Source organism: Acomys minous (assembly GCF_964271855.1).
Source record: "Acomys minous genome assembly, chromosome: 16".
Taxonomy (NCBI): Eukaryota; Metazoa; Chordata; class Mammalia; order Rodentia; family Muridae; genus Acomys; species Acomys minous.
Window position 1 is genome coordinate 63,188,025 of NC_140498.1, and position 130,123 is coordinate 63,318,147.

The 130,123-nt window shown below is 41.3% G+C and overlaps 4 protein-coding genes and 1 pseudogene across 12 annotated transcripts; 2 read left to right on the plus strand and 3 right to left on the minus strand.

Annotated features, from left to right (window-relative positions):
• Positions 1 to 2,883: 2,883 nt before the first annotated feature.
• Positions 2,884 to 3,424, minus strand: LOC311585776 (large ribosomal subunit protein uL23-like). Its single transcript, XM_084761328.1, has one exon. The coding sequence runs from the start codon at positions 3,416 to 3,418 to the stop codon at positions 2,939 to 2,941; it is 480 nt and encodes a 159-aa protein (XP_084617454.1). The 5' UTR covers positions 3,419 to 3,424; the 3' UTR covers positions 2,884 to 2,938.
• Positions 3,425 to 8,191: 4,767 nt separating this feature from the next.
• LOC311585616 (zinc finger protein 431-like) lies at positions 8,192 to 101,552 on the plus strand (the record flags this gene model as incomplete). Of its 7 annotated transcripts, XR_014775277.1 has the most annotated exons (5): positions 14,058 to 14,287; positions 28,525 to 28,651; positions 28,856 to 28,916; positions 29,967 to 31,400; positions 101,421 to 101,552. XR_014775277.1 is itself a non-coding variant. In XM_084761031.1 (4 exons), exons 1-4 carry the CDS (start codon positions 14,285 to 14,287, stop codon positions 50,651 to 50,653), a joined length of 1,602 nt encoding a protein of 533 aa, XP_084617157.1. In that variant the 5' UTR covers positions 14,058 to 14,284. The 7 variants fall into 7 exon arrangements, 6 of the variants coding, with proteins under 6 accessions (XP_084617159.1, XP_084617157.1, XP_084617160.1 ...); XM_084761031.1 differs by lacking the exons at positions 28,525 to 28,651; positions 28,856 to 28,916; positions 29,967 to 31,400; positions 101,421 to 101,552 and adding exons at positions 47,319 to 47,445; positions 47,649 to 47,709; positions 49,243 to 53,046; XM_084761034.1 differs by lacking the exon at positions 101,421 to 101,552 and having other exon boundaries at positions 29,967 to 33,325.
• On the minus strand, positions 80,589 to 96,085 carry LOC311585631 (uncharacterized protein). Its single transcript, XM_084761076.1, has 4 exons — positions 95,892 to 96,085; positions 83,442 to 83,568; positions 83,155 to 83,215; positions 80,589 to 81,662 (listed from the first exon to the last, which is right to left on the minus strand). Exons 1-4 carry the CDS (start codon positions 95,892 to 95,894, stop codon positions 80,825 to 80,827), a joined length of 1,029 nt encoding a protein of 342 aa, XP_084617202.1. The 5' UTR covers positions 95,895 to 96,085; the 3' UTR covers positions 80,589 to 80,824.
• LOC311585634 (uncharacterized protein) lies at positions 99,554 to 112,124 on the minus strand. Of its 2 annotated transcripts, none has more exons than XM_084761083.1 (4): positions 112,002 to 112,124; positions 103,931 to 104,051; positions 103,729 to 103,777; positions 99,554 to 100,634 (listed from the first exon to the last, which is right to left on the minus strand). In XM_084761083.1, exons 1-4 carry the CDS (start codon positions 112,002 to 112,004, stop codon positions 100,007 to 100,009), a joined length of 801 nt encoding a protein of 266 aa, XP_084617209.1. In that variant the 5' UTR covers positions 112,005 to 112,124; the 3' UTR covers positions 99,554 to 100,006. The 2 variants fall into 2 exon arrangements, with proteins under 2 accessions (XP_084617209.1, XP_084617210.1); XM_084761084.1 differs by lacking the exon at positions 112,002 to 112,124 and adding an exon at positions 111,835 to 111,972.
• LOC311585635 (ferritin light chain-like) lies at positions 110,106 to 111,117 on the plus strand (annotated as a pseudogene). The gene has a single exon. The product of its transcript is annotated as a ferritin light chain-like (transcript).
• Positions 112,125 to 130,123: the final 17,999 nt, after the last annotated feature.

The window sequence follows — 130,123 nt, forward strand, 5'->3', positions numbered from 1 at the left end:
TCTACATATTCTTGTAATGTTTGAAACAAATTAGTTAATTCACGAATAGTTAATCCGATTGTAGGCCGTAGCTAATTAATATTTCCCATTAATTTTTGAAAATCATTAAGAGTTTGCCACTGATTTTTACAGATCTGTATCTTTTGTCTTTGAAGTTTTTTGTTGACTTATTTTATACCCAAAACAGTTAATAGAATCTCCTTTCTGTTGTTTTATATGAAAATCTCTGATTATTCTATTTTATAAACAAGGACTCAGGAGCCAGATGTTGTGATGAAAAACCTGCTAGCTTAGAGAGGCAGAGAAAGCTACCCAGATGAACTTCCTTCTTACTTCATATCCCAGTGGAAAAGGCCCAATAGACTCACTAGCTCAGCTGATAGCCCAGGAGGAAAAGGCAAAAAAACCCAAGGCCAAAGGCTTGCTAGCTCAAGGCCCCCAAAGCCAAAGGCCAAGGAGCTCAGCAACTCAAGAGCTGGAGGGCTAAAACCTAAAGAGCTAAAAGCTAAAATCCCAAGAGTAAAAGTCCAAGGGCTAAAAGCACCAAAGACCCCTTCTGCTTCTACACGCTGTCTTAAATAGCCCTCAACTAAAATTCCCTCCTACTCTTTAATCCCTGTCAGCTGGCTTCTTGCTTTGCCTTCTGACCTAGGATTAACTTTATTAAAACCTGTGTACAGAAAGATTTTGGATTAAAGGGGTGTATAAGGCTGGCTGAGCCACACCTTAATCACCTGTTTACAATAAACAGAAAGTTCCTGCATTAAAGGTGTGTTAGCGTTGCCTTAGAAGCATAGCAACATCACTGTTTGGCTCCTGTGTCCACCGTGTTCCTGGTCATGGTCAGCCTTGGGGTGTTGCAGTCACTAAACCATCCATACCTGCCTGAGATTGGTGCCTGAGCGGTTTATGTGGCTATTCTTGAACTACAACAAGATTACAATGAAATTAAATGGAATCCTGTAGACATATATTAGATTTGAGGAGATTTAAGGAAGTGATGGATTCCTTTGATATGTACCCACGCCCTTTGTGAAGCAGATAGTCAAGTAATGGGCAACTCAGAACAGACTTATCCCCCAAGACTGGAGCAATATTGGATGCCGATCCTCAGTTACAATGGAAAAAACTGGTGGAAAGACAAAGCTAGAGCCATAAAACCAAAAAACCAGGCCAGAGGTATTGATATTTCCCAGGATCAGTTGTGACATGAAGGTCACTATGCTGAGTTACCTTTAGAGGCGAGATCAGCATGGATGGATTAGTGACTGGGTGACTATTGGATCTCATGTTTATGATGTTAACTTGATATGAGAAGCAATTTCTAAATATTTTAAGAAAGACTAAAATTGCAGATGTTTTAATTGTGGTAATCAAGGTCATTTGAAAAGGGTTTATAGGCAAGGTATTCCTAGAACCAATGTTTTTTTTTTTCCTAGAAATAATCCAAAAAGATAGGCCTCAGCTTTCTGGAGTATATGTAAGATGTGGCAAAGGCCAGCACTGAACTAAATAATGCAGACCAGCAAGGGATAGGCAAGGTAACCAAGAGGGCCTCCGGCAGGCCCCAGTACCAAATTCAATTCCGTCATTCCCTGTCAGCATGGGAGAAGCTCATCCATAGAGCAATTAAAAGAATCAATGCCTGTTTTAAAAACATTGCTTCGGATGTAATCAAGGACAGAACAGCTTCAGTAAATAAAGCAAAAAAAAAAAAAAAAAAAATTCAAGAGAGAACGCAAAACAAATATTTTGGCAAAATTCTGCAAATGGTCTGAGACCAAAGCTAAAAATACAAATAAATGGCATTGTAGACACAATCGATGGCTTAGTAGACACAAGAATAGATGTAACAATAATTTCACCAAAAATTTGCCATCCAGACTGGCCTCTTCAGGAGGTAAATATTTAGCTTCTAGGGATTGGAACTTTATCTCAGATTATACGAAGTACAAGACAGGTGGAGTGTATAGAGCCAAAAAAGACAAATAGAAAAATCAAAGCCATATGTACCTGATATAGCAATGAATTTATGGGGATGTGACTTGTTGCAGCATTGAAAAACAGACTAACATCCCTCCGATCTCAGAAACCAACCATAAAATAAAGAACGCTTCTGAGGAAAATATTAAAAGGTATCATCAAGAACAGTCACAGACTGTCCAGGCTGTCCACAAGCAGGACACGACGGCTGCCGAGAGACATCGGATAATAGAGAAAAAAAAAAAAACCTGCTGAATTAAATCAGCCTGTAAATTTTAATGATGTTCTGACCTCAGAATGGAAACCTGCATGTGTTAGTTATGTTGGTGAAGAGGTTTCACCTTTGCGTCCACAGGAGAAGAAAGGTGTGAAAACCATCAACATTGATAAAGATTAGATTTGAACAGGATAGGTCTCCTGAGGTTGGCCATTCAGCCCAAACTGACTTATAAAGTTGAAAGTTTTCTTCTAAAATAAAAAGGATTTTTTTGTTGTTGTTTGTAGTAAAGACACAGCCAAGAGATTTAAAATGTCTTAAGTAAATTCGAAGGGTTGCTACAGTTCAAAGTTGTTTTCTAAGTCTCTAAGAGTTGGGATAATTTGGAATGAGGAGAAGACATTGGAGCGGTGTAGTGGTAGCCCATGCCTTTAATGTTAGCAGTGACTGGGCAGAGCTCTTAAAAGTTAGGTGTTTTCTAAGTCCAAGAGTTACAAGGAACCGGGTAGCGATGGTTCACACCCTTAACCTCAGCACTTGGGAGGCACACCCCTTTGATTCCAGCACTTGGGAGGCAGAGACAGGGATGTTTAAGATTTACAGGGATTTAACATAAAAACCACTCGTAAGAGGCAGGCTGAAATTCAAAGTGAAGGTCCTCTGTGATCTAAAAATAAATACACTTTTTTTTTAATGGTGAAAAAAGTGTGTATTTAGAATTAGCCAGCTGGCCTCAGTTTAGATGATCCCAATCTTGTTGGCAACATCCAGAGCATCATAATCAGGAGCCAGTCGAACATATGCCTTCTTCTCTCCGTCAGGCCTTATCAGGGTATTGACTTTGGCCACATCAATGTCGTAGAGTTTCTTCACGGCCTGTTTGATCTGGTGCTTGTTAGCCTTGACGTCCACAATGAACACGAGTGTGTTGTTGTCCTCTATCTTCTTCATGGCTGACTCGGTGGTCAGGGGGAATTTGATGATGGCATAGCGGTCAAGCTTGTTCCTCCTGGGTGCGCTCTTTCGAGGGTATTTGGGCTGCCTCCGGAGCCGCAGGGTCTTGGGCCGCCGGAAGGTGGGTGACGTGCGGATCTTCTTCTTCTTCTTCTTCTTATGGCTGTGGACGCCTTTCAGCACTGCCTTCTTAGCTTTCAAGGCCTTCGCTTTGGCTTCGGCTTTGGGAGGGGCAGGAGCTTCCTTCTTCGCTTTCGGCGCCATTTTGGCGAAAAGCTAAAAATAAATACACTTAAAGATATATTTAGTTACAGATTTTTCCAAATGATTTTTTTTTATTTCAATTGAGAAATAAAACTTTTTCTATTGCCAAAAAAAAAAAAATTGCCTTGGGACAGATATAACCCCATTTGCCCCAATGGAGCTACTTAAACTGTATCTCTGCATGTAGAAGACTCAAGTATATTCATATTCATCATCCTACACGAAAGTAAGTTCAAGAGGATCAAAGATCTAAAAGTAAAACCAGACACACTGAAACTGAAGGAAAAGAAAGTGGGGAACAGCCCCGAACAGACTATATAGGAGATAACCTTCTAAACAGAACACTAACAGTGCAGGCACTAAGAGCAACACTTAATAAAAGGGACATGAATCTGAAAAGGCTTCTGTAAGGATAAAAAACAAAGAAACAAACATGGCTGATTGGACAAAGAGGCAACATAAGGAATGGGAAAAGCTTTTTACCAATATTTAACATATACCAAGAATTTACATATCTAAACAGAGAGTTCTCGACAGAGGAAGTTCAAATGGCCGAGAAATACTTAAAGAAAGGTTAAACATCCTTGTCTATCATGGAAATGCAAATGAAAAGTGCTTTGAGATTCCATCTTCCACATGTCAAGATGGCTAAAATCAATAATAGATGTGACAGGCGATGCTGGCAAGGACGTGGAGAAAGGGAGAAGCTCCTCCATTCCTGATGGAAGTGCAAACTAGTTCAGACACTATGGAAATCAGTGTTGTGGCTTCTCAGAAAACTGGGAATTGGTCTACTATAAGACCCAGCTATACCACTGTTGAATATATATACAGAAGACACTCCATCCTACCTGCCACAAGGACGCTTACTCAACAACGTTCACAGTGATTTTTACTTGTACTGGAGAAAAACTGGAAACAACCTAGATTTCTCTCAAATAATGAATGGATAAAGAAAAGATGGTACATTTACACAGCGGAGTATAACTCAACAGCATAAAAATGATGCAAAAAAGAGGTTTTTAAGGAAAAATGACGTTGTGAAATTAATAGGAAAAGAGATGCAACTAGAAAAAAAAAACCACCCCAAATGAAGAAGCCAAGGTACAGAAACATAAATATAGTATGCATTCACTTAAAATGGATATTGGCTATTAGGTAAATGATAACTGACCTACAAGCCACAGATGCAGAGAAAAGGTATAGAAAAGGTAAAGGAAGGGGCAATGGGGGAAGTCTGGAACTGTAAGGAAAGGTGACGTAGAATAGATTCCATGGGTGTTCTGGGGGTGAACGGGACCAGGAAGGGGAGGGATCAGTTGGGGAGGCGGAGAGAGTGCAGTACAGAAAGGAAAAGCTGGAATTAGGGAGCATTTGTGGCTTGGTGTAGAAACTTAGTGCACAGGTAACTTCCTGGAATCTATGAGGGCAACCTTAGCGAGGACTCTTAGTCATGGAGGATACAGAATCTGAACTGGCTAGCCTTTGTAGCCAAGCAGGGCTTCAGTGGAGGGACTTGGTTACTTTTGGTTGAGAGGTTAGCCAAAGAGGTTATTTTTAAAATAATACACAGGAAAGTTTAATCATAAATTTCCCTGGGCTAAATCCAATGTGTTTACAAGATGGTCATAGCAACATAGCTTGAGCTAGACATTCTTGAAAGAAAAAACTTGACCTACTTCCAGTCCCAGGCCAGCACGTGTGCTATCCAAGTCTAGGCTAACTGTCAAGGGGTCCTCTATTTTAAAATATCTGTGAAGCATGACTTTCCAAGCCCACCTTCTATTGCTCTCAAAGAAACATTTCTATAGGTAACAGTATCTAGCCAGGTACTGTTATGTCAAGGTCTTAATTTTCTTTCATGCAGTTTCTGCTTGGGTGCTCACAGTCAAAGCAAAAAAACTCTATCATTGTCTCAAGCCTTTGGCCAGATGCCCTCTTTCAACATCTTCTGTGGAAAAAAGTTTTTCCCTGTATGATTTTCCTTAGGGCTGAGAAATAAAGAGAAAAAGCAGTTTTAGGAGACATAGCAGATTTCTAATCAACGTTACACCTGGACCATATGTAACATTTAGGGCCGTGGTGATCAGCAGGAGATCTTTGGAACTTTGTCAAGCAAAGCCCCAACAGCTGCTCTGGATGTCTCGTGATCATGCTGGACAGTCAGAGGTCTCTGGAACTTTGTCAGGCAAAGCCTCTACGACTTTTACCCTCATGTCTGCAAAAGCTGTTCTCTAAAATTAAATAAATAAATAAATAAATAGTTGTTCAAATGCATAAGAAGCCACAAATTCACCTTCCTCCTACCCAGCTTCTCTGATACCAATTCCATTCTAATTCTATCCTAATCCTTTACTAATTTATTTATAAATATATCCCCACCAAGCCAACCTCGGAAAGGATGGCTTTGTTTGTTTATTTTATTTCATGTGTATGGCTGTTTCTCCTGCATGTATATGTATGCATCACATGCATGCTTAATGCTTGCAGAGGCCAGAAAAGTGACTTAGATCTTCACTGGCCTGGAGTTACACATGGATGTGAGTGCTATGGGTACTGGGAACTAAGCCTGGGTCCTGTGACACATCAGCCGGTGCTCTTCACCATTGACCCATGACATGCTCTTTTGTTGCTGTTGATAACAGTTAATTTAAAAAATCTCCCTCAGCCGGGCGCGGTGGCGCACACCTTTAATCCCAGCACTCGGGAGGCAGAGGCAGGTGGATCACTGTGAGTTGGAGGCCAGCCTGGTCTACAAAGGCAGTCTAGGACAGCCAAGGCTACACAGAGAAACCCTGTCTCAAAAAAAAAAAAAAACCTCTCTCAATCCACTTAGGAAGAAAAGTAAAGACTTTAATTTCAAATTTAAACACACACACATTTTAGTAGTAGAACTTGTTAGAAAACTGGATGTAAATATGGTGCCTCTTTTCTTTGGAGTAGTTCTTCCTAGCAAAGCATACACTACCACATGGAATAATGCATATTGTGAATTCCAGTATTGTTCCTGGTTAAATTACACACACACACACACACACACACACACACACACACACACAATGTTGTTTTAATCACTATTCTATTGCTGTGAAGAGACACCATGACAAATAAAACTCTTATGGAAGAAAGCTTTTTATTGTGGGCTTGCTTAGAGTTTCAGAGCACAGTCCATTAACGTGGTGGCTCGAGTGTTGGAACTCAAGCAGGCAGGCTTAATGTTGAAAAAAAAAAATAGCTGAGAGCTCTACATCGTAAACTATATGGGGCAGGTGGAATTCTGGGTCTTTTGTGAGACTTTGAAACTCCACACCCTTAGTGACACACTTCCTCCAACAAGGCGGGAACTTCTTATCCTTCTAATCATTTCAAATACTGCCACTCTCTGATGACTCCGCATTTAAATATATGAGCTAATGGGGGCCGTTATTGGTCAAACCACCACAAATACTTTTGCATTTACAATTTTGGAGGTCTTTGAGCTTATGTCACTTTCATTACTCAATCTACTGTAAGCATTAAGAGAAAATTATTAAGATAGGTAATGAAAACTTAAAACTGTCTGTTAGCTAAACAGATTGCCTTGAGACTGGATTTTTAACAATAAACCTAATAGAAAGACAACCAAAAAGGTAGAGGAAATAGGATTAAAGGCCAGAAACAAACTGACTTTCCATTACCTAAGGTGTTGGAGATGACATATTTCCTATGCAGGTAAGCATGTTTCCAGGCCTCACACTGGAAAGAATATGCAGAAGGGACAGTATCTTCAAGAACCGTAACACACGGGGCAATAGGGATGAACTGTCCTTAATGGAATCCTGAACAGAAATGGGGTTGTCTCCTTTTGCAAAAAGGCAGAGCACTGATGAAGGACAACGTTTAATCTTCCAAAGGTTAGAAGAGCCTTCAACCTGAATTATGGCTCTTCACTGCAGATCCGTCTCTCCCGCCTCGCGTTGTTTAGTTTTGACCAACTTCTACATTGGTAATGTTTCCATCTGCCTATCTGCCACTGTTTAAACATGCATTCTCTTTTAGTAAGCTCTTATTCATGTTAGAGTTTACACTGGGATGCTTCAGGTTTTTGGAAGAAGAATATAGAACTGGAATGAGTGCTTAACTCTTTGTAGGAACTTGAGTAAAGACCTCTGAGTTCTTTCTACCTTTTTTCTTTGTTTGATTGAATTTTGCAGTGAAATCAAGGTCTGAATATGTACCTCTGTCTTTCCTGGAATGCACTGCATAGATGGCATCCAACTCAATGAGATAAACCTGCCTCTGTCTCCTGAGTGCTGGGATTTAAAGGCATGAGCTGATACACCCAGCTTGCCCATCATTTTTTGTAGGTAGTAGTTGTTCATACAAATTCTTTGATGTGTACTCAGTACTGTTGATCTATTTGCTTCTCTCTCTCTCTCTCTCTCTCTCTCTCTCTCTCTCTCTCTCTCTCTCTCTCTCATTTTAATTGTGTCTTTGTCATTTCTCTTGCAAGTCTGTATCCTATTCAAAGGGCTTATGATAGACGTGAACCTCATTATTCAGTTTCCTTTTAAAATGACTTGGTGATTACATTAGAACTGCCTCAGGAAGTAAGTGGAAGAAGCATCAGGATTATATTAATATATTTCCAACGAAGTGTATATTTACAGTGTTGTCAGTATCATACTTTCTCTTAGACAAATGTATGGGATATTTTAGGATGCAGTGACCTATGATGATATGCATCTTAACTTCACTTGGGAAGAGTGGGATTTGCTTGATCCTTTGCAGAAGAGTCTCTATAAAGATGTGATGTTGGAGATCTATAGGAACCTCACTGCTATAGGTAAGACTGAATTCTCCTTTGAGTTTTAAAGTAAGGGGACAACTGTTTCTTGGTTATTGATGCACTAATGTAATTTTAATTGAGAACAAAGAGTAATGAGATGAGTAAATCAGGTGTGATTCTAAGGTTCACTGAAGATAGTAAACGTGAATTTTGCCTAATTTCCAAGAGTATATCATAAATTCTCTGATGCTCTATTTTAGGGTACAATTTGGAAGACCATAATAATGAAGAACAGTGTGAAAGTTCTAGAAGGTAAATTTCATATGCAAGGTGATACAAATATGCCTCTGAAGAAATTTTAATGTATCCTGGAAGTTTGAAAGAAAAGCAACAGTGTAAATCAGGTACCTGATTTGTGTTTGTAAGGCACTCCTCTAAGAAAGAAGACAAGGAAACAATGCCTGAGCATATCACACCATTTGAATCAGACCCCATTCGAGCTATGCTGTACCATTGCCAATATGTTTAAGCCACAACCACTTAGATATTGCAAAAGGTATGCACAGTGATTAGGTGATAAGTATATGTCCAAAGTCTTCTAGTAAGTAGTCCATTGTAAAGCTGGTGTTACTTATATACTTGTAGTATCATTGCTATGTTTAGTGCGAGGGGCAGTGTATGAGAGTTCAGAATGCTGTGGAGAAATCTTTATATCTATAACATATGTTTATGAGGAACAGAAAGACAGAATGTGTGAGTGCAGTGTGGAACCCTTTCATTTGTTATTCTTTTTTAGTAGGTATATCATATATCACAATGGATCCAAACCATATGAGCATAGGGATATTGGAAGAAGCAATGTACATCTCTCTTTCTCCCAGAATAATTAGAAGACATATAAGAGCCCCCCACTTTGTTTATACTCTCTGAATGTGATACAAGTTTATAATTAATTGGAATTCTAACTTTATTTGGAATACACGCACAAACTCACTCTATTGAAAATCTCTGAGTACTAGTAATGTGGAACTTCTTTTGTTTGTCATAGTTCACTTTGCAAATATAGTATGTAGGAAATTAATAAATGCAATTGGTGTGGTAAAGCTCTGAGTTCTTTCAGTTCTCTTCAAATATGTAAAAAAAAAAAAAACTCATATAGAAAAAGCATGCTATAAATGTGAACTTGTAATGAATGCTTATACCATCGCAAGTAAGCTACAAGGACACAAAATAACCCATCATAAAGGCAAATACCATGGATGTAAACAAAAACATAAAACCTTAAGATCTGATTCCTCTTTTCAATCAAACCAAAATGTAAAATTAATTCATACAGATAAAAAGATGCATCGGTGTAATGAATGTGGTAAAGCTTTCACATGTAACAATTATCTTTGCAGGCAGGAGAGAAGTCATACAGGAGAGGAACTCTATGAATATACTCAATGTGATAAATCCTGTTTGTATCACAGTAATACTCAGAGGCATGAAAGAATTTATAATGAAGAGAAACCCTATGAAGTTATTCAATATGATGAAGCCATTGCACATCACAGTAATCTCCAAATACACAAAAGAACACATGTTGGAGAGAAACTTTATGAATATAATGAATGTGATAAAATCTTTTCAAACCACAGTCATCTCCAAAGACATAAAAGAGCACATACTGGAGAGAAACCCTACAAATGTAATGAATGTGGTAAAGTCTTTGCACATCTTGCTAATCTTCAAAGGTATGAAAAAATTCATACTTTAGAGAAATCCTGTGAAGGTATTAACTATGGTGAAGCCTTTGGATGTCAGAGTAGTCTCCGAACATACATAAAAAAAAAAACATGCTAGAGAAAAACTCTATAAATGTAGCCAATGTGGTAAAGCCTTTGTACATCGTGGTCATCTTCGAAGACATAAAAGAACACATAATGGAGAGAAACCCTATGAATGAAATCAGTGTGGTAAAGCCTTTGCATTAAGGGGTCTGCTTAGACCCAACATATTCAAACACCAGGTCTATGATGACAAGGATTTACTGTAATCAAGTCACCACTCATGAATCAGGGCCAGAGAAAAGACTCTGGAGCTGAACTACAAACTCCCTCCCACCACCCCACCCAACTCAACCCCAAGCCAGAATGTTACAGAGCTAAGCTTGAAAAATCACAAAAAGCTGTGCCAAAGGTCATGACAGACATCTGGAGACTGGAAGACAACTTTGTGGGGTTTAGTTTGGCCATATTTATATGGTGATCAAGGTCAGGTTGCCAGGTTTGCACACTACAGACATTTCCCACTGAGCCATCTCACTGATGCTCAAAGGAGATTAGTTGAAACATTACATCTGTAAAATAGTGTCTTTTCAGATTGTAAATATATTATCATCTAGGGATGGAGGAAAACAGGGTGATTTGAGTAATAAATCATATTTGCAAATGAAAATGATATACTGCTTTCTTTGGGGGGAGCATATTAGTTTATTCATAGGAGTAAACACTTTTCAAAACACTTTCTCAGAACCACAGATGAATACCAGAGAATTGTCCCTTTGGGTAAATTCTGTTGCTGCTAAGCCTAATGACCTGAGTTCAATCTCTAGGAGACTCGTATTACTCCTACAGTTTTTCTCTTAACTCTACAGTTGAGCTGTGGTGTATGCACACTCACCCACAAAAACACATAGTTTTTAAACCCAAATAAGGGTGTGGTGGTTTGAATAGGTATGGTTCCTTGTTGAAATTATTTCTATAAAACTGTTTATCTTAGTTTATTTCTTAACCCGACTATCACACAAATAATTGAGACTCTTTTATAATACAAGGCTTGACAACACCGATGGAGAGACAACAAGACATGGGGAATGCAATGCAATATATTTTAATTAAAATGTATAAAAATACATTTTAAATTAAAATATGACCAGAAAGATGGTTTAGCAGTTGATAGCAATGGGTGTTGTTATTGAGGACACAGGATCCATCTCTAGAGACCACATGATAGAGAACCATTTGCTCTTAATTTCAGTCCAAGACATCTCCTGTTATCTTCTGGCCCATGTCGTTACTGCACACACACACATATACACACACACACATACACACACACACACACACACACACACGCATGCACACACTGATATACATGCATACATACAAACATGTGTGTATATATATATATACATGTATATATAAAATAAAGATTAAAATGTAATTTCTACAGTGGTGTCACAGCTTTGGGACAGACACCAGCCAGGGCTAGTTAAAATGAACTCCTTCTGGTCCTGTATGAAAGTAGCTGTGGCCGTCCTCGAAACCAACTTGTCTCACTGTGAGGTCAGAATAGCTCAGCAAAGCTGTTCCTCTAAGAACAGTGTCTATAATGCTGATATGTGACCTCCTTGAGGTTTCTGAATTTGTATTCACTGTCCTTTGTATATGTGAGAATTATGGCTTTGATACAACATGGCTGACAGGAAGCACAGGTCCCATGCAATCTACTTACACTTGTGGTACCAGATGAACATTCCAGAGGCATTTCTGTTCATTGTTTTTATAATTTACATGACTTCAAGCTGAGATGCCTTGAAATATATCTGATTTCACATTGTGGCCATGTTCAGATGAGGACTTAATTTAGCATGCCTTGGAGAAGGCAAACCTACATTTGAATGTATCCAGATTCTCTAAGTAAAATCCTGATGCTTCCTTTGCTGAAGAAAAGCATTGCTTTGGAAACGACTCCCATGCTCTCCTTGCCTGCCACAGGGGAAAAATTCTTTCTCAGTTCTTCTATTTTGACTGTTGTAATGGCTATTCTTGATCATCAAATTGACTACATCTGGAATTAACTAAAATGCAAACAGTTGGGAACTGTGGGAGATTTTTCTTAATTATAGCTTTTGAAGTGGAAAAAACCCTTCTTTAATCTGGATCTTTTGACTTGATAAAATCCAACTTTAATCTAGACCACAGCCTCTGGTGGCAACGTGTGTGTGTGTGTGTGTGTGTGTGTGTGTGTGTGTGTGTGTGTATTACATAATATGTAATATACATATTTCTATATATAATATATATATATATATATATTACACACACACACGCGCGCGCACGCGCGCATACATGATGGTAACTCTTTCTCTTTGCTTGCCCTACCTTGGGCTAGCAAGTTTTTTTTTACTGGCATTAGAGCCTACTTCTTCAGAATTTTGGTATATACTGAACACCAGCTGAGACATCCAGCCACAAATTATGGAAGTTTCCTAAGATAATCTGAGTGGGTTGACTGGTTTTAACAAAACCTTTTGTTATCTTTACTCAAATTAAGAAGATTATTTATTTATTTATTTACTTACTTATTTATTTATGAGTACTGTATCTGCATGTGCACCGTATATCAGAAGAGGGCATCAGATTCCAGTACAGATGGTTGTGAACCACCATGTGCTTGCTGGGAATTGAACTCAGGACCTCTGGAAGAACAGACAGTGTTCTTATCCGCTGAACCATTTCTCGGGCCCAGGGTTTATTGTTTTTAAGCAAAGTCCTAACTGTTCTGATTTCAGCAATAAAGACGTGGGAGCCTGATGCTGGAGTGAAAGCCTACTTCCTCAGAGAGGTAGAAAAAGCACCTAGCTGACCGTCCTACTCGACCTCAGTCCCAGAAAAAGCCCCCTCTCCTTCTCCATGCTGCCCTAAAAACCCTTCAAACTGACTGTCCCTCCCTCCCTTCTACTTCCCGTGCTTCTCTTTACCCGTCCTCCAGTCTTCCCCTCACTATGTTTTTTTTTTCCCCTATGCTCCTTCTGTGTCAACTGGTTGCCTGCTCTGCTTCTTGACCTATGGTTGAGTTTATTTAAGCTTATTTACAGAAAGCTCTTGGATTAAAGTTGTGTGCTAGGGCTGAGACATACAACTAGGACAGATTTTTTTTTTCCAGTAGACAACCTCAGGGTTCACAGTGTGATCAAATATCCTGCAACATGGATTCTTCAACTTTCCATTGGTACACATTCATTGTTGGACTAGCTGTGTACCACAGCCTGTGAGCCGTACTAATAAACCCACTTTCTATATACAGCTGTGTGTGTGTGTGTGTGTGTGTGTGTGTGTGTGTGTGTGTGTGTGTGTGACCTTCCCAGTGAGGAAGATGTGGCTGAGGAAGATAGTGCTACACAGTGTTTGTCATCCGTTAACTGCTTTTCTCCCAGGTTTGTCTCATACCTACCAGGTGAAAAGTAGCTTCAGTTTACCTAAACCCAGCATGAAACACACTCTCTCTCTCTCTCTCTCTCTCTCTCTCTCTCTCTCTCTCTCTCTCTCTCTCTCTCTCTCTCCATCCATCCATATTTATATATATGCCTAGAGTTTCTCTTTAATTATTAATATTCTGGACACCTCTACTTGTGGGACAGATTGATAACTCCACTGCAAGTTGAGCGATGGACTATGCAAGCATCCAACTGTACCACCAGGAGGAAGAAGCGGAAGTGCCCACTGAATGCTGTGAGGGGGGACTCAGGCAAGCCCTGAAGTTATGACTTAGGGAGCTCAGGGTTACCGACCACGAAGGGGAGGAGGAAGTCGCTGAAAGACCAGAATGGGAGTGGCGGGTCCTCCCTGGGGCTGGGTGGGATGATTAGACAAGTAGGCTATTGGAGGACAGGCAGAAGTGCTACTGAAATACAACTCTCTGCATATTTGGAAACGGTCCAGCCCTGGACTGGAACCCTAGGTCCGGCACTGCTCAACTGTGTCCCTTCTGCGCACTCTAACGCTGAGGGGAGGTGCTCACGGAACTCCAGACTCCCGGGCCAATCAGAGCCTCCGGGCACACCCGCCAGTCATAAGCGGAGGCGTGTTCTTCCGGGTGCCTTGCTGCTGGTTCAGCTCCATTTGCTGAGCGGGGTTGAACTGTTGGGAGGGATGTGCTTGCGGCGCGACTTGTGGGTGCTGTGAGGGGGGAGCTCAGGCGAGCTTCAGAGTCGCGACTGGGCGCTGCTGCTGGGTGCGGCGAGGGGGAGCTTAGGCAAGCTCTGAAGTCGCGACTGATCGCTGCTGCTTGTGCGCTGTGAGGGAAGCTCAGTCAAGCTCCGCCTTGGCGACATGGTGAGCCTGCGGGACACTGCCCACAAAGAGGGGGGTGGGGGGGGCAGAGCAGGCGGCTGAGCAGCGGGAGCTGGTGTGGTGGGCCTTTCCCGGGACCGGGTGGCAAAAGGCTGCCACCTGGGAAGTACTTTGTGGTCCTAGGCACTCGCTGGACCCAGAGGTGGCATCTGAATAAACTTCACTGTGGGGCTACACCTGTACAGAGTATTCCGGAAAAGGGGGTTTGTGTGGAGAAACGTCCTTGGCAGGATGCCAAACTCGGAGAACCCTAGTTTGTCTAGTATTTTCTACAAGTTCTGCCCTCAGCATTTAACCTTTAGGTGTAAGGTCTGTTTGGAGTTAATTTTGTAGAGGTTGTAAAAAGGCATCTTATGGGTTGGGTAGCACTCCAGTGTTAAGCTGTGATGAGAATTCACGATGTAAAGGGTTTAGCAATGTTGAGAAAATAGTAAGGGACACCAGGTAGAGTTAGCTAAGGTAAGACTGTCTCCAAAACACCCCTCAGAGAACTACTGTGGTAACCAGGCCTGTTAGAGATTAGGATGCTGGCATACAGATATTTGTTCACCGGGAACGTCTAGAAATTTGGCTCCAACCATAACAAAGGAGACAGCTGTGATTTACAACCAGCGGCTAGGCCCATCCTGATACCACGAACAGGCATCTAACAAGCTGTTCAATGGGGCATCACGGGGTCACAACCAACACAGCATACAGCCTGGTGTGCTATAAAGGTGTTAAAGTAACTTCTACTCCCCTGATGTGCCTTCTAGAAGGCTTACTGCCTAAGTCTGCTAGCCTAGGCCTGAGTCCTGAAAGCATCTGCCCTTCATACAATCTGATCCAGGCCCAGAATGTTGTCAGCCTCTGAGACTTACTGCTGAATAAGATCACACTTTCTCCCTCTTTCTGAACTCTTGCTGGCTAGTTCAACTCAGCTGTTCTGGCTCAGACTCCTCTCGAAGCTGACTGATTCAATCTGCCTTTTCTCAGTTTCTGACTGACTTGCTCTGTCTGGCCTCATACTAACTTCAGCGATATGTTCTAATTTTCTGGCTCCTCCTCATTTTCTGGCTCTTTCTGTTTTCACCTGTGTCTACTTTGTTCTCTTTAAAAGCCTGTGTCTGTAAAACTCCCAGTAAAACTGCTTCTGAATCCTACAAACTCAACTCCACTGCGCTGCCTCTCGCCTCACTGACTCAGCTGAACTTCCTCAACAGAAATAGGTAGAGCTCAGTCACTGGCATGCCTCTGTCTCCTGGGTGCTAGGATTAAAGGTATGAACCACCACTCCTGGCCCTAAGCTTTTCTTTACCTGAAGCTTGCTCTATACCAGGCTGGCCTTGACCTCAAAGGTCTTTTTGTCTCTGTCCTGTTATTCCAGCCGGATCATATAGACCAGGATGTGATCTCTTTCCAGATCAGCCATGTTCGGAATTAAAATTCCTCTACATAAAGGTCCAGTTTTCTTTTTGAGAAAAGCATAGTTTTGCCACAGGGGCAAGTCTACACTGGTTGACATCTCTTTGGAAAGGAAAACCATGCTTGTGTTGAGTGCTGGCCCGATCAAACTAGTTTCTTATGAGGCCGTCATATATGTAAACTAGCATAGTTCTTTCTTTTTCTTTTTATTTATTTATTTATTTATTTATTTATTTTTGAGACAGGGTCTCTCTGTGTAGCCTTGGCTGTCCTGGACTCACGTTGTAGACCAGGCTGGCCTCGAACTCACAGCGATCCACCTGCCTCTGCCTCCCGAGTGCTGGGATTAAAGGCGTGCGCCACCACGCCCGGCTAGCATAGTTCTTTCTTAAACCCAGTAACGTTCTTGGAATAGCCTGTAACAGCCTGGGGCCTAGGCCTTGGGAACTTCCCCCAAGGTCCCAGTATATTGAGAATAAAACAGAGCTTATTTTCTAAAGCCAGGAAAATGCTTGGGACATCTAGTAATGGTCTGGGGCCAGGGCCTTTGGGGAGGGCTTGCTTCAGATGAGAATCCACCTCCTCCCACCACGTGGGGCTGTGGTTGTCAGTACCAAGGCCACTGTGGGCTTGGTAATTAATGCTCCTGAGATTTGCAGTGTTCCCCTTGTGCAGCATTGTTTTATTAAGACCCCTCTGAGTTTATCCCGTTGTATGATAGTTTCTGCTGACTTCATAGATCAGGGTTGGTTGGTTCTTATGGGGTAGGAGGGGGTGGAGCTCAGTATCTATGAAGGGAAAGGGAGGGGGAAATGCAGGGGTGGGTAGGTGGGGGGGACCTGAGAGTGGGGCTGGGAGGAAAGGAGGGAGGAGGCTGGGATCAAGCAGTAATGTGATTAAATAAATAAAGCAGGGGGCGGGGGGGCGGGGGAAGCTTACTTGGCATAAGACATAGCTTGTGCAAGATGCCTCATCTCAGCTTTTTATTTTTTCTAACGCCGGCTTTTCCTATCTTCTCCTCTTTTGGCACATCCACTTCAGGACCCTGTTGCTAAAGAGTGACTTGCCGTTTGAGGGCACTGGTGTACTTAAGAAATAATTCTGGGACTACCTTTGCTGTGGAAATCAACCTTCGGCCTGAGTGGCTAGACTTGCAGTCTCCACTCCATATTTCAGTTGTTCAAAACATATGCTGGGGCCTCAACCTAAAAGTGACTTAAGGGTGACAGGATACGTGGACTGCAAAATCTGCTCTCAGTTGGCTCCTCTTTGAGCGTTAGTCAGAGCTGAATGCATGCTGTCATTAAAGAGATTTTTCTTAATTAGTCTTTTAATTGTGTGTGTGGAGTGATTTCTCCCTGGGAAGGGATATTAATTCTAGAATTAATATCCAGCTGTATCTTCAGCCTCTTAGAAAAACGGTTTTGAGACAAGCTATGTTGACTCAGGCCACCTTGATCCTGGTCTGTTGCTCCCTAGGTCACTGGCCTTGTGCTCCGCCCCTCTTGATTAAACTTTCTAGTTTTTTTTAAGGTAATGGACTATACTACAACCGAGTTTTAAATTTTGAGTCATGTAATAAAATCTCCATTGCAGTAGCAGGAAAAGGATTTGCATGTGGAGTGTGGCTTCTGCCTTCAGACCAGAACGGGAGGAACAGTTTACTGTGCACGCTGCTGGGTGAAAGAGAGTAGGAAATAGTTAGGTCACAGACTAAAGTTTAAGGCAGTCAGCTGCAGGGGCCACCATTATGAAGAAGGGCCTGATTCCTGCAGGGTGAGTGATTTTATAATTTCCCAGCATGTATTAATTCTTTCATGGGAATGAAAATAGATATAGGTGGATCTGGGTCATACTATGGTTCTATTACTCTGTGTGGTGACCTTGGCCTCTGACCTTTCCTGAGTGTGGATTTCCTGGGGAGTGGGAGGCTCTCTGCCAAGATAGGAGAAAGCTGTGGTGCTTATAAAAAACATTACTATCCAATGTACACACACTGGCGTTGCTTTTGGTGTGCAATAGGACAAGCTGGATTCTTGTCCTTGTCAAAGCAGGACAAGCTGGGTGCTTCAAGAGGACATTATGCTAAATGAATAAAGACAATAACCATGGTTAAAGGATTATAACCCCTCTAAAGAACTCTCACAGTCAGTGCTGTACTAGTTACAAAGCAGCATGTGTGAATCTACCCACTTCTTTTTTCCCCATCTGATTTTAATCTTTAATGCACTCCCATCTGTCAGACAGGTGTGAGAGCTTCGGCCATCCTGTCTACCCTGCAGGTAGCAATAGAAAACGAAAAGCAGAAAGAACGCGGAATCTAGCTGACGCACTCGCCTTCAAAGGGTCTTTGTAACATTTTTTTAGTTGGTATGTAGAGAGGAAATATGAAATATAAAGATTTTTGTAGCAAGGGTTGTTATAGAAATGAGAAGTAAATGTGCTCTTATAGTACATTGTAAAAATGAAGAAAGTTATTTTATTTGGATGGTATGAGAGCTTTCTGTCAATGAGTCCTACTGCATGAAAAAGTGACAATGAAGTTAAGAAACAGCCTGCATTGTTTTGTTTGAATTTAAATAATGACAATAAATTATAGTTTTAAAAAAAGGTAAAATGTGTAGACAAATGACTCATTTCTTTATTTTTTTTTTTCTGATCAAATATCCCATCTTAGATGGTAACACCTTCATTTTTGCTTTGGAGAATATTTAACACCTATTATTTTTATATATCAGTGTGTATGTATTTAATGCAGTATACTGTTAATGAAATATGTTACACGTGTATTTTAATTATTTGAATATTTACTCAAGCATTACTCTCCCTTAACAAGAAGCAAGAGTATTATTTTGAATTAAATGAGCAGGAAAAATAGTTTGGATTATAACCAAACTAATGAAAACTAACACAGGAAAATGGCCTGTGTTCGTTTCCTGCGTGATATATACACATATATATGATTTCACAGATCTAGACAGGGTCAAAGAATGAGCTTGTCACAAACTCCTCTGTGGTGACCACCCCCTACACACAGAATGAGAATTGTAACCGTCAAAATCATGCTTTTCGTGTCTTCACTATTTCACTTCTCTTTGTCCATTTTTGTGGTCCCTTCTCTGCATTTTCATTTGGGAAATAGGAATTAATGTTTCTTAAAGGTAAATAGATCTTCTCTCATCCAATATATTCTCACCACTGTTTCTCCTCTCTCCACTGCTCTGAGCTGCCTCCCACCTCTCGTGTAGTTCCCCTTCCCCAGAGCTACAACCCCCTTCTTCTGGGTATATGCTCAGGAGTGGTGCAAGTGGTCTTCTAGTAGGATGGTTTCCAGTTTTCTGAGGAAGCACAATATTGATTTCCATAGTGGCTGTATTAGTTTGCACTCCCATCAGGAATGGAGGTGTTTTCCCCTTTCTCCACACCCTTGCCAGCATCGCCTGTTGCTTGTATTTTCGATCTTAGCCATTCTGTTATGTGTAAGATGGAATCTCAAAGTAGTTTTCATTTGCATTTCCATGATAGATAAGGATGTTGGACATTTTTTTGAAGCGTTTCTTTTTTTAACTTGTTCTTTTTAAATTAATTTTAACATATAATTTATAGTATTACACATGAATAAAATAAACTACATTCAGTAGGAAGAAACAGGGCTGGAGAGATGGCTCAGAGGTTAAGTGCACTGGCTGCTCTTCCTAAAGGTCCTGAGTTCAATTCCTAGCAACCACATGGTGGCTCACAACTGTCTATAATGAGATCTGGTGCCCTTTTCTGTCTACATGCAGGCAGAACACTGTATACTAACAAATAAATAATTAAATCCTTTTTAAAAGCACAGCAGGAAGAAACATGAGACCATTAGGAGTTATAGAAATGTTACATTCACAGTGATTTGGCTATTTGTATTTGCCAAACTTGAAGAAAGCATCTTTTCTATCTTGTTGAGTCTAAATTTATATGAAAAAAAAAATTCAAGTCTCTGCAGAAGGAAATTGAAGAAGATCTCAGAAAATGGGAAGATCTCCCATGCTCATGGATTGGGAGAATCAACATAGTAAAAATGGCCATCCTACCAAAAGCAATCCACAGATTCAGTGCAATCCCTATCACAATACTAACACAATATTTTACAGAACTGGAAAGATCAATTCTCAACTTCATATGGAAAAACAAAAAACCCAGGATAGCTACAACAATCCTGTACAGTAAAAGATCTGCAGGAGGAATCACCATCCCTGATCTCAAGTGTTTCTTAGCCATTTGAAATTCCTCTGTTGAGAACTCTGTTTAGATATGTACTCTATTTTTTAACTGAGTATTTTGTTCTATGAAAATCTAGTTTCTTGAGTTCTTTATGCAGTTTGTGCATTAGGGCCTTTATTAGTTGTGGAGCTGGTAAAATCTTTTCCCATTCCTTATGATGTCTTTTTGGCCAACTGATTGTGTTTTTTCCTTACAGAAGCTTTTCAGTTTCTTGAGGTCACATTTATTAATTGTTGATCTTAGTGACTTTCTGTAGACAAACAGTTTTAGTTTTTTCTACTTGATCCTAAAGGCTTGCCTGTTTCCATCTCTTGGCAAATCTGTGTTTTTCAGTTGTTGCAATCATTACTGTTTGGGTTTTTGATACTTAAGTGATTGATGGGATTAGCACATTGGTTTTGGATTTTTAAAACGTTCTCATATATTACTGTCTCCGGGTCCTAATTAGCTTCAGAGCCTACAGTTTTCTGAGGGAGCTTCAATTGAGGACATGCCCCCATCAGAATGGGTAGTTGCCATGTCTGAGAGAGATTGTGTTGATTGATGTGGGAAAGCTCTTCCGCTGAGGATGTCATTGTCCCTAAGCATGTGGGCCTGGCTGGAAAAATGAGCTAGCTGATTATGAGACAGTGATGAAGCAAGAGAAAAGCCGGGAAACAATGTTTGCTCATGGTTTGTGCCTTCATTTTCTGGAAGCTTGAGTCTCTAACAGAAGCTCCCAAAATGATGGACCGTCATCTCACAGGACCAGAGAAGTAAACCCATCCGTGACCTGAGATAATCTGGTTAGAGGATTCAATGACAGCAGCAGAGTCTCAAGTTAGAACAAAAAAATGGTACAAAAAAAAAGTGCTTTTGCTGCTGCACAGAACCTGGGAATGTTCTCTTCTGGAGGAATGTGGAAAATATCAGGGCTTTTAGATGTCAAAAGGCATAGAAAGCTGCACACAGAGCTTAACTGACTGTTCTTGTAGGACCTGGAGGATCAAACTGGCGAGAGTAGTTCAGACAGAGGAAGCCGTGGCCGTAGGATTTCAGTAGAAAATAGACTCCACGGAAAATTAAGCTAAGGGTCATTTGTGTGACAACTTGGGCCAAAATCTTTATTATTCTGTTCATGCCCCCAAGAAATTGACTACGGCTGAATTAAAAAAAAAAATAGTGGGCTGATTTCATAGATGGAATAGTGAATCCTTTGGAAAATTATTACTAGTGACTCATTCAGGATTACTCTTTAAAAAAAAAAAGCAACAAGTGGAGCAGAAATACACGCTAAGTCTGTGGTTTGTAAAGAAAAACAGCACTGGGTAGTTTCAGATGGTGGTCAAGTGCTGACACAGAGGCAGGAATTTTCAGTGCATATTCTCAACTTGCAGTTTGCAGCAGACAGTGGGAACTAGAAATGGTCTGTAGATGTAAACTCTCAGGCCCACCCCAAGTGACATATCCTCCAGCATGGCAGAATTTCCTAAGTCTTCCCAAATAATACCACCAATTTAGGACTTGTTTCTCTCACTTCAAGCCTACTTGCTTGCTTTACATGTTACATGTACCAGTTCATGACGAAGAAAAGCTCTGTAGGTAAGCCTTTACGTGCCTCAAACCTGAGAGTGAATGTTCACACAAGAAAAACACTCATGAGTAAAAATGTATTTCTGTCACAATTTGTTTTTGTTTTAATTATGTGACGTTAGTGTTTTTGTTTGTGTATATGCGTGCTGGTTCCCAAGAAGATTAGACCCTTGGATCTTCTTGTATCAGGAATTACAAAAGTTGTCAGAAACTTGACCTTGGTCCTGGGAATGAACTTGTCTTAACTGCACAGCCATGTCTCTAGCCTTGTAAATATGTTAAAGCTTTTTTTATATTATTATTATTATCTTGATTTCAGGAAATAGGAAATAACTATAAAAATGACAACCTGTTTGTGTAAACTTGATTTGATAAAGATTGTAGATATCATAGTTGTTTTCAGTTTCAAGGAAACACATCTTGTTTCATCTCTTCTTCATTGTAGCCTGGTGGGGATCATCAGTTGTGGTTGTGATTTGTATTTTGAAACGTTTGCAGCAGGTATTGAAGTTTTCTGCATGTGTAGTAAAACCATTGACAGAAGGTTATTAGGCCATTCTTATATTCTTTCTGCGGCTTCTGTCGTCTTCAATTATACGTTCCCTTGGTGATGGGTATTTTTCTGCTGCATTGTGTAGAATGGGATCCCCATTATCAAAGTTGTCCGTTGTGTCTTTAGTGACCATACACTTCAAGTAAGGGTATCTGTGAAAGGGTAATGGTTTTGCTTTTCATATTTTTACAAATTCCCTTGAGATGTTGTTTGTTATCCAGCCTGGCTTGGATGTCAGTAATTAGTCAAGGCTAGATTTGAACTCTTGATTCTCAAGTGTCAGCCTCCTGAGTACAAGTTCAAGAGTAGATGTGCCCAAAATGTGCCCTGTTTTGTCAACACATTTTAATAATATTAATATTAAGGTGCTAATAGAAGAGAATATAAGAAGCATTAAATACCTTATATGTGTATCGAAAGCAGCATTTTCAGCTATCTGGTAGAGATGCAATGAAGTAAGATGATCAGCAATCAACTGTATGTCTCACAACATAGCTTGATTGCTATGGATATGTATATATTATTTGATGTTCCATGTTTCTTCCGGTTTCCATTAGTTATCCATTTGGTTCTTCATCTTGAAGTCCTGTCTTCTAAGAGAATTATATAGAAATACTAGATAATGTAACAGTAATGAGATTTATTTAACAAAATTAATTTCTTTTGTGTGTGTGTGTGTGTGTGTGTGTGTGTGTGTGTGTGTGTGATATAATTATGGGTTTTTAGAAAATGACACACATATGGAGACTGGAAGAAAGCTTGTAGGGTCTGTTTTTGCCATCTTTACTGGTTATCAATGTCATGTGGCCAACTTTGCACACCACAGACATTTCCCACTATGCCATCTCATTGATGCTCAAATAAGATTGGTTAAAACATTATATCAGTAAATATTGTCTTCTTTTCAGATTGTAAATATATCATCATTTATGGATTGAGGAAAATGGGTCAATTTGAAAAACAAATTCTATTTGCAAATGAAAATGGTAGCAGATTTTTTAGAATGTGTTAAATATTCTTAGAAGTAAACCCTTGTTCATACCTGGAGAGAAATTTTTGTCCAGCAATATGGCTGCTCTGATCACATCCAAAGACATTCTAGGTCTGTGTAATTGAGCTGAGTGGAATGCAGAAGACATGCTTTGATTCGTTTTGGCCTTAAGTTTTCTTTGAAAATCTGGTTAAATTTTGCACTTAAAACCATCCTACCATGTTTTTTGTTTTTCTTTGGTTTTGGTTCTGAGTCTGGTAATGATTTCTTCTATTTTACTAGGGATTATAGGTCTATTTATATTGTCTGCATTGTTTTGATTTAACTTTTGTAAGTGATACCATTTGAGAAAATTATCCTGATTTTTGTTTGTTTGTGTTTAGATTTTTCCAATTTGGTAGAGTATAGGTTGTTGTTATTTTAAATATGTCCTATTGATTATCAGGATTTCTTCATTGTCTGTTACTTTGTTCCCCCTTTTGTTTCTGATTTTATTAATTTGAATATCCCCTCTCTGTCTTTTAGTTAGTTTAGATTAGGGTTTGTCAATTTTGTTGTTTTTCTTAAAGAATCAACTTTGTGTTTCATTGATTTGTGTGTGTGTGTGTGTGTGTTGTTCTCTTTGTTTCTATTTTATTCTTTTCATCCCTCCATTCAGTAGTTTCTTATTGTTTACTCCTTGTAGGTGTGCTTTCCTCTTTTTGTTCTAGAACTTTCAGATGTGCTGTTAAGCTGACAGCAATAGATATGTTTAATTTTTTATGCATGCACTCAGTGATACGAACTTTCCTCTTATCACTACTTTCATTGTGTCCCATAATTTTTTATATATTGTGTGTTCATTTTTATTGAATTGTAAAACATCTTTAATTTCTTTCTTATTTCTATCTTGGCTCACTTTTAATACAGTAAAGAGTTGTGGTTTGTAGGATGCAGGGAGTTGTTTCAATTTGTTGAGACTTATATTGTGTTGGAGTAGCTCATCAATTTGGAGATAGTTCAATGAGATGCTGAGAAGAAGATATATTCTTTTATGTTTTCCTAGAATGTTCTGTAAATATCAGTTGGGTTCATTTGGTCTTGAATGCCAGTTAGCTTGAGCATTCCTCACCTGTCCATTGGTGAGAATGAGATATTTAAGTCTCCCACTATTAAAGAATGAAGGTCAATATGTGATTTAAGTGGCAGAAGTATATTTTTTTTTTTTACAACTGTGGGTGCTCTTATGTTTAAGGAATAGATGTAAGGATTGAAAACTTCTCTTCATGGATTTTTAAAAATAAATATGTAGTATCCTTCCTTATGTCTTTTGATTAATGTTTGTTTGAATTCTATTTTGTTGAATATTAAAATGTCTACACCAGCTTGCTTCTTGGGTCTATTTGCTTGAAATATCTTTTTTTCAATCCTTTACCTTGAGGTAATGTCTTTCTCTGATGTTTAACTGTATTTCTTGTATGCAGTAGAAGGATGGATCCTTTTTTCATACCCAACTTGTTAGCCTGTGTCTTTTTATTGGGGGAATTGATGCCATTGATACTGAGAGTTATCAGTGAACAATAATTGTTAATTCCTGTAATTTTGGTGGTGGTGGTGGTGTATGTGTATGCTTCCCTTCTTTTGGTTTTGATGATGTTGTGAGATTATTTATTTTCCTTGTTTCATATGTGTAGTTAACCCTCTGGGTTGATGTTTTCATTCTACTACCTTTCTATGGTCTTGTATTTGTAGATAGATATTGTTTAAATTTGATGTTATCGTAGAACACCTTATTTTCTCATGGTAATTGAAATTTTTATGAGTATGGTAATCTGGGCCAGTATCTGTGGCTTGTTAGCATCTTCAGCATATGTGTCCAAGTCCTTCTGGCTTTTAAAGTCTCCATTGAGAAGTCAGATGTAATTCTAATAAGTCAGCTTATTCTTTGTTCTGTATGTTCAGTGTTTTGATTATTATGTGGTGAGGGTCCTTTTTGTCTGGTCCAGTCCATTTTGTATTTTGTAGACTTTTGTACCTTGATAGGCATCTCCTATGGTTTTGTTGAAAATATTTTCTGGACTTTTGAGCTGTTATTCTTCTCCTTCCTATATTCTTAATTTTTGTAGTTTCATAATGTCCCAGAGTTTCTGGATGTTTTGTGCCAGCAAATTTTTGGATTTAACACTTTCTTTGATTGATGTATCCATTTCTTTCATTGTATCTTCAATGCCTGAGATTTTCTCTGCCATCTCTGTCCTTTGATTGCCTTGACAGTTTCTTTTTGCAGCCCTGAAATGTTCATTTCCAGGATTCAGTGAGTTTGTGTTTTCTTTATTGTTTCTATTTCCCATTTCTGAGTTTGATCAGTTTTATTTATTTCCTCTGTTTGTTTGTTTTCTTGGCTTTATTTAAGGGATTTATTGGTTTCCTCTAATTATTTGTTTTTCTCCCTTTCTTCCTTTGAGAAACTTCTTGATTTTTTTTTCCCATTTGTGTTTTCCTGAATCTCTTTAAAGGAGTTATATGTGTTTTCTCACTGAGGACCTCTATCATCTTCATTTTGTCGGTTTTAAGGTCTTTTTCATGTGTTTCAGCTCAGGGCCTGCGGTGGTAAGACAGCTTGGCTCTGCGGGTGCCATATTTCCCTAGCTGTTATTGGTTATGCTGGTGATTAGAATCCAAAGATAGAGTGATTTTAGGTCTAGGTACTGATTTGGGGGTTTTACTTCGTTGGATGGGAGTTTTATCCTGGGTTTCTTTTTGCTCTCTGGATTTTCAGAGTGTATTGGCAGAGTGTTGCCTTTTTTACTGGCCTCCTTAGCTATTGTTAACAGAGAATCCTTGCTGGTTTTGGAGGCTTGGGAAAGAGTAGGTTAGAAAGATACCGTCTTAGGGATCTACAGGAGGCATGGATGCATAAGGCAGTTGGAGCTATGTTTGGTGTACTATTCCAGTGCTAGGGGCAACTGCAAAAATTGGGTCTGGGGAAACAGATAATGTGTTAGATCTGTGGACAGCCTACCTGGTCTTCTGGCAGGCATGGCACGTGGTTGAGCAAGGGGTGTCTGCCCAAGTGGGCCTGGGACATATAGGTGAGGCAAGGAAAGGAAGGGTATTGGATGGTCCATTGGGTACATAGGAGGTGTGGACTCGGGGGAGATGAAACTGCCCCTGGTATTCTGTTCCAGTGTTAAGGGTGACTGTGAGAATCGGGTCTGGGGTAACAGACAGAATTACATCTTTGGAAAAAATACCTAGTCTTCTGGCAGGCATATGCTGTGTTTGAGCAGGGGTTTCTGCCCATAGTTGGGGCCTGGGGCATGGAGATTAGGCAGCGGGGAAGGGTAAGTGGGGAAGGTCTGCGGTATCTACAGAGGACATGGGCAGGAGAAGGAAACCCTGAGTGTTGGGTCTCATGTGACAGAGCAGGGACTGTCTGCAGACATCCCACTCAGTCCCAAACCCAACATCTTAACACTGAGGCATCAGTTTCTCAGAAATAATGTATTTACCTCTTTATTTATCTGGGTTTATGTTGTTAATCTTTGAAAGACTTTGCACTTATTGGATTAAAAAGCACGATGTGGACTGGGCAGGTCACTCAGGACTTGCTGTTCTTGGGGATGATCTGAGTTCAGATAACCCATATCTGGAGGCTAGAAACCACCTGGTACTCGAGAGACAGCGGCTCTGACACCCTTTTTGGTGTGTTACCTGCACACACATGGAAGACATTCTCTCTCACACGTACAAATATACACATAAAAGTGGGGATAAACTTGACAGGATCATCCATGTTCTGAAAACAAGAAAGATGAAACATTTAAGATCATGGATTCTTTCTCTGTGGTTTTAGGTCAGCACTGTGCCAGCCACCTAGATTTAGCAGAGTCTGATCTCCAGTGAAGACACTGTAGGCTTTCGCTGCATGAAGCTGTGAGGATGAAGCCTCAGTTGCATTTTGGGACCACAAGATGTTGAGATATCGATGTTATGAGACCATAAAGAGTTGCCTATAGGAAGAGGAAGTAACCAAATTGAGTGATGTATGAGGAATTGCAGGTTCAGGGCCATGTGACCCTTTCGAAACTGAAGCCCTATGTATCTGAGACAGAGCTGCCATGTTTTGTGTTTGCCCTGATGTTTTTTGCCTTCCCTCACTATGTACACACTGCTCTCTATTGTTGCACAGTATTAGGATCATTTAAGTTAGACTAAATGCATTTTCATCGTGGCATGCCCATGAGCCTATAGTGACCAAGGTAGAACATACTTGATTGAATCGTATCTTTGGACGCTTGTCTTTCCTTTGTGGCTTTCTTTGGGGAGCTTATAGAAACTTCTGTGGGAGGAAACTCTGTAGATTCTTTATTGAGGGTGAGATTTGCATGTCCATAGACTCAACACATTTCCTGTTCTTTTGTGTCTCCTGTGTTATTGTTGAAACTGATCGGTCAGCTTCCTTCCCATGCTGCCATGTCTGCACCATTATAGACTCACTAAATCACAGCAGATACAGTAGAAACAAGCGCTATTCAATGCTAAGCTAGTATACTAGCCTGATGTTCTTATACTTTTAATTTTGTTGGTTTAATTTTCGCCTTTGAAGAAAAAAGATTCTGTGTAGTTTTGGCTGCTCTGAAAGTAGATATGTAGATTAGGCAGGCTTAGAGTGTAGAGAAATATCTGACGCTGGCTTTAGAGTTCTGGAATTAAATGTGAGCCAACATACCACCTGCTGCTGCTGCTCCTCCTTCTTCTTCCTCTTCTTCCTCTTCTTCCTCCTCCTCCTTCTCCATTATTATTATTATTGGCAGATGGGTCTGGAATGTAAGGTTTTGAACATGTCAAGCATATGCTGTTGTGCTGATCTTTACCCACACCTTGACTTTTGAAATTGGCAGAGAGTATATTCTATTTTTTCAGTAGACTTCAGTAAACATCTCTGAGTTCTATCTTTCTTGGGTTTTTTGTTTGCTTGCTTGCTTGCTTTTTTTTCTTTCAGGAAAGACAGGGTCTTAACTGTGTACCCCTGGCTGTCCTATAACTCATTGCATGGACCACGCTGGTATCTAACACAATGAGATACACCTGCCTCTATCTCCTGAGCGCTGGGATTAAAGGCATGAGTGAATACACCAAGCTTGCCCATCATTTTTTGTAGTTAGCAAATGTTCGTACAATTTCTCTGATATATGCTGTTTGTCTGTTTGGTGTTCTCTCTCGCGCACGCGCGCGGTTAAGACTATATCTTATTCAAAAGGCACAGAAATAATGGAGGTGGGCACCATTATTCAGGTTCCTTCTGAAATGACTTGGTGATTACATTAGAACTTGTATATCAAGAAATAAGTGGAGAAATATCCAGAACTATATGAACATATTGTCAATGAAGGAAACATATACAGTGTTGTCAGTATCATGCTTTCTGTTGTACACATATATGGGATATTTTAGAATGCAGTGACCTATGATGATGTGTGTGTGAACTTCACCCAAGAAGAGTGGGCTTTGCTCGATCCTTCCCAGAAGAGTCTCTACAAAGATGTTATGGGAGAGACCTACAGGAACCTCATAGCTATAGGTAAGAAGTGAATTTTTTTTTTCACTTTTTAAAATAAGGAGATAACTGTTTCTTTGTTAATGATTCCCTTTTGTAATTACAATTGATGTAAGGAAGAATGAGGTAAGTAAATCAGACATGGTTCTAAGATTTACTGAAGATAAGAACTTAAATTTTGCCTGATTTCCAATAACATATCATATGTTTTCTGGTACTATATTTTAGGCTACAATTGGGAAAACCATAATATTGAAGAATATTGTCAAAGTTCTAGAAGACACGGAAGGTAATTTTCATGTGCAAACTGATATGAGCATGCCTCTAAGGAATTGTAATGTGTCCTGAAAGTTTTAAAAGAAAAGCAACAATGTAAAAAGGCACTGCTTTAAGTGTATTGATGATTATTAAATTCTCAAAAATGTATGTACTTCCATCTGAATTACCTGATTTGTGTTTGCAAGGCATTCCTCTCAGAGAGAAGACAAGAAAACAATGCATAACATATATTTCTCTTTGAATCATAGCCACATTACAGTTACTCTGTAGAAGTGCCAGTAAGTTTAATGAAAGTGGCAGTTTATGAGAGTCAAGAATGTTGTGGAGAAACTTTAATCCCTATATCACATGTCTATAAGTAACAAAAACAAACTGTGAATGCAATGTTAAGACCTTTCATTTGATAGTCTCCTTTAAATAGGTATATCATGTCAGAATGGATACAAGCCATGTGAGCTTAGGGATATTGAACAGAGCAATGTAACTCTGTTTCTCAGAATAGGTAAACGTTATATAATAGTTCCTTACTTTGAGCAGATTTTCTGATGTGATAAAAGTTTATCATTAATTGGTTTTCCAGCTTCATTGGGAATACATCCACAAACTCACACTGCAGAAAATCCATACTAATACTAGAAAAGTTAAAATTCTTCTGTTTGTCTTGGTTCACTATGCAAATGTAGTATGTATGACTCACACTATTGGAAAATTTATTAATGCGGTCAGTGTGGTAAACCTTTGAGTTCTTCTAGTTTTATTCAAGTATGTGGAAAGGCTTATACAGAATTGCTATAATTATAGTTTGCTAGATTACAACCAATATCACAGCTATATGTGTCTATAAATGTGAGCCATGTAATAAATACTCTTACTATCACAGATATCTTCAAAGATGCAAAACAACCCATAATGAAGGGGGGAACCTTAAATGTAAACAATTGGGTAAAACATTAAGCTCTGATTCCTCTTTACCAAATTATAAAATTAATTCATGCAGGTAAAAAGATTCATCAGTGTAATGAATGTGGTAAAGCTTTCACATGTGCCAATTATTTTGCAGGCATGAAAGAAGGCATATTGGAGAGAATCCTCCTGAATATATTCAATGTGGTAAAGCCATTGCATGTAAAAGTCATCCTCAAAGGCGCGAAAGAATTCATACTGGAGAGAAAATGTATGAAGGGATTCATTATGATGAAGCCGTTGCACATCACAGCAATCTCCAAATACGTAAAAGAATACATACTGGAGAGAAACCCCACAAATGTAATCAATGTGATAAAGCTTTTTCACAACACAGTTATCTTCTGATACATAAAAGAACACATACTGGAGAGAAACCCTATGAATGTAATCAGTGTGGTAAAGCCTTTGCATGTCATGGTTATCTTCGAGTACATAAAAAAACACATACTGGAGAGAAACCTTATGAATGTAATCAGTGTGGTAAAGCCTTTGGACATCACAGTCATCTTCAAAGACATGAAAGAGTTCATACTGGAGAGAAACCTTACAAATGTGATCAATGTGGTAAAACTTTCGCACGTCACAGTCAACTGCTAATACATAAAAGAATACATACTGGAGAGAAACCCTATGAATGTAATCAGTGTGATAGAGCCTTTTCACAGTACAGTAGTCTCCAATTACATAAAAGAATACATACTGGAGAGAAACCTTATGAGTGTAATCAGTGTGATAGAGCTTTTTCACGCCACAGTCATCTCCTAATACATAACAGAACACATACTGGAGAGAAACCCTATGAATGTAATCAATGTGGTAAAGCCTTTGGATGGCACAGTAGTCTCCGAGTACATGAAAGAGCACACACTGGAGAGAAACCTTATGAGTGTAATCAATGTGGTAAAGCTTTTTCACAACCAAATAATCTCCGAATACATAAACGAATGCATACTGGAGAGAAGCCCCATGAATGTATTCAATGTGGTAAAGCCGTTGCATGTCTTAGTAGTCTCCAAATACAGACAAGAACATACTGGAGAGAAACCCTATGAATGTCTTTAACATGGTGAAGCCTTTGCACATTTCTGTAGTCTTCATCATCATGAAAAATTCATCCTGGAAAGAAACCATATGAATGTACTTAATATTGTAAATGACGCTTTTGCATATTTCTTTAGTCTTCATCATCCTGAAAGTATTCATACTAAAAAGAAGTTCTACAAAAATAAGCAATATGGTAAAGCCTTTGCCCATCACAGTTATCTCCAAATGCTGAAAAGAACACAAATAGAAAGAAGCTTTATGAATATACTCAGTTTGGTAAAGCATTTGTCTTATGAGGCCTGCTTAGATCTAACACAACTCATCACCATGTCAATGACAATGTCAAGAATTTATTGTATTCAAGCTGCTACTACTTATGGACCAGAGCTGCAGAGCCGACTCCAGAGCTGAACTGTGACACACACTCACACACCCATCCCCTGGACCCAGGATGTTACAGAGCTTTAAAGCTTGAAAACCAAAGGTACAGTTACATATTTCTACCAATCAGGATTTAGGGATACGAGCTTTCCTTATGTGATTGTTCTATGTCAACTGATATAAAATGAAAGCTTTACTGTCTAATTAATCAACTCTATTTGTTCTGTTGTGGTTAGGAACAGTCATGTTTTTATGGAACAAATGATGAATAACAGAAGCTGGTCAGCTATTGGGAAGTCCTCAGCTCTCCTGGGGCCTGGGAACTTGAACTTAGTTTCATCCCATGATTAAATGTGTCTGAAAACAAAAAGGCACTGCTTAAGATAAGTTTCTTTTGTTTGTTCCCAACATTTGCATATCAAAGTCACTCTTGAATACATAAAAAAGAAATCACATACTGGAGAGAAACTCTACAAACGGCAATCAATGTGATAAAGCCTTTTTACAACACAGTTATCTGTGCGTAAACAAAAACACATACTTGAAAGAAATCAGGTGAATTTAAACAATGTGTTAAAGCCTTTGCATGTAGCAGCTATCTTTGGAATAATGAGAAAAAGTCATACTGCAGAGAAACTCCACAAATGTAGTCAGTGTGGAAAAGTCTGTATTTCATGGTATCTTTATACAAGAGTAAAACCTTTAGTATGTAATCAATCTATTAAACCCTTTTGCATATGACAGTAGTTTTTGAAGACCTGAAAAAAAATGTATACTGAATGAAATCTATGACTGTAAAGTATGTGGTAAGATCTTTTGGCAGCACATTTGCATTCAGCTATAGAAGATTATTTATTCTGGGGAAAAATCTGATGAAGTGTCAACAATCTATTCAAGCATTATGATGTCCTCATTTTGTTTGAACTTGCAAATTCTTGCAGACAAAAACCCTATGAATTTAAATAATAAGGTAAACAGTAAAGGAACCATTTTATATTTCATAGTCTCTTTAGTTACATGAAATAATATATCCAGGTATAATCCCGTACGGGTGTGTATTAGTGCCTTTTCTGTTGCTGTAATAAAACGTAATGTCTAAAGCAACATATGAAAGAGCTTAATTTGGCTTATGTTTCCAGAGAGATGTGGGGTCACTATGAAATTGGCACCACAACAAGTGTCACACTAAAGCAGGAAGCTCAGAGCTCACATCCTCAACCTGCAGCATGAAGCAGAGAGTGGGAGCTAGAAATGGTGTGGATGTGAATCTCAAGCCAACCCCAAGTGACATATGTCTTCCAGCAAGGCAGCATTTCCTAAATCTTATCAAATGATACCAACTGAGGATTGGTTTCTCTTACTTCAAGCCTACATGCTTGCTCTTTGTTACATGAAACATTCATGATGAAGAAAATCTCTGTAGGTCAGCATTCTGATGCCTTAACACCTGAGTTACAGGAATGAATTCTTTTTTTTTTTTCAGTAATGAATTCTTATACAAGAAAACCATTCATGAGTAAATTTCTTTAACAACTTGATTTGTTTTAGTTTTAATTATGTGATGTGAGTGTGTCTTTGTATCTGTATGGCCTCGTGCATGCTGGTTCCCAAGATTAGACTTTTGGATCTTCTTGTAGCTGGAATTTCAGGAAGTTGTCAAAAATCTTGACCTAGTAGGTATTGGGAATGAGCTTGTCTTAACTGCTTGGCCATGTCTCTAACCCTGTAAACACTATAAAGCCTTTATATGTCATCATGACATCAAGAAACAAACAAAAAAAAAAAACCTCATAAAAGGAAAAACCCAATTCGTGTAAACCTGACTTGATAAAGATTTTAGTCATCATAGTTTTCTTCCATTTCAAGAAAAAAAAAGAATCTGATTCATCCTTTTTTCATCATAGCCTTGTGGAGATCACTAATTGCTATTGTGGTTTGTATTTTGAAACAGCTGTAGTAGTTATTGAAGTTTGCTGTATGTGTGACAAATTCATTTACAGAAGTTTTATCAAGAAATTCTTAAATTCCTTCTGTGTCTTCTGTTCATCTTGTGCCCTATCACTTGGTGGTAGACATTCTTCTACTTCAGTGTATAGAATGGGATGGATGCCCATCATCTCCGTGGTCTATTGTTTATTTATATATCAGGCAGTTTCAAGTAAGGATGTCTGTGAAAGGGTAGTGGAGGGTTGTTATCCAGCCTGACTTGGTTGTCAGTAATTAGTCAAGGTTACATTTGAACTCTCGATTCTTATGTGTCGGCCTCCTGAGTACAAGACCAAGGGTAGAAGGCCCCAATGTGGCCTGTTTTGTCAATACATTTTAACAATAGTAATGTTAAGATGCTTAATAGAAGAGAGCATAAGAAACATTAAATACCGTATATGTGTACCCAAAGCAGCACTTTTAATCTACCTGATAGAGATGTAATGAAGTAGGATAATCCACAAAAAAACAAACTATCTCACAACATAGCTTGATTGGTATGGATATGGATATGTTATCTGATGCTCTGTGCTTCTTCATGTTCCTAATAGTTACAACTTGGCATTTCATCTTGAAGTACTGCCTAAGGGAATTATGTAGCGATGCTGGATAATGTAACAGCAGTGAGATTTATTTTTTAAAAATTGTGTGTGTGTGTGTGCATGTGTGTATCTGTCTGTCTGTCTGTGTAATGTGACAATGGGCTTTTAGTCCATGATGCATATTGAGACTGGAAGACAATTTTGTGAGGTCTAATTTTGGCCATCTTTACATGGTGATCAGTGTTAGTTCACATTTCCTACTAAGCCATCTCAATGATGCTCAAGTAAGATTAGTTGAAACATTGCATCAGTAAAGTATTGTCTTTTCAGATTGTAAATATAGTATCATCTAAGGATGGAGAAAACAGGACAATTTGAATGATAAATCCCATTTACAAATGAAAATAATAAACTATCTTTTTTGGAAAATGTTAGTTTATTCATAGGTGTAAACAATTGTTTATAACACTTTCTCAGATTATTGCCAGAGAATTGTCTCACTGGGCAAATTTGGCTTCTGCTAAGCCAGATGACCGGTGTTCAGTCTCTGGGAGACACCTATTTTTTTAAAATTAATTAATTTATTTATTCACCTTACATCCTGGCCATAGCCCCATCCCTCCTCACTCCCAGTCCCACCCTCCTTCCCTCCCCCTCCTCCTGCCCTTCCTCTTTTCCCACTCCAAGCCACCCCAGATCATCAGTTTGCATCAGGACACCTTCTTCTCCTGTGGCCTGGCAAGACAATCCTGCCATAGGGAAGTGGTCAAAAAGCTTGCAACAGAGGCCACTTCAGAGAAAGCCTCCTGCCTTCCTTACTAGAGGACCCACAGGAAGCCTGAACTGCCCCTCGACTACATCTTTGCAGCAGGCCTAGTTCCACTTCATGCATGGTCCTTGGTTGATGCTTCAATATCAGCAAGCCCCTGTGGGCCCTGGTTAGTTGCCTCTGTTGGTCTTCCTGTAGAACTCCCATTTCCTCCAGCCCTCCCCCCCCCCTTTTTTTTTACAGACTCCCTGCATATCGCCCAATGTTTGGCCATCTGTCTCAATATCTGTTTTGAAGGGCTGCTGGGTGGAGTCCCTCAGAGGACAACTGCTAGGCTGCCGTCTGCAAATATAGCAAAGTATTCTTCATAGTGTCAGGGGGTTGGCGCTCTACTATGGGGTGGGTCTTGGGTTGGACCAGGCCTTGATTAGACACTCCCTCAATTTCTGCTATTTCTGCTCTATCTTTATCCCTGCACATCTTGTAGGCATGGTGAGTTCTGGGCCAAAGTTTTTGTGGGTGGGTTGGTGTTGGGAGAAACCTTTTATCCCTGCTTATTTCTCTGTTTTATTTACACTTGAACTGGGGCATGTGCACACTCATACACAAGCACATATGTAAGTAATTTTTAATCCCAGATAAGGGCCAATGAGGTCACTTGAATCAAACGGCTCCTGGGTTTCACCTCTAAAACTCACATAGCAGAAATAGATAGTAGCCAGCAATTAGTTGTCTTCTCACGGCCAGCTACACACCCTGGCACAGGTGTACACACATAAACACAGTTCAGACATCTTTAAATGGGTGAAATTAACAAAGCAGATACCTCAATTATTGAGAACATATGAAAGGATTGCCAGTTTAAATTATTACTGAATTTCAAGAAGTATTACTGTTCATCAAAACATTGATGGTTTCCTTTTCAATTTTATTTCTCCTTTCATTCTCTGAGAGAGAGATTATTTTAAAAACATAGCAAAGCTGGACTTAGAGGTGCATTCCTGTAATCCTAGCACATGAGAGATAGTGGCAGGCCAGTTTGTTGAGTTTGAGGCCAGCTTGATCTATATAGTGAGTTCCAGGACAGCCATGGCTATGTAGAGAGATTCTATCTCAAAAAGATTCCAAAAATGAAAAACATATCTCAAATTACAGAAATGTTCCTGATATAATCTGACCAGACTTGGACTGGTTTGAACAAAGCTTTCTATCATCTTTACTCACACTAAGACAACTGTATTAACAAAGAAAACAAGAAGTTATATGGAAAGTCCATTCAGAGGGATAGAAATCTATTGAATCCTTCAAGAACCGTCTAGCAGGGACTTTATCACCTTTCAACTCATAGGAGACAAAAGAAGTAATGGAACAACTTCATTATAATGACATATTTGGGAGCTGGATTGTTCTAGTACTGTTCCTCTTGTGTACCCAAGTTTGACTCCTAGCGTCCACATCAGATTGCTTAGATCTACCTATTTTTCCAGGTCCAGAACATCTGAAGCATTCTTCTGGCCTCATAGGTTACCAGCAAATGGTTAAAATACACATAAATATATGATTCCATTTATATTATTATAATATATATTTCATTATTATCTTTAAAGTTATATAATTAAATATAATTATAAATTTTTTTCTTCACGTGTATGTTATTTTTTCTTAGAAAATTAAAATTCATTTAATTTCGGGTCATAAGTTTTGCTGCTGTGTATACAAAGTACATGCTATCAGTAGAGGCCAGAAAAGAGTGTCTGAACCTTTATTATTGGAGTTACAGACAGCTGCGAACTGTCTCTTGGGTGCAAGGAGTCAAAGCGAGGCACTGTGGATGAGCAGCCAGTGCACTTAGAGCCTGAGCTATCTATTGAGCCCCATGAACATGTCATTAATATTAGTAATGTGTAATGGTTGATCCTAAGTTCATCTTTACTTCAGCCCTGATGAAATAGAAGAAATGTAAGATTGTTAGCGTCAGAAACTTAGACTTGGCGCCTGAAGAAATCTCTTAATCAGTCCAAATCGCTACAAAATTAGGGAAGTGTCCAAGAAAGGATCAGGAAAGAAACTGACAATACAAATCTTTTAAAAGTAGTTGACTTCTTACCAAAGCCACGAGACTGAGATTACCTCACAAGTGGTAAATAGGCAGCAGTGAGCAAAGCAGTTAGGAGCCTTGAGTGGTGGTGACTCCAGATGACATGGAGATTATTGTCATTGGAACCTGAGACTCAAACAGAAATCACTTAAAGGGTCGGGAAATGAGACATTTACAAAGAGCCATGGAGTATGGGTGAACTATTAGGGGAGCTTTGGGTGTGAAAGGAAGATTAAACAACCAGAGAGAAATGCTTTGGAGGGCTGTATCTTGAGTATAAGCTGCCTACTACTTTACTCTCTGTGTCCACTTAGCTTTGGTAGGTCAGCCCCCTCCACGTCTTCCTCACTTTCCTTTCTGTGGCAGTTACACATAGCTGTTAGTTTCAGCACCCTGTAAGCCCCTACTTGGGAGTCTCCATTAGACCTTAAAGCTCCACAGTCCCCACCCTCATTCCTGTAACGGGCTTGCCTGGGAGGAACAAGGATATTGTAACGAGACATTTATATCTCCATTAGGCTAGCTTCTAGTAAAACAATGGGCTCCTGGATATTCGTCTTTTCCCTAGAATCTCATGGGGGGAGGGGGCAGGGGAAGACTGATTCTTCCAGATGAGAATTTCTCTCCTGAGTAAACATTAACTCATTATCTTGCATGAGGGAAAGATGCTAGAAGGGGGGGCGGGATTACAGATGGAAAAATTCATTATATGGCTTGATTAGATTACTGTGCTTATCTCTTGTCTTCTATCTAAACCCATTAGGACCCCCCAAAGATGCATTAGTTACCTTATATCCTCATCACTGATTAAAAGTTATCATACTGAATAAATATGTTAATATGTTTTCAACTTTCATTAATAACTTGTTTTTTTTCTTTTCCTTTTTTTTTTTTTTTTTTTTAAATTTTAAAGAATTGTCCCACTATGACACTCTGGCTGGCCTGGAACTCAGTGTATATGTTATGCTGTCTTAGGATATTGAAGAGATTTGCCCACTTTGCCTCCAGAGTGCCTGTATTATAGGTAGGCATGTCACAGCTAGGTAATTTAGTTCTTTTAATTGGCTTATTGAGGATGAGTGGTTAAGCCTAGCTGGTTAGGGTAGCTCGGACACAGACTCTGGTCCAAACCCCAGGGAAATCCTGTCTTGAAAAATCAAACAAACAAAAACTACAAAATGTCTGTGAAATAATGAGTATCGTGATGTTTACTGAATATGCATCAACAAACTAAAATCCCATCAATTATATACAGGAGTTATCTTGAAATTTTAAATTTTCACAATGCAATAAAAGACAACTTGACTAGCTGAGGCTCTGATGTAAGAAAAAAATGAAGCATCTCTTGGAGGAATTGTCTTTGAGCTCAAAATGTATCATAGCATACCTACTGCACATAATTACTGGTTTTAAATTATAGTAAAAAGTTTACATCTACTTCCATAGAAATTTCTCGTGTAATACAATAGAAATCTGAGAGGAAGAACTGGGTGTCTGTGAGTCACAATTTCACAAGTAGCACTGACGCCTCCTGGAAGGCTCTATTCCATAAGATCCCTAAAGATGACAGGGGAAATATTTGCATTGAAAAGAGTAAGATATTTGAAATTGTGATTATATCAATTTGCTTGGCACAAACAGTGAATTCCCTCTATGTGATAGTACCAGTGTACCATGCTGTGATCCTTAACTGTTCACAATTAGTACAACCTGAACAAAAGCCAGGAATCTTCGTAGTTAGTGCACCAGTTTGGCTATAAGAAAATCATCCCTTGAAGTCATTTGTTATGAAGTTGCATTCACCATCTCTGAACTCTGTCCATAATTTATAAAGTAAGATTCCTCCCAAAAAATATAATGCAGAGCAATATCTCCTGGGGGAAGGAAATAGGGGACAGGGTGACCAAGAGAGAAAAGCAATCAATAGTCCTGCCCAGATATAACGCCTAGAACCATAGCAATGACCAGCCCGGCAAAGCATCCCCAACAATGCAATAAGTGGCACTGTTAACTTGGTGGTAACTGACAGCTGTCCAATTGGATTGCGCATTAGGGGTGAATCTGTACCTGGCATTACAAACCTAGGCAAGTACCTGTAGCTACAGAGGTCATAAACTCTAGAGGAGAAACTACTGTATTTTTCCTAATCAGTATATTCCCTAACTGTATCCCTAAACATGTATCCTTATCACCACAGGTAACTGGAGCCCCCACCCTCATCAAAGAAGCTTCTTTTGGAGACAGCTGAAACTATGACAAATACTGGTCAGTGTGCAGAGAATGTGTGACCATGAGATGTCCAACAGCATGTTTTGTTTTGTTTTTTGTTTTTCGAGACAGGGTTTCTCTGCATAGCCTTAGCTGTCCTGGACCAGCATTGTAGTCCAGGCTGGCCTCGAACTCACCATGATCCGCCTGCCTCTGTCTCCCGAGTGCTGGGATTAAAGGCGTGCGCCACCACCGCCCAGCGTACAACAGCATGTACATCTACAGTGCAAACGCTAGACCTATAGTTTAAGGAATATCACAGAAGCAGAATGAGCCAGAGGAACACGTAGGCCTTCTAGACTAGAAAGAAAAATGGCATCCATAAAATCTACAGAATATGGCTGCCTAAACAAGATCTACAAAATGGTTAGGGAAGGAGGGAAGGAGAGAGAGGCAGGGGTCGGGCGGGGGAGAGAAAGGGAGGAGAGACTTGTCTCCAGGGATTGTTCCATTATGTTACTCAATCTTTACGTGGTCATCCATAAACACATGCACATAGCACCTCTAAATTGACTCAGCATGTTGTAATATATATGTAAGAATCATAATTAAAGAAGAGGTGATACATTTGAGATGGGGTTGGGGATAAGAAGCTGAAAGGAGAGGGAGAGCCTGAAGTGATATGCACACAGAACTCATGAATGAAAAATTTCCCCCAAAATAAAACATTTAAAATTATTTCAAAGAAGTAAATAAGCCTTTGAGGCAGTGAGCTTACGGCAAAGCCATAAAGATTGGGTCCTGTGGTTTCTATTTTGTATTTCTTCTCACACACCTCCAAGGGATTATTTTAACTGCTTTCTGAATTACATACCCATTTATTACTGTTTAATCTTTTCTCATACATTTGTCTTTAAGTATACAGAACATTTGTGTACATTTGTGTTTCATGGACACTGATAATATTAAAGATCACGACCAAGGAAAGTTAATTTCCCAAGTGTCTGAATGCACTCAGGGTAGAAGTGTTTACTGCTACTCTTGTTAATACTTTATGGAAAGAATGCTGGAATGTTTTTATTAAATAGTAGGTACTCAAAATATTAACAAAGCTTGTCAGGGTGTCTTAAGCCTTTAATACTAGTACTTGGAGGCAGGGTCAGGCAGATCTCTATGAGTTCGAGGCCAGCCTGGATCACATAGTAAACTTCAAGCCACCCAGAGCTATGTGGACACCCTGTCTCAGACAGCAACAGTAGAAACAACTAATGGAGCAAGACAGCTCGATGAAAACATAAAGTGTTATCAACAACGTACAACCACACTTTGAAGTTGAGAAGAAATATCCATGATACAGAAAACCACGTATCATTTCAATATGAAAACTTATACATGTAATTTAAAACTATGCATTATCAGAATGCCGTTAATACTGATAAATGTGCTGTGCTAATCAGATAAAGTTCTCTACACTGAGAATTACAACTGAGAAATTTAAATGAATCATGTAAATAACATATTTTGCTCTAGACTCCAAAGATTGCATGTTCATTCGCTACAGTCTAATTCCTTGAAGAACATAACTTTTAAAAGCTTTTTTATATGCCATGGAGCATGTGTGGAAGTCACAAGAGAACTTGAGGGTGTTATTTGCTCTTTACATTACCGAATTTTAAAGAACCCCAGATGGCAGTCTTAGTGTTAAATGCTTTTACCTGCTGCTTTTGGTTTGGTTGGTTTGTTTGTTTGTTTTTGTTTTTTTGTGATTTGTTTTGTTTTTGTTTTTCTATTGCCATGGTAAGTCATCAGGACCGAGGCAACTTATTAAAGAGATTATTTAATTCAGAGCTCATGGGTCCACGGACATCATGACAGTGAGCATGGCAGCAGATAGGCATGTGCTGGAAGAGTGACTGGAAGCTTCTTTTCACCTGGTCCCCAAGCAGGAGGCAGAGAGAACCAAGTGAAAATGGCACGGACTTTTCAAACCTCAAACTTGCTTTCAGTGGCACACCTATAACAAGGTCTTACCTCCTAACCCTTCTCAAACAGTTGTCTACCAACTAGGGATCATTTATGGTGATTGAAATGTTTCTGGGTATAGTAATCTGGACTGGTATCTGTAGTTTCCTAGAGTCTGCAGCACATGTGCCCAAGCCCTTCTGGCCTTTAGGATCTACAGTGAGAAGATGGGTGTAATTCTAATAGGCATGCCTTTATATATTGCTTGGGTTTTTGTTTTGTTTTTTACCCACTACAGCTTTTTATATTTGTTTGTTCTTGTTGTTGTTGTGTATGCTTACTATTTGGTTATTATGTTGCAAGGGGACTTCCTTTTGTGGTCCAATCTCGTTGGTATTTTGTATGCTTCCTGTACTTTAATAGGCATCCTCTTCTTTAGGTTAGGAAACGTTTCTTTTATGATTTTGTTGAAAATATTTTCTAGGTCTCGGAGCTGGTATCTTCCTCTTCTCACTATTCCTATTATTCATAGTTTTTGTCTTCTCATAGTGTCCGAGCTCCTGGATGTTTTGTGCCAGACAATTCCTAGGTTTAATGTTTTCTTTGATGGAGGATGTATCCCTTTCTTCTATTGTGTCTTCAGTGCCTGAGAGCCTTTCTTCCATCTCTGTTCTGTGGGTGAACCTTGCTACTGTAGCTCCTTGTTGCAGTCCTAAAATTTTCATTTTTGGATTTCCTTAGTTTTTGCTTTCTTTGTTACCTTTATTTCCATTTTCAGTCTTGAACAGTTTTATGTGTTTCACTCAACTGTTGTTTGTTTGTTTTCTTGGCTTTATTTAAATAATGTATTGGTTTCCTCTAATTGTTTGATTTTATTTTTCTGGATTTCTTTAAAGGATTTATTCATTTCATCTTTAAAGACCTCCATCATCTTCATATAGTTTCTTTTAAGGTATTTTTCTTGTGAGTTCAGCTAAGGTGGAATATTCAGGACCTCCTGTGATAGGATAGATTAGCTCTGTGGGTGACATTTTCCCCTGACTGTTAGTGGATTAATTCCTCTGCTGGTATCTAGGCATCCTGGCTTGAGATGACTATAGGCCTAAGTGCCGAATCCTGGGTTTGTCTTGTTTGGGTGGGAATTTTGTTCCTGGGTTTCTGTTTGCTCTCTGGATTTCCGAGTGTGTAATGGCTGAGTTTTGACTCTTTAACTGGCCTGTTTGGTGAATGTGTTCAGGTGACTGCTTACTGTTGCTGGAGAGTGGGGGAAGAGGAGGCCTAGGGGTGTGGTTCTTAGCAGTCCACAGGAGGCACAGACAGGAGAGAAGTAAAGCTGCCTCTTGTGTTCTAGTCCAGTGCTGGGGGCAATTGTGGAAATTATGTCTCGGGTAACACATAGTGTGATAGATCTTCAGACAGACTATCTAGTCTCCTGGCATGTGTGGCATGCGGCTGAGCAGAGGTTGTCTGCCCCATGGGGCAAGTACACAGAGCAAGATGGGAAAAGAAAAGCTGATGGGGATGTTCTGTGGTATCTACAGGAGACATGGAAAGGGGGAGAGGAAGCTTCCTCTGGGATTCTGTTCCAGTGCTTTGGGCAGCTGTGAGAATTGAGTCCGGGGTAACAGATAGTGGGGTAGGTCTTTGGACAGACTACCAAGCCTGGTCGATCAGGGCTTGTCTGCCCATAGTTGATGGCTCAGAGACAAAGATAAGGCAGGAAAAGAAGGGCAGCTGGGCATGGTTTGTGGCATTTACATGAGAAATGGACAAGTGGAGAGGAAGCTGCAGCATTAAGGGCAACTCAGGTAACAGAGTGTGGGGAAGGGCTGGAGGCATACCGCTTAGTCCCATGCCCAGTGTCTTAATACTGAGCCAGTAGGTTCTTAGGGATCGTTTGTTTACTTCTATATTTACTTAGGTGTTTGATGTTGTTTATCTGTAAAAGTGTTTTGTTTTTTTAAATCGGGCTGGACAGATCAATCAGCAAATATATTTTTTCAGATTGACATGAGTTCAGACACCAACCACCCAACCCAAGTGCTACTCTAGATCCAGGGGATCGGACATGCTTTTGTCTAGTGTGTTAATTGTATGCACATGGATGACATTCTTTCACACGAATTCTCTCACAAACATATGCATAAAAATGAGGATAGCTTTGTTTCTAAATACGTATGACTTATAAAATAATTAGTACAAAACAAGCTGTTTAGGAGTATAATACAAATACACTGTGTCTTTAAAATCTGATTTTTACATTTGGTTTTTAGAAATTGGCATGTATTCACACTGTTGCAGATTTATATCCAAGTATCTATCCCAGGAAACAAAATGGTTTCCATGTGATCCCAATAGACATGTTTTCTTTATCATAAGAGAATGGGAATTTTTAGTAGGCAAAATTATTTTCTCGAATATTGAAACATTTATATGTTTCAAGCAGATCTTTCCAATTAAAATAGCCCTCCAACTCCGATCAATTTTCTATTACTGGCAAAGGAGAGAACTATAGTACATGTGTGTGCATGCGTAAGTGGTGGCCAGTTATTTCTTTGATTTGATTTTACTATAATTCTATAGTTCTTGTTTAAAGGACTGGATATATTTATAGGTCTTAGTGTCTCCTTTTATCAGTGGTGCCATCTATTTTGTGTGATTTTATTAATTTTAACTAGATATATTATAGATTTCAGGAAAATGATAGACAGTCTCCTATTTTTGTCTTCTGAAAATTTACTATATTATGAGTTTCTTGAGTCTTTGTTAGTCTGTGACTTTCTGTTGAGAAACAGTTTAAGTTTTCTCTTCTCTATCCTAAAGGCTCGCCTCTCCTCATTTCTTGGCAAATCTATGTTTTCATGTAGTTGCAATTATCAGTGTTTGAGGATTTGCTACTTAAGTGATTGATATTGTTAACACATTGGTTTTGTGTTTTTAAAACTTTATCATATAGTTCTCTGTTTCCTAATTAGCTTCACTTGTCAACAGTGTTAAAGCTAACAGTCATCTGAGGAAGCGTCAGTTAAGGGCACACCCTCATCAGATGGCTGCTGCCATGTCTGTGAGAGATTGTGTCGATTGATGGTTGATGTGGGAAGGCTCTTCTACCGAGGGTGGCAATATTCCTAAGCAAGTGGGCCTGGGCTGGATAGGAGAGCTCCCTGAGCGCAAGACAGTGACCAAGCAAGAGGCCAAACCAGGAAACAATGTTTGCCCATGTTTTTATCCTTAAAATTCTTGAAGCTTGAGTTTCTATCCTCAGCTCCCAAGATGATGGACTGTGATCTGACAGGACCAAACAGGTAATGCCGTTCATGGCCTGAGACGCTTCTGGTTAGGGCATTTAATTATAGCAACAGTAGCACCTTACAGCAGAAGATGGTATGCAAAAAAATGATTTTATTTCTGTTGGACAGAACCTGGGGGTTTTTTCTTTTTAAGGAATGTGGAAAATATCAGGATTTTTAGATGTCAGAAGCCATAGAAAGCTGAACACAGAGCTTTGTCAGCTGATCTTGTAGGACCTAGAAATCAGAGTGTGGAGAGTCCGGCAGACAGATGAAGTACAGGTCTTGGGAGGTCACTGGTAAATAAACTACATGAGAAATGAAGCCAGGCCTCATTTATGTGACATTTAACCCAAGTTATTACTTATCCCGCCCATACTCTGAGGAATCGAATAAGGCAGAATTAAAAACAATAATGGCCTGACTTCTTATATGGAATATTTGATCTGTTGAATGCCATTACCAGTGACACACTCAGGACTACAGTGAAAGAAAGTGACAAGCGGAGCAGAAATAAATGCAAATTGTGAGGTTTGTAGAGAAAAACAGCACCAAGTAGTTTCAGGTGGCAATCAAATGCTGAAACAGAGGCAGGAATTTTCAAGGAGATTAACACGGTTGAAGAGAAGGTCGTAGCTCTGGATTTGAAGCCTCAGAAGGTGCTGATAGTGTGAGGCACCCTCCTGCTAAGCCTTCAGCTAATGTAAGAAGTAGGCAAAGTGATTGCTGGTACCAGGAAGGAACTTTATAAAACCTTCTCCAAATGTGATTCAAGCATGGCAGGGCCCATCCCAATTTAGACTCAAAACATGACAGGATCACCCATGTGTTGGTTCTGGCTATAAGAAAGATGCACAATTTAAGATCATAGATTCTTCCTCTGATGTTTCAGTTCAGCAATGCGCCAGCCATCTGCCTTTGGCAGTCTGACCCCCCAGTGATGATGCTGGGAGAGTTCTTTGTATGATGCTGCGAGGGATGAACCCTGAGGTGCATTTCAACCCCACAACATGTTAAGATACCTAAGTCATGAGACACCTGCTATGAAGTGGAAGTAACCAAACTGAGAGATATACGAGAAGTTGCAGGCATAGGGCCACCTAAGCCTTTTTTAAACGGAAGCTCCATGTGTTTGCAACAGAGCTACAGGATTTGTTGTGTGCTCTGCTGGGTTTCTCTCCTTTGTCCAGTCTTCCCTCACTCTGTACACGTCCCTCTCTATTGGAGTGGGAATGGATATTCTGTGCACTGTATGTTGGAAGGGTATAACTGGTATCTGATTTTACAAGATGTGGCAGTCAAGAGATTGTCTTGTGTGTCAGAAGAGACTTCGGACAGTTCAACAGTATGTGAGCTGTTGAAGAATATTGGATCGTCAAAGTTAGACTAAATGTGTTTTCATCATGAGATGACACGAGCCTATAGTGACCCTGGTCAGAATGTAGTTGCTTGAATCAGGAAGCTCCCAGAGAAGACGGTGTCTTAGAGCACTTATTCCTTGTGGCTTTCTTTGGGGGAACTTATGGATGCTCTTGTAGGAGGAACTGTTTTAGATTCCTTATTGGAGATGGGACTTGAATGTCTGTGGACCACACCCATTTCCTGTGCTTTGTGTCTACTCTGTTGTGGTTGAAACTGATCAGTTAGCTCCCTTCTCGTGTTGTCCTGTATTCACCATTATAGACTCTTATCACTAAATCATATAAGATACAGTTGGAGGAATTGCTGTCCAATGCTACGCTATTTTGCCAGCCTATTGTTTTTATATTTTTAATTTTGTTGTTTTTTTTATTTTGAAGAAAAAGTTTCTCTGTGTAGTTCTGATGGTTCTGAACGAAGGTATATAGACTAGACAGGCTTTGAACTTAGAGGTCTACCTCCAGAGTGCTGGGATTAAATGTGGGCCAACGTGCCTGGCATCATCCTCATCGTCATCATTGGGTGATGGGCCTGGGATGTAGGATTTTTAAATACATGCTAAGCATATGCTGTTGTGCTGAACTTCATGTCTTTCATTTTGAAATTTGGCAGGGAGTATATTTCATTTCTCAGGATGATGGCGTGTATTCATGATGCTAATACTGTGTGAGCCTTCTGAGTCATTGGAGTGCAGGTGTATGACAGTCTTTCTACCTGTTGTGTTTGTTTTTATTATTTTTAAATGAATATGAGTATTTTCCTGTTTGAATGAATATGCACCTCATGTGTGCCTGGTCCTCAGAGTAGTCAGAAGATGGCCTCAGAGCTCCTGAACTCAGGGTCATAGATAGTAATGGGCCGCTGTGTAAGCACTAGCAATTGAGTCCAATTATTTGCAAGACCAGCAAGAGCTCATCACTGCTGAGCCATCTCCCTTGCCCTATGTTACTTACTTATGATGAACATTTACATTGTTCATATTTTCATCTTTCCATTTGTACCTGTCTAAACATGCATTCCCTTTGGGTGAGATCTTATTAATGTTACAGTTTAAACTGGGGCACGTCAGGTTTCTGGAAGATGAATATAGGACTTGAGCAAATGTATACTTCTTTGTAGGAACTTCAGTAAAGACCTCTGAGTTGTTTCTGTCTTTCTCATTTGTTTGATTGGCTTTCAGGGGAGACAGTGTCTTAATGTATATGTCTACCTGCCCTGGAACTCATTGCATAGATCATGCTGGCATCCAACTCAATGAGATACACCTGCCTCTGCCTCTGCCTCCTGAGGCATGGGATTAAAGGCATGAGGGAATACAACTAGATTGTCCATCATTTTTTTTTTGTACATAGTAACTGTTCATAAGTTTCTCTGATGTTGTGTGCTGAGTAACTGTTCATCTCTCTCTCTCTCTCTCTCTCTCTCTCTCTCTCTCTCTCTCTCTCTCTCCCTCTCTCTCTCTCTCTCTCCTTCTCTCCCTCCCTCCCTCCCTCCATTTTGCCTCTCTTTATGTCAGTTAATTGGCATTTCTCTTGCAAGGCTATATTCTACTCAAAGGGCACAGAAATGACAGAGGGGAACTTCATTATTCAGTTTTCTTCTAAAATGACTTAGTGATTGCATTAGAACTTCTATGTCAGGAAATAAGCAGAGGAAGCACCAGAATTATGACTATATTGTTCGTTACTTATACATTTAAAATGTCACTATAATGCTTTTTGTTATACACATGTATGGCTTATTTTAGAATGCAGTGACCTATGATGATGTGCAAGTGAAATTCACCCGAGAAGAGTGGGTTTTGCTGGATCCTTCCCAGAAGAGTCTCTACAAAGATGTGATGCTGGAGACCTACAGGAACCTGTCTGCCATAGGTAAGACAGTGATTTTTCTTTTTCTTTTAAAATAAGTAGATAACTCTTGCTTTGGCATCGATCCTCTTCTGTAATTCCAACTGAGAACAAAGAAGAGTGAAGTGAATTAATCAGGCATGGTTCTAAGGTTCACTGAAGAAAGTAACTTAAGTTTTGCCTCATTTCCAAGAATATATCATACGTTTTCTGGTACTATGTTTTAGGCTACAACTGGGAAGACCGTAATATTGAAGAACATTGTCAAAGTTCTAGAAGACATAGAAGGTAATTTTCATGTGCAAGCTGATACAAAAATTTTAATGTTTCCCGAAATGCTTTTGCTTGTTTGATTGGTTGGTTGGTTTGGTTGTTGTTGTTTTTGAAACAAGACTCTGTGTATCCTTGGCTGTCCTAGACTTATTAGTAGACAAGGCTGGCCTCAAATTCACAGAGATCCTCTTCCTCTTCTGCCTCCCCCAGTGCCGGGAATAAAGACATGCACCACCATACCTGGCTGTGTCCTGGAAGTTTTAAAGAAAAGCATAGGAAAAAAAAAAGTATAGAAAAAACACTGTTTTCAGTGTATTGATGATGAGTAAAATCTCACAAATCCATGGACTTCAATGTCAGGTATCTGGTTTGCGTCCTCTTAGAAAGAAGACAATAAAACAATGCCAGAACAGATATTAGCATTTGGGTCATATCATCATTACAACTACTCAGTAGAACTGCCGATCTGTTTAGTCTCAAAGCACTCAGATACTGCAAGAGGCATACACAGTGAATAGGTGATCAGTATATATCCAACACCATGTAATAAACAAATATTTCATAGTAAAACTAGTATTACTTGTATTCTTGGTTTAGCATAGCTAAGTTTAGTGAAAGGGGCAGTGTATGAGAGTCAAGAATGCTGATGTGGGGCCTGGAGAGATGGCTCAGGGGTTAAGAGCACTGACTGCTCTTCCGAAGGTCCTGAGTTCAATTCCCAGCAACCACCTGGCGGCTCACATCTGTCTGATGCAGTTTTCTGGTGTGTAGATGAAATGTAGACAAAGTATCCATATACATTTAATAAATACATTTTTTAAAAAAGAATGCTGATGTGGAGAAACAGCCCTTAATCCCTATACCGCATGCCTACGACAGGCAAAATTCCAACTGTGAATCCAACATGGAAATCTTCCCTTTGTTATTCTTTTCATTGTAATGGGTGTGTCATATGTCACAGTGGACACAAGCCATGGAAGCATAGGGACATTGAAAGAAGCAGCATTACCTCTCCTTCTCCCAGAACAGTTAGAAGTTTTGTAGTATTCCCCACTTTGAGCAGACTTTCTGAATGTGATGCCAGTTTACAGTTAATTGGTTTTTCAACTTCCTAGAGACTACATCTGCAAACTCACACTGCAGACAATCCCTATGGGTACTAGGAATGTGGAAATTCTTCTATTTGTCTTGGCTCACTTTGCAAATGTAGTATCATTCACACTATAAGAAAACTTATGAATGCAATTGGTGTGGTAAAGCTCTGAGTTCTTCCTGTACTCTTCCCATATGTAAAAAGCCTCTTACAGAAACAGGATGCTGTAAAAGTGAGCCATGTAATAAATACTGTTATGATCACAGATATCTTCAAATATACAAAACAACCCATAATGAAGGAAAACACCATGAATGTAAACAAAGTGGCAAAACCTTAAGATCTGTTTCCTCTTTACCATTAGACCAAATTATAAAATTAATTCATACAGGTAAAAAGACTTATTAGCATAATGACTGTGGTAAAACTTTCACATGTGCCAATTATCTTTGCAGGTATAGAAGAAGTCATTCTGGAGAGAAACCTTATGAATGTAAGCAATGTGGTAAAGCCTTTGGACGTCACAGTCATCTTCAAAGGCACAAAAGATCTAAATCACATCAAAATCATCTTCAAATACATATCAGAATACATACTGAAAAGAAAACCTATGAATGTAATCAATGTGGTAAAGCCTTTACACGTAATGGTAATCTCCTAATACATAAAAGAACACATACTGGAGAAAAACCCTATGAATGTAACCAGTGTGGTAAAGCCTTTTCACACTACAGTCATCTCCTAATACATGAAAGAACACATACTGGAGAGAAACCCTATGAATGTGACCAGTGTGATAAGGCATTTGCATGCCATGGTCATCTCCTAAGTCATAAAAGAACACATACGGGAGAGAGACCTTATGAATGTAAGCAGTGTGGTAAAGCTTTTGGACGACACAGTCATCTTCAAAGGCATGAAAGATCAAAATCACATCAAAATAATCTTCAAAGACATAATAGAACACATAATGGAGAGAAACCCTATGAATGCAATCACTGTGATAAAGCTTTTACTCGTAACAGTTATCTCCTAATACATAAAAGAATACATACTGGAGAGAAACCCTATGAATGTGATCAGTGTGATAAAGCCTTTGCGTGTCATAGCAGTCTCCGAATACATAAAAGAACACATACTGGAGAGAGATCTTATGAATGTAACCAATGTGGTAAAACCTTTGCATGTCACAGTAGTCTTCGAATACATAAAAGAACACATACTGGGGAGAAACCCTACAAATGTAACCAATGTGGTAAACAATTTGCTTATCATAGTGTCCTCCAAATACATAAGAGAACACATACTGGAGAGAAACCCTACAAATGTAGTCAGTGCGATAAAGCCTTTTCAAAACTCTTTTCCCTACAAACACATAAAAGAACACATACTGGAGAGAAACCCTATGAATGCAATCAATGCGGAAAAGCCTTTACTGTTAACAGTAGTCTCCAAATACATATAAGAACACACACTGGGGAGAAACCATATGAGTGTAACCAATGTGGTAAAGCCTTTGCATGTCACAGTAGTCTCCGAATACATAAAAGAACACATACTGGAGAGAAACACTACAAATGTAGCCAATGTGGTAAAGTCTTCGCATGTAACAATCATCTCCTAATACATAAGAGAACACATACTGGGGAGAAACCCTATGAATGTAACCAATGTGGTAAAGCCTTTGCATGTAACAGTCATCTCCTAAGTCATAAAAGAACACATTCTGGAGAGAAACCTTATAAATGTAATCAATGTGGTAAAGCCTTTGCACGTCACAGTCATCTCCAAAGGCATGAAAGAATTCATACAAGAGGAAAACGCTATGAATGTAACAAATATGGTGAACACTTTACAACAAAATAATCTGCGGATACATAAAAGAACACATACTGGAGAGAAACCCTATGACAGTAATCAATGTGTTAAAGCCATCGCGTGTCATAGCAGTCTTTGAGGACCTGAAAAAGCTCATACTGAAACTGAAGGGAATCCATGACCATAAAGGATGTGATAAGATCTTTAGCTAACACGCTTACATTCAGTTATACAAGATTCTTTATTCTGGGGCAAATACCTGACAAGTCTCAACAATCTGTTCAAGCCTGATGATGTCCCTCCTCATTTTATTTGCACTTGCAAACTCATATGTACAAAAGCCCTGTGAATTTAAATGATAAGGTAACCCATTTTTATTTTACAGTCTCTTCAGTTACATCAGATAACTCATCCAGGTGTAAAATTGTATGGGTGTGCTTGGGTGCCTTTTCTGATGATGTGATAAAACACAGTGTTTAAGGCAACTAATAAAAGTGTTTAACTTGGCTATGGAATCCCCATGCAAGTGGCAGTGCAACAAGTGTCACGCATGGGAGCTAACGCAGGAAGCTCAGAGCTCACCCCCTCTACCTGCAGCGTGAAGCAGACGGTGGGAACTAGAAATGGGGTGTGGACGTGAACGCTCAAGCCAACCCCAAGGGACGTATGTCCTCCAGCAGGGCAGCATTTCCTAACTCTTCCAGAACGATACCACCAGCTGAGAAGGGTTGATTTCTCTTACTTCAAGCCTACATTCTTGTTTTTGATACGTGCAATAATTCATGATGAAGAAAAACTGTAGGTAATCCTTTAGATGCCTCAACAGCTGAGTTACAGGAATGAATGCTTATGCAAACAAAACCAAACCCCAAACAAAAGTCTCTCTCTCTCTCTCTCTCTCTCTCTCTCTCTCTCTCTCTCTCTCTCTCTCTCTCTCTCTCTCTGTGTGTGTGTGTGTGTGTGTGTGTGTGTGTGTGTGTGTACATGCATGCTAGATTCCAAGAGGATTAGATCCTTTGATCTTCTTGTAGTGGGAATTACAGGAAGTTGTTTTTAAAATTCCTGACCTCCTTAGGAATGAACTTGTCTTAACTGTTCTGCTGTGTCTCTAGTTCTGTTAATATTTTGAAGCCTTTGTATATTGTCTTGATGTAAAGGAGTAGGCAGGAACTCATACACGAGAAAAATCCTACTCATGTAAATGATTTGAGAAAGACTTTAGACATCATAGTTGTCTTCATTTTCAAGAAAAAAAATATTGCTTCATATATTTTTCATCATAGCCTTGAAGGCAGTAAATTATTAATCATAGTCACTCAAATGTAATGGAGGAGATCACCAGTTGAGATTGTGAGTTTTTTGGTTTTCTTTTAAAACATTTGGAGTAGGTTTTGATGTTTGCTGTATGTGTGGCAAATCCATTTATAGAAGTTTATTAGGCCAGTCTTGTATTCCTTCTGTAGCTTCTGTTCATCATGTACTGCACTTTCACTTGGTGGTAGGTATTTTTATGCTGCAATGTATAGACTAGGATCCCCATCATCTAAGGGGACCATTGTTTGTATCAGGCTGTGTGTAACAGTCCTTTTCAAGTAAAGGTATCTGTGAAAGGGTGGGGGTGGCTGTTACTGGTTTTGTTTTTCTTATTTTCACAAATTCCCATGAGATGTTGTTTGTTATTCAGCCTTGCATGGATGTCAGTAATTAATCAAGGCTACATTTGAACCCTTCATTATCATGCGGCAGCCTCTGGAGTACATCCCTGGGTAGAAGCTGTACCCCCAGTGTGTCCTGTTCTGTCAACACATTATAACAATGTTAATGTTAAAATGCTTGATAAGAAAAATATAAGAAACATTAAAATCTCATATGTGTATTCAAAGCAACATTGTCCTCTACTGAAGGACAATAATGGTGGAGCGGTACTGAAGTACAATAATGAGCACTCAACTGTATATGTCACAACATAGCTTGATTGGTTTGGAGATGGATATGTTATTCGATGTTCCATGCTTCTTCGTGTTCCCATCAGTCTCCATTTGGTTCTTCATCTTGAAGTTCTGCCTTCAAAGGGAATTGTCTAGTGTGCCAGATAATGTGACAGCAATGAGATTTGTTTTAGGGGGAAAAGAAAGATTTCTGTTGAATGTCTGTAATGTGATTACTTTTAGGCCATGACAGCTATGTGGAGCCTGGATAACAACTCTATAGGGTTCACTTTGGCCATATTTATATGACAATCAAGGTCAGGCTGTCAGCTTCCCACACCACAGACATTTCCCCTTAACTGTCCCATTAATGCTCAAATAAGATTAGTTGAAAAATAAAGTCAGAAAAATATTGCCTTTCCGATTGTAAATATATTGTTATCTAAGGATGGAGAAAAAACAGGGCTATTTTAGTAATAAATTCTGTTTGCAAATAAAAATGATACACTGTTATCTATTTTTGAATGTGTTAGTTTATTTTAATGAGCGAACACATTTTTCACGCCGCTTTCTCAGGACCACAAATGAATGTAGGAGAATTGTCTCAGGGAATAAAGTTGGTTGTTTCTAAGCCTGATTATGAGTTCAGTCTCTAGGAAGTCCATATCACTCCTACAAATTTTTCTCTTATTTTTATGCTTAGGGTGTGACACATGCACACTCACATACCAGCACATACATAAGTAAATTAAGTACCTAAATAAGGGCCAAAGAGGTCACTTGAACCAAACAAATCCTTGAGTTTCATGTGTAGAACTTACATAGGGGAAGTAGACAGGAATAAGTTGTCCTCTCACTGACACACACACATGTATACACACAAATATGGTCAAAACATTTTTAATGGATGAAAGTAACAAATCAAGGAAAATAACCCAATTACATTGGGCATGGTGGTGCCTAGCACCTGCAGAGGCAGAGACAGGCAGATCTCTGTGAGGTCGAGGTTAGCCTGGTCTACAAAATGAGTCCAGGACAGCCAAGGGTACACAAGAAACCCTGTCTCAAAAAATCAACAACAAAGAGACAACCCAATTATTGAGAAATATAAAATAATTTGCCAGTTTAAATTATTGTAGAATTTCAAGAAATGCTACTCTTCATCGAAACAATGACGGTTCCTTTTAAAATATTCTTTTTCATTCTCTGAATCAAGAATAGGTCATTTTAAAAACACCTCAGGCCTAGAGGTGCATCCTTGTAGTATCAGCCCATGGGAGACAATGGCAGGCCAATCAGGCCAGCTTGTGCCACAGAGTGAGTTCAAAGACAGCTATGGCTTTGTAGAAATATCTTATCTCAAAAAGATTCCAAAAAAGAAGAGTATATCTCAAATTATGGACATTTTTTTTCTAGTATAATCTGACTGGACTCTGGTTTCAACAAAATCTTTTGTTATCTTTGCTCTTATTAAGAGATCTGTGTTAAACAGTGAAAATAAGCAGTGTGGAAAGTCCATTCACAGAGGGGTAGAAATCCATTGACTCAACATCCATCTGTCAGGAACTTCATCACCTTTAAGTGATAAAAGACAGAAGCATTAATGGACCATCTTCATCATCTACATTATAATGACATATTTGGGAACTGGAGAATGGATGATACTTCTATACCCAAGTTCGGTTCCTAGCAACCACTTCAGATTGTTTAGAACTACTTGTATGTTTAGGATCAGGACAACTGATGCATTCGTCTGGCCTCCTAGAGAACCAGATACACAAATGGAGAAAAGACACATTTGTCATTCTCTATTGTTTTTTTTTTTAAGCTTTCTTCATGTTATTTTTTTAAAAATGAAATCGATTTAATTTAGGTGCACGAGTTTTGCCTCTGTGCATACCAATTGTATGCCAGGTGTCAGTGGAAGCCAGAAGAGAGTCTGATCCCCATGTAATTGGAGTTACAAACAGTTAGGAGCTGTCTCTTGGGTGCTGGGGAATCAAAGCTAGGCCCTGTGGATGAGCAGCCAATGCTCTTAGGCGCTGAGCCATCCCATGAACTTGTCATCGATAGCAGTAAGATGTGAATGGTCAATCCTAAATTCATCTTCAGCCTTGATGATGCAGTAAAATATAAGATTGATATCATAAGAAACTAACTTTGACTTGGTAAAGTAGTTTTCCAGCTGAAATACCCAGAAAACTGGGGCAGAGTACAAAGAATTAGTGAAAGAAACTGAATACAGGTCTCTAAGAGGTGGTCAACCACTTGACCAAAGCCACAACACTGAGTTTATCTCACATGTGGTAAGCAAGCAGCAATGGGGGCCCACATGGACACATCAGCTAGAACCCTGCTGGAGTTTATGCCTACTATAGGGAGAGAAAAGAAACTTGCAGGCATGCCACTCCCGCAGGACAGCTCCGGGAACAGTAGAGAGGAGGGAAGAGAGGTGGATCTGTGGTAGGGAGATTTGAGCAGGCGGAGAACAGCTGCTCAAGGGAAGTCAACTGTTGGTTGAACAACTAGCTAGAGGAACTAGTTGTTGAGAAGAGGCTGAGGAACAGAGGAAAAAGAAATACTCAGAGACTCAGGCATATGTGGTACAAGCTGAAGGTCTTAAAGCCCAGGAGAACTTTATTTTCTGGCTCTGTCTCGTCTCTATCCCTTTCTTGCTGTCTGGCTGACTCCTTGCCCATTGTCACTCATGTTTCTGTCTCTCTGCTTGTTACCCATCTTTTTATCTCTCTTCTTCTGCTATTACCCATCTTCCTAGCTCTCTCCTTGCTTGCTGTTATGTATCTTTCTATCTCTCTTTTTACTGCTATCACTCATCTTTCTAGCTTACTCTCTCATGTCTGTTACTTGTTTGCCATTCTCCTTGGGCCAACCCCAGCATTTTATTAAAATGAAGTTCAATTTTTTTTCATTACAAATTACATCATGATATTTTTCATCTCTTACAATCAGTAGGGCATTCAAGAATCAAAGCAAGGAAACAGTCTAAGAAAGAAATACAAACAGTTCTGTATATCTTACAATAAAGCATTCAGCAACAATCAATTAATTCCCAAGCAATGGTCAACATAACCTGACTATCATTTCTTAAGCAATACTCAGGGGAAGTTTAATCATAAATTTTCTTGGGTCAAAGCTCTTGTGCTTACAAGATTGCCATAGCAACATAGCTTGAATTAAATGTTCTCTGAATTTAAAAAGTATTTAACTTACTCCTAGTCCCAAACCAACAGGTGTGCTATCCAAACCTAGGCTAATGGCTAAGGGGTCCTCTATTGTAAAATATCCATAAAGCATGACATTCGAAACCCACCTTTTATTGCTCTCAAGGAAGACTCTAAAGGAACCTTTCTGCAGGTAACAGTATCAAGCCAGGTGCTGTTATGTCAAGGTCTTAGCTTTCTTTCATTGCAATTTCTGCTTGGGTGCTCACAGAGTGAAAAAACTATCATTGTCTCAAGCCTTGGCCAGATGCCCGCTTTCAACATTCACTGTGGGAAAAGTTTTCCCTCTATGAATTTTAGGAGAAATAGCAGATTTCTCAACAACATTACACCTGGACCGTGCATAATATTTAGGGGCAGTGGTGATCAGCCGGAGATCTTTGGGACTTTGTCAAGCAAAGCCTCTACGATTTATCCTCATGTCTGTGACATAGGCATAAATAACTGACTTACCTGAATGGCACTGTATTCTGTTGCCCTGATGCCTGCTAAACATTCAGTTAGGAGCCTGAGTGATGATGACTCTAGATGACATTGAGGTTGTTGTCCAGGGAACCTGAGGACGCAAACAGAAGTCAATCTATGGCTTGGGAATCCAGATATTCACAAAGCCATGTGGAGTATAACAGAAGTAGGAGGGAGGGCACTTTGGGTGTGAAAGGGAGAGAATTAAAAGGCCAGAGAGAAGTGCTTGGGGTTACTTGAGGACAAGCTTGCTCCTACTGTATTGTTTGTATCTACTCATCTGGTGTGTGTCAGCCCCCTGCAGATGGTCCAGTCTTTTCCTTCTCTCGGCAACTATATTTAGCTGTCAGTGACAGTGCCCTGCAGGCCCTCATTTTGTGATATCAAACTCGACTTTGAATCTCCTCAGTTCCTACTCTGTTATAGCTATAGCCTACCTACCTTGTAGGCATAAGGATTTTCTAAAGGGGCGTTTGTATCTCCTCCTTAGACTAACATATAGTGAAACAGTGAACCCCATGAAATTTGAATTTGCGTGAGAATCTCATTCTGGGAAAAGACTCATTCATCAGGGTGAAAACAGAACATGAATCTCTGCCTGGTATGGAAGTTTGTATGTTGACTAGTTTATGTTGCAGGCTCGAGATTGTGAACTGTAAAAACCTGTTTCTTGTTTGGTGTGGTTCAGCCCTAACACACGCCTTTAGTCCAAGAATCTTCTGTTTATTGTAAACGGGTGATTATGGTGTGGCGCACTCCCAGCACACACCTTTAATCCAAGAGTTTTCTGTACACAGGTTTTAATAAAGTTAGCCCCAGATCAAGAGGCAGAGCAAGTAACCAGTTAGCAGGGATTAAACAGTAAGAAGGGACTTTGTGTTTGGGGGTTATTTAATATAGCAGGGAGAAGAGGAAAGGGCTCTTGGGCTTTTAGCTTTGGGCATTTTTCTCTTGAGCTGTAGAGTGAATTAGCAGGCCCTTTCTTCTGGGGCTGTCAACAGAGCTAGCAAGCTTTTGACCTTGGGCTTTTGGCTTTTTTCCCTCTGGGATGTGGGCTCAGTAGGAAGGTCAGCTGGGTGCTTTCTCTGCCTCTCTGAGCCAGCAGGTTTTCACCCCAGCATCTGGCTCCTGAGTTCTTATTGGTAAAATTGAGCAAGTTGAGATTTTCTTAAAATAACATTTCTGTCCTCCTCCTATACCAGAGAGATCTACCCACCTTGCCTCTACAGTGTCTGAATTATGCATAGGCATCTCACAGCAAGAAAACGCAGTTCTTTTAACTGACTTATTGAGGAGGAGTGACAGACCCTGGCTGGTTGGGGTGGCCAGGACACAGGCTGTGGCCCTAAGTCCAGTAACTGAAGAAGGTTCCCATCAGATGCAGCCCTCCAGCCTTTAACTCCACTGTTTTCCAACTATAAGCAATCTCTTTTTTTTTTCTTTACCATAGCTCATCAAAGGAGAACGACAGAGGTCTGTCCCTCCTCTACTAGGATCAAACTATAATCAAACCCAGGCTCCAGAAACCCATAAATTACTCACCGCCCTGAGACAGACAGCAGTCAGCTAATTAATATGAACTCCTAGTCCTGCATGGAAGCAGCTGTGGCCTTTCCTCTGAGGCAGCCTATTCAGAGGCAAAAGCAGCCTTAATCTGAGCTTAGAATAGCTCAGTATAACTGTTAATCTACACTTTTAACATTGTGCTGTTCTATGACTTTTACTTGATGTTTTCTGTATTTGTATTCTTTATCCTTTGTATGTGTGAGAACTATAGCAATGAACAACTATTTAATTATAATTTATTCAGGTTACATTCTCAGATTATTCCCTCACTTATATCTTCCTGTTCCCCCCCTCCTCCCTTTTGCCTTATTGCCCCTCCCCTAGACCTCTCACAGAAGAGAACCTCCTCCCCCATTATATGACCACAACCTACCTGGTCTCATCTGGATAGCATGCTTCCCCTTCCTCTGTGTGCTGCCAGGCCACCCCACCAAGGGGAAGTGATCAAACTGGGGACACCAGAGTACACGACAGAGGTAGCCCCTTGTTCTCCACATGACTGTGGGAATGAGCTGTCCATTGGCTAGTGTGAACAGGGAGTCTAGGTTTACCACATGCCAGTCCCAGCATCTATCTGTTCCAATCCCCTGCCGAGTGGAGATTCTCAGAGGACATCTATTTTGGGCTAATATCCACTGATAAGTGAGTATATACTGTGCATGTCTTTCTAGGCCTAGGTTATCTCACACTTGATGATGATCATTTCCAGTTCTGTTCATTTGCCTGCACATTTCAAGATTTCCTTGTTTGTATTTCATTATGTATATGTACCACAGTTTCTTTTTTCATTCTTCTTTAATGTCATTCAGTGAACAACTTAAATCTATATTTTCAACCACACATTATCATATAGAAAATCAATTTTCTCTGTAAATCTTCTTCTGACTCAGTGGCTAGACTTATAATCTCCTGTTCCCCATTTAAATTGATCAAAGTATACCTTGAGGCCTGAGCCTAAAAGAGACGTAAGGATAATACAAAATCTGTTCTAGGCTGACTCCTCTGAGCATTAGCCAGAGCTGAATGCTGGTATCATTGAAGAGATTTTTCTTTATTAATTTTTTAAGTATGTGGAGTGATTTTTCTCTGAGAAGGGATATTAATTCTAGATCAGCTGTACCTCCAGCCTTAAAAAAAAAAATTTCCTGCACCAGCCAAGGACAATATAGGCAGTAAACTTCGAACCCCTACCCGGATGTAGCTAATGGACAGGACATTCTCCACCGTTGAGTGGAGAGTGAGGTCTGACTTTCATCTGAACTCTGGTGCCCCATTTTTTACCATGTCCCCTTGATGGAGAGGCCTGGTAGCACTCAGAGAAAAGACTTGATACCCTATGAACATATACGGGGGGAAGAGGTCCCCCCCAGTCACAGACATAGGGGAGGGGAGTACGGGTAAAGCAGGAGGGAGGGAGGAATGGGAGGATACAAGGGATGGAATAGCAATTTAGATGCAATATGAATAAATTAATAAAAAATATTTCCAAGACAAGCTCTTCTTTGTTGACTCAGGTAGCCTTTATTGCTCCCCAAGGCAATGACCTTGCTGTCCTCTTAATTAAGCTAACTAAATTATTAAATTAGACAGTATCACCACTCAATTTTAAAATTACCTACTTGAGTCATATAGTTCACTGTCAATTGTAGGAACAGGAAAAGAGTTTACATGTGGATCATGGCTTCTGCCTTCAAATCAGAATAAGAAGACTAGCTCATTGTGTACGTCATAGGAAAAATAGGGTAGGCGTACAGTGGCTGGAGTCTTCATTATGAAAAAAGACCCGATTTTGGTAGGGTGATTGACTTTGTAATTTGCCAGCATGTATTTATTTATGTCAGGTGAATGAAGACAGCAGATTGGTGGGTACACAATTTGTGGGCTTTAGTTTGATACAGTGAATATTAAATTTTCCACTCAGGGGATGTCCTTGGTAAATCTGTCTAACCCAGTTGCACAGTTAGCGCAGAGGGTTGAGACACTGGCCATTGCCTGTAACTGTGTGTCAGGCTAGAGATCTCAGCAGCTAACAATCCACATAGTGGCGAGGTCAAACAGTTTTGTATTAATGCTATTCCCTCTCCCAGGGAGTGACCTGCTAATTTTCAAAGTCACTATAGCTATTTTTCCAATTATGTCTATCATTTTAAAAGTCAATTATTGACTTAACTTTTAAAATTGTATTTTCTTAATTGCATGACTGCTCCAATCTCTCATTTGTTTTTATTCTCCAATGTTTCCAAGTCATTAAGAATTCCTTTTCATTTTTCTTAGGTGCTGTTGATTTTGTTTAGAATTACTTAATACTTATTTTTGTCATTATACACACACACACACACACACACACACACACACACACACACACACAAAACTACCTATAGCAAGAAGAACCATGACACAACCAGGAATTATATAAATGTTACATTCTTAGTGTTTTGGCTATTTGTATTTGACAGCCTGGAAGATACCATCTTTCATGTCTTGGTGCATCTAAAATTCTGAATGTAAATCAATAACTATCATATCTCATCGTTATCAACTTAAAACATCTATCTAGACCTAAAAACATCTTAACTCCTAAACAACTAAGCTTAATTGTAAAACTAAACTATCTGGTCTTCAACCCCATCAGAGACTTGAGAAGGAATAAAATTGATTTCCTGAGTATACAAGGAGTGCAGGTTGGTAGCTTTCCAAATGAGAAGATGACAGAGACCGTTTGCTACCTAAGCAGTCATCCAAAACTCTCTATAACGTTGGAGCATCGTCTTCAGCCTTCTGGCCCAGTGTATCTGACAGACATATTTGTGAGGCAGGAACAATTGAGGACTTGCTTACCCTGTCTTGGCCTGCACCCAAGCTTGCCCTTTTTTTTAAGGCAGAATTCTGTCTGTGGTAGAAGTGCTGTTGGTTATTTACTTCTGTTTACAGCAATGTCCCCTGTGGCTGAGGCTTGCCTCATGCTACGTAATCAAAAATTGCTCTGAGCACCTAGCCTTGCCTCTGTTGCCCAGTGCTATAAAGACAGCCTTGCAACTCTTCTAGGCTGGGTCTTGACTGGTCAGTAAGAAGGGAAAATAAACTAGTAAATAAGTGTCCTCCAACCTCTCTGGCTCTTACCGGGACTTCTAAATGAAGAGGGGCCTGTGCAGGAATCCAGCTCTATAACCGACTTTGAAGCCGGTATAATCACAGCACAGGAAGGTGTGAACAAGAAGGAGGCTGAAGCCTTCACCTGCTTTGCCAGTGGTTGACGTCAGCAAGGAGTAGTGATGTCAGCAATTTTAGATCATCAACCAATGTCCTGACTGGCAATTTCTTAGGTACACTGTAGGCTTTGGTTTTTTTCAAACCTACTTTATAAGTCGGGCGTGGTAGCGCACGCCTTTAATCCCAGCACTCGGGAGGCAGCGGCAGGTGGATCACTGTGAGTTCGAGGCCAGCCTGGACTACAAAGCAAGTCCCGGACAGCCAAGGCTACACAGAGAAACCCTGTCTCAAAAAACCAAAAAAAAAAGAAAAAAAAGAAAAGAAAATCAAACCGACTTTATTTGGGTTCTTTAATGCTTAAACATCCCTTCAACCCACCTATCCTAGATCGGAGAGAAACAAGTTTAATAGGAACAGAAGAAATAGACCTATTTTAGACACAGTTCATTGGAGCGATTCTATTGGCATAGTAGACAGGATTCCAGTCGACTAATTAAATAGCAAACCAGCAGTAACTACAATCACAGCTGCTGGAACCTGGAGCAGCTGCCTGAACCCGGAACCTCAAAGTGATCGCTGGATCGGTTCTCTCTAGAAGCATCTTGAAGTGGAGTGATGAACAGCCAAGACCAAAAAGCCTCACCTTCCTGTTTGGGGCTCACATTCTCTCAGAGTCCATACTCGGATGTTTATCAGCTGACAAAGACCACGCCCCCACAAGAGGTGGTTCCTCTTCCAGCGGACAGACATCACCCCTTCTCTCACAAGGCTGTTTTCAGTGGGGGGGGGGGGGGGGAACCCGCCACACACCCTTACACAAGTCTGTTTCACATCCCACACTTGGAATCAACACAAAACCATGTTTATATCCTCAACTGTACACAGACCAGTGGATAAGAAACTGAACTTATGTGAAACCAAATTACTGTAGTTAACACTAATTCAACCAAAATTAAAAGATCTGAGTAAAATGGTGTGGCTCTCTCTAATGGAACTGTTTATCCCATGGTTTAAGAAAGGAGTAGTGAGTAATCCTGGCTGTGTTCTCACACAAATCTATAATCTCTGGAGCACATGGCAATAAAGCCTATTTCAAAACTACAACATACCCACAGTCTCTTTTCTGCCTCCAAGCATTGATGTGACATTGTTTTCTAGGTTATTGCCTCTTTTTGCTTTAGCAACAGTTAAACAGTAACATTTACTGTTTGGATGTGACCTATGTTTGGATCCAAAACTTGCCAGCTACAAAGCAAATGGACGGCTGCACTATACATTGAGTGTGTAATGGAACACGCACAGAGGACCCTGGGTGTTGGAGAAGCAAAGCTTGTAAGACTGAGACCTCTAGAGAGATCCTTAGTCTATTCCCGGAGTCCCCACTAAGAGACGGAGTCCATTGTCGATGCAAATGCATAGGAATAGGAATTTATTGAGCCATCGAGATGGGGTCTGTCCAGCTCTTTCAAGCTGCAGACCCCAAGAAACAGAGGCACAGGCCTTTTATAGGTTTTAGACAAAGAAATGAGTTTTACAGTATGTGATCGGTTGGCATTTGGGCAGAAAAGCTGAAAGCAGGGAGTTACAAGTCTTGGTGTTTGGTGGTTGGATAATGGGTGGACCGGCAAGTTAACCTATGGAAAAGATTGGTTGAAACAGTCACAGGGGGCGTTTAGGAACTTTTTTAGTTGGGGAGGGGTAGTGGAAATTTTAAACACAGTTGGTTGTCCTTGAGTCCACTGGACCCTGAGCACAGACTGAGACCTTGAGTCAAGTTGAACTCTTCAAGGTTTTTCCTGTCCCTGCCACACACACACAGTGATCTGATATCTGTCTGTCCTTGGTTCAAGCTGGACCCTCTAGAAATTTGCATGCTTTGGCCTTAATGGAGGTCTTTAAGGGAGGACTGAGTAGGCTGACTTTTACATTTTTCCGGACTTTGGCCTTAATGGGGGTCCTTAAGGGGGCTGGTTCCTTCAAGCTCTACAAAAGTACAAATATCCCAGGCTAGAGACCATCTGCCCATAGTGTGGAAGTGCAGAGCTGGTGAGACCTGTGCTTTCTGAGCCGTGTGATCTCTGCTCACCCAGCAGGGGAACTGTTACTGATCCGAGGCAGAGCTGGGTAGCCTTAGGTAGTGATAGGCGCTACAAAGGTCTAGAAATCAGGAACACCAGTAAGAAGCAATCTGTGAGTTCTTTTATGGATTTTTCTCTGAGGCAGCTGTGGAGATACATGAAGAAGACCTCAGGGCATACCTTGGTGAGTGTGGGCCACTGTCCCCTCACCAGGAATCCCTGGTTGGCTAACCTAATAGAATCAATCCACTGATACTGCAATTGAGCATCACCAGACTGACTATAGTTGTATTGGTACATGTGGTGACCTGGGTTGAGGCCTTTGGCCTCTGAGCCTCCCTAAGTGGATTCCCTGGCAAAAAGGGGGAAGCTCTTCATCTGTGACAATGGGAAGTTGTCATGCTTATAATATCACTGTCCACCATGCATACACAGACATTGCTTTTGGTGTACAATGGTAAGGCATTGGGGGGGGGGGGAAAGGGTCTTGTTTCTAGAGAATCTGAACATCACATGCAAAATTCAGTTTTGTGTGACAAGGTTTACAGATAGTTTAGAAACTAGTAGAAATGGGTAATATTCAGCAATATTTTATTAGAATCCTTTTACCTTTTCACTTTACTACCATCCAGAGACTTCACTGTTTGGGTAAAGTACAAAGGGAACTAAATGGTCTGATGGGAATGGTACTTCAAAGGTGGTATCTGTGCAACAACACAAGAAGAATGCTGTTTTTATGGCAACAAGCCAACTTGGGAAGGTACTAGAAACCTCACTACCAGCATAAGGCTTAAAACCAATCGATAAAACTACAAAACTGGGACTCAGACTGGTCCTCAGAGAAGTCAAATACTTGGTCTTGCTTTTTCTTGGTTAGCTTTGGTAGTGCGTATCACTGCTTGGTTCCTTATCCACTTCTGGTCTTGCCTCTGCAACTCCCTTTTGTTCTTCATGGCTAAAAATATTCAAAATCAATTACGAGTTCTTAAGAGTCAACAGCTGGATTCCAGCACATAGGACAACACCAATCTCCTCCTTCAAAACTGTCCTTTACTCAGACGAGCAGGGACAGCTTTGTGCCACTGATCGGCAGGGACAACCGGAGAGGACTCATTTTGTTGTTTTATTTTCTTATTAAGATGAGCTTCCGGGCCGGAGAGATGGCTCAGCGGTTAAGAGCACTGACTACTCTTCCAGAGGTCATGAGTTCAATTCCCAGCAACTACATGGTGGCTCACAACCATCTATAATGTGATCTGATGCATACTGTATACATAATAAATAAATCTTAAAAAAAAAAAAAAAGATGAGTTTCCAAAAGCTAAGAGGAAGGGCTGAAAAGACCAAACATTGCTAAAAATGAATCACAGCTTAGGAACTGCACATAATTACTGGTTTAAAATTGCAGTAAAGGAAGTATATGTAAAAAAGAAAAAAGAAAAAAGCTGGGTGCAATAGAAGATGCCTTTAACATCCTAGCAGTTGAAAAGCAGAAGCAGGTAGATCTCCGTGTGTTCAAGGCCAGCCTGGCTGATAAAGCAAGTTCCAAGATATCCAGAGCTACATACCAAGAAACCCTGTCTCAAAAAACAAACAAACAAACAAACAAGTATATCTATGCCCAGAGGAATTTCTCATGAATAATACAACAGAAGTCTGAGAGGGAGAACCGGTTATCAGTTGGTCACTGATATTTGCATAGCACAAAAATATTTGTACAGCAAACAGTAAAATATGTTAAATTGTGGTTAAGTTAATTTTCTTGTCACTAGCAGTGAGTTCCCTCTATGTGAAAGTACCAACATATTTTATAACTCCTGCTTCATTTCTGCTTGAATAAAACATGCAGAGTTTTTAGAAATCTCAAAAGGGGACATGCTCCATTTGTCTTTTTAAAATGTGCTCTTTCCGATATAACACCTTTACCTCCTGCATGGCAAGAAGTAATAGCAAGAAAGGAACAAAGTGTGTCTTCTCCAGTCTTTATGACCTGGATTTTCCATTAACAGCCAGGTTTAGAAGAATTTAACCACAAAGGGCTTCTGGAAAGAAAGGAACCTTCTCCTTCCACACTACATCAATCCTTCCCCCATTTCCTTTCCCAGTTGCCTGCTGGGATCCTGGGATAGCAGAACAGGGAAGGTTATCTTTGAAACATGTGAGCAAAGTGTGCCACTAGCATGGGGGAGCTGCTGAGCTGCAGGTACAGGTTCTGGCGTTGCCTCCTACCTTTCACCTTAACCATGACCTCTACACTTAGGGGATGTTGAGTAGTGGCCTGTCCAGCACCATCACTTACAGTAGCACTATTATGAACAAAGCCTGAAGGACTCATTCACAGCTCTGAAGTGGTGTTACACGTTGGTTTATGTCACAACAGTTAATGAAATTCCCCAAAAGGGAGTCAGATAGGTTACTCAGAGCACCCATTCCATCTACTGATTTTAAGAAGTGCAAGTCTCTTCCCCTTGGTGGGGAGGCCTGGTGGCACTCAGAGGAAGGGGAAGCAGGCTATCAGGATGAGACCTGATAGGCTGTAATCATATGGTGGGGAAGGAGGTCCCTTCCTGTCACAGGTCTAGGGGAGGGGAATAGGGTGAAAGGGGGGGGGGTGTCGAGATACAAGTGAGGGCATAGCAATCAGGATGTATTCTGAATAAATTTTTTTAAAAAAAGAAGTGTGAGACTGGGGCTTGGAGAAGTGACTCATTACTTAAGAACACTTGGGTTTGGTTCCCAACACACACAAGGCAGTTCACACTCATTTGAAACTCCAGTTCCGTGCTACCCAATGCCTTCTTCTAACCTCGGTGGGCACCAATCTTGCATGCTGTTTCCAAACATACATGCATGCAAAACAGGAATACACAAACAGACATAAAGGTCAAATAAGTGTGAGTTTTATCAACAGTTTTCCATGCTACTTAATTAAATTTATTTTTAATCACGTGTATGTATGGAGGAAGACACCCAACACTGACCTCTGGCTTCTATATTTACCAGTTCACAAGTATGCATACAAGCATCCTACATGTGCAGACATGGATGGACACACGCACACAGTCTTTCTTTACATTTTTATGATTGTTAACTTTTGTTGATAAAATAGTATTTTTTAAAAAAAAAACTCTATTAAAAGATTGTCAAGTTGGATACAGTGGCACATGCCTGTGATATTAACATTTGGGAGGTCAATAGAATAAGGGGTTCAAGACCATTTTCAGTTGTGTGTCAGATTAGATACATCAATAAAACAGAAAACATTTTATAACTTTATTTTTAGAAGGAATTTAGTTGTTAATTACGTGTATGTGCCTTTGTGGAGGTTATGCGCACAAGAGTGCAGGCACCTGAGGAAGCCAGAAAAGGTTATCAGACCCCCTGGAGGTAGAATTACCGAGGATTGTGATTTAACTGATCTAGGTACCTGAAACGGAACTTTGGCACTTTAGAGCGAGGGCTTTAATGGCTAAGATCACTTGTGGATCTCGGGGACCTGAGTCTGGTTCCCAGCGCCCACATAGTGGTTCACAGTCATCCACAGCTCTAGGTAAATTTGAGGCCCCTGTACCCTTCTGATTTCTGTGGGCACCAGGTGTATATGTGGTTCACATTTATAAATACAAGCACAATACTCGTACACAGAAAGTAAATAAATCTAAAAAAGAGAATACGGAATGAAAACCTCTTGTCTTCTCCTCCTCATGGTACCTACATGAGACATGAAGCCTGGGAATGGAAGCTCTGCCTACCTCTCTTCTGCCCAGCCACAGGATGACCAGATTTTTTTATTAACCAATCAGAGATAATTGGGGAGAAAACTTTTCCAACATTGATCAAAGTATCAAAGTACATGACAATGCACTCATCAGACTGCAGTCTGAATTCAGCATCTGTATACATGGGGCACCAAACCAACCCCAACACTTCTGCACCAAGGATGTATTATGTCTCCAGCCCTGTGTCATAACACAGTTAGATGGGATCTTGTTCATCTGTCCCTTGTACAAAATATCATATTAGTGTACTATATAGATGAGTTTATGCTGAATGGTCCAAGTAAGCAGAAGGTAACAACCACTTTGGACACATTGATAACACATACGCCCATCAAAGGATGGGAAATAAATCCAACCAAAATTCATGGCCCTTCTAACTCAGTAAAATTCTTAGAAGTCCAGTGGTGTGGGCTTCAGAGACATTACTTCCAAGGTGAAAGAAAAGTCAATGCACCTGGCCCCTCTCACAACAACAACAACAACAACAACAACAACAACAACAACAACAAAAAGCACAATGTTTAGTGGAGCAATTTGGATTCTGGAGACAATAAATTTCTCACTTGGATACATTAAACCATCCAATATATCAAGTGACTCAGAAATCTGCAAACCTTGTGTGGGGTGACAGTAACAGGAGAAGACTCTGAAACAGGTCTCGGATGCTGTGCAGGCATCTCTACCAGTTGGCTCATATGATTCAGCCGACCTGATGGTACTTGAGGTGGCAGTGGCAGATAGGACTACTGTTTAGAGCCTTTGGCAGGCTCTTATGGAGAATTACAGAAGACACTTATGGGAAACCAGCATCTGTCTCCAAATATTTTCCTTCTTAAAGATAGCTTTTTACCTGCTACAGCGCCTTAATAGAAACTAAACACTTGACAATGGTCCACCAAATTATCGTGGGACCAGAGCAGCTCATAATGAGCTGGGTCACCCACCAACTCATAAAATAGGTTGTACACAGCAGCAACCTATTATCAAGTATGTGTGTGTGTGTGTGTGTGTGTGTGTGTGTGTGTGTGTGTCTAAGTGCCCTTATGAAGAAATTGGAGAAATGCCATACTAGCACCTTAAAAACACCAGAAAACTCTAGAACAAAAATAAGCAGATACAATAAAGAGGAGTAGATGGCTGGAAATCATCCAATGGGGGGAGGAAATCAATAAATTAGAAACAAAGAAAACAATTCAAAGAATCAACAAAATAAAGAGCTGGTTCTTTGAGAAAATCAACAAGATAGACAAACCATTAGCCAAAGTAAAAGGTAGAGGGACAGTATTCAAATCAACAAAATCAGAAATGAAAAGGGAGACATAATGACAGACACCAAGGAAATCCAAAGACTCATTAGGTCTTACATCAAAAGCCTATGTGGCACAAAATTTGAAAACCTAAATGAAATGGACAGTTTTCTTGATAACAACTGCCAAAATTGAATCAAGATCAGGGAAAAAATTAAATAGTTCTGTAACTCACAACGCCCCCCCAAATAAATAAATAAATAACAAAGCTAGATGGATTTAGCACAGAATTATACCAGACTTTCAAAGAAGACCTAATACCAACTATCTCCAAACTGTTCTCCAAATCAGAATCTGAAAGAACATTATCAAACTATGAGTCCACAGTCACCTTGATACCTAAGCCACACAAAGACCCAACAAAGAAAGAGAATTTCAGAGCAGTTTCTCTTATGAACATAAATGCAAAAACACTCACAAAAGGAATCCAAGAAAAAAATAAAAAACATCATTCATCACGAACAAAAACATCAAAAATATCATTCACCATGAACAACTCAGCTTCATTACAGGCATAGGGAGGTGGTTCAATATATGGAAATCTATGAATGTAGTCCATCATATAAAGAAAATGAAAGAAAAAACCACATGTTCATCTTAGGTGGAGAAAAAGCATTAGACAAAATCCAACACACATTCATGTTTAAAGTCTTGGAGAGATCAGGGGTACAAGGCACATACCTAAACATAATAAAAGCTATATACAGGAAGCCAATTGCCAACATCAAACTAAATCGAGAGAATCTTAAATAAATTCCACTGAAATCAGCAAAATGACCAGGCTGTCCACTCTCTCTGTATCTCTTCAATATAGTACTTAATGTCTTAGCTAGAGCAATAATACAACTAAAGGAGATCAAGGGGATACAACTTGGAAAGGAAGAAGTCAAATTATCACTATCCATGGACGACATGGTGGTATACATCAATGGCCCCATAATTCTACCAAGGAATTCCTACAGCTGATAAACACCTTCAGCAAAGTGGCTGAAATACAAAAGCAATTCAAAAGAATCAGTACACCTCTATATACAAATGGCAACGGGCTGAGGAAGAAATTAGGGAAACTACACCCTTCACAATAGCCCCCAATAAAATAAAGTATCTTGGTGTAACTCTCATCAAGCAAGTGAAAGACTTGTATGAAAATAACTTCAAGTCTCTAAAGGAAAAAAATTGAAGAAGAGATCGGAAGATAGAAAGATCTCTCATGCTCATGAATCGAGAGGATCAACATAGTAAACATGACCATCTTACCAAAAGCAATCTACGAATTCAACACAATCCCATCAGAGTTCCTACACAATTCTTTACAGACCTTGAAAGGTCAATTCTCAACTTCATATGGAAAAACTATGCTAAAACAATATTGTACGATAAAATATCTTCCCAAGGAATCTCCATCCCAGATCTCAAGCTGTACTATAGAGCAACAGTAATTAAAACAGCATGGTGCTGGCATAGCAATAGACTGGTTGGTCAGTGGAATTGAATTAAAGACCCAGAAATAAATGCACACACCTATGGACAGTTGATTTTTGACAAAGAAGCCAAATCCATACAATGGAAAAAAGATAGCACCTTCAACAAACGGTGCTGGTCTAACTGGATGTAGAAAAAATGCAAATAGATTGATATTGATCACCTTGCACAAAACTAAAGTCCAAGTGGATTAAAGACCTCAACATAATACCAGATACACTAAATCTGGTAAAAGCAAAAGTGAGGAAGAGGCTTGAACTCATTAGCACAGGAGACAACTTCCTGAACAAAACATCATAAGTTCACACTCTAAAAACAACAATTAATAAATGGGACCCCCTGAAACTAAAAAGTATCTGTAATGTCCTTTGACACTGTTAGAATAACAAAAAGAGAATCTACAAACTGAGAAAAGATCCGATAAAGGGCTAATATCCAAAATATATAAAGAACTCAGGAAATTAAACACCACCATACCAAGTAGTCCAATTTTAAAAATGGGGTACAGAGCTACCCAGAGAATTCTCAACAGAATAATATCGAATGGCTGAGAAACACTTAAAGAAATAATTAACATCCCTAGCTTCAAGGAAATGCAAATCATATGACTCTGATATTCCATCTTACACCTATCCAAATGGCTAAGATCAAAAACTCAAGTGACAGCACATGCTGGCAAGAATGTGGAGAAAGGAGAACATTCCTCCCTTGCTGATGGGAGTGCAATCATTGTTTTTAACGTGATTTATTCAGATTACATCTTATTTGTTATCCTCTCACTTGTGTCTTCCCATTCTCCCTTCCTCCCTCTTTTCATCCTATCCTCACTATCCCCCTCCCCTAGGTCTGTGACAGAAGGGGACCTTGTCCCCCACTATAAGATCATAGCCTATCAGGTTTCTTCCTGGTAGCCTGCTTACTCTTCCTTTGAGTGTTACCAAGGATCCCCACCAAGTGGAATTGGTCTACTAGGGGCACCAGAGTTCATGTCTGAGTCAGTCCCTGCTCTCCACACAATTGTGGAGAATGTGCTGTCCATTGGTTAGATCTGGATAGGGGTTCTAGGTTTACTACATGCACTGTCCTTGGTTGGTACCACTGTTTGAGCTGACCCGCCTGGGTCCAGATCCGCTAGCCTTAATACTCTTCTTGTAGGTTTCTAGGACCCTCTGGATCCTTCTATTTCCCCATTCTTCCTTCCCTCTCTTACCTAGAGTCCCAATAGGAAGTCCCACTATCCGTCCAAATCTCCAGATAAGTGAAGACTTTCATGAGGTATCTCTGTTGGTCTAGTGTCCAATTATAAGTGAGTATATGCCACGTGACTCTTTCTATGTCTGGGTTAACTCACTCAGGATGATCATTTCCAGTTCCATCCATTAGCTCGCAAGTTTCAGGATTTCCTTGTTTTTAAGAGCTGAGTAGTATTCCATAGTGTAAATGTACCACAGTTTCTTTATCCATTCTTCAACTGAGGGGCATCTAGGTTGGTTCCAGGTTCTTTCTGGCTATTACAAACAAGGCTGCTATGAACATGGTCGAGCATGTGTCCTTATTGTGTGGTGGAGCATCTTTTGGGTATATTCCAAGGAGTGGACTAGCTGGGTCTTGAGCTAGTCCTATTGCCAGTTTTCTGAGAAAGTGCCAGATTGATTTTCAAAATGGTTGTACAAGATACTCCACCATAGAACAAGGGCATTTGCTCAACTACGTTCATAGTAGCCAGAATCTGGAAACAACCTAGATGTCCCTTAACTGAAGAATGGATAAAGAAACCATAGGACATTTACACAATGGAATACTATTTTGCTATGAAAAACAAAGAAATCTTGAAATTCGCAGGCAAATGGATGGAACTATAAATAATCATCCTGAGTGAGATAACCGTGATCCAGAAAGACACACAAGGCATATGCTCACTTCCTTTTTTCTTTCTTTCTTTCTTTTCTTTTTTTTTGGGGGGGGGAGGGTTGGTTTTTCAAGACAGGGTCTCTCTGTGTTAGCCTTGGCTATCCTAGAGTTGCTTTGTACACCAGGCTGGCCTCGAACTCAGCGATCCGCCTGCTTCTGCCTCCCGGGTGCTGGGATTAAAGGTGTGCGCCACCACCGCCCAGCCATATGCTCACTTATAAGTGTATATTAGCCCAACATAGATGTCCTCTGAGGCATTCTACCCAGTGGGAGATCAAGAAAGATATTGTGACATGCAGCTGGATCCTGGGCGAATAGCTACAAGTTGTATGCAAGAGTTGGAGGATGGAAAGGAAGGGGCTGCGGTGGGGGGCTGTGAAAGCTCCACAAGGAGACTATTTAGGTTGGTGGATCTGGACACTGACTGATGCACCAACCAGGGACATGGCAAGCAGAGGACCAAGACCCCCTGATCAGATGTAGTCAATGGACAGCTCATTTTCCACATGGGGAAGGCTGGAGCAGCGTACTGCCTCTGACAAGAACTCTGGTGGCCTCGATTTGATCACTGTCGCTTAGGGGAGAGAGCCTGTAGGAATACTGGGGATGGGGATGCAGGCTATCCAGAGGAGACCTGATAGGCTGTGGTCAGATGGTGGAGGAGGAAGATTCCACCTGTCAGACGTCATGGGGAGGGTAACAGAATGGAAAAGGGAGGGACAGTGGGAACAGGAAGATAAGAGCAAGTGGATTACAATTGCGATGTAATGTGAATAAAGTATAATAATGATAATAATAATAATCTAATAATTATAATAATAATAATGATGATGATGATGATAAGAAGAAGAAGAAGAAATTTTTTAAAAGAAACAGTCTGTGATAAGTAGAGTAATGGATAGACATAGGTCTGTCTGCTGTTAGCTTGCTGTGTGACCTTCAGTTGATACCTTACCCTGTGTGGGTTTCAGTGTCCTCCCAGGAAAACCGGCTCCATTGGTGAAGTCTCTTAGAGTGCTTGAATAGGGAATCTAGATATACCTCTCTAAGAATTCTCATTCTCATGTTCATAAATGGAGCATTGGTAGCAAAGAACACACGCTCAGTGCCTGAACGGGACATTTGGGAGACCTAAGGATGGCCAGAAGCAATCTCTAGGACTTACCTAGTCACCTGCCCTGTGTTGACATGCTGAGGCCACTGGGAACTGAGCGAACAAGCTAAGAAGAGCGAGCCCCACTTAGTTCCTGCCTTCAGGACTCACATTCAGGGGGTGAGTACTGCCGTTCACTGCATATATGTGTGAAAGTGTCACACGTTCTCGGCAAATTGACATTTTAAAAATAAATATTTAATGTTCCTCTTTGTCTTTTAAAGTCAAAAAAGACACAAAGGAGCTTTTGGGGAAAGCTTAAATGATTATGTAGATTTTTAAAGGAAAATATGTTTAGGAAATATTCCATTACAGTAATACTTTGGGCAATATGTACACAGGGTTTTTGGCCTTGGTGTGACTTTCCCTCCTGTGGACATAACTCCTGGAAACTAGCTAAACTACACTTTGCTTCCTTAAACATTCTTTGGTTGGCCCCAAACAGTGCTCTATATGTCTGCATTCAATTATTAAATGTTTAAGCTTAAAAAACAATATGAGTTTATTTTGAGAATTTATTCCAACATGACTTGATCACTATCAACTCTCAGAACTTTTGTTTTGTTTTGTTTTGTTTTGGTTTGGTTTGGTTTTGGTTTTTTCGAGACAGGGTTTCTCTGTGTAGCCTTGGCTGTCCTGCACTCACTTTGTAGTCCAGGCTGGCCTTGAACTCACAGCGATCCGCCTGCCTCTGCCTCCTGAGTGCTGGGGTTAAAGGCATGCACCACCATGCCCGGCTTCAGAACTCTTTCTATAACTAGGCCTATTTCCTACTTAATTTGTACCATTCCTTTTTAAACCCATCATGGCCCATGTGTTAGTTACAGCTTTTCAGTAGAGGCTTTTATGTTAATGACTTAGTCTTTTTTTTCCTTTTTTTAAAAAATTAATTTATTCCTATTACATCTCAACGGTTATCCCATCCCTTGTATCCTCCCACGCCTCCCTCCCTCCCATTTTCCCCTTACTCTCCTCCCCTATGACTGTGACTGAGGGGGACCTCCTCCCCCTGTATATGTTCATAGGGTATCAAGTCTCTCCTTGGTAGCCTGCTATCCTTCCTCTGAGTGCCACCAGGCCTCCCTATCCAGGGGACGTGGTCAAATATGGGGCACCAGAGTTCGTGTGAAATTCAGGCCCCACTCTCCACTCAACTGTGGAGAATGTTCTGTCCATTGGCTAGATCTAGGTAGGGGTTTGAAGTTTACCGCATGTATTGTCCTTGGCTGGTGCCATAGTTTGAGTGGGACCCCTGGGCCCAAATCTGCCTATCATAATGTTCTTCTTGTAGGTTTCTAGGACCCTCTGGATCCTTCTACTTTGCCATTCTCCCATGCTTCTCTCATCTAGAGTCCTAATAGGATGTCCTCCCCTCTGTCCCAGTTTCCTGGTAAGTGAAGACTTTCATGGGACATGCCCCTTGGGCTAATATGCAGATATAAGTGAGTATATACCATTTGAGTCTTTCTGCTTCTGGGTTAACTCACTCATTATGATCATTTCTAGTTCAAACCATCTGTCCACAAATTTCAGGAATTCCTTGTTTTTAATAGCTGAGTAGTATTCCATAGTGTAAATGTACCACAGTTCCATTATCCATTCTTCTACTGATGGACACTTAGGCTGTTTCCATGTTCTGGCTATTATGAATAAGGCTGCTATGAACATGGTTGAGCAAATTTTCTTGCTGTGTGCTGGAGCATGTTCTGGGTATATTCCAAGCTGTTCTACAGGAAACTAATCTTGGAGACCTGCTCCTTTCTGAAGGGAACAAATGAGTAGTATCTCTAGGGGAGCAGGGTGGTGCAGATGGAGGACTTCGAGGAACAAGAGGGCGGGGAGACTTGTAGTTGAGCTGTGTTGTAGGAGGAAAAAATTCAAATTTTAAAAATTTATTCTTCTTTCATATACTATATCTAAGCTGCAGTTTCCCCTCTCTCCTCTCCTCCCGGTCCCTACCCTCAAGTCTCTTCTCCCCCAGATCCACTCCTCCTCCATATCCCTTCAGAAAAGGGCAGGCCTCCCAGGGATATCAACCAAACATGGTATAACAAGATGCAATAAGATTAGGCAAATTGGGCTGGAGAGATGGCTCAGAGGTTAAGAGCACTGACTGCTCTTCCAAAGGTCCTGAGTTCAATCCCCAGCAACCACATGGTGGCTCACTACCATCTATAATGAGATCTGGTGCCCTCTTCTGACCTGCAGGTGTACATGCAATCAGAACACTGTACATAATAATAAATCTTAAAAAAAAAAAAAAAAAAGACTAGGCAAATCCCCTCAAATTAAGTCTGGACGAGGCAACCTAGCTGGAGGAAAAGGTCCCCAAAGAAGGCAGGAGAGTCAGAGACAGTTCCCATTCCAACTATTAGGAGTCCCCCAAGAAGACCAAGCTACATAAAATTACATACATGCACAACATCCATGCTGTCTGACTGCTGCTTCCATCTCTGTGAGCCCCTAGGAGCCCTGCTTAGCTGATTCCCTGGGACTCTTCCCTCCCCTCTCCCCTGTGGTGTCCTTCACGCCTCTGGATCCTGCGACACTCCCTCCTGCTTTTATGAATGGTCACTCATGGTTTTGATCTTTGCCATTTTGAGAAGTATGACTTGGAATCTCAGAGCCATATTATTTCCATTTCCCAGATGCTGAACATTTCTTTAATTGCTTCTCGGCCACTTGAGAGTCTTCTGTTGAGAATTCTGTTTAGATCTGTAGCCCATGTTTGTTGTTGTTGTTTGTTTGTTTGTTTTTTGAGGTAGGGTTTCTCTGGGTAACAGCTCTAGCTGTCCTGGAACTCGGTCTGTAGACCAGGCAGGCCTCGAACTCACAGAGATCCACCTGCCTCTGCCTCCCAAGTACTGGGATTAAAGGCATGCGCCACCACTGCCCGGCCTTTGAAGCCCATTTTTATACTTTGCTATTTGTTTGGTTCATGTCTAGTTTCTTGAGTTCTTTATATATGTTGGAAACTACTCCTCTGCCAGAGATAGAGTTGGTAAAAATCGTTTGTGATTCTACAGGCTCCTGTTTTGTCTTGTTGATGGTACTTCTGCCTTGCAAAAGATTTCATTTTAATAACTTCCCATTTCTTACTAGTTGAACTTAGCGCCTTATCTATTGATCAGGAAGTTGTCTCCTGTGCCAATGTGAGGAACATATTTTTTTTTCCAAGACAGGGTTTCTCTGTGTAACTTTGGATATCCTGGACTCACTTTGTAGACCAGACTGGCCTCAATCTCACAGCGATCTGCCTGTCTCGGCTTCCTGGGTGCTGGGATTAAAGGTGTGTACCACCATGCCCATCTTGAGGAATATATTCTTATACACACACACACACACACACACACACACACACACACACACACACACACACAGGGTTTCTCTGTGTAGCCTTGGCTCTCCTGGACTTGCTTTCTAAACCAGGCGGGCCTTGAACTCACAGTGATCCACCTGCCTCCGCCTTCCGAGTGCTAGGATTAAAGGTGTGTACACCACCACCCTGCCTGCAGAACATATTCTTAACTACAATGAAAAACTTTAATTTGCAAGGTTTCAAGTTAGGTTGAAACCTTAGGTTTCAAAATAGGACATAGATTTTTTTTGTTTTTTATTTTTCGAGACATAGTTTCTCTGTGTAGCCCTGGCTGTCTTGGTCTCATTTTGTAGACCAAGCTGGCCTTGATCTTACAAGAGATCTGCCAGTCTCTGCCTCCAGAGTGCTGGAATTAAAGGCGTGATCCATCATGCTTGGCTAAGACATAGTTTTTTGGTTTTGTTATTTGTCCTATGTCTTTCTGAACACATAGGACAAATGCAAACTTCTTTTTAACTCTCTTAGCTGCAAAAACAGGACTCTTAACCTGCAAGGTATATTTTCTGATTTCGTCTCTGATTAACTTGTCAGAAAATTATCCCTGTTTTCTTTTCACACATCCACTCAGGTCCTTACACCATTTTCTCTTCCAAGGGGTTAGCTGGGATCTGTTAGGGGGGATTTGATGGAGACATCTCATTGAGAGCTGAATATTTTTAGTTCTTGAATAACACCTACCAGAAACAAAACTTATTTGACTAATACCCAGATTTCTTTTTCTTTCTTTTTTTTTAATTTGTTGTTGTTGTTATTTTAAGACAGAGTTTCTCTGTGTCACCTTGGTTGTCCTAGACTCACTTTGCAGACAAGGCTGGCCTGGAACTCAGAGATCTGCCTGCCTTTGCCTCCCTAATGCTGCAATTAAAAGCATGTGCCACCACGCTTGGCACAATACCCCCAATTTTTTTTTTAATGTTGAAGAAGAATTTATTAAATTGCTACACCCAGATTTGATCCCCAGAAAAGAACCAGAAAACACAAGAAACCACTGTCAAATCCAAGAGGAATCTTCAATTCAGCTCTGAGCTGGGTCGCACCAGATTCCTCCAAATGGAAGGTCTCAGGGGTGACCTCTCAGCCTTGATCAGAGGACCTTTTATCCTCTCAGTGGCCTTTAAGGAGAAAAGAGCGCCAAGACCACCCATGGCTTAACTTCTTTTGTTCTCCCCAAATGGGACCCTCAGTTGCTACATTGAAAAACACATTAGGACATAAGGGTAACGACGCCCCGGCCCGTGGGGTTTTCAAGCGGGAACCTGGGAAAGGGTGTGGGAGTAAGAAATGACAGGAGACACAAGAAGCAGGAGGCAAGTCTGGATTCTGATCAAATCTCGTTTATTGAAAAATTTCACAGGGTTTTTATGGGCACAGGGGCATGGGTATTTGCATAAGCGAGGGTTGCTATGGATACCCAACTATGAAATGCTCCAGCAGGTGTCTACTTTACAGCTGCTATAATCACAGAAAGGGGAGAAATTCCAGAGAGGGAAGTTGTAAAAGATCTGGTTGGCGAAGAAAAAGTTCCCAGAACTGCTGCTCGCGGGGAGCTGGCCTTTATCTGATTTTACCAGTAGTCTTACTGGAAAAGCTAGTGTATGGCCAGAAAGGAGTAGCTCTTACTATGAGCTCGGGGGTCTTAAAATGACCGTTCCCCACATAATGCAATCACTTTCAAACAAAAATGTTGTAAAGTGGAACAGAGGAGACTTGTAGCTGTAGAGCCCTGACGTAAGCCAGTCTCAGCACTGCATAATCATAACTAGTCAGGGTCAAGTAGGAGCATGTGGGTCATGGCTGTGGGCCAGGTGTTCTTTTGTTAATGAAAAGAACAGCACTGGTAAGCTTGGTAATTAGCTTCCAGTGTTGTTTCTCAGTTTTGTGTAGGCTAATATTATAAAAAAAGCAAATGATGACTATGAAGCATCAGGAAGTCTGGCAAGTCTCCTGAGATGGTCATCTCAGGTCTTATGACCAAAATATACAGAACATCTCTATTTGCAAAAATGGCAATGACTTAGTTAGGTAGAACTAACAAATGAGAATATAATACTCCTGGCCTGAGATGTCACTGTGGAGATAAAACATCTGAACAAGTATTTCCAGTCACAGCTTACACACATGTGTGTTCCAGAAGCAAACATAGCTGGTTTGTTTCTTCTGGTATGGTAGCGGTCTCTGATGTTCACTGTCATAGTTACTCTAAAATTAAGGTTTTTGTTTGTTTTTTTTTTTTTGTTTTTTCACGACAGGGTCTCTCTGTGTTAGTCTTGGCTATCCTGGACTTGCTTTGTAGACCAGGCTGGCCTCAAACACAGTGATCTGCCTGCCTCTGCCTCCCAAGTGCTAGGATCTAAAGGCATAAGCCACCACGCTCGGCAAGATGTTTTTTTTTTAAGCCCAGTATAACCATAAAAAATTATATGCTAAAAGGATCAATATAACGTACACAAAAAGCCAAAAGTTCTTATTTGTCCAGTGCAATAAGTTCCACATGGGGAAGCAAGTATAATCAATTTTAAATATTCTATAATTACCTCAAATAGAGAACATTTTTTTTTAATTTGCTGACTTTATAGGTGATTATGTCTCCTCTGAGTATAGCTGATAAATGAGGTATTCTGTCTGTTCTCCAGGAGTTTTAATACTCCTAGTCATCCCACAATCCATTGTCTGTAATTGTGCCTTGTCAGAGAAAAGAATGATAAATACTCCATTGCTAAGGTCTGTGGGTTGGTTTGCCACGAGCAAATGGGCCAGTTGAGATATTTGGAGCTCACTGGACTGCGAGTGTGTTGCCACAAGGCAGTTGGGCCCTAGTGAGATGGTATGTTCCTCGGGATAGGGGACACCTTCTGTATCAGACTAACTAGTATAGAGAATCAGTGGGTAGAACAAATCCATATCCAAGTTTCCTGGGAAACAGATGTGTGTGATAAATTGGTACTACACTCTCCACATACACTCAATGCAAATGAATTTTGGATAATCCATGCTCACACCAAGATATTTGCCTTGAGTCCAGTAGAGCCTTGTAGCCCAACATTTATATTCCAACTCAGGTAGAAAAGAGCTGAGACGTGCTTGTCTCTACTCTTTGAAAAGCCGGTCTTGCTTGGATGCATTCTTTTCTTTGTTCCTCTGAATACAATGTAGCAGATGATTTTGAGAGATCTGGTTGGCTACAGCTAGGCTCTTTAAATTTTTACCTATATATATATATTTTTTTTTATCATCTGCCAATGATTGCCTTAATAAATTCAGTTCCAGATGAAGGCCTGCAATCAGTGTGTGAGTAGTATTTATTTAGACAAGGTGTTAGTAGCCAATGCTTGTGGTTCAGTAAGATTTCTGGTGTCTGGCATATCTGCATCGATGTCCAAAAGAACAGAAGATGCTATGCCAGCTCCAAGCATGGAGCCAAACAATGTAGCTCCAGCAACCACCAATTGTAAAGTTTTCCTTCACCAAACCGGTTTTCCGAGGAGTAAAACACTGGTGATCTTTGAAGTTCAGGCTCAGAGCAAAGTTTTTCAGGTGGAAGCCACGATTTCGAGATGAAGGTGGGTGAGATCTTTGAGATCCTAGGTGAAATTATAAGTCTTGCAGGGAAGTTAAGGCCAGGCACTATCATGGCTGCTCTTGTAGCCATTGGTGGGATAGAACTAGGATTCACAAATGATACCTCTAGTAGGCTGTGAAGAATTTGTTGTCCTTTTCTATTTATGACTCAAGATGTTAGGCTGCCTTGATTCCATAGGATTTCCACATTATATGGAAAGATACAGGCATCATCAAATTGAGGTCCTTTGTGCAGTTTCTGCATGTGATATATTGAGTATGAGTTTATAGGCCATAAAGTCTCCAATGCTCCACTCCTTGAGCTGAGGTAGTGGGAGAATTATGTGGAAAAAATAAGGAAGTCCTGGGTGTATATGTTTCCAAGGTTCCGATTTGGAAAGATCCATATCTGCAGTTTTCAACCAATGTAAGTGTCTATGATATGTCTTTTTTATGAATACATTGGAACAAAGAAGTATCTCTGGTTGCAAATTTTACTATGTCTACTTTTGGGTTGATGTGATCAATTCTTAGCAGGTATAAGTTCAGGCTGGAATGAAACAGACTGGGAACCAATGTTCCATTTTCTGGGAGGAAACAAGTGTATGATGTTCCTGGCATGTCTATCCAGAGGAATTGGGAAATCAATATTTTCCTTATTGTGGAGTGTATTTATGGTATCAGGGCTCCAAAAATTCTTCATCATTTGGAAAGCAGATTTTATGCTTTAAAAGGAAAGGCTTAAGTGTATTATTGATAATTATTGGAGTTCATTATTGCATTGGTTCTTTAAGTTCTTCTTTAAAATATGCTAGTAAATGTAGTCAAGTTTTAAATCTCCCAACAGTGGTTTATGAAAAAGACTGGTAGGTCATTTAGGTTCCTCCATTGTGTCTTACACCATTTTAGACTTTTTTGCAGGGTGTATTAAGCATTGCATGGTGGTCTAGCCGAAGTTGGAGCCATTGATGGACTGTGAAAGAATGTGACATATTCAAGAAGGCTGTGACATAGAAAAGCTTTACCACACTGGTTACATCCCTAGGGTTTCTCTCCAGTGTGTGTTCTTTTATGTAAGAGGACATAACTGTGTTTTGAAAAGGCTTTATTACATTGTTTACATTTGTAGCGTTTCTCTCCAGTATGTGCTCTTTGATGACTTTAGAGGTTACTGTTTTCTGAAAAGGCTTTACCAAACTGGTTACATTCACAGGGTTTCTCTCCCGTATGTGTTCTTTTGTGTTTCTGAAGAACACGCTGCTGTGAAAAGGCTTTACCACACTGGTTACATTCATAGGGTTTCTCTCCTGTATGGGTTCTTTTATGTACCTGGAGATTGCCTTGCTGTGAAAAGCATTTACCACACTGGTTACATTCATAGGGTTTCTCTCCCGTATGTGTTCTTTTGTGTTTCTGAAGAACACGCTGCTGTGAAAAGGCTTTACCACACTGGTTACATTCATAGGGTTTCTCTCCTGTATGGGTTCTTTTATGTACCTGGAGATTGCCTTGATGTGAAAAGGCTTTACCACACTGGTTACATTCATAGGGTTTCTCTCCTGTATGGGTTCTTTTATGTATCTGGAGATTGCCTTGCTGTGAAAAGCATTTACCACACTGCTTACATTCATAGGCTTTCTCTCCAGTATGTGTTCTTTTATGAATCAGGAGATGACTCTTTCGTGAAAAGGCTTTACCACACTGGTTACATTCATAGGGTTTCTCTCCAGTGTGTATTCTTTTATGAATCAGGAGATGACTCTTTGCTGAAAAGGCTTTACCACACTCGTTACATGGATAGGGTTTCTCTCCAGTATGTGTTCTTTCATGGCTTTGTAGATGAATGTGTTGTAAAAAGGCTTTATCACATTGATTATACTGGTAGGGTTTCTCTCCAGTATGTGTTCCTTTATGTAATCGGAGACTACCATAGCACGAAAAGGCTTTACCACACTGATTATAGCCATGGGGTTTCTCTCCAGAACGTGCTCTCTCATGCCTGGAAATAAAATTGTTACATGTGTGAGCCTTACCACACTTAGTACACAAATAGATATTTTTATCTGTATGAATTAAGTTTATATTTGATCTAATTATAAAGAAGAATCAGATCTTAAGACTGAATCATTTGGTTTATATGCACAGTTTTCCCATTCATTATGTGCTGTTTTGCATCTTTGAAGATACCTGTGATGGCTACAGCAATTATTAGATAACTCACATTATAGCTCCTTTTTCTGTATGAGGATTCTCACATATATGAAAAAAACATGGAGAACTCATAGCTTTACCACACCAATTGCATTAAAAATTTTTCCTATAGTGTGAGTTACACTACATTAGTAAAATGAACCAGGACAAAAAGAGGAATTTCTACATTCCTAGTACTCATAGAAATGATCCTCAGGGTGAGATTGTGGATGTATTCCCAATGAAGTTGGGAGTCCCCACTTAGATTAGGTTTTATGACTGGGATCCAAGTTTACAATTTAAAAAAAAAATTAATTAGTTAATGGAAAATGAAGTATAGATGTGCAGTGTGGCCACTGTCATGCTTTCTGTTCTGCACATGTATTGGATAGTTCAGAATCCAATGACCTGTGGTGATGTATATGAGAATTTCGCCCAGGAAGAGGGGGGTTTGCTAGAACATTCCAAGAAGAGACTCTACAAAGATGTGATGCTGTAAACCTACAAGAACATCACTGCTATAGGGTGGTCTTTCACTTTTTAATTAATGATGTTTCTATCATTAATTAATTAATAACTATCAATAAAGTAAATGTAAACTTGTATGACATTCAGAAAGTGTACCCAAATTGGGGACTACTAGATATGTTGTGATTGTTCGGGGAGAGAGGGAGGAACGTTGCTTCTTTCAGAATCCCTATGCTCACATGGCCTTTACCCATTTTGACAAATGATATACCTGTTAAAGGAAAAAATAACACAGGAAGAATTTCCACAAAGTAGACATTTTACTCCTCATAGACATGTAGTATATGGATTAAGGTTTCTCTGGAGCAACATTCATGACAATCACAACTTCCCCTGTCACTAAACTTAGCAAAGTTACTACAAGTAAATGAGTAACACCTGCTTTACTCTGGACTATTTGCACATCAGAGGATTCTGGACATATATTTATCACCTATTCCATATGCATACACTTTGCAATATCTGCGTGGTATGAGACTATACAGATTGGCAGTTCTACAACACAGCTCTAACGGGGCTATGCTCCAAATGGTAATATCTGTTATAGGATTTTTTTCATTGTTTTCTTTCTTAGAAGAATGCCAGGTAAACACAATTCAGATACTTCACATTGAGGTATTTGGATTTGTGAGAATTTAATCATCATCAATACACTTAAGGTAGTGGCTTTTTTATTTTGCTGCTTTCTTTTTAAACTTTAGGGACACGTTGAAATAAAATAATAATAAAATAATAAAAATTCATATTCATATCAGCTTACACACGAAAATTACCTCCCATGTCTTCCAGGACTTTGAAAATGTTGTTCAGTGTTATGATCTCCCCAATTATAGCCTAAAATATGCACCAGAAAAAGTATGATGTATTATTGGAAATAAAGCAAAATTTAAGTTAATATTTTCAGTGAAATTACAACCATGCCTGATTTATTCACCTCATGCTAACTCCTTCTCCATTATCATTACAGAAGAACAGCAACAACAGCAACAGTGACACCAACACCAAAATAACAACAGTTGCCAGCTTGTTTTTAAAAGGGAAAGAAAATTCACTGTCTTACCTACAGCAGCGAGGTTCCAATAGGTCTCCAGCATCACATCTTTGTAGAGATTCTTCTGGGAAGGATCCAGCAAAGCCCACTCCTCCCGAGTGAAGTCCACATGCACATCATCATAGGTCACTGCGTCCTATAACACCGCAGACATGTGTATAAGACAAAGCACGATAGTGACAACACTGTACATGGATGCTCCATGGACAACATGTTCATATAACTGTGGTGTTTCCCCCATTTATTTCCTGACACAGAAATACTAATGCAATCACTAAGTCATTTTAGAAAGAAACTTAACAACGAGGTTTATCTCTGTCATTTGTGTACCCTTTGAAATGGCAATTAACGGAGAGAGGGATAGAAAGGGGGGGGGAAGAGAAAAAGAGACAGAGACAGAGAATAAACAGATGAAAAGTGCTGAGTGTATATCAGAGAAATTATATGACCAATTAGTAACTACAAAAATTCATGGGCAAGCTAGGTGTCCTGTCTCATGCCTTTAATCCTAGCACTCACAAGGCAGAGGCAGGAGGCTCAAATCCAGAACAAGAGACAAGGGCTTTCTCTCTCTCTCTCTCTCTCTCTCTCTCTCTCTCTCTCTCTCTCTCTCTCTCCCCATCTTTTTCTTTTTTGGTTTTTCGAGACAGGGTTTCTCTCGTAGCCTTGGCTGTCTTGGACTCACTTTGTAGATCAGGCTGGCCTCCAACTCACAGTGATCCACCTGCCTCTGCCTCCTGAGTGCTAGGATTAAAGGCGTGCGCCTCCACGCCTGGTCAAGGGCCTTCTCTTTAATGGTGATAATCTCCTTGAAAATTCTTGCCTCTGTTTCAGCACTTGACTGCCACCTGAAACTACCGAATGTTATTATATTCTGCAAACTAGATTTTTTGTTTTGTTTCGTTTAGTTTTTTACTGTTTCTTGGTTTTTTGAGACAGGGTTTCTCTGTGTAGTCGTGGCTGTCCTGGACTCACTTTGTAGACCAAGCTGACCTCAAACTCACAGCGATCCGCCTGCCTCTGCCTCCTAAGTGCTGGGAGTAAAGGCGTGCGCCACCATGCCTGGCTTACAAACCAGATTTTGCATTTGTTTCTACCTCACTGATGTTATTTTTCCACGGTAGTACTGAATGAGTCACTGGTAACAACTGTCTAACTGATTCAATAGTCCATGTACGAAATCAGCCCAGTATTTTTTAATTCTGTCTTACTTAATTTCTCACGGCATGAGCAAAATAAGAAAGGTTTGGAGCCAAAAATCACACAAATGATCTCTAGCTCAACTTCTCTTGGAGTCTCTATTTTCCACTAAAATTATATGACCTCAACTTCCTCTATCTAAACTACTCAACAGTCCTGTCTTCCAATTCCTACAAACACAGCTGATTAAGCTCTGTGTATGGCTTTCTATGCCTTTTGCCAACTAAAGTGCTGATATTTTCCACGTTCCTCCAAAAGAGAACATTCCCAGGGTTTCTCTGTGTAGCCTTGGCTGTCCTGGACTTGCTTTGTAGACCAAGCTGGCCTCGAACTCACAGCGATCCGCCCACCTCTGCCTCCCGAGGGCTGGGACTAAAGGCGTGCGCCACCACGCCCGGCTAGCAAAATCACTTTTTGCAGACCAGTTTTTCTTCTAACTTGCTACTCTGCTGCTGTGATTTAAAGCTCTAACCAAAATCATCTCAGGGAATGAATGAGTTTTCTTGTTCGGCACAATCGGACCACAGTCTATTTATTTTGGGAGGTTAGAAAATAAACTCAAGCTTCACTGACAGTTAAGGCAAAAACCATGGATAAATACTGTTTCCTGGCTTGGTCTCCTGTTTTGTCACTGTCTTGTGCTAGCTAGCTCACTTTCCCAGCCCAGGCCCCCTTGCTTAGCGATATTACCACAGTCTTTGGAAGAGACTCCACATCAATCATCAATCGACACAGTCTCTCACAGACATAGCAACCAGCCATTTTTTTTCCCACTCATTCATTTATTTTTCACTTTACATCCTCATTGCAGCCCCTGCCTCCTCTCCTTCCGCCATCACCCTCCCACCTCTGCCCACTCCATCCCTCGTCCGCAGAACTTGGGAGCCTTTCCATAGCAACCTACCTCGGCACATTAGGTTGCACAAGGACTAAGTGCATCCTCTTCCTCCGAGGTCAGACAAGGCAGCCCAACTAGGGTAAAGTGACCCAACAGGAGCTAAATGCTTCTGTGTCAAAGACAACCCCCACTCCAATTGCTAGGGCACCCACATTAAGATGAAGCTGCCCACCAGCCATGTGTAGAGTGTCTGAGTCCAGTCCACACACACTCTTTGGTTGGTGGCAGCCAGCCATTTTGATGAGGGCAATGCTTTCAATGGAAGCTCCTGCAGAGGACTGTAGGCTTTGTAATGTTGACAACTTAAACTAATTAGGACACAGGGGAAGTTTTATAAACCCCAAACCAATTTGTAAAAGGAGAAAGATTTATACGGTCTGAAGAGAAACCACACTGTCCAAACCAATTTGTTATTAAAATCAATAATTTCAGGTTTGCCAAGAAATGAGGAGAAGTCAAGGTTTTTGGGTCAATAAGAGAAAACTAAAAACTGTATCACTAAAGAAAGTCCCTAAATCAACAAAAACTCAACAAAATGACCACATGATATAGTAAATTCTAAGAAGGTAAAAATAAGGGAAGTTATATCATTTTCTAGAGAAATGACAATATAATTAGATTACAATTAATAAACTCCCACAAAATAGATGGCACCACAAATGAAAGCGGGTGGAAGGGACTTCTAAGGCTTTAAACATTAACTACAAGATTAGAATCAAATGAAAGTCAAATACATTACTGCCCAGCATGCATCCTAGGCAGTGTTTCTTTCTTTTGCCAATAATAGAGAATGCACTAAAAGTAGACAATGATTTTTACACCAAAATTGGAGAGATTAAGAATTCTGATGCCCCTTTAACTCCAGCACTTGGGAGGCAGAGACAGGTCTACAAAGTAAGTCCAGGACAGCCAGGGCTACACAGAGCGACCCTGTCTTGAAGGGGGAGGGGGGGGGGAAGAATTCCGATGTCTCAACCTTGGAGACAATCCTCGGGGTGCCCTTGTGCTGCACCTTCTTCCTCGGTCCACCACTCCCCTTTACACTTGTTGGGGGGGGGGGGTCTGATATATTTTGATGTTGATTACTGCTTTTTGTCTGTGGCCCACATTTTTGCTTAATAATAAGCCATCCCACCTGGGCAGGGCAGAGGAGGTGGGTGGGGCTTAGAGAGAAAGGAATTCTGGGAAGAAGAAGGACCGTCAAGAGGAGAAAGGAGAGAGACCTGAAGTGAGGAGAGGAAGGCCGCCGTGGGTTAGCTGGAGGAGCACTTAGCTGGCGGCGTGGATGGAGAATCCAGCCCAGATGATGAATATGCGCAAGGATATGGGATTACAGATGGGAGGTAGCTTGATAGACGTTATTAGAAGCAGATGGCATGGTTTAAGGCAGGGATCCCACGCGGGCCCAACTATGGGAGGCAGTTTAGGGTTGATATCTGCCCTGTTCCAGGTTAACTAAGTCTATCTTAAAATATAACAAATGTCTGTGTCTTGATTGATTGCCTACAGATAATACGTGTAATTTTAAAAAGCAATAAGTGGCACCCAACGTGGAACATGTATCCACACTCTTTTTTTTATATATAATTTATTTAATTTTATTATAGTGTGAGGGTGTTGCCATTGGAACTGGTATTACAGACAGTTGTGAGCTGCCATGTGGTGGCTGGGAATTGAACCCGGGTCCTTTGGAAGAGCAGACAGTGCTCTTAACCACTGAGCCGTCTCTCCAGCCCCTTGTATCCACACTCTTCAAAATCATATTTTGACATAGTCTGAAAGGGGGAAATAGCTCCCAAGAGCATCCATGAGCCAGAGCAAAGATGGCTACATACACGTGGCCGGTTGGAGAGGCGGAACTAGGAGGCTGTCAGTCTTCTAAACTAGCCTGAGGAATGGAGTTAACTGCCTAAAATAATAATAAAATAAAAACTACTATGGTCCGTCTCCAAGGCGCCCGTGACAGGAGGCTCCCGGATCTTTTCTGGCTTTGATTTGGTGTTTATGAATTTGTTTGCAATGGGCTTAGTCATAGTCACACTTCTCCTTACCCTCTCTAAAAAAGTTCATGGAGAAAGGCAGAGAGGGGAGAAACGTGAAACTAAGTTACTAACACATAGAAAGGGAGAAGGAACTGAACTCTTCTCCACAAAGTTGATAACAACTAATATTCTAAGCTCCTTAACTACTAGGTGTTTGTTGGGACTTGCTGGAAAAGGCCCACCAAAGAGAGATAACAGTAACTAAATTCCAAGAAGTGGTAGACAGGATTTCACTAACTGAAGCATAAATTGACTCAAATGACCCAAGGCTTAGACTTTTCTGTTTTACTTCTTTGATTTTTTTTTTTAACGGAGATTTCTAAAAAGTTTGACTAAATTGAGATGAAATAGTTAAAGAGGGCGGTGGTGGCACCAGCCCTTAGTCCCAACACAATAGAGACAAAGCCAGGCAGAACTCCAGAGTTCCAACCTGGCCTGCACAAGCTTGACCACCTACTGATAAGTTGTTTACAAGAGACTGCTTAGGATTTAAAGTAACATTTTTTGGCGTGTTCCTTTTTCTTAACAATGGATTATATATGCTTAATGACCCAAAGGATAGATATGCATCAATCTGAAGCTTATGGTTTTTTTTTAAAAGGTAATAAAAATGCTTTAAGTATATTTTGTTGGTCAAAGTAAAGACATAGGTTGAACGGGGAGACAGACATGAAGCTACAGGGCTCCCACGTAGAAAAGGGATGAGGCAAAACCACCCACAACAGATGTAAAAAGCCAGGTACAAGATACCTATGGCCTAAAAAATGTATTTTGTTGGTCAAGATAAGGACCAAGGTTAAAAAGAGAAAGAAATATACAAGCTGCCTACATAGGTACAAGATACCTACTGTATACATAAACCCTAAGATAAAATAAGAATCTATCTCATGTTTATTTAAAACTTAATGCCTTTTTTTTCTGCTCAGGGCAACTGGCATGTTTCTAATATGAGAGACATTTTCTCAGAAAACAGGTTGCAGCCTAGCTTATACATTGAGCGCCACAGAACCTAGAAAAGGACATTTAAAACCATACATTCTTTAATCCCAGCACTTGGGAGGCAGAGGCAGGTGGATCGCTGTGAGTTCGAGGCCAGCCTGGTCTACAAAAGTGAGTCTAGGACAGCCAAGGCTACACAGAGAGACCCTGTCTCGAAAAACCAAAAAAAAAAAAAAAATAATAATAATAAATAAATAAATAAATAAATAAATAAATAAAACCATACATTCTTGGTTTGATTTTAACATAATGATAATTGTCTGTTCATTGTTAATGGTGATGTTACATTTTGTCTTTAAAAGAGGTCAAAATGAAACAGACCTAAATAAAAAAGAGACTGCTAACTTAAAAAAAGTCTGGTTTACACGCATTCAACTACAGAACAGTTAACTTATCTTGCTAATTCCACTACACTGGAAATAGCTCTGAGACTGGCTGAGACATGTGCATCTGCACACCTAATACACTCCTAGTTTTAAGACTGTATAATGCTTGTGAGAAATTATATGTTTTCAGAATAAAAGAACTGGACATTAACGCTGGGTCAGACCGGACAGGATTCATTCCTCCAGCATGCTGAGACGCTGGCATCCTGCATCCTTCATGTTCCAGCCCCAAGTGCTTTGGTTGCCGTTCCTCGTCAGAGAAGGACAGCTATGGCTTTCTACATTATTTCACATCCGTTTCGCTTTCACATGCTTCATCATTTTGCTTAATGAAAGATTACAGAGAGCACAGGTCTGTCCTCTCCCTAGGAGCAAACATAATAATCTGATATATTTGTATTTTAGTAAAGTCTCCCTCTCTGGCAGGGCACCTGCTCAGCTTACAATGCACAGGGTTCCTTATGTGCCGACTCCATTCCAATCTCAGTGCCCAGTGCAGCCATCTCTACCTCAGAACTGGGAAACCCTGCAGCAGAACGTCATCAAACTCACACAGCAACAACAGCGGAAGGAAAAGTTGGCTATGAATTTGAAAAAAGAATGGTACATGGGAGGTGAATGGAAAAAAGAAAGGAAAGGACTTGTCTATTCCTAGGTATGGTGGAGGAGAAAGTGTTTTATAGATAAAGAAGAGAGCACACCCGCAGAAAGGGACACCTGGGACAACCCAGAGTGTACACGACCCTGTGCCATGCATGTGACGAAAGGGAAGAGACCAGAGAGCCAGACAGCCCAGGACAGGAAGTGATAGGTGAGAAAGAGCTGGTAAACAAACGGCTGGATTACATCAGGAAGGGCAGCTGGGAGAACAGCAGCCCAAACCCCGGGCTAGAGCAGTGTATGCCAGCCATACCTTGTAGAAAGGCAGGGACTCATGGATGCTGAGGGAACCTGGTAGCCAAATCTTCTTTGACTTGTTAAATAGGCGCCTCAACCATTCATCCCAGGATTTGGTTCTAAACAGTACGAAGGAATGGGAAGATCGAAATGTTTTCATTTCAATCTCATACATTACGTTAAAACGTTGAAAAAGTGCCACGAGCCACCCTGCTAAGGGAGCTCACTAGGCATGTGGTCTGTCTGGGAGGTGATCTGGTGTTTGCAAGGTTTTATACCAGGATGCACCCCCAAACTGCTTCCAGCCTCTCACATGCTGCTGTCAGGAGCCATTGATTTGGGGAAGCCCAGTCAGCATGAGAGATCTCTGGAGAGATCCGGTATTTGCAAGGTCCATATCGTGATGTACCCCAGAATTGCTTCCAACTTCTTACTACCCCGTCAATTGTGCTTTGCTGCATCTCTCTACAATCTGGCATTAGAGCTGGGCATGGTGGCGCACGCCTTTAATCCCAGCGCCTAGGGAGGCAGAGGCAGGTGGATCACTGTGAGTCTAAGGCCACCTTGGTCTACAAAGTGAGTCCAGGACAGCTAAGATTACACAGAGAAACCCTGGCTCGAAAAACCAAAAGTAAATACATCTGGCATTGGTGTGAATTGTTATTTTCTGGGCACTGACGGAGCTCTGATTGAGCAAACTTCCTACCGGATCTTATTGAAGATGTACTTTTTGTTATTCAGGTGAATTAATCCCTGATTATGGAGTTCCTGATCTGACTCAAATAGTTTTAAAAGTTAAAGTTAGTTTATGGCTGCAACTAATACCTTTGTGGACCTCCAGATGCGTCGCTAAGGATAGCCTACCAGCAGATTTGTGGCTTCAGATAAGCCTCCACCGCAGATGGCGCCACGAACCATGATGTTTTCACCATAAATATAGGCAGGTAAACTTCTCATGACCTAAGCGGAATGAAGCTACCTAGATATGTCTGAATTTACTCTGTTTCTTAGGATGAAAGACGGATAAAAATTATTGTCCTGGGCTCATTATGAACTAAGAACCGGATACGGTATAGTCAGATCCGTCCTAATTGATAAGTTGTATACTAAGAAAGGTTTAGATTTAAGAACATGTAACCTGTTATATTTTAGAATTCATCTGTTTTTGTGATTAATTGTACTCTTTCGACTATGAAATAATTCCCTTTTCTCAGAAGTATAAGTACGGTCTTCTACAATAAACGTGGGTGGGAGGATTGGGAAGCGTAACTTCAGTTGAAGTTAAGACGCCTGACGTCATCCACCTCTTCCCTTGATCCTTTTCTCTTGAAGGTATGCGCTGAATCCTGGGAAACCAGACTTCAGCTGAGGTCGAGATGTCTCATTTCATCCACCCTTTCTCTCGAATGCAATAATGTGTGTGAGTGGTTTATTTTCTATCTCTCTCTCTTATTTCTTAGTTCTCTGTAGATTCTCAAATAAGTTAGCAGACTCAGGGCCTTTTACCCAGCCTAAGTTTACACCAACTTACTGGAGATCTCCGCAAGGAGGCCTATCTACAGATCAAAGAGCCTCCTTTTATGACCCCCGTGCAATCTCTAGCCAGAAGCTGCTTGTAACAGCCTCAGCCTGCTGTAGTATGGCCAGTCCCTAGAGAAGAAACCTTGGGCTCCCTTTCCTTTTTCTTCTTCCGATCCTGATCGGTTGCCTGAGCCATCAGCTCTGACCACCCAAGAAATGAAGCAAAGTGGAAGGGCATCCGCATCCAGCCCCAGAGACCCTACCCTGGGCCTCTCTACAGCATCAGCCGGGCATTAACAAAAAAGGCTCTATGGTCCAGTTGTTCCAGGGACTAGACATATGTACTAGAGCACACCAAGGATTACTAACACGTTTTCTCTTTTTTTGGGGGGTGGGGGGGTGGGGTGAGACAGGGTTTCTCTGTGTAGCCTTGACTGTCCTGGACTCGCCTGGTAGACCAGGCTGACCTCGAACTCACAGCGATCCGCCTGCCTCTGCCTCCCGAGTGCTGGGATTAAAGGTGTGCACCACCACGCCCGGCCTGAAATTCTTAATGACTCAGAAACACTGGGGGGAAGATACAAATATCACCTTAGAGCAGTGATGCATTAAAGAAAATACAATTTAAAAGTAACTCCAACAATTGACTTAAAAAAATACATATGTGCCGGGCGGATCATTGTGAGTTCGAGGCCAGCCTGGTCTACAAAGTGAGTCCAGGACTGCCAAGGCTACACAGAGAAACCCTGTCTCGAAAAACCAAAAAAAAAAAAATACATATGCATATTTGAAAAAATACTTGTGTATACTGACTTGAGAAAAGGCTAGCCCTTCCCTTGTAGAGGGAATGGCATTTACAAGATACCATTTGACCTTCCTCCTATGTGCAATGTCAGCTCCTTAGATCTGGAATCTGCCTCTCACAATTACAGCCATTGGCCTGTGTTTCAAATTTCTTAGCTGACGTCACAAGATCATAAGGATTGCACATATCCTCAAAAGACCATTAATTGGAAACTCAATATTCATTGACTTGTCTTAAGTTCTGCAAATTATGGGCCGGGCGTGGTGGCGCACGCCTTTAATCCCAGCACTCGGGAGGCAGAGGCAGGAGGATTGCTGTGAGTTCGAGGCCAGCCTGGTCTACAGAGTGAGTCCAGGACAGCCAAGATTATAGAGAGAAACCCTGTCTCAAAAAACCAAAAAAAAAAAAAAAAGTTCTGCAAATTATACACGCACTAACCTGGTCTTTCTTTATTCATGTGCTTGAATTAATATATGCAGGAAGATTATAAAATCACTCACCCTGCCTCAATCAGGGCTTTCTTCATAACGGTGACTCCAGCAGCTGACTCTCTTAAACTGTAGTCTGTGATCTGGCTACTGCCTACCCTCTCTCACCCTGCAGTGCACACAGTGAACTGTTCCTCCTACTCTGGCCTGAAGAGTCCAGGCTCCACATGCAAATCCTTTTCTTTTCACTGCAATGGAAAGATCATTACATGACTCCAGTGATTTCTTTTATTGTAATTTTAAAACTCTGTTGCAGAAGTTTACTCAAGAGGAAAGCAAAGTCACTGGAATAGACTGGGATCAAAGTGACCTGAGCCAACATAGCTTGTCTCAGAAATAGTTTTCTAGAATGCTGAAGATGCAGCTCTTCTGGAACTAACGCCTTCCTTGGTAGAAATCACTTCATATACAATTAAAGGGTTAATTAAGACTCTTGGACTGGAGGGATGGATGGCTTAGGGGTTAAGAGCACTGACTGCTCTTCCAGAGGACTGGGGTGCAATTCCCAGCACCACAAGGCAGCTCACAACTGTCTGTACACTCTAAGATCTGGCACCCTCACACAGACATACTTGCAGGCAAAACACCAATGCACAGACACAAAATTAAGGAGAATCTCTTTCGTAGCAGCTTTTGTGTCCAGCTGTGGTTACTGCTGAAAGAGGAAACAACACAGAACAGACTTTGCATCCCACATAGGCTGTCATCCTCAATCCCTTTTAGGCTAAGGCTCAGGTAATATTTTGAACAATTTGAATGTGGACTAGAGACCGCAAGCCTATCCACTTAGACAGATGGGAGATTTACATGGCAAAGATATTCCCAGGAATATTTCTTAAGTACACCAGTGCCCTAAAACAGCAGGTCATTCTTAAATGATAGATTCCTATGTGGAAGGTGCCAGATCACACAAATGAAAGGAAAATTAGAAGACAGAAAGTATAAAAGCTGGGGTGAGCATGTCTGACACAAGCTATTTCTTATCCCAAGTAAAATTCTTTTTTAAAGATTTATTATGATGTATATAGTGCTCTGCCTGCATGTACAGCAGCAGGCCAGAAGAGGGCATCAGATCACATTACAAGTGGTTGTGAGCCACCATGTGGTTCCTGGGAATTGAACTCAGGACCTCGGGAAGTGCAATCAGTGCTCTTAACCTCTGAGTCATTTCTCTAGTCCCCTAAGGAAGCTTGTTAAAATAAGAGCATCTTGATAGTACTTACAGTGGGGAAACGGGGAGAAACTAGAGACACCCATGAGGTCGTCAGACACTCTCAGACCATGGGATAACCTCAGGAGAAGTATCATAAAACAACACTGGACAAAGGGAACACAGGGTGTCTCAGAAGCATTACCAAGACCACAGTGGCCTTGGAATTGAGAACCCGAGCTCCATGTGGTAGGAAGAGCTGAGTTCAGAGAATCAGAAGCAAGCCCTACACAATGGCCCTGGCCCCACAGTTCTCCCGTGCACATCCTGGTTTTAGAGAAGGAGCTCTGTTTCACTTTCTTTCTTTTTTTTTTTTGTTTTGTTTTGTTTTGTTTTGTTTTGTTTTTCGAGACAGGGTTTCTCTGTATAATCTTGGCTGTCCTAGACTCACTTTGTAGACCAGGCTGGCTTCGAACTCACAGCGATCCACCTGCCTCTGCCTCCCAAGTGCTGGGATTAAAGGCGTGCGCCACCACCGCCCGGCCTGTTTCACTTTCAATACCTCAGAACACTGTAAAAAGCTCCCAAGGTCTAGTCCCCAGGCTGTTACTCGCTATCTCAAGCATGTTCCTGGGTTTTGAGGAAGAGTTATGTCATTCTCCATACATGAGGCCCTCAGTGAGAACTTGCTTGATCAGGCCAGCCCTGCACACAATAGTGTTTTGTTTTGTTTTGTTTTGTTTTTTGGTTTTTCGAGACAGGGTTTCTCTGTGTAGCCTTGGCTGTTCTAGACTCACTTTGTAGTCCAGGCTGGCCTCGAACTCACAGCGATCTGCCTACCTCTGCTTCCCAAGTGCTGGGATTAAAGGCGTGCGCCACCACCGCCCAGCCAATAGTGTTTTCTTTTTCAAATGCTTGTCACCGGGAGTCTTGCCCATGTGACAGAACTACTCTTTTCTCAAGAAGAAAACTATACTTTTTTTTTTTTTTGGAGACAGGGTTTCTCAGTGTAGCCTTGGCTGTCCTGGACTCACTTTGTAGACCAGGCTGGCCTTGAACTCTCAGCGATCCACCTGCCTCTGCCTCCCAAGTGCAGGGATTAAAGGCGTGCACCACCACCACCACCCGGCCGAAATCTATCTAGACTTTTATGGGGCACCATGACTTAATATTGGTTGTGACCCTGAAATGCTTGATTAGGGAGCTTGTGAGAGGCCTGCTCGTTGATATGGGGATGGACTTAGTGGGTGGTGTTGATCGGGGTGCTAAATCCTAGGTTATGGTTGGAGCCAAATTTGTGGACAATCATAGTGAACAAATGTGTGCCCTAGCCGGGCGTAGTGGCCCACGCCTTTAATCCCAGCACTTGCTGTGAGTTCCAGGACAGCCAGGGCTGCACAGGGAAACCCTATCTCAAAACAAACAAACAAACAAACAAAACGTACGTCCTAGCGTCCTAATTCCTAACAGGCCTGGTTAGCATGCGACTTATCTGTGGGGTGATCTAGAGACGGTCCCTTAGCTAAATCCTACTAGGGGTGACCTTCTGTCTCCTAAGCACTGGTAACATTTTACATCATAAGTCCTCCTCCTTTACATCGGAGCTTGATATTGGAGTGCTACTCAACACATCAGATGCTTTTTACTAGCTTCCCAAAACTAACTGCAAAGGAATCTGACAAGTAAATGTTAAACGCCAAGGGCAGAACTGTAGAAGATACTAGAGAAAGTAAGTCTCTCCTGAGTTTAGCATGCTGCCAAGGAGATTTCTACTTTCAACATCCCCCGACACACACACACACACACACACACACACACACACACACACACACACACAAACACACCTCCCGCCTGTCCCAAGCCCCTCCCCATCCTGCAAATACTTTGTGAAAATGCAACCCCCCTATAGTGAAGTTCTTCACATGTAACGGCCAAGCTCCTGAAGTGGCTGGGACACGGAACCTTAGAAATGGCGGCATCAGCCCTCAGTTCCCACCCAGCCCAAAGAAGGACCAACCACAGCACTTCCTGCTGTTTAGCCCACCAAGTTTGAGGCAGCAGCCCCACACTCACCATGTTGCGACTTCGGAACTCGCCAGAAATTCCCTCAAAGCACCCAGAGGCTGCGCTCAGACACCTACACACCAAACACTCCTATCTGCTCAGGTATGGAGCAGAACCCGCAGCATGGCACCGGAAGAACCCGCAGCACAGCACCAGAAGAACCCGCCTCCTCTCCTGACTGAAAGATTCATTTGTTGGGTCTGATTGGCCAGTGACTCTTGAGTGGCAGGAGCACGTTCCTTAGGGTTAGAGAGTACTAAATGGACAAGGTATAGTAGTAATTACTGCCTCGCGGTTCCATTCCAGGGCCAGACTTTTTCCAGATCTGCAGAGATCTGTGTCTCAGCAGCACTTGTGTCTGTCCTTTACCACTTTCCCTCTGGAAACAAGGTAGACATCGTGCACAGCCCATTACTCAACCTGAAATGGAGGGAACAATCTGTCTGCAGTTGGAGGGCGCCAAGGATATTAACAGTTAAGGCGAGATTTTAGGAAACAAAGTGAGATCTGTGTTGTGTGGCTTCACACTGGTGTCTGATATACTGCAGTTACATCTCACACGGTGTGTATGAGAAATCCGTGGTAGAAAAAGAGCAAGAGGCCGAGCTATGACGTCAACATAAAGTATTCATTCTATTTTTTTTTTAAGCTTTAATTCTAAGTATATGGACGTTTGGCCTGCATGTTTGTGCGCAGTACCGGCAGTGGCCAGGAGAGGGCACCAGAACCCTTGGGAACGGAGTTACAGACCCTGCTTAGCTACAAGGGGGTTTCTGAACTGAAAGCTCAGTCTTCTGTAACAATCAGTGCTATCACTTGCTACAGTGTCTCTCTATCCACTTTTTATTTAGAATTTATTTTTATACATGTTAACTAAACTATATTACATCATTTCTCCCTTTCCTTGTTCTTTATCCCTTCTCAAATTCTTCCCTTCCAATTTGTTCCTTTTTAAGTATGTGTGTGTGTGTGTGAGTTATGTGTAAACATTTGAATAGAACCTACTGAATCCGTTTCCGTTGGTTGTGGGTATATTGTTTCTGGGCTGAACGCTTCCCATTAGATAATGTGGTTAGGAAACTCAGCCTTGTCTGAGGCCAATTCCCCTACTTGCAGAACTCCCTTCTTTAGTGAGCTACAGGAGTCTGACCTGGAAGTGACCTAAGCTGCCTTGGATAGGAAACAGTAGAAAACAAGGGTGAGCCGGACAGTGGTGGCGCATGCCTTTGATCCCAGCACTCGGGAGGCAGAGGCAGGAGTATCTCTGAGAGTTCGAAGCCAGCCTGGTCTACAGAGTGATTCCAGGACAGCAAGGGCAACACACAAAACCTTAAAAATGTTTTTAAAAAGAAAGAAAACAAGGGTGGTAAATACCTTAGCTAACGCTTGCTGACGTCATAGCTCTGAAGTTCTGGTGCTCCAGGGAAGGCTATGGACATTGGCCTGAGCCAATCACAGTCTCCCTTTGTCCTGTGGGCCTCCTTCTCTAAGCACCGTGATCACAGGCCTGTGTCGCCAAGCCTGGCTGAGGTGGTTTCACCCTCATTTAGTGATTTATTAGAATGCTGGGGTGAGAGAGATGAGCAGTTACGCTTAACTATAACGAAAACCACTCGTCTCTAGAGTTTTACTACCTGTAGAATAAGGGCAGAACTCTGTCCTAGGCATTCGGGGAGTCACAATAAACAGAATGATGAAGAGAAAGCAATATTGCTCACAGTTGGAAGACAGGGAACTTTAAGGCACAGGGGAGCTACATTTGATGGGCGCCTTCTTCTGTTAACTGGAGTTAGGCAGGGAGCCTGTGTCCTGGTTACCCTAACCAGCCAGACTCAGCCACTCATCCTCAATAAGCCAATTGAAAGAACTGAATATTCTGGCTGAGATGAGCTCACCTACAATACAGGCAGGCACTCTGGAGGCAAGGTGGATAGTTCTAAAATATATACTGAGTTCTGGGTCAGCCAAAGATTCATAGTGGAGAGAGAGAGAGCGAGAGAGAGAGAGAGAGAGAGAGAGAGAGAGAGAGAGAGAGAGAGAGAGAGAACACTGAAAAAAGCAAACTAATAATGATAATTGAAAACATATTAACATATTTACTCGGTGTGGTGAAGATACAAGGTAATTAATCCATCCCTGAGGTCATAACAGGTATAGAAAGCAAGAGACATGCACCACTAAGTGATCTAACCAAGCCGGGTAACAAATTTTCCCAGACAGTAAATCCCTGCCCGACTCCTTTCTCTCTTGCAAAGTCTTCGGATAATGAGTTCATGTTTATTCAGCAGAGAAGCTCTCCTCTGGAGGACTCAGTATTTTCCCAGAATGAGACTCCGGGGGAAATTCGAATTTCATGGCTTACTACAGAGAAACTTTTTTTTTTTTTTTTTGGTTTTTCGAGACAGGGTTTCTCTGTGTAGCCTTGGCTGTCCTGGACTCACTTTGTAGACCAGGCTGGCCTCGAACTCACAGCGATCCGCCTGCCTCTGCCTCCCGAGTGCTGGGATTAAAGGCGTGCGCCACCACGCCCGGCTTCTACAGAGAAACCTTGTCCCAGAAAAAAAGAAAGAAAGAAAGAAAGTGATGAGGTTCCCTGCTAGATGGTTGGTTGTTGAAGGATTCCGTCCCTCTGTCCCTCTGTGAACGGACTTTACACATTGCTTCTTATTTTCTTGTTAACATGGTTCTCTTAATGTGAGTAAATATAACAAAAGAATTTGTTGAAACCATCAGAGTCCAGTAAGATTATCCTAGGAGCACTTGCATACTTTGAGATAAACCCTTTCATTTTGGAATCTTTTTGAGACAAGATATGCCTCCATTGCCTTGGCTGTCCTGGAATTCACTCTGTTGACCAAGCTGGCCTAAAGCCCGGAGGGACTGGCCTGCCCCTGTCTCTCTCCCAGGCGCTGGGATTACAGGCATGCACCTCTCAGCCCAGCTGAGATGATTTTTAAGATGACTTGTCTTTGAGTCAGAGTGTGAAAAGATAAAATAAGATTTATTTACCGTCATTGTCTTCATGAACAGTAATTACTTCTTGAAATTCTATAATAATCATTTCACCTGGCAAATCATTCCGTATGTTCTCAATAATTGGGTTGTTTTCTTTGATTTGTTCATTTCATCCATTTAAAAAAATATTTGAACCTCATTTGTGATATGCACTGTGCCATGGGGTGTGTGTGGCAGTGGGAGGACAAATTATTGCTGTCTATTATCTACTTCCCCTGTGTGAGTTTTAGAGATGAAATCAAGGGAGTCGTTTTGTTCGTGTGTCCTCATTGGCCCTTTTGGGGGTTTAAAATTTAGGTATGGGGGCTGGAGAGATGGCTCAGCGGTTAAGAGCACTGACTGCTCTTCCAGAGGTCCTGAGTTCAATTCCCAGCAATACCATGGTGGATCACAACCATCTATAACGTGATCTGATGCCCTCTTCTGAAGCAGATAGAGCACTGTATGCATAATAATAAAATAAACCTTTAAATTTTAGGTTATGGGCCGGTGCTTGAGTGTGCACATGCCACAGCCCAAGTGTAGAAACTAGAGAAAAATTATTTAGGAGTAATATGAGTCTCTCAGAGCTTTAACTCAGGTCACCAGGCTTAGCAGCAACCACCTTTACCCACTGAGACAATTCTCTGGCATTCATTTGTGGGTCTGAGAAATGATTATGAAAGAGTTTTTTATTTCTAAGAATACACTAACACATTCCAAAAAAATATAACACTGTAACAATTTCATTTGGATAATAGGATTTATTATCCAAATCATCGTGTTTCCATGTCTCCTTAGATGACCACACGTTTACAATCTGACAGGCAGACAATATTTTACGAGTGGAAATGTTTCAGAGACTCAAGGGGAATATGTTTTTGTGGTCTGCAAAGCTGGAAACCTGACTCTAATCACCATAAGAAGACGGCCAAAGTAGACCCCACAAAGCTGTCTCCCATATCCTTAGCACACCAGCATGAGATACACGGCTGCTATACCGGATGGATGAAAATGCAAAGATTGTATTTAACCATATTAAGCACATTCGTTGGGTTTCTCTCCAGCACCATCTTTCATGATAATGAATAATATAAAAATGTACAAAGGCTACATCCTATTAAATACATTCAGAAGGTATCCTCTTCGATATGTTGTTTCCTTTTATGTTTTTGGAGATTACCTTGAAATGCAAAGCCTTGATCGCACTGACTACATTGGAAGGGTTTCTCCCCAGTGTGTGTCCTTTTATGTATTTGCATATTGCTGTGTTGTGAGAAGGCTTTACCACACTGATTACATTTGTAGGGTTTCTCTCCGGTATGAACTCTTTCGTGCCTCTGGAGATCACGGCGATGTGCAAAGGCTTTCTCACACTGATTACATTTGAAGGGTTTCTCTCCAATATGTGTTCGTTGATGCCTTTGAAGATCACGGCGATGTGCAAAGGCTTTACCGCACTGACCGCACTCGAACGGTTTCTCTGCAGTATGTGTCCTTTGATGTATTTGCAGATTATTGGGTTGTGAAAAGGCTTTCTCACACTGATTACACTTGTAGGGTTTCTCTCCAGTGTGTGTTCTGTTATGTTTTTGGAGATTACTTTCACACGCAAAGGCTTTCTCACATTGATTACACTTGTAGGGTTTCTCTCCAGTGTGTGTTCTTTTATGTTTTCGGAGACCACTATGAAAAGTAAAGGCTTTATCACATTGATTACATTCATAGAGTTTCTTTCCAGTGTGTGTTTTTTCATGCCTGCAAATATAATTGGTAGATGTGTAAACTTTACCACATTCATTACACTGGTGAATTTTTTTTTTATCAGTATGAGTTAATTTTACAATTTTTTTCTAATTATAAACAGGAAATAGAGTATAAAGTTTTATCACCTTGTTTATATTCACAGTTTTCCCTTTCATTGTGGATGTTTTGAGACTTTGGGTTCTTTTGTTTTGTGTTTTGTTTTGTTTTGTTTTGTTTTGTTTTGTTTTGTTTTGAGACAGGGTTTCTCTGTGTAGCCTTGGAGGCTTGAACTCACAGTGATCCGCCTGCCTCTGCCTCCTGAGTGCTGGGATTAAAGGCGTGCGCCACCACGCCCGGCTGTTTTGAGACTTTGAAGATACCTGTGATAGTAAGAGCATTTATCACATGGCTCACATTATAGCATCTTTTTTCTATATAAGGATTTTCACATATTTGAAGAGAACTAGAAAAACTCAGAGCTTTACCACACTGATTGCAATTATAAATTCTCCTATTGTATGAGTCATACTACATTTCTAAAGTACAAAGAGAAGAATTTCCACATGCCTAATATTCATATTTTCTGCAGTGTGGTTTTTGTCGGTATATTCCCAATGAAGGGGGGGAAATGATGAATTATATTAGTTTAATTTATTAGCAGTCCCCATTTTGAATAGACTTTCTGAATGTGATACAAGTTTTCAATTAATTTCATATTAATAATGAATTAATCAAGTATACATTTAGCACATTGTCACTATCATGCTTTGTCATATATACATGTATGTGGTGTTATAGGATGCAGTGACCTACGATGATGTGCATGTGGACTTCACTCTGGAAGAGTGGGCTTTGCTGGATCCTTCCCAGAAGAGACTCTACAGAGAGGTGATGCTGGAGACCTACAAAAAGCTCACTGCTTGAGGGGAAGGGGCAGGCAGATCACTGTGAGTTCGAGGCCAGCCTGGTCTATAGAGTGAGGCTAGGACAGCCGAGGCTACACAGAGAGACTCTGTTTGGAAACTACTCCGACCCTCCAAAAATAAAAAAAAAAAAGAAAAAAAGAAGTTCACTGCCATAGGTGAGACAGTGAATTTCCTTTCATTTTAATTAATAATTTAATTATTAATAATTGATAATAAATTAACTGTAAACTTATATCACATCCAGAAAGAAAGATTACATGTATACACTGGGGACTACTACGTATCTTCTAACTGTGCTGAGAGAGAGGTATGTCCCTGCTTTCAATAACCCTGTGTTCACATGGCATGCATCCATTTCCACAAGTGATATATGCCTATTAAAAGAAGCGTAACAAATTCAAGATTTCCACAGTCACACAGATTGACTTCTTGTTCTTCATAGACATGTGGTGTAGGGATTAATGGTTTCCTACAACAATATTCTTCCCTCTCATAAACTGCCCCCTCACTAAACTTAGCGATATTACTACAAGTATATGAGTAACAGCAGCTTTGCTATGGAATATTTGCTTATTAGAGGTTTTGGACATATACGTATAACCTACTCAATGTGGATACCTTTTGCAGTATCTGAGTGGCACAAGACTAAACAGACTGGTCATTCTACAGAGTATATGTAATGTGGCTATGATTCAAATTGTAATGTCTGTAAAAGAAACTCTTTTTTAATGTTACTTATTTATTATTTATACAGTATTCTGTCCCCATGTGTGTTTGCATGCCAGAAGAGGGCACAAGATCTCATTATAGATGGTTGTCAGCCACGATGTGCTTGCTGGGAATTGAACTCAGGACCTTTGGAAGAACAGCCAGTGCTCTTAACCACTGAGCCATCTCTCCAGCCCCAGTAAAAGAAACTCTTATTCTCCTGGTTCAATTGCTGCCTGGGAGGCTTGCTGCCTCTTTCTGCTAACCTAGTCCTAATCTTGGCAGCTTCTGGCTTCCGTACAAACTAACCTAGGCCTAGAATGTTTTAGACTCTTATTTACTACTTAATAAACTCACCCTTACTTTTTCTTTCTGAGCTCTGGAATGGGTTCTGGCTCAAACTCTTCTCTCAGCTGATTTATTCAATCTGGCTTCTCTCTTGGCCCAGAATTGTTCTGCTTGGCCTCAACCTAACTGAGCAATCTGCTCTAATTTTCTGGCTTCTTCTCATTTTCTGGCTCATTCTGTCTTCAATTGAGTTCATTCTCTCTCTCTCTCTCTCTCTCTCTCTCTCTCTCTCTCTCTCTCTCTCTCTCTGTAACTCATCTCTCTACTACTGTCCTGGTAAAACTGACCAACTGCCTCTTAAGTAGCTAGCTTCCCTTTCCTCTCTCTTCTTGTGAGAGTTGAGCATAACCTATTCTGCCCAATCTCCTCTGATTTGTCAGCTTTTCTTTCTTTTTTTTTTTTTTTTCACATCATAATGAACATTTGTCACCTTTTCTACCACTCAATTAGACACCACTTTCAAACATTGGTGTTTCCTTCTACAAACTAACTTTACCTTCCTTTGGGATTAAAGGCATGTACCACCAGGCCTGGACCTAAGCTTTTCTTTACCTGATACTTGTTCTATACCAGGCTGGCCTTGAACCCCGATCTGTTTGCCTCTGCCTCCTAGAGTAAAGGTGTGTTTGTATTCCAGTGGGATCACACAGACCTAAAAGATCTTTGGATGTCACCTTTTTCCAGAACAGCCATGTTCCGAATTAACATTCTCCTACAAATGCCTGTTAAGGCATTGCTTCCTTGTATTATTTCTTAGAGAAATGCCTTACAAGCACAAATCAGATTCCTGAGTTTGAGGTACATGAGCTTATGAGAATTTAATAATCATTAAAATACACTTAAGTAGTTCTTTTTTGTTTGTTTGTTTGTTTGTTTGTTTTGAGACAGGATTTCTCTGTGTAGCCTTGACTGTCCCGGACTCACTCACTTTGTAGACCAGGCTGGCCTCGAACTCGCAGAGATCCACCTGGCTCTGCTTCCCAAGTGCTGGGATTAAAGGCATGCGCCACCACCACCCAACAGTAATTCTTTTGTTTTTATACTGTTGCTTTTCTTTAAAATTTTGAGGACACATTAAAATTTCCTATGAGGCATATTTATATCAACTTGCACATGAAAATTACCTTCCGTGTCTTCTAGAATCTTCAGCATTATCATCGTCCCAATTGTAACCTAAAATATGCACAATTATGATGTGTTATTGGAAATTAGGCAAAATTTAAGTTACTGACTTCAGTCACCTTCCTCGTTCTCAATTGAAATTACATAAGAACATCAACAGTTGTCCTCTTGTTTTAAAATGTGAACGAAAATTCACTGTCTTACCTGTGGTACTAGGGTTGTCGGTCTCCAGCATTACCTCTGCGAAGAGAACGTTCTGGGAAGGATCCAGAAAATCCACATCTTCCAGAGTGAAGTTCATATTCATTTCATTGGTCATTGAATCCTAAAATATACCATACATGTGTATAACAGAAAACATCATTTTGGTACTTTAGGATAGAAATTAAAGCTTTAAGAAAATTAAAGCAAAAACCATGGGCAAACATTGTTTCTTGGTTTCTTCTCTTGCTTGGCCATAGTCTCCTGCTCAGCTATCTCTTGTACCAAGCCAAAGTCCACTTGCTTAGGGATATTACCACCCTTAGTGGAAGAGCCTCCCACATCAACCACCAATGGACACTTAGAAAACATTTTTTCCTTTAACTGCTGATGGGATGTAAGTGTGCATCAGAGTGAGGAAATTTCAAGATTGAAATGCAGGATAAGAGATTTTAAGGCCAGGCAGTGGTGGTGCACACCTTTAATCCCAGTACTTGGGAGGCAGAGGCAGGTGGATTGCTTTGAGTTCGAGGCCAGCCTGGTCTACAAAAGCGAGTCCAGGACAGCCAGCGCTACACAGAGAAACCCTGTCTTGAAAAACCAAAAAGAGAGAGAGAGATTTTAAAAGAAATAGTGTGTGATTTGTATTATACATCTAAAGTAACTTGTTTTGCATTAATTACTTTATAGGTCATAAGAATTTTTGAAGGTTTATCCCCATTTTTAAAAGATTTTATTTATTTATTTTATTTATATTAGTGTTCTATCTGTATATACACATGCAGGCCAGAAGAGGGCTTTAGAGGGTATAGATGGTTGTGAGCCACCATGTGGTTGCTGGGAATTGAACTCAGGACCTCTGAAAGAGCAGTCAGTGCTCTTAACCTCTGAGCCATCTCTCCAGCCCATTTACCCCCATTTTTATGTGTGTATTTGTATTTGTGAGACAGAATGACTTCTATGAGTGTAGACATGACACACTAGAGAAAAGGGTGTCCTCAAACCTGCAGCAGCAGGTGGTTGTCAGCCTCCAGACACAGGTGTTGGTATCTGAACTCAGGTCCTCCCTAAGAATAGTACTTCCTGAGTGACATGCTCAGCCCACACAGTATCTCTAATCACAAATGAAAAAGTCCCTCATAGCTTAACAACAATAAAAACCTAAATAAATAAAGAAGTAAATTCCTGGGCACCTGATGCCTCAGTATGAAGATGTTGAGTGTGTGAGCAGGTAGGATGCCTGTGGACCTTCTCCACGCTCTGTTACCTGAGACAGAATTCTCAGGATGCCCCCGAATGCTGCATCTTCCCCTTCCCTGTCCATGCCTCCTGGAGATACCACAGACCTTCCTCACTTACACTTCCCTTCCGGCCTCATCTCTATGCTCAAGCCACAAACTATGAGCAGACACGCCTTGCTCAACCACAGGCCAGTGTCAGAAAACGAGGTGGTCTGGCCAAAGCCGTACCCCACATTCTGTAACCCTGGACCAATTCTCATAGCTGCTCTTAGCATACCCTTCCCCCTGCCTCCTGTGGAACCCTAAGGTCTTGTCTCCCTGACCTCCTCTTCCCTCTCCGCAAGTATTCTCCGTGAACACATCAGACAAGCAGGCCAATAAAAAAGGTAACACTCAGCCAACACACTCTCTGACAATCCAGAGAGCAAACAGAAACCCAGGAAGACATTCCCACCCAACCACGAGAAACCCAGAAGTCAGCACCCAGACATATAATCACCCCAACCTCTGAACCCTAGACACCAGCACAGGAACATGATCAAACACAGCCAAGGAAACATGTCACCAACGGAGCCAAGCTGTCCTACCACATCAGGTCGTGAATATTCCAACATAGGGGAAGCACAAGAAAAAGTCTAAAAACCAACTACATGAAGATGACAGAGGTCCTTGAAGAGAAAAATGAAGATAACTCCCTTAAAGAACTCCAGAAAAACAGAAAGAATTGGAGGAAATCAACAAACCCCTCAAAGAGTACACAAACAACCAGAGGAAACCACTAAATCACATCAACAAAGCCAACAAAAAACTAACAGTTGAAAGAAACAGTTCAAGACCTGAAAATGGAAAATGGAAGCAATAAACATACACACACAAAGAAAACACAAAAAGAGAAAGGGGTTAATAGCCTTGCATGCCTTCATGCAGGAGGCAACTTCCTGAACAGAACACCAACAGCTCGAGTTCTAAAATAAACAATGGGACCTCACGAAACTGAGAAGATTCTGTAGGGCAGAAGACACTGTTAATAGAACAAAACATCAGTCTACAGACTGGGAAAAGATCTTCACCAACCCTATTATCTGATAAAGGGCTAAGATCAAAAATACAGAAAGAACTCAAGAAATTAAAAAACAAACAAACCAAATAATCCAATTTAAAAGTGGGGTACAATTTTTGTGGGTGGGTTGGTGCTCTCCTTCTTCCACTAGGAGAGCTCTCATGGTCATGGATTGGTAAGATTAAGAGAGGAAAAAAGGCCATCTTATCAAAAACACTCTACAGATTCAACACAATCCTTATCAAAGTTCCAAAAGAATAGTTTACAAACCTTGAAAGGACAATTCCCAGCTTCATATGGAAATAAAAAACCCAGGATAGCTAAAACAATCCATAACAGTAAAAAACGAACAAACAAAAAAACAAACAAAAAAACCCCTGCATGATATTAGTCTAAAAACCAACATGATCATGGAATCAAGTTGAAGACCCAGATATAATTCCAACCACATACAGACATCTGATGTTTGATAAGGAATCCAGAAATGCAGAATGGAAGAGAGTGCCTTCAACAAATCATGCTGGATAAACTGTATCTCTACATGTAGAAGAATGCAAATAGATCCATATTCTTCACCCTGTACAAAATTCACATCCATGTGGATCAAAAACCAAAATAAAATCAGACACATTAAGCCTGATAGAAAATGTAGGACACCCCTAAATGCACCAGCACAAGAGACAAACTGAAGACAACACCAATAATGCAGGTACTAAGATCAACAATTAATAAACTGGCTGGGCGGTGGCGGTATATACCTTTAATTCCAGCACTAGGGAGGCAGAGGCAGGCAGATCTCTAAGTTCAAGGCCAGCCTGTTCTACACTGTGAGTTCTAAGAGCCAAAGCTACACAGAGAATTCCTACCTTGAAAAAAAAAATTGATAAATTAGACCTCATGAAACTGAAAAGCTTCTGTAAGGCAAAACCCCAGCTAATTGGACAAAGAGGCAGCCTAACTAATGGGAAAGACTTTTACCAAATACACTGCTGATAGAGGCCTATTATACAAGATAAATGACCACAACATACTAGATGTGGGCACTAGAGATATGGCTTAATAGTTAAGAGCACTGGCTGCTCTTCCAGAGGTCCTGAGTTCAATTCCCAGCAACCACATCTATAATGAGATCTGTCTCCCTCTACTGACCTGCAGGTGTACATGCAGACAGAGCACTGAATACATAACAAATAAATTTAAAATAAATAATTTTAAAAAGAAAAAGACACTAGATGTCCCAAAAATGAAAAAATCCAACTAAAATGTGGGGTACAGATCTAAACAGAGAATTCAACCGAGGAATCTCAAATGGCTGAGAAACACTTGAAAGAAATGGTCCTCACCCTGAGTCATCAGGGAAATACAAATCAAAACTACTTTGAAAGTCCATCTTATACAAGTCGGAATGAGCATGACCAATAATAATCCAAGTGGCAGTTCATGCTGGCAAGGATGTGGGGCAAGGGGAAACACCCCTACACTACTTGTGGGAGTGCAAGCTGACACAGACATTATGGAAATCAATATCGTGGTTACTCAGAACTGAGAATACATCCACCTCACGACCCAGGTATACCACTCTTGGGAATATATCCCAAAGGTGTTTCATGCTACCACAAGGGCACTTACTAAACTATGTTCACAGCAGCTTTATTCTAACTAGCTGGAACCTGGAAACAAGCCAGATGCCCAACTGAACAATGGATAAAGAAAATGTGATACATTTACATAATGTAGCATCACCTGCTCTGTGTGTGTGTGTGTGTGTGTGTGTGTGTGTGTGTGTGTGTGTGTGTGTGTGTGTATTTTGGCTTGGTTTGGTTTTGGGTTTTTTTTTGAGACAGGGTTTCTCTGTGTAGCCTTGGCTGTCCTGAACTCTCTTTGTAGACCAGGCTGGCCTTGAACTCACATCAATCCGCCTGCCTTTGCCTTCCTCGTGCTTGGATTAAAGGCGTGAGCCACCACCGCCTAGCTGCTGTTTTGTTTTTGTTTTTGAAATTACAGCAGGAAATTTACAGGCACACTAAATGCAGTGAGAAAGAAATCACCCTAAGTAGCATAACCCTGACCCAAAATGACAAGTATCCTAATGCATTCAATTTTAATTGGGTAGTGGGTATTTGATAAATGATAATCAAGCCACACTCTGTAGATCCAGAGAGGTTAAGTAGAGGAGGCCTATAGGGGGAAAGCATGGATCTTCCTAGAAAGGAGAAATAGAGCAAGTACTGTGGGTAGACTAGGGGATGAACAGACACAGGAGCAGGAGGGATCAGATGTGGTTAGAAGGGAGAGTGTACAGTACAGTGAGAAACATCTGGAATTAGGGGGATTGAGGGATTAGTGTATAAACCCAGTGCCCTGCGAACTTCCTAGAATCCTATGAGCTTGCTCCTAGTGAGGACTCCCAATAATGAAGGACAGGGAGTCTCAACCAGCCATCCTTGTAACCAGGCAGGGCTTCCGTGTTGAAAACGGGTGTCATTCGGTTGACTTGTTGGCCAAGGAAGTCCCTTGGAGATCCTTAAACAAGCCATGCTGTTGCTAGGACAAAGTGTTGCTCTCTGAAAACTGCCAGCCGGGGCCCATTCCTGAGGACTACTTCTACACATCTCACTGAATATATAGGTCAAACAAGTGCAGACTTGGAGCCTTCACACCGGATGCTGTAGTCTCTTTGGGAAGAGAAGATACTCTACAGGCTAAAAAATAAAAATAAAAGAAAGAAATCTGAAAACCAAGTCAGCTACAAAACCCCTCCACCTACAGTTTGACCAGCCGGCGAGATGTGCTCGGATATGCTGGTATAGAACTTGTAGATTGGGGAGCTGGAGAGATGGCTCAGTGGTTAAGAGCACTGCCTGCTCTTCCAAAGGACCCGGGTTCGATTCCCAGCACCCACATGGCAGCTCACAACTGTGTAACTCCAAGATCTGACACCCCCACACCTACGTTTCACTTGAGGCCCAGTTTCACTTGAGGCCCAGGACATGAGAGGGAGACCACTGCCTGGATTTCCAGGAACCTCACAGGGACTTAAATATCATGCAAGGGACTGTGTCAGGTCTCTGCTGATATGCTACGGCATTTAGCTTGGTGTGTGTGCGCGACCCACAACAGCAGGAACATATGTAGCTCCATGATTTTTTAATTTTTTTTACTTTTGGCCTGATCTTGAGACTCTTTGCCTTCTATTCGGTTGCCTTGTCCAGCCTCCATGCGGGGCCTGTCACCTTAGATTTCTGTCTCTTGTTCGTCCTGTTTGACTGTCTTCTATCTGATGAAGAGGGCTCCTTTCTCGAAGAAGAAATAAAGGGGTAGGAGTGGCTCTCAGGGAGGAGAGGATGGGGAAGGCGGGAAGAAGCTAGAAGGAGACACACGGGTCAGGATATGAGAGAAGAATCTATTTTTAATTTAAAAAGTAAGTCGAGTTAGCCAGGCGTGGTGGCGCACACCTTTAATTCCAGCACTCGAGAGGCAGAGGCAGGCGGATCGCTGTGAGTTCAAGGGCAACCTGGTCTACAAAGCGAGTCCAGGACAGCCAAGGCTACACAGAGAGACCCTGTCTCAAAAATAAATAAATAAATAAATAGAGAAACCTTGTCTCAAAAACAAAAACAAAACAAACCAGGGCCTGGCGTGGTGGCGCACACCTTTAATTCCAGCACTCGAGAGGCAGAGGCAGGAGGATCACTGTGAATTCGAGGCCAGCCTGGTCTACAAAATGAGTCCGGGACAGCCAAGGCTACACAGAGAGACCTTGTCTCAAAAATAAATAAATAAATAAATAAATAAATAAATAAATAAATAGCATAGAGAAACCTTGTCTCAAAAACAAAAACAAAACAAACCAGGGCCGGGCGTGGTGGCGCACACCTTTAATCCCAGCACTCGGGAGGCAGAGGCAGGAGGATCACTGTGAGTTCGAGGCCAGCCTGGTCTACAAAATGAGTCCGGGACAGCCAAGGCTACACAGAGAGACCCTGTCTCGAAAAACCAAAGCCAAAACCAAACCAAACCTCCTTGGAGGTCCCGTGGATCTGTGCCTTGCTTCAACAGTGTTTGGATAGAACAGACCCAGGGGCTCCCCCTTTCTTAGCCTCCAACCGCCTTTCAGTGTCTCCAGCTGCAGCCTCCGGGACCAGCTCCTCGTCACCCTCGGCTCCTGGGACCAGCCAGCACCGGTCACTTTGCGGTTGGCTCCATATTGCAGACAAGCCATGACCTCCCAGGTTCCTCAGAATCACTCCACCGATGAGGAAGCTGCCGTGAACCGCCTGGTCAGCTTGCACCTGCGGTCCTCCGACACCCACCTCTCTCTGGGCTACCATTTTCGGCGAACTGGCCCAAGAGAAGCGCTGGAGTGCCGAGCGTCTCCTCAAGTGGCAGAATAAGCGCGGGGCGCGCTCTCTTGCTCTCTTCCAGGAGATGCGGAAGCCATCTCAAGGCGAGTGGGGGTAAAACCCAGGAGGCCGTGGAAGCTGCCCTGACCCGGGAGAAGAACCTGAACCAGGCCCTTTTGGATCGTCATTCCCTGGGTTCTGCGGGCACAGACCCTCATCTCTGTGATTTCTTGGAACACCACTTCCTGGATGAGGGGGTAAAGCTCGTCAAGAAGATGAGCGGCCACCTGACCAACATCCGTCCTGCCAGCGCAGAATGGCGGGTCAGTCTGAGCGGCTCACTCTCAAGCACCACGAGGAGGCCTCGTCGCCTTCCAGGGGACCCCCCTCTGTTCCGCTCCGCACCAGCCAGCCTTAGCATCTCCACCTGAATGCACCTCTCAAAGCACTAGGCAGTTTTGTAGCCGCCCTGGAGCCCCTCCCAAGTCTTGGACCAGGTGAAAATAAAGCACTCCCCCGCCCCTGCCTTTTTTTTTTTTTTTTTTTTTTTTTGATCCGCCTGCCTCTGCCTCTTGAGTGCTGGGATTAAAGGCATGTGCCACCACGCGCCCGGCTAAATTTTCTTTTTTTCTTTTTATTTATTTATTTATTTATTTTGTTTTGGTTTTTTGAGACAGGATTTTTTTAATGTAGCTTTAGCTGTCCTGGACTGGCTTTCTAGACCAGGCTGGCCTCGAACTCACAGAGATCCCCCTGCCTCTGCCTCCCGAGTGCTGGGATCAAAGGTGTGTGCCACCACGCCCGGCTAAAATAAAGCCTTTTGAAACAGCAATTAATTAATTAATTAAGATAAAATAAAATTTAACTGAATATTGGTTAATGGAAATACAAAGAAGTAGGCAAGCAATAAAAAACAAAAGGGGCCGGGCGGTGGTGGCGCACGCCTTTAATCCCAGCACTCGGGAGGCAGAAGCAGGCGGATCTCTATGAGTTTGGGGCTGGCTTGGTCTAGAAAGCTAGTCCAGGACAGCCAAAGCTACACAGAAAAACCCTGTCTCAAAAAACAAACAAACAACAACAAAAAAAAAACCCAACAACAACAAAAAACTCCAACCATACATGTTAAATGCCAAGGGAAGAACTTGCAGACAATAACGCGAGAAACTAGGCCTCTCCGAGTTTGGTATCCTGCCAAAAACGTTTCTACATTCAAGGCCCGGCTGCAAATCCTTTGTGAAAACGCAGCCTACGCAGTAAACTCACTCAGATGCCACCGCCAGGTTCATGGAGTTGTCCAGGACAAGGGACCTCAGAGGTGGCCGCATCTGGTTGGCGTTTCCCACCCAGGCCGAAGAAGGACAAACCACACCGGCTCCCTCTCTGTTCAGCTGTCGGCTCCAACAGGTTGGAGGTAGCAGCTACCCACTCACCATGTCGCGACTTTGGACTTTGCCCCAACTCCTCTCAAAAGGCACAGCGGTTTGTGCTCAGACTGCTTCCCAGCAACCATCCAAGCCTGCTCAGCTACACATGGCGCCAGAATTACACTCCTCCCCTTCTCACTGGAGGGTTGGCCTGAAGGTCCTGATTGGCCGGTGAGTCTTGACTGACATGAGCATCTAGGGCTAGCGTGTACTGCAGAGACAAGGCGGACCGGTCCCTGGCCCAGGCTTCCATTCCAGGGAAAGACTTTTTTTCAGACCTGCAGAAATGTGTGTTTCAGTAGCACTCGTGTCTGTTCTCCAATGGCTTACCCGTCTGTCTTCCACCACTCAGTTGGCCTTTACCCCTCTTCCTCCTGGAATCAACGTGGATAGCTTGCACAGCCCATGACTCAACTTGCAGCGGGCTGAACAATCTGTCCCACAGGTGGAAGAGTGCAAAGAATATTAACAATTAAAAGGAGCTTTTTAGGAAAGAAATTGAGATTTTTGTGTGTGTGTGTGTGTGACTTCACACAGGGGTCAGGTAAACTGCAATTACTTTTCACCTGATAGGTAGGAGACAAGCCTGGGGAAAAAGCAGGAAATCGATGACACTTCGGAGCACTATTGATAGCCAACATATCTTTCTCAGTGGGAAGGTGGGAAAAGGAGAAAACAAACAAACAAACAAAAAACCCACGGCTCTGTTAGTAAAGGCTCTCTGGATGAACAGAACTGATACAATGAATCTCTATGTGTGAAGAAAGTGGATTTGTAAGAGTGGCTCACAGGGGCTGGAGAGTTGGCTCAGTGGTTAAGAGCACTGTCTGCTCTTCCAAAGGTCCCAGGTTCAATTCCTACCACCCACATGGCAGCTCACAACTGTCAGTAGCTTCAAGATCTGATACCCTCACACCAATGCATACAAATTAAATAAAGATATATATATATATTTATTTATTTTAAGAATGGCTCACAGGCTATGGTCCAATTACTTCAACAATGCCTGAAAAATCCAGTAGCTATTCAGACCACGTGGCTGGATGTCTCAGCCCGTCTTCGGTATATACCAGAATTCCAAATAAATGGGTGTTAATGACAGTTTAAAAAAAGAAACAAACAACCAAACAAAAAAGAAACAACTTGCTATCCAGAGCAAAAGCAACAGAAAAAGAGAAAGAGCTACCTACCATCTTCAGTGTCCTTTATTTATGTAGGGTGCCACCAGACGTATGGCTTAGAGTAAAGAGGAGTGTTATCACCTCAAAAGATCCAGCCTAAAGAACGGTTCTCCCAGGCTGAAGAGATGGCTCAGTGGTTAAGAGCACCATCTACTCTTCCAAGGGTCCTGAGTTCAATTCCCAGCAACAACAGGTTGGCTCACAACCATCTGTAATGTGATCTGATGCCCATCTCTGGCCTGCAGGTGAACATGCAGGCAAAGCACTGTATACATAATAAATAAATAAATAAATCTTTTTTTTTTAAAGCTTTAAAAAAAAGGGGGGCGGTCTCATACTTTAAAAGCTGTAATTAAGCCAGGCAGTGGTGGTGCACGCCTTTGATCCCAGCACTCGGGAGGCAGAGGCAGACAGACGGATCACTGTGAGTTCAAGACCAGCCTGGTCTACAGAGTGAGTCCAGGACAGCCAAGGCTACACAGAGAAACCACTGCCCAGCTAGTTTTCTTTCTTTCTTTTTTTTTTTTTTTAAGTATTCTTTATATTAAATAACACACACGAAACTATATTTATTGAATAGTCTTAGGAGTTTTAAGAAAACAGGAAATATATTGTGACCAACAGAGTAAAATTGCAATATAATCCATTTGACTTTTTTTCTTGTTTTTATTGTTGTGTTGAAACATGGTTTCATTGTAGTAAGTAGTCTTACCCAATCTTTAATTAAGGCCTGAGAGATCTGGCAGCTAGCACCAACCTTGTCATGCTAATAGGCGTCACAGTCAGGTGTCAATGGAACAGCCACAGGTCCCTTTTGCCAGACAGAAGAAGAATGAAACCTTTTAGCATCAGGAACTATCATCAAGCCCCTGAGGGAATGCTGGCTTTCCTCTAAATGCCAGACTTTGGGAAAAGGAATTTCTTAGGGAAATGACGTACAGATTATAGAGTAGAACTGGGCCCTCAAGCGTGTACAGCCTGTACTGTACTGACTGAGCCATGTCCTCAGCACCTAGATCTTAGCTGTTTCTATATGTGTTTGTATCAGTGATGTGGATGTAGGTGGGATCATGAATATTAAATATGAAAAATAAGATGCCAGGCAACAGGTACGATATGAAGAAGTTTCTTTTTGTTTGTTTCTTTGTTTTTCGAGACAGGGCTTCTCTGTGTAACCTTGGCTGTTCTGGACACCCTTTGTAGACCAGGCTGGCCTCGAACTCACAGCCATCAGCCTGCCTCTGCCTCCTGAGTGCTGGGATTAAAGGCGAGCGCCACCATGCCCGACATGAAGAAGTTTCTTGTAGGAGCGTGGGAGAGCAGCAAAGGGGGCGGGGTGCTAACAAGGAACCTATGTGAGGGCGAGGGAGGATGGTTCTCTAGATAGAGATGGGGAAGTCAATAACGTGCGCACTGGAGTGCCTGTGACAGGAAAAACCAAAGAAAGCCAAGGGAGACTGAAATGTGCAAAGGGGTGGGAATATTAAGGGAGGATCATCATAATAAATTGCATTTTAAAAACACCCGAACCAACGAGGCGGTTGGTGGTGCATGCCTTTAAACTCAGCACACGGGAGGCAGAGGCAGGTCGATCACTGTAAATTCAAGGACAGCCTGGTCTACAAGGAAAGCCAAGGCTATCACAGAGAAACAATGTAAAAAAAAAAAAAAAAGGAATGGTATAAATTAGGTAGGAAACAGGCCTAGTTATAGAAAGAATTCTGAAGCCGGGTGTGGTGGCGCATACCTTTAATTCCAGCACTCGGAAGGCAGAGGCAAACCTGGTTTACCAAGTGAGTCCAAGACAGCCAAGGCTACACAGAGAAACTCTGTCTCGAAGAAGAAGAAGAAGAAGAAGAAGAAGAAGAAGAAGAAGAAGAAGAAGAAGAAGAAGAAGAAGAAGAAGGTGTTCTGAGGATTGATAATGACGTTGGAATAAATTCTCAAAAAAAAAAAAACAAAAACAAAACTCACACTGTTTTGTTTTTGAGACAGGGTCTCTCTGTGTAGCCTTGCCTATCTTAAACTCACTTTGTAGACCAGGCCAGCCTCGAACTCACAGTGATCCACCTGCCTTTGCTTCCCATGAGCTGGGATTAAAGGCGTGTGCCACCACACCCAGCTCAGACTTTTTAAGGAAGCAAATGTGTATTTTAGTTAGAAGTTTCCAGGGATAATGTGCACAGGAGGGGACGTCAGTATGTTAATGTAACTCACAGTGGGGTAGCGCAGCCCAGGGAATGCCTTGCTCACAAGGGAATCTCCTTGGCTTGACCTTGGCACACACCACTTTTAACTGTTCAACTGCCAAGCTTCTGGCAATGTAAACTCAGTGCCCGACTCAAAATGCATAATGCGGTCCCACGTGAGCAATAAAATTAGTTTTTCTGCTCTTTTTTTCTTTTTCCTTTTTTGGTTTTTTGAGACAGGGTTTCTCTGCGTAGCCTTGGCTGTCCTGGACTCACTTTGTAGACCAGGCTGGCCTGGAACTCACAGTGATCCACCTGCCTCTGCCTCCCAAGTGCTGGGATTACAGGTGTGTGCCACTGCACTGCCCGGCTCAGACAGAGATTTCTTACAACAGCAGTGTGTTTGTATTATTAAAGCAAAAAAGAAATGACAGACAATGCTTATCTGCTTTCAGAATTATTCTTTTTTTTTTTTTTTCCAAGACAGGGTTTCTCTGTGTAGGCTTGGCTATCCTGGAACTCTCTTTGTAGACCAGGCTGGCCTCAAACTCACAGAGACCTGCCTGCCTGTGCCTCCTGAGTGCTGGGATTAAAAGCGTGCGCCACCACGCCCGGCTGCAATCATTTATTCTTTTTACTTACTCTGTGACATGCATCAATGAATTGTAAGAACAAATTCATGAAGTCTTATCCTCTCATTTAGTCCTGTATGGAAAGACTCATTAGGAGATGAATCTGTCTCTGTCTGTTGTCTCTTTCTTTCTCTCTTTTTCTCGTGCGCACGTGCGTACGTGTGCGCGTGTGTTTAAGTATATATCTCAGCGAAATCACCATTTTGTCAGGCTAACAACAAAAAAATGCCAGAGAGTAAACACAAGTCTGAGCTGTAAGTAGGAATTTTGGAGTGAGCCTGAATTGGATCCCTGTATCCCAAGCATGGTTGACCACAACTGCCTGAAATCACAGCTCTAAGCATCTTACCACCATTTTTAATTTCCATGGTCACAAGAGCACACATGACCATATGTGACTTACACACACACACACACACCATAAATAATAAACATAAGCTATTAATAGTATTAATCATTGCAGTGAGACTATGTGAATATTTCCTATTTTATGTCTTTTTTTTTTTTTTTTTTTTTTTGGTTTTTCGAGACAGGGTTTCTCTGTGTAGCCTTGGCCATCCTGGACTCACTTTGTAGACCAGGCTGGCCTCGAACTCACAGTGATCCGCCTGCCTCTGCCTCCCGAGTGCTGGGATTAAAGGCGTGTGCCACCACGCCCGGCCTTATTTTATTTCAATGTGTTCTACTGGTAGTATAATTCAATACATGGTCATAACATTCTTAGTGATTTCATGGGCTCCTATCTTTTTATAGCTACTGCTTTTACCATAATTCTGGATTTACGATTTTCCTCATTTCAAGGGTCTTATATCAAACGTGAGTCTGTACTATGTAAAATGACAGAGCTTCCTGTTTTGTGCCTTGTGGTGTTACAGACTTCCATTGCAGAAATTCACATGGACAACTTTAGGCAGCTATTTGAAGAAGTTGCCACCGAAATTTATGGAGATAGGACAATGTTTTTGTAATGACATAGGAAAAACTCCAGGTCCCTGAGTAATGTTGCACAGTGTGATGAGGTAAGGCATACTATGTGATGAGGTAAGGCATACTATGTGATGAGGTAAGGCATACTATGTGATGAGGTAAGGCATACTACGTGATGAGGTAAGGCATACTACGTGATGAGGTAAGGCATACTAGGTAAAGACAACAGTGGCTGTCCCATTGAGAGGGCCTGTACTAAGAATAATGATGAAATAGTCAAGAGTCCATCCGCTCCTCCTCAGAAGGCTGGGCTTGTAGGTAAGGAAAAGGTTTTAAATAGTCACCAAACGAATGGAAGGATGGCATTGCCCTCTGCTTCCAGAAAAGTGTAAATAACATCACAGCAGCATTGGTGCACATGATATTAGAGCACGGGGCTGTTTTCAAGCAATAGTTTAATTAAATTACGTGTCAATATGTACCCACGTATACATACATGCCTATATAGATTTAGACATTATATACACATACATATTTACATATATTTATACAAGACAGACATGTAGGGGACGGGCTACATGGCTAATGTTCAGCCATCTTGTCAGAACCTAGGTTCCTATTTCTCCAGAAGTCTGCCATTCACCAGAAACTAGCTGACCTTGTCGGCAGTTAGACACCTGTTGTGGTTTATTGTGGGGGCTGGTCATTCCAGACCCCCGAGCTACTCCTTTCCCGGTGAGATTACTGATAAGATCAGATTAAAGGCCAGCTGCCTGCGAGCAGCAGTCCCGGGAGCTTTTTCCTGACTAAACCAGATCCTCTCTGGAATTTCTCTCTCCTGCAATTAGCAGCTGTAAAGGTAGATGCCTGCTGGAGCATTCCAGAGTTAGGTATCCATAGCAACCCTTGCTTACGCAAATACCCATGCCTCTGTGCCTATATAAACGCTGTGAAATTTTTCAATAAACGGGGTTTGATCAGAATCCAGACTTGCCCCCCTCTTCGTGTCTTGTGTTCTGTCCCTATACAGGAAAATTTTCCTTCCGAGCGTTAGTCGAACCCCGGCGAGCGGGGGGTGGGGGGGTGGGGGTGGGGAGGTGGGGGGGGTGGGGGGTGGGGGGGCACAGACAATACTTCTACTCTATCTTCAAAAGAATCCCAGCCGGGCGTGGTGGTGCACACCTTTAATCCCAGCACTCGGGAGGCAGAGGCAGGCGGATCGCTGTGAGTTCGAGGCCAGCCTGGTCTACAGAGTGAGTCCAGGACAGCCAAGGCTACACAGAGAAACCCTGTCTCAAAAAACTAAAAAAAAAAAAAAAAAAAGAATCCCAAAATATTGCCTACTGTATGTCTCAACTTTATCCCCCGTAGTCCATGAGCTGTGTAGAATATATCAGTTATTGAATTTATTACTGTTGAAAAGATCATTTAGCAACAATAATTTGATGTAACATCCATCACGCATTCTGGACAACAAAGGCTTGTGTCACTATCTGTGAACTTTATTATGTTTTTGCAATAAGGGCAGATAAATTTTTTATCAAGTGCCTAGGTTGCTGTAAATAGTTAGTAAATGACACAGTATCCACTACACTGAATATGTAAAGACCATTAATGAGGCTCGATGCTGCCAAGTCAAAAGTTAGCAGCATCCTTCCTCTGCAGCTTTTAGTATTTTCTTCTTAGCTCTGTACGTTCAGTGCTTTGATAATTATGTTAAAATGGGGGGTTTCTATTTTGAACCTGTCAATTTTGTTTTCTGTTTTTCTATTGTCCTTTAATGTGTACCTCTTTTTTTTTTTTTTTTTGATTGGGGAAATTGTCTTCCAACAAATAATAAGTATTTATTTTACTATGTCCTCTAGTGCTAGAAGAAACTGAGACTAAGATGTAATACACAACCATCCACTAAGTCTACAAATTACAAACCCTAGACCGATAGAAGTGAAGAAACAGTACCATGGCAGAGTTGGCTGTTGTGAAATAGAACATCTTCAACACTGTTACTCAGCCTTGCCTCAAATTTATGACTTTTCACATTACTATCTGAGGTAATTACAGACAGGTATATAGCACCTCTAGATTGTCCTATACAAATACATGCAAACAAACAAAAATACAAGATATACGTGGGTAGTCAGTAAAAAACTAAAATGACATTGTAAATATAATGTGAAATATTTATCAATATGTGTATCACTGTGTGTGTGTGTGTGTGTGTGTGTGTGTGAAGTTTAATAAAGACATACTCTTTTTTGCTGTGCCCCATGATTGGATGAATTCTTGTACACAGAAAGTAGGGAGTGTGTATCTGATATTTCTGTACAGGCTCCCAGGCTTCAAGGTTTTATTGTCGTTGTTGTTTTCATTAAACTTTTACATATTTATCACCTCTGTGTATGTAGGTGTCTCTCTCTCTCTCTCTATGTGTGAGTCTCTCTCTCTCTCTTTTTCCCCATCTTTTTGTTTGTGAGTATATATTTGAATTTTTATGTGTGTACATATTTTTCTGTGTATTTGTTGGGAGGAGGCATCAGGAAAAATAGCCTATTAGTGTAGAGGTCAGTGGACAGTTTCCTGGAGGTTTTTTTTTTCTTTCTTTCTCCCAACTACATAAAGCTGGGATATCTAATTGAGTTGACTATGATTAGCAGCAACTGTGTTTACCCACTAAGCCATCTTCCCAGCACACAGCTGAGGGTGTCAGATGCCCATCAAAAGTTGACAAAAAGCAGGGCGTGGTGGTGTGCACACCTTTAATCCCAGCACTCTGTGAGTTCAAGGCCAGCCTGGTCTACAAATTGAGTGCCAGGATAGCCAGGGCTACACTGAGCTGTGTAATACTACTGGTTGCTTCTCTACATTATAAGATAGTGCTATAAAATCTAGTCTTTATACAGGCGGCTTACAGGTCAGATCCAGCTTGGATTCTCAGATGGTTGTGAGCCACATGTGGTTGGTGGGAATTGAACTCAGGACGTCTGGAAGAGCAGTCACTGCTCTTAACCTCTGCACCCCAGCAGTCAATTTTTACTTTCCCGATTTCTACAGTTCTCCAGATTATCTATTCGTATCAGATGACTGGGAGCGACAAATCACCACGGATGCTAGAGAACATGGAGTGTTGGATTTTTGAATAGGAGTATTAATTTTTTTGTGTACATCTACTTAGTTTCAAACTTTGCAATTTTAATTTTCTTAGCGCTGAGTAATATTCCACGTGTGTGTGTGGGTATCATAGTTTTGTTATCTTTTCATCACTGGAAATACACTTACACTTGTTTCCATACCCTAGAAATTGTGAGTAGACTGGCGATGAGCAATCTTGAGCAAGTAGCTATGGAGATTGTGAAATTCTTGAGGAGTATTTTAAGGAGTATGTGCAGGACCATGTGCTTATTTTATATTTAGCTTTTAGAGTAGACTCTGAGCTGATTTCCAGTGTGGCCACACAGATTTGCCTACAGTGAATAAGGCCTGCCCCTGGCCCCACGTTATCTTGAACAACTGTTGACAATCTTTTCCTGCATCATAACCATTCTCACTGATTTAGCTGCATCTAGTCAAATACCGTGAAAGTGTATTTAAGTTTTAGTTTATGTTTAAGCATTGAGTATTCTTAGCATTTTAAGTGGCCATTTAATCATTTTTAAAGGCACTTTTATGAAGTCTTACAAATATTTATAACTATTCCAACTTAAGATGTAAGGCTAGTCTACTTTTTTCTTCAGTGTTTTTCGAGACAGGGTTTCTCTGTCCTGAACTCACTTTGTAGACCAGGCTGGCCTCAAACTCACAGTAATCCGCCTGCATCTACCTCCTGAGTGCTGGGATTAAAGGTTCGTCTACTTTTTATTTTTTTATTTTTATTTTTTTAAAGATTTGTTTATTTATTATATATACTGTGCACGTCAGATCATATTATAGATGGTTGTGAGCCACCATGTGGTTGCTGGGATTTGAACTCAGGACCTCTGGAAGAGCAGACAGTGCTCTTAACCACTGAGCCATCTCTCCAGCCCCTCGTCTACTTTTTAAATGCTGTGACCTTTTATGGCACTTTGTAAATGTTGAAGGTTCTAGGATCCCAGCATCTGAAATCTTCTCCGTCATGTCATTTTTTACATTTTTTTCCTAGGCAGATATTTTTGTAAAAGCAAAACTTTTCTCCACACAAGGTAGTTTGATTCTAAATCTTTGATTTATAGAATACTATTAATGTATCAAATAATTGACTTGGGGCAGCAAGGTAACCCTGTGAGTTAAGACTCTTGTTGCCAGCCGGGCGTGGTGGCGCACGCCTTTAATCCCAGCACTCGGGAGGCAGAGGTGGGCGGATCGCTGTGAGTTCGAGGCCAGCCTGGTCTACAAAGGGAGTCCAGGATGGCCAAGGCTACACAGAGAAACCCTGACTCGAAAAACCAAAAAAAAAAAAAAAACTCTTGCTGCCAGCCTGAAGAGATGACATGATCCCTAGACCACACAAAAAGGATGGAACAATCTCCCACTTGTCATTTCTGACCTCCAAACTGTCAATATCTTGTGCATAAACATGCACATATAATCTCCCCCACTTTCATGGACATGCAAAGAAAGACACACATAGGGAAATAAATTTAAAAATATTGTAAGTTAAACAATGTATTCAACATTCTATTAAATACTGAGTCAATTTGAAAACAAGCAGGAATGCATTACCAAACATATTAAAAAACATAATACCACTTAAGCAGTTTGAGATGACCTTTATTTATTTATTTCTTTTTTGTCCTTTATTTTTTATGAGGCAGCTGTTGGACCTTACTTGAATGAAATAATGAAGTTTTTTTTTTCTGTACATGTCATGTTAATTTGTGTGATATTATGTTCATCTCAATAAAACAACTGGAGAGATTATTGGAGAAAACAGAGATGGGCAATGTATATAAAGCTCCTAGGGACACATTCACTTTTCTTTTCTTTTTTTTCTTTTTTTCTTTTTTTATGTGCACATGTGTGTGTCTCTGTGGGTGAGGATGTCCTGTGAGTGCAGTTTCCCACAGAGATGAAAGGAGGGCAACAGACTTCCCGGAGCGTGAGTTACAGGAAATGGTGGGCTCTGTGACAAGAGTGTGGGTAGCGGGCTGGGTGTGGTGGCGCACGCCTTTAATCCCAGCACTCAGGAGGCAGAGGCAGGAGGATCGCTGTAAATTCAAGGCCAGCCTGGTCCTCAAAGCGAGTCCAGGACAGCTAATGTGCTACACAGAGAGACCCTGTCTCAAAAAACCAAAGCCAAAACCAACAACAAAAAAATAATAAAATAAAATTTAAAAAAATTTAAAAAGAAAAGTTGAGTAGGAAAGGAGACACAGAACAGGAGAACAGGCAAGAACTTTCATCTGTGAGCCATCTCTCCAGCCCTGGAAGTATGTTTTTAATTGAGAGTTCCTGCTCTCACATGATTTTAGCTTATGCCAAGTTGACATAAAATATCTAGTACAGGGGCTGGAGAGATGGCTCAGAGGTTAAGAGCACTGCCTGGTCTTCCCAAGGTCCTGAGTTCAATTCCCACCCACCACATGGTGGCTCACAACCATCTATAATGAGATCTGGTGCCCTCTTCTGGTGTGTTCGTGTACATGCAAGCAGAACACTGTATACATAATAAATAAATAAATCTCTTAAAAAAAAATACCCAGCACAATTACTGACTCGATTTTCTCCCCAAAGAAATCAACTCATTACTTTTAGAATCTGGTTCAGCTTCTCAGGATGTGAGCAGAATACAGACAGTTTTCTTTGCCAAAATATTAGACAAATGGCCTCTCTTAGTTACTGCTTTACTGCTGTGAAGAGATGCTACGGCCAAGGCAGGTCCTATAATGGAAGGCTTTACTCGGGACTTTCCTTCTCCCTTTTCAAATGATTTCTCCTCTATCATCAAGGGAGTAAAGATGGCAGTGAGCATGGAGCTGAGATCTTACATCCCGAACTGCAGGCAGCAGGCAGAAAGAGAGAGAGAGAGAGATTCTGGACCTGATGTGCTTTTTGAAACCTCAAAGCCCATTCCCAGGGACAAACCTCCTCCAGCGATGCCATGCTTTTTAATCTTTCTCAATCAGTCCTGTCCGGGCCCGCCGGACAATCAACTGGGACCCTCGGACCCTTGGGAGAGTATGGGGGACAAGAGACGCGAAGAAAGGACAGCAAGTCAAGGAGTCTGATCAAGCTGACACTATTTATTTTTTCACAGGCTGTTTATATAGTCAGTAAGCAGGAACTTGGGAGGGGGAGCAGGGTGAAGTTGGCAGCAGGTGTCCAGGATGTCTAGCAGGGTAAAGGAAGGATGTTTAGCAGAGCGAAAGGGTTAGCGAGGATGTAGGAGAAAGGGTTTCTAAGCAACCCTGACCTCAAGGAGTTATCTACAGTACCTAAACTCTCTGTCCTATTTTCTAAGAAGCTAGTTTGTGCAGGCGGTGGAAACTTACTGAGGGCAGGCTAGGTTTCTGGAAAATACCTTGGGGGAAAGGAAAGAAGTCACAGGGCAGTTTGGTCCAGGTCCGCTCATCGTTTTGAGCCAAGGTCCAAGGTCTATGTTCAGCCCGGTTAGGGCCTTGGCTCCCCACGAGTTCTGCTAAGTGAGCACCACTCATTCAATTATATAAGTATACAGGGGTGGGGGGGGCGTCTATTCTCTATTCATTCAAACCACCACGTGTCCTTCTAGCCAAAATTTGTATGGAGTCTATTTTCCACTGAATCGTGACTACCCTGCCCTCACTGTCTGCATTACTCTACACACTCTCATCTTTATTATTATTATTATTATTATTATTATTATTATTACACTCTCATCTTTCAGTTTCTCCTGGAATGGCCCAATGAGCTCTGTGTTGAGCTTACAGTGGCTTTTTTCTATCCGTAGTCCTTATATATCCTGCATTCCTCCAAATGACAATACTCTCATTGCCTTTACAACAACGAGCTCACTTTGCTGAACAGACTTTTGTTCTACGTCGCATCTCTGTGGCTGGTGATTAACTCCTCTAACCAAAACCAACTCCAGCGATGAATCAGTCTGAAACTTCCAAGACTCAACAACTGAGGGAGCTCAAGAGAGGAATTCAAGCTATGAACTGAAGGCACAAACTATGGTGGGACACTGTCTTCTGGTATGTTCTTTTGTATGGTCACTGTCCTAATGCTCTGCAAGTTTGTTATCCAGCCCCGGCCACTTGCTTACTACATACGTTGCCACATTCAGTGACTGGGCCCTTCCCACTGAATTCACAACCAAGACAATCTCCCACACCCATAGCTACAGGTGAGCCGGGCAAGGTGGCGCACATCTTTAATCTCAGCTCTCGGGAGGAAGACGCAGGCAGATGTCTGTGAGTTCGAGGCCAGCCTGGTCTACAAAGAGAAGAGTTTCAGGACAGAGCTATTACACAGAGAAACACTGTCTCGAAAAACAAACAAAAACAAACAAAACCCAAAAAACTATAGTCACAGGTGATGCTCATCTGGGGAAGCCCCCAGCTGGTACTCCCTCAGGCCACATTAGTCTATGTAACGTTGAGAGCTGAAGCTAACTAGCACAAACAGACAAGATATAAGAATGTTTAACAATTTAAAACCAATATATTAGCCATCTCAGTCATTTAAGTAGCAAACCACAACCATTCATAGCAACAATTGGAAAATACAGATATGCCAAGAAATGGCAAAAAGGAAGCCACTGATGTTGAGAAGAGAATAATAAAACTGTTTCTCAGGAGACATTTCCCCCCACACCAAAAAATTTCAAGGACGTAATAAGTTACTGTAGCGAGTTTTCAGAATATGAAAGTCCATCATTTTCTGAAAAAAAAAATAGAAGTATAATTAGTAAAAGCAATGCAACATAAACAGTACCACTGATGAAAGACACAAACAAAAATGTAACATGGCCCTTTAAAAAAGAACTACAAGATTCTAATGAAAATAATAATCAAGGGCTTAGCAGCTAAGAGCACTGGCTGCTCTTCCAGAGTCCTGAGTTCAATTCCCAGCAACCATATGGTAGCTCACACCCACCTATAATGAAATCTGATGCCCTATTCTGGCATGTTCGTGCACACGCAGTTGAAGCATTCATATACATAAGATAAATAATAAAAAATTTTAAAAAGAAAATAATAATCAGCCGGGCATGGTGGCACACGCCTTTAATCCCAGCACTTGGGAGGCAGAGGCAGGTGGATCGCTGTGAGTTCGAGGCCAGCCTGGTCTACAAAGTGAGTTCAGGACAACCAAGATAACATTGAGAAACCCTGTCTCGAAAAAACAAACAAATAAAAACAAACAAACAAACAAAAAGAAAAGAAACAAAAAAAAAATAATCAAATCATGGGCCAGCATGCACACTGTGCACTCTAATACTCTGCCTTGTCAATGACAGAAAATGGTGTGTTTGTGGGGCTCTTCTTCTAATAGTGGAGAGACTTGCTTGACGTATTCTGATGTTTCAGCATTGATAATAATCTGACCTCCATACTTAGCACAAAACTACAACAATCCACAAGGTGTGATATGTTTGTGAAAAGATAATCTGACAGACGTCAAGAAGAAAGAAGCACAAAACTATAGTGCAATTTTAAATAAAGGGCCAAAGGACACTCAGCCAGGAAAAGCGTGATCTTAAAGTGACCTGACAACCTCTGGTTCTATATGCGCAGAGAGTAAGCACACAAACACTTCTCAACTCCTACCAAACTGACTTAAAGTGAACCCTAAACTGTTAGGTTAACTGACTTTCCAGGAGATGACATTTATTCCAGAAAGAGAGGCCCCTCTCTCCAGAGCTTTCTGCGGACATGGAGGTAATCAGAATAGCCTGCTTTGCTTTTGCAGCTCCCACTTGCTCGTTGGTTTCAACAAGTGCAGTCATACTGATGCTTGTAAGGAATAATGTGCTGTCTGTAACATAGACGCTGCTGCCTGCTTCTGAGCACTTAAGCCTGGCCTCAGTGGGTGAGGAGGGTCTCTGTCTCGGTGGGATGCTGGGGAGGGGGAAAAGAGTGGGAGGGAGGGACCAGAAAGAGAGGAGGGGGAAGGGGTCTACAATAAGGATGTAAAGTGAATATATAAATTAAAAATAAATTACAGGGGCTAGAGAGATGGCTCAGAGGTGAAGAGCACTGACTACTCTTCCAGAGGTCCTGAGTTCGATTCCCAGCAACCACGTGGTGGCTCACAACCATCCATAATGAGATCTGGTGCCCTCTTCTGGCCTTCAGGTGTATGTGCAGGCAGAGCACTGTAAATAAATCTTAAAAAAAAAAAAAGTCTATAAAAGGACGCTGAGCACATTGTAAATCAAGATGGGAAAACAACCTAGACAGAAACAAAGCTCTGGTGGCGCACACCTGTAATCGGGAGAGGCAGAGGCCGGCAGATTTCTGTGAGTTCGAGGCCAGAGTCCAGGACAGCCAGGGCTACACAGAGAAGACCTGTCTCAGAAAACAAAAACAAAACAAACAAAAAAAGAAAGAGATAAAGAAACTGAAGAAAAACAACAATTTCCTCTATCCGTGCTTTAGGCTTGCTTAACATAGCTGCCTTACCCTGACTGAGGGGAGATTGAACACTGCAAGGCTGCAAACTTAGGTTTAAATCCCTATCTTCTGTGTGGATGTCACTATCTGTGTCTCCCTCCTGACTAGTTCCCTCAGAAAAAGCTGGGCACCCTTAGGTCAGCTCTGGCGTCAAAGGCAGTCTCTTGGTATGGTTAATTCTGCCTGTCTTTCATGCCTTAAGGCAATGCTTTTTTGAGTAAAAGTCTCTCTCTCTCTCTCTCTCTCTCTCTCTCTCTCTCTCTCTCTCTCTCTCTCTCTCTCACACACACACACACACACACAGACTACCAAGATTTTACTTATGATAAACTCTTTCAAAAAGCTTGTTTCCAAAAGTTTTAAAGTCCAGCCCACATGGAGCATCACAGATCCACCTGATCTCAGCCCACAGCACACTCAGCAGCGGGCGTTTGCCTGCATGCAGGTCGAGGTGAGACACCCATTCCCGGTCAGCCAGCTCCTGAGCCGGTCGCGGAGCAGGAGAGGAGTCTACTCCCCTCTGCGGACGGCAGTTCACAAGATCCCTGGACCAAAAGGTGTCAAAAGGCTAGTTCCTTTCAGAGACACATTTCAAGGCAAAGCACAAAGACTTTGGGGCCAAAAAACACATACTAAAGCTGCCCGGGATCATCGAGAGGAAAGAAAGGCCCAGGACGTGTCCTGGATAAGCCTGCAAATAAGAGACCTGGCCTTAAAACCCAAGACCCTCGGAGTAGGGGGTACACTCTCCCATCTCTCTGTTGCCATAGCCCCCTGTTCCCTGTCTCTCTTTTACCTTTAAAGTTTGGATAGAACATTAGTGAATTAAAACCTAACTTTTTGTCTCTTGGCTGTTTTAATTTTGACTAAGCGAGTTCAGAGTCCCGGGGCTCAGAAGCAGACTCCTCGGTACTTTATTTTAGCTAAGGGCCAGCTACCTTGTGCTCTCTCAAGCTGGGGTGGGGGTGGGAGTGGGGGTGGGGGTTGGGGGTGGAGGTTGGGGTGGTTGGGGGTGGGGGATCAGACCTGAAAGCTCCTTCCCTGCAGAGGAGGCCTTCTGCATGACAAAGACGTCCTCGGCTGGCCTCCCAAAGGCTGAGGAAAACTCTGCTGACTAGATCCTCCGCCCAGCCTCTCGCTGACAGAGCTTACACTCAACAACAGTCCCATGGGGCCCGGGCAACCTCTTGTGCCTGGTGGCTGAGGAGGTAAAACCGTGGATGACTTTGCTTGCGGTCCACAGTTACAGCTCCTGTGGTAAGATACATGGGCTCAAGTGTCTCTGAATGAGACCGTGAAATTCTTTGCTCTGTTCCTTTGCCTAACTGCCTAGGTCCTAGGCTTCATCTCTGCCTATAGCCACGCCAAACTAACATGCTTATATAAAGAAAAGGGAGCGACCGCGCACATTGGACCCGTGAGTTGTGTGTATTCCCCTGGGACTTGTGCCTGATGAGAGTTGCGCTCACCTTCTCATGCAGCTGAGGTACCTGTCTTGGTTAGGGTTTCCATGGAAACTCGTATAAAAGGAAAACATTTAATAGGAGCTGGCTTATAGTCCCAGATTATCACAGCTTTAAACATGGCAGGCCCACACGGGGCTGGAGAAGGAGCTGAGGGATATACATTTTGACTGGCAGGTAGCAGAGCCACTCTAGGCCACACCTCCTCCCTCGAGGCCACGCCTACTCCAACAAGGCCACACCTCCTAATATTGCCATACCCTGTGGACCAAGCAGTCAAGGCACAGGAGCTTATGGGGGGTGGGGGGGGAGCGGGGACATTTTTATTCAAAGCACCACACTGATCTTGAGCACAAAGGAATCATGTGGTTTGATCCTGCTTTGGCTGGTGACCTTATCACAATAGAAACAGCCATGTGAACTGGCCATCATTGTTTCATTAAAAAGTAAGTACCACGTGATAGTTTGGTTACTGTGGCACAGAACAGAACGGAGGCATCCATAAACTTCCGGCTGTAACTGAGCTCTCAGGGTATTACTAAAGATGTGGCACCAGACTTCCTTGACATATATGCCGATTTTGATTTATTTTTGCCAGGTACTGTGTATGTTTATTGGTTTCCAGAGGGGGACTGAAGAATTTCCCAGCCATGTGCCTCCAAGACCACTCAGGTATCCAGGGAAGCTGGCGTTTTAAAATGGCGAGGCTTAGAAGGCTCATATGAGTTTGCATCACCCTAGAGCCTGTCTTGGGAAATCACTGGCCCTGGCAGAACCAAAAGAACAGAACTCCAAGTGTTAGAAAAAGCTGTTGCCAGCAGGGAGCTATGACAGCTGCAGGCTAGTGCCACAGGCTATTCTGGGCTTTTTTTATTTTTATTTTTATTTTTTTAAAATTCAGATTACTTCTCAGTTGTTTTCCCCTCACGTGTAGCCACCCGTTCCTCCCTCCCTCCCGCTTTCAGCCTAGTCCCCTCCCCTAGGTCTGTGCTTAATGGCTAGCCCCAGGTCCCCACGTGAAATCTCCAGGGTGTTTTCCCTAAAGATGCCCCTTGCTCACTGTTTGTTGTCCACACGTGCCCACATCATGCGCTAGAACACGAGGAACTGCAGTACTTTTGTTTTCGTTTTCTAGTCTCACGTCAAAAGAGCAACATCTAAAGATGATGATTAAGGGCCGGGCGTGGTGGCGCACGCCTTTAATCCCAGCACTCGGGAGGCAGAGGCAGGCGAGGGCAGAGGCAGGCGGATCGCTGTGAGCTCGAGGCCAGCCTGCTCTACAAAGTGAGTCCAGGACAGCCAAGGCTAACACAGAGAGACTCTGTCTCGAAAAACCAAAAAAAAGAAAAAAGAAAAAAAAAATAAAGATGATGATTAAAACTCAACTTCAGGCCTCCACACATATGGGTGCTGATGATGTGCCCACACACAGGTAGCCACGCAGCATAAAAAAACCTGCATGCAGATTACACACATATGAGCAAAAAGGAGGAGGAGGAGATTAGGTGGCAACTCATGTGGTCAGGAGCGTTAGTTCTTCCTTTTCCACTAGGCAATTTCTACCTTCCAGAGGGCCCTTTCTTCTTTCTTTTCTTTTTTTCTTTAATTTTTAATTTTTTTTGGTTTTTCTTTCTTTTTTTTTTTCTTTTTTTCTTTTTTTCTTTTTTTCTTTGGTTTTTCGAGACAGGGTTTCTCTATGTAGCCTTGGCTGTCCTGGACTCGCTTTGTAGACCAGGCTGGCCTCGAACTCACAGAGATCCGCCTGCCTCTGCCTCCCGAGTGCTGGGATTAAAGGCGTGCGCCACCACGCCCGGCTCTTCTTTTTTAAAATATTTATTTATTACATATACAGTGCTCTGCCTGCAGGTACATCTCCAGGCCAGAGAAGGGCATCAGATCACATTATAGAAGGTTGTGAGCCACCATGTGGTTACTGGGACTTGAACTCAGGACCCTGGAAGAGCAGTCAGTGCTCTTAACCACTGAGCCATCTCTCCAGTCCTCAGGGAGCCCTTACTTTCCCCAACAAACTAACAATACTAGTCATTTGTCTCTATTCCAGTTCATTTTTTCTGCCATAAAGTCAACATCTAGGGAGCAAGTATGCATGAAATGTTTACTGTTCATGAAGCACTTCCAAACTCTCCTTGGTAATAATTCT

What these genes read in the sequence shown, in the direction of transcription:
- LOC311585776 (XM_084761328.1), bottom strand. Translation starts at nt 3,418, where the DNA reads ATGGCGCCGAAAGCGAAGAAGGAAGCTCCTGCCCCTCCCAAAGCCGAA.
- LOC311585631 (XM_084761076.1), bottom strand. An exon ending in TTGGAACCTCGCTGCTGTAG is followed by an intron (nt 83,216 to 83,441) that starts GTAAGACAGTGA and finishes TGCATATTTTAG; the next exon opens with GCTATAATTGGGGAGATCAT. An exon ending in AGTCCTGGAAGACATGGGAG is followed by an intron (nt 81,663 to 83,154) that starts GTAATTTTCGTG and finishes TTTTATTTCCAG; the next exon opens with GCATGAGAGAGCACGTTCTG.
- LOC311585634 (XM_084761083.1), bottom strand. An exon ending in CGACAACCCTAGTACCACAG is followed by an intron (nt 103,778 to 103,930) that starts GTAAGACAGTGA and finishes TGCATATTTTAG; the next exon opens with GTTACAATTGGGACGATGAT. An exon ending in GATTCTAGAAGACACGGAAG is followed by an intron (nt 100,635 to 103,728) that starts GTAATTTTCATG and finishes TTATATTTGCAG; the next exon opens with GCATGAAAAAACACACACTG.